Source organism: Aythya fuligula, chromosome 4, assembly GCF_009819795.1.
Source record: "Aythya fuligula isolate bAytFul2 chromosome 4, bAytFul2.pri, whole genome shotgun sequence".
Classification (NCBI taxonomy): domain Eukaryota; kingdom Metazoa; phylum Chordata; class Aves; order Anseriformes; family Anatidae; genus Aythya; species Aythya fuligula.
Window position 1 is genome coordinate 54,051,077 of NC_045562.1, and position 144,179 is coordinate 54,195,255.

The 144,179-nt window shown below is 35.6% G+C and overlaps 1 protein-coding gene across 1 annotated transcript; it reads left to right on the forward strand.

The window, feature by feature from the left end:
* Nucleotides 1–1,161: 1,161 nt before the first annotated feature.
* Nucleotides 1,162–118,093, forward strand: ARAP2 (ArfGAP with RhoGAP domain, ankyrin repeat and PH domain 2). Its single transcript, XM_032187508.1, has 32 exons — nucleotides 1,162–2,171; nucleotides 9,490–9,560; nucleotides 10,588–10,667; nucleotides 15,976–16,061; nucleotides 16,796–17,146; nucleotides 20,576–20,645; nucleotides 26,167–26,287; nucleotides 29,201–29,382; nucleotides 51,560–51,675; nucleotides 52,872–53,071; nucleotides 53,914–53,999; nucleotides 54,667–54,849; nucleotides 56,934–57,108; nucleotides 58,711–58,845; nucleotides 62,998–63,142; nucleotides 65,483–65,585; nucleotides 66,252–66,450; nucleotides 68,460–68,523; nucleotides 76,287–76,450; nucleotides 78,458–78,670; nucleotides 79,662–79,767; nucleotides 80,534–80,681; nucleotides 81,484–81,552; nucleotides 92,215–92,289; nucleotides 92,822–92,939; nucleotides 97,209–97,337; nucleotides 101,884–102,023; nucleotides 105,451–105,533; nucleotides 106,838–106,873; nucleotides 107,342–107,405; nucleotides 111,755–111,886; nucleotides 117,320–118,093. The coding sequence occupies exons 1-32, from the start codon at nucleotides 1,264–1,266 to the stop codon at nucleotides 117,668–117,670; spliced, it is 5,103 nt and encodes a 1,700-aa protein (XP_032043399.1). The 5' UTR covers nucleotides 1,162–1,263; the 3' UTR covers nucleotides 117,671–118,093.
* The last annotated feature ends 26,086 nt before the right edge of the window (nucleotides 118,094–144,179 follow it).

Genomic DNA, 144,179 nt, shown 5'->3' on the forward strand with positions numbered 1-144,179 from the left:
CAGGCTAGTACCTGCATGCCAGGGCAGCTGCTACAGTCAGCAGCTTTCCCTAAAGCCAAATGACTCTTTGTACAGGAAGAGGGAGGAGGAAAAAAAACCTGTTGTCTGCTGCTGGTGTTAAACCTTCTTTAAAGACATGATTTCAGGTTGTCTCAAACACCTTCTGAACAGCAGCTTCTCCATCTGCTTTGGATTTTGTAAACTATGGATTTGGATATGGCCATGAAGGAAGGAAAAGTCGAAATGGGTGAAATCAGGGGTGTGCAAGAGCTGAGTTGGAAAATACTGAAGAGAAACTGTCATGGTTACTTGAGGTACCAAAGGTCCCTAGCATGGAGGCCAGAACTCGCCTCTGGTTATGCCTCTGCAGTTTGTGACCACAGGAGGTGCTTCCTTGCTAAAGCCAAGAAGCTACCACTTAGCTGTTTCCTGCGTTCCTGTCTGACAGTTCTTTGAAGAACACGTGCCTGATCTGTGAGGCATGTTTTGATCACCTCCACAGCTTTCTGGCTGTGGTTCTTAAAAAAAGTAGCAGCTTAAATTATTTATTTTCTTTCTCCAGACATTCTCAGAAGTGGCTCTACCTTTGCAAACTGTTGTATTAGTTATGGCACTTACTTGGTGGGAATGCTCTAGCCAGTGATTTTTTTTTTTTTCTTTTCCCTGCGGAAAGTCTGTTTCTGTGCTAAAAAGCTTAAGGCTCAGAAGATAAAGGAGTGGAAGCTGCACTCTGTAGTTAATTGGTGCCAGCATGGGAATGGGAAAGCTTTGGGTTCCAGCTCTGGTCTTTGTTCACTTTTTCTACCATTTATATCCAAGCACTGTATAATAAGTTGTGTGGAGATAAGTGGTTCACATCTTGTAACTACTAGGATTATATGTTTTAAAACTATTACTTGTGCTAAGGCTTTGATTTTGCTCTTCTCTTTGTACAGGAGAAGATAAAAGGATGGAGAGGTTATGCTGTTTACCCTGCTTGAAATTTTCATATATGCACAATTTAAAAATTGTAGTGTACAAACAACAGGGAGCCTTTCAGAATTTTACTCAAGATTAAAGTAAATTCAGACCTCTGAACTGAGTTTTCTTTCTTTTTAAATACCCTTTTTCTTTTCCATAGGTTTGCAGCCTTAAAAAATAAAATCAGAAACTAAAGAAACTTGAAGTATCTCAAAGAAATTGCATTTTCCATTGGCTGACTGCCGACAAATATAGAGAGCTTCTTTGCCTATGAGTATGCCTGCATCTTGACTATATTTCTATATGACTGTGAGGGGCAGTGTTCGGAATGAAGCTGCCATCATGTCATCCACAGGCAACGGCACTGATATTGAAGAATTCTTGGTCAACATTAACTTAGGGCAGTATCTTCCTAACTTTAAAGAATATGGCTATAACATTGTGACAGATTGCACAGGCATAAACAACAGTGTGCTTCAGCAAATGGGAGTGCTGCCTACAGGGCACCGCAGAAGGATCCTTAAACAGTTAGACACTGCTCTTTCAAAAAGACAAGGACATTCACTTCTCCATGAAAATGTAAAACTTAAAGACTCGACAGGTTTAGAAAAGAAGCAATATTTGTGCGTGGATGAGGATTCTCCAGTAAGCAATTTAAATGCAGATGAGACTGACTTGATACCTGCAACATCATCAGTGCAACTTCCTAATGAAGCTTACTTTGGTGAAGAAAGGTTCAAACTTGGAGAGCAAAACTTATCGGAGGCAAGTGATGATAGCATTACAAATTTGGATTTTTCTGGTTTATACCAGAATTCAGACAGCATAGTAAAAGCTGTCAGTCTAAGTGGAAGTATTAAGATGAATGCTCAGCCGGATACATCATTGGAAGAAGCTGCTGCATACCAAACTGATGAGCACTTGGCTGGCCGTTTGGCATTTTGTGATCCTCCTTCTTCATTTGCTCATTCATGTGAGACAAAATACAGTGAAAACAAACAACTCATGCTTGCAGATGGGGATGATCTATCTGATTGTGAGCCAAGTTCTCCATTCTTTAAGTTTCAAGGAGAAATGATAAACAATGACTTATATGATTCCTGTACACAAAACAGCACGACAGTATTTCCAAGAGCAAGTCGGTCTTTTATGTTAAGACATCGGCCTGTGCCAGAAATTCCTGAATCAAGCAAAGTTGAGACTTCAACCAGGTAATTGTTGTTTCTTTTTAGTGAAGAATTGTTCTAGAAATCATGGGACTTTTTTTTTTTTTTTTTTTTTTTTTTGGTGGGGGGGGGGTTTGTGAAGGGGGCTGTAGGCTGTATGGGCAAAGGGTGTCTTTTTCTGTGGATTTTTTTTATATGTGCTGTAAATAGCTTGGCTCTGACATGAATAATCCTAAGAAGGATTAAGCAAGTCAAAAGTGCAAATGGGAGTATAAAGGGAAATTCTAGAATAGTGTTTCATTATAATCTCTGCATCTACTTACTTTGAGAGAAATGAATCTTCATTGCTTTAGGAATAGCCTGTGTTTAAAAACAACTATATCAAACATTTTTGAAACTCAATCTGTATACGCTTCAGATAGGGAAGAATGAAAATACATGTTACAAAAGCAAGATTTAAAAAGAAAAAGCTGTTGAATCTATTCCAAACCAAAATGTTACTGATATGCTGGGGTTAGCATCTCATTAATAGTATCTAATGAAATTCTGATCTGTGGCAGGAAAATAGTTATAAAACAGTAAATTCAAGAGGATAAAAATTCATCCTTAAGTATAAAAATTGTTGTAATTGTGTATTCAAGTTATATTTTAGTATCTTTTAAGATTGTACCTTTCAGAAAATACTGTTCTTAGAAAACAAAGGTTTATTATTTTATTCTAAGTCTTGGATTTAAAAGATCTAGGAAATTTTGCACAGCTGTGTGTATTAGGGTACTTTCATCTGAAAAGTGAGGCAATATTTACAAAAGCCTTCTTGCCTGTTGAATGTGCTGTATGGTGTAGCCGTCCTGTAAGGATGTATCTGTATGAAGGAGGATTTCTCAGACAGGATTGCATATGTGGATGTAGGAAGATGATTTGAAGTCTTAACCTTAAAGCGTAGAACTCTGCAGTAAAATTTATATTCTTTTAAATTAGAATGGGATGCTTCATGGAGGAGAAAATTATATTATGCTGTCAATCTAAAGCAACGATTTTCCTCAGGATGGCTCTTGGACTGATTTCTAAACTGGTTGTCATCTAACTGTTAATGCAGAGAATGAATGCAACCGGTTTGTCATGTTAGGTGTTGGCTTCTGCTGGTATTCATATAGCATATGAATATTATCACTATTCATATAGTGAAACTTGGACTTTAATGATGCTTGTAGCATTTTTTTTTTTTAATGAGGCATTCCAGGAGGAAGAAATAGGAGGAAAAAAAAGAAAACCAAGTGTTTTTTTTTATTGTTATTTTATTTTAACCAGCTACAACTTACATGGAATTTTGTAGGATGACAAAAAGATGCATCTTCAGTCAAAGGACATCTTATTTGGCAATTGGAAAGGCTTTTTCTAGACGATGGAGGTGGAAGGTTTTCATAATTCATGGAATCCTTATAAGGATTCTGTGCAGCACTGGTGAAATTGGCTTGGAGAGCATCCAGTAAAGGTTGTTACTTTATGATAAATTGCATAGTTTGCATTCATTTCAAAATATTCATGTGATGTGGGTGTAGATTTTGATTCCTTCAAAATGGCAGAGTTTGCAATTAGTCTACAAACTAGCAAGGAACACTTGCTGTCTGTAACAAACAGTTTTTGTGGCTTGTTTTGCAAAAAGGCAATGGAATGTAGGGGAAAAGATCTGATGTTACAATGTAACTCCAGACCTCCATTAATAACATTCAAATGATACCATACTTTAAAAATAAGAGGCAGTGAATGTACAGCTGGTCACAATATTATGGCCTGTATACACAAAAAGTATCTTCCCCCAGATTTAATAGTGCTATTTTTGATTTTGTTAATTGTAAAGTTTTACTTGTCATGCTTGGTAAGTGTCTTATGGAGAAGAAAAACCTCATGCAAAGACACATGCAAAGTTTTGTCACTGTAGCCATATCCAAATTATCAGGTTGTGCTTTTTTTTTTTTTTTTTTTAAACCACTAGCTGTGCCTGGAAGGGACGTGTCTGAGAATGTTTTGTATTTGTCTTTTTCATCTGCATATCTCAGCAGTTAGAAACATCATTAACGAGTTTATACACGCCCTAAGTGCAGAGTTTTCCCAAGCATTTATAAGTTTCTTTTAGATTAATGAAAGATGTTAATATTAAATGCTTTAATACAGTCGTCTGGTTGAACAGGTGGAGAGGCAACAATTCTTTGCAACAAAGAAAAGATTTGCATGATCTACTTGGAAAAAAAAAAAAACATATATATAATCAGAGTCTTCTAAAACACCAAGAAATTGTGCTTATTGAAACTTTGAAGTATAAACACTTTTCAGTGGGGAGTGGCTTTACATTAACTTCTGTGGGGTGATCATCCCCACTGCATATAACAAAGCTACTCCTGCTGAGCTGAAATGGGAATCTAATGCTAAAAGATAACAATGACTAGCTACTCTTATCTCTTCTGAGAAACAATCACCCAGTAGAGATAACATGCTGTGCTTATGGTGTTCCCACCATGCCAGTAAATCCTTCAGATCCTGGTGTCTTAGAGACTGATGTGTGACTGGGTCACTAACATCGTTTCCACATTCTGATTTGTGAACTCCAGATTTTCTTCTTCATCTTTATGCTCCAGTTATAACAATGTAGAAATCCTGAAGGACAAGCAGCAAGTCTGTCAGATGAAGATCAAGAGTAAACCAGAGCTTCTAAACAGAACTTAAACTTCATAGAAATGTTCATGATTAACCTTGCTGAGTTTTTTGGTTTTTTTTTTTTTTTTTTTTTTTTAGAGGCAAAGAATTAATACATAACTTTAAAGTGGTGGCTTGCAGTGTCTTTAGCCTCAGGAAAGATCATGTCTATGCAATCCTATAGGAAAGACAAACATTCTCAGCTGGTTTTTATTGATAGATGCTGGTTTCATCCTTATTATACTGTGTGAAGGCTTTCTGCATAGAGGCAGAAAATTCCAACTGAAATCTACTGGGAAACCCAGCATCTCCTTCTTGTCATGCATGGATGTTGGCCTTAAAGCTTTATGCAAGGAAATGCCTTTCTCATGATCTCTTAAGTGCCTTCTAACACTAAAAGCTTGTACAGTAGGTCTCCCTGTGGCCCTTTGTAGTGCTGTGATTCTGTCACTTTTTATTACTAATAACGTGCATGCACCTCTTCTAATTTTGTCTACTTTCCTGTGCCTTGCTTGTGCTCCTAGCTCTTACCTGTAACAAAACATGCAGTCGGCTGGTAGGACACCGTGACGTTTTAGAAGTTGGAAGTACCTTGCTTTTCTTTGTTTTTGCAAGTATACTTGGCACCGCTGCAGTACTGGGGTGCGGAATTAAAAACATAAAAAAACTTATACAATGTTCCTGACAAATCATTGTGCAGATTTTTCTAGCTCTTTCAGATAATCAGCACTGAAGCAATGTTGGGTTCTTGCCAGCTAGATTTTTCCTTCTTATCACAGCATTATGAGCTCAGTATTGATACAGAAGTAGTAAACATTGCTCTGAAGGCCTTCAAAAACTTCTGAAGGAGTTCAGAAACTAGGGGGTTGCAAATCATCTTCCAAGATTGAAATAATCTGGCTCAACAGGTCTTGATAAGACTGTCAGAACCTTTTGCAATGAACTTCTGAGACCCTGTATTTTATGCTTAAGTGACTAGTCTTAAATTTTTAGTATATTTTCCCGATAATGTCGTTGAACAGAATAAAGGATTAGACAGAGGAGGGTGCAAATTTTGTGGCCTCTCTTGGTACTTTTGGTTACTTCTTACCCATGCAAGTGAAGAACTGATGCCTCTAAGATGAAGTGAAAGTATTGCAATGGATGGAGCTAACCACATGCATGCCCTTAGCCTGAGATTAAAGATAAGCGTGGAGATGCGGAAACCTCTGAAGCTACCTTGGACCATGTTGTTTAGCAGTTGCTCTGTAGCTCTGGTTGCACCCTTTGGAACAGCAGTGCCTTTAAAGGGAAAGCTAAGCAGGTGTGTCAGGTGACAGAGCTGATTGTTGTGCCCAAGTAACATTTCAGACTGACCAACACCAAATACATCCAGGCTTTCCACATCCTCCGACTCTGTCGCTTGTGTTGTTCAGTGCTGATTGCTTATTGCAGGAGAGAAGAAATAGTCCAAAAATAAATCTGGAAAAACTGCTGCATTGCTGGAGGGGCAGGAGGAGGGAGGGAAAGAGGACTTCAGTGTATGTAGGTACATGTATACAGAGATGCTGTGTGCCTGTCCTGGTGCTGTCCATTTTGTGCAAACAGCTGCTGCTGTAGTGGAAAGTTAGCAGTGCTGGTATTCTTCACACTCCGTTGCGGGCATGTAAGTGGTTGAGATTGCTAATGAGGTTTCCAGGCTAGTGCTGCTGCCTCCCTCTACTCTGTATGTGGTCACACAGAGCACTTTTTCGGAGGGAGAAGCTGCTCTATCTCTTCCTTTGGCCAAGTATCTCCCTTAATTGACTTCTGCAAGCAGCCTATGAAGCCCAAGGCTCAAACAGCACGGTAGAGCACTTTGGACGTATTCATGTAAAGGGAGGGCTAGGTCTCGGGTAGAAAATGTGATGATTGAAAACAAAAGCTTCATTCACATAAAAAAAAAAAAAAAACAGCAGATGAATGCCAGTGAAGACTTTGAAGCACTGACTGCTTCCACTGAGCTCTCTCCCTCGCTTTATTTGCAGGCGTGTATAGAACAAATCGGCTCAGCTCTCACCTTTCCAGTCTCTCAGCCTTCAGCAAGACAAGTTGCTGCCTCATCACACCCTTTCATCCTGTTTATGTACAAGGAAAGGGTGGTGGGGAAGAGTATGCAGCCCGAACCACATCCTGTATCACTTAATTTATGAAAATAGTTAGTCTTAACCTCCACAGTTGTAACAAAGAGATAATATAATTAAAATTATGTTTATCTGTGTATAATTGGTACTTTGTGATTTGCAGGCTACTTGCACTAACTGTCCTATAGAGAGCAAAACAAAGATGATGATAATCTCAAGAAGTATTAAGTTTTGGAAATGGTTAAGGAAAGTCATGTTTATGTAGATAAGTTTTCTGTTGGTGGTGGCTTTGATTTTTGTTTGGTTTTCGTTTGTCTTTTTTTTTTTTTTTTTTTTGGTTTTGGTCTTTTTTGCCCCCAAATAAGTCTTCTTTATTTTTCTGTCATTTAATGTAGGAATTTATTTTGTACAACAATTGACAAGGATGACAAATATTGTCCTCTTGCACTCTATTTTTTGTTATATTTAATCTCTCAAGCAGATATTCAGAGTAAGCTATTTTAAGTATTTATTGAGGTAGTTTTTACTTGACATAAGGTAAAACTTCCCATTCCTAAAATGACCAAAAAAAAATTTATTTGGGGAGTGGGTGGGGGGAACACCCTGCAGTTCATATTTTTAACAGGTTTTCTTACTTTGTATGGAGCATATACGCGTAGACACTTAATACAAACAAACAAACAAACAAAAAAAAGCAGGTCTTTATAAGTTGCTTTATCATTTCACGTTTCCTGATGAGTTTACCAGTATTACTCGTGACTCATTGCTATTACCACTGCCCACTTTTAAATCCTTCCACTCTGAAACTAAGCCTTTCACTCACTGTTTTACATAGGGAAGAAAACCATCAGTTTAAAATCTCTTTTAGTCAAAGCTGATTATCTGTCCCTCTCAAATTCATATTAATGCTATTAGTACCCTTAAAAACAACATACAAATCCTGTCTCTGTTGAAAAATATTATTTCTATTTATGTATTTATTTGTAAGCATTCCGGGTTAGTACAAATGCATGAAGTTAATTTGCTAATGTAACTTCAAAAGATTGTAGCTACATCAATTTTAGTAAGACACATGAAGGAACACAGTGCTATGTAGTTTTTGTAATTAGAAGAGTGAGCAGTTACGATGTATGGAGCTAGGCCATGATCCACTTCAACTGGGCAAACTCATCCTATGTTTTCTGAGAATCGGATCTTACAAAATACCATCAAGAAACATAATTAATACAACCGGGATAAAATTTGTAAAGGTACTTGTTATTTCAAAGTGCAGCTTCCATATTGAATTTAATTCAGCAATTTCCTTGGGGCAAATAGAGGCATAGATTGAAAATGATACAAAATTGTAGTTCATAAACATATGCTTTCTTGTCATAGGGAAACATCAGCCTGTAATGTAGAGTTATTCAATTTGGATGTCGTGGGGTGGTATTTCTGGAGTTTTGAGCATAACAAACCTTAAAGACATAAAATTCACCAATAAGTCTAGTGGGGAAATGAAAATCAGATATATTGATATTTTTATTAAAACATTTATCTTTGGCTTTGAAAGATGGAGAATCTGAAAACTCTTAGAAAAAGCTTAAAGGATCTTTTTTATAGCACTTATGAATCAATGAGTATTCTGTAATGATGCACAAGGATCTGTATCGCTGATATTTCAAGTGGAGAAAGTGATATAAAGAAGAGAAATTACTAATTACTTGTGTTAACAGGTGAAATCAGTTTGATTGAAAGCAGACTGAAAACAGACTGCTGCAGCAGTGAAGATGGGTTAGAAATGTACTACTTCAGGTGTATTTTCTCCTATTCTGTTATTCAAAAGCTGCTGCATTAGCCTGAAATCTCAGTAATAATAATGAAAACATGATTTTTCCAGCAGAAATGTACCTCTGTACATGGAATCCCTGAAATACTTAGGAGCTAGCATAACACCAATAAAAAAAGTAATTTTTCTCCTGTGTGTGGGAATACATTCTTGCATATCTACAAAATGCACAGTCATAGGCGCAGGTGGTATCAAAGAAATGTCATTTATGTCTCAGATTGAAAGTTTATTAGGGGAAAAAGAAAATAATGATTGGGAATTAAAAATTTTCAGCACTTTTTTTTTTTTTTCAGTGGTCCAAGGCATCTGCTTTGTCTGGATGCCTAGGCTCTGTGCTTAGAGCTCAGTATTGAAGATTTGGCTTTGATACTATGCTGTTTTTTTTCAATGCATTTGTTGGTATTGAATGTGAAGTAGAAGAGATGGTAGAGGATGGGGGAAGAAGCGGGATCCCCATGCTTCCCAGAGGTCTAAATGTATGTTAAGGCATTCAAAACAAAACAAAAAAATCTGAATGTGTGTGTTATGATCAGTGAAGTATTCAGCATCATGAAGAGAGAAAGAAAGAATGTTGGATATTTTAAATTCAGTCAGAAGACTTTTCTAAGACTTAAAATTGACTATTTCTACATTTGCATGTAGTTGTAATACTTTGTTTACCTGCATAAGATGTCTTTGCTCCATGCTCCATTTTTGGGAAATTTCACTTAATATTTTCATTTTGTGCTCTGTTTTGTTCAAGCTCCCTTCAGAAAAGAAAGAATGTGGATCTTACAAATGTACCTTGTGCTGGGAGGCAAGCTTCACAAAAAAGTGAGTTAAGCATGCTGGTACTTAGATCTTGAATACTGAGACAAAGAAACCTCAAACAAAAAACTGAGGTCTAACCTCGTTTTTTGTTGAGCAAGTGTTGACTTGCCATTTTAAGAAATACTGGGTATCTGGCAAGTATGAAAAAAGTGTGATGTACATAATAGCAGAGCACGTAACCACTTCTACGTTTTACTTAGTTCTTGTTTACGAGCTAATAGCATGAAAATTACAAAATATTGTCTGTAAACGTAATTTAACATATTTTTTTTAAATACAATATGTTGAATTTTCAAGATGGTATGCATTTTTTTTTAAAGCAGAATCGATTTTTTCTTGAAGACTGTAAGAAGAGTATTTCTGACTAATGCATCTTCATTTGTTAGTGAGTAATCAGAGCCCCAGGAAATAACGGGAAATAAATTGGTAACTTCTTCCAGTAAACTATTTAATTCAGTCTTGCACAGTTTCAGTCAGTGACGTTTAAAAAAAAATAAATTATTTTAAACACTAGAAGTTTGAAGCTATACATATTAATTTCAAGCAAATAATTGGTGATGAAATGAAAATTGAGCAGAAATTAGGTGTTTTTTTGTTTCCTTTGCTTTTGTTTTTTAAAGTCAGAATAAAAGACAGTGGAACTATTGATCCCAAGAGTATATGACAAAAGTTTTTTGTTTTTTGTTTTTTTTAACTTGATAGGCAGATTAGGAAAGAAGATGATACTTATATGCAAGCTATATCCAAATAAGATGCTAGTGAAAAGATGCAGTATAAAACTGCAACTATATTGATATACTATACTAGATATAGCAAAACTATAGCTAGATATAAGTAGATCAGTGTAAAAGTATAAATTTCTAAGAAAGTGTGTTTCAGTTATAAATGAGGAATTGTTTCTTGTTCTTCAATATTTATTCATTTTGAGGAGGGCAGGAAAATCAGAAACAGAAAACTTGTATCCCTTGTTGATTATATCAGTACAATAATGGAGTATGACAATATGTGACTGGTTATTTTTTACTTTAAGAAACTTTCACAGAAGAAAAGCCACCCATCATATCTCCGTATGGAGAAACCTTTTTTTGGGACAACCTTCAAGATGCTAAGGTAAGTTGAGAAGTCTGGATATAAATGGTTTATATCTTCATGTTATGTATTGTGTACTGCCATTAATTCTTTTTTATTCTCTTTTGGTTCTCAGTATCTTTCTTGTCTTCTTAGGTATATGCACAAGTTTTATAGTTGTGATTTAATCCCAGCAGGTAGCTAAGCACCGTACTTACATACTCTCTGTAGGTGGCATAGGGAACAGAACTGTAAAGGTAAAAAGTGTGAGAACTCACTTTACCACTTAAAGCAAAAGTTTCATGTGTGAGCAAAGCAAAACAAGGAATGCATTCACTAGTTGCCATCAGCAGGCAGATGTTCAGCTATTTCTGGAAAAGTAGAGCTCATAATGCTTTTCGGGGAGATAAATGCCATCATTCTGAATGTCTACCTCTTCCTCCCTCTTTCCCCCAACTGTTATTGCTGAGCATGACACCGTATGATACGGAACATCGCTTTGGTCAGTCTGGGCCAGCTGTCCTGGCTGTTTCCCTTCTCAGTTCCTGGTGCACCCCCAGTCTCCTTACTGGCAGGGTAGCATGAGAAGCAGAAAAGACCTTGGCTCTGTGTGAGCACTGCACTGCAACAACTAGAAACATTCATGTGTTATCACTACTGTTTTCATCAGAAGTCCAAAACACAAAATGGTATGAGCCTCTACAAAGAAAATTAACTCTGTCCTAGCCAAAACCATGACAGTAGTGTAAATATGTAGGGACTAGTGACTTTTCTTAATCTTGAGATATGCTTTGTACTGTTCAATAGTAATAGGAGGCTCTGCTTTTTTTTTTTTTTTTAAAAAAAAAAAAAAAAAAAAAAGTAGGAGACATAATTGACTTTTCTGCCCCGACCTAGATGCTGCCATATCAAATGGAAAACAGTCAGTTATAGGCATTTGCAGACTACCTTGATGCCTTCCTTGTACCTTCTTAAGTACAGTGGTATATTGTAATACTTTGTGTCTAAAAGAGGTTAAGTGGGGTTATAACCATTAAAACTGACTAGTAAGGGGGAAAGTGGCTTTTCTCTCTTCTGATAATTCAATATCAAGACTGGGCATCTGGCTGGTGGACAACCAAAGAAAGCAGCTTATACATTAGCTTAGTTGATCTAATAGTCACTTTCAGCCATACACATTTTAAAATTTCTATATATGAAAGTTCTCAGGATTTCTGGTATTTTTCACAGTTTCCAGACTTGCTATATACACAGTAAGTCACTTTTGTTGCAGGATTCTCTGACATGAACGCTTTTGTTGAGGTTGGTAATTGAACTGTGAATGTCTTAGATGGTATGTGGACAGACTTCTGAATCATGTGGAGGTCCAAGAGGTGAAGTAGCTTAGTGAGGCATCCACCAAACGCTGTGAATGCCAGCTCTTGATTCTCACTCAGGAATTGTTGCTTCTTTGTTTGCTTATCCTTGTTCCAGCTGATCTCAAGCCACTGACTTAGGGAAAACAGTAGGTAATTCTTAGTTTCTTATCTGGTCTTCACTCTAAAGTTTCTCCTTTTCAACTACTCCAAATTATTCACTAAAATCAAAACTATTTGACTAGTAACTTTCAAAACAGGTGCCTATAATTTATTTTTTTTTCCCCAGTATGAATTTAAGAATTGTGCATTGAAAATAAATGGCTTAAATTGCATCTTCTAGTGGAAGTGTTTTTAGAAGAATAAAAATGAACTTTTATTTTTCACGTGTACTGTCTTCTCTTTGGAATCATGGCTTTTTGTTTTTCATTGTTGACTTTTTAAGGAGGTGGGCATAAATTCATGATGTTTCTCCTTCTGTTTCTTGTTACATACCTTTTGTGTATAGATTACTTCTGAGCTCCTTTTCTTTCCTAATGCATAGTCTTGTCTGTGCCAATTATTAAAATGTCTTTACAAATTCAAAGTTGAGCTGCTTTGCAATTAGTACAATGGCATAAGCAGGTTTTTCCAGAAAAAGTTTTCTGTCCTTGTTGTTACTTATTAAAGTTTTTCTATATATTTTATTGGAGTTGCTGCTTATAATACGGCATACCCAGGAAGTTTGTTTGCAATCTTATAAAGCCACCCAATAGAAAAAATACCATTCTGTTAAGCTAGATTAACTGCTTGAAACAGAGTTATTATTTCTGCTGGCTGTAGAATCTCAATTAAAGCAGGATATTAGAACATGCTTTCTCTGATCTGAAGATTTAGATTTTAATCATCATGTTCATGTAAGTAAACAAGTATTTTTTTTATTTGATAAATCACATGCTAGTTGGAAACTTCATAGTTTGCTTCCATTAGAACATAATTGCAGACAAAGGTCATAAAGCAGAACTGTAAAACAAAGGTCCCAAGATATTTAATTTTCAATTTTTTTTTTCCCTAGTATCAGGTATCCTAGGAACAAATAAGGAAGTTTTGATAACACTGTAAAGTGTTTGAGACTTTAGTAACTGTTGCTCCCTTTTAAAAATAACCTCATATGAGAATATAGTTAATCTGTATTCAAGAAAACAGCAAATTGTAATGCTGACTAAATGAAGCTTGTTCTAGGTGGTTAGAAGTTGGCCATTAACCTTCTTCCTGTTTCATTGGTGTAACAAAGTAAAAGCTTCTACAGGTTTTTATAAAGGGAGTGTCTAGAAACAGGTAATGAGTCACTACAGACTAGAGGTAAGTCAGCATGAGAGAATGGGGAATGAAGGGCATGAAGAAAGTATGCCTTAGACTTAAGTGAGGAAGAAAGACGGCTAGAAGCAGAAAGCCCTAAAGGGACAACCTGAAGAAGGAACATTTTTCTTTTCTATTGATTCAAAAAATAGCACAAATAAAAACCCTAACATTTCACAGCTGATATATTGCTGTGTCCAGCTGAAGAGTAAAGTATATTGGAATTCAGTTTTTCTGTGAAGAAATTCTGAGTTCAAGCCTCTAGAGTGAAATATTAGTTTTATTTCTTGCTGTAGATTCTCAGACTAGATTACTGAACTCAATATGCATGTTTTAATCTGTCAGCTCCTACGTGTTGTGGTATTGTGGAATGCTGGCCAGATTACAAATTGTGCAACTCTAAAATAAGAACTCTTAATATTTTAACCGGAGGGATTCTTATCTTTAAAGCCCTGTTATAAAACTGTATGGCCTTTAATAGAAGACTAAGGCAGTATCTTTCAAGTGAAGAGGCTTGTCCTGAATGGCATCGACTATTTAATGTGGCAGTAGTCCCAGTACAATTCTTAGTATTCAGGTTTCCTCACTTCACATTGTGACTGGCAAGACTGACTGTTAGAAAAAAATTAACAAAAATGCATCTGAATGTTTCCTGATCAGAAGTAGAGAGTTTTTTTTTTTAAGGGCTGCAAGTAGGCAGTTCCATCTGGCTATGATCTAGAAGCTGGACTTCTTCCTTCAGGGCGGGTGCTTCCTCTGCATAAGAACAGTATACATTTAAATACTACATATATACACCCATCTTTCAAGAAATACTTCCTTCTATGAAGCTGACTGCAGGAGAAAATGGTGCTGCTACTTACCTTTGTACAATACCTGACAGTTGCAGGAGGTGTGAAATAGGAGTTCTGTATTGTCTCGAGTCTGAGGTTCTTGACAAGTAATCCTGTAACCAACACATGTCTTCCCTTCTTTAATTTGGGTGAAGTTTGTGTCTTTGTGAGGGAACAGAGCTCTGTCTGCATAACCTGTCTTCATTTATAGATTTCTGTATTTTAAAGTTTGCCAGCAATAGAAATGCATCTCTTGATTGCTATTTGGAAGTTCTCAGGGTCCCCTGAACTTGGCTAAGTGCTGAAGATTGCAGAGCAGGCAAAGGCAGGTTGTAAAGTGGTATCATAATGGTTCATGAGAGTGAGCAGGAGGTGCAGCTGTGTACCCATACACAGTGGGTATGGTTCATCTGTCTGAGCAGCCTCGGGTTGCATCCTGATGAGCAACTGCAGATAATAGAGTAAAAATGTTTAGTATCTAACCTAAAGATGCTTCCTGGGTGATGACATCAGTGTCTTGGCTGCTGCATAAAAATGTGATACTGCCACCTTCTCACCTTTTGTGAGGAGCGTTTCAGGCATTTTGCAAGTAGCAGACAGGTTGCTTGTTAGTTTTCTGTTTTTGTTTGTTTGCAAACCTAGGAGTGTTTTTCATTATCATCATCTAATCCTTGGTGCTACAACATAGCTAATAGTGTGTGGTGTGTGTAGGTGTTGTTTTGTTTTGTTATGTTTTTTTTTTGGGGGGGGGGGCCGGTTTCTTTTTTTTTTAATAAGCTCTCTGATTGGCAGAGGAGGACAAAATGTTCCTTAAGGATTATCCTATCAGCAGCCTATATCTTCCCCATTTTTTTTTTTTTTTTTTTTGCAGAGTACAAATATGCAGCTTTCAGCTATGCCCTTTTTTAAGCTTGTCTTTTCATGTTTCCTAGGCACAGCCCTCAAATATAAATGAGATTTTTCTTCTGGGGGAAGAAAAATCAGCAACAGTTGTGAAAGCTTATCTGCTTTTTTTTTTTTTTTTTTTTTTTTTTTGCCTCTTTTCGGCTTTGTGACATACACTTCCAAGTTTAAATGAGTAAATTAAATTGTTTCCGTCATAAAGCATGTAGCTGTTCGTTTTTGTTTGTTTTTGTAAAGGAAGAAAGATGAAACTTGAGAAGCTTATTAATGCAGTATGATTGTCAGATCAAGTTTAGAAAGTATGGAGTGTAATGTTCTTGAGCAGTGTTAACCTTGACATTTTGTACACTCCAAACAGTTTGTGATAAAGGTTTCTAAACATTCATAAATGTGCCTTTTAGGAAGAAGAGCTTGGCAAGAAAATACTAGATATGTTTAGCAATCTTACTGCAGGAATTTTGAATTTACCTGTTTTATATTTGTACCATGAAGGCTGTACATTTAATTCAGAGAAATACTGACATGAAAGATAGGCTAACAGTAGCAAATCATAAATGGTATACTTAAGATGCATGTAAATTGTGGCTCTTGAGCTTAGAAAATTTCAGTGTAAAAATAATACTCAATTGTGCTTCAAGAAATAAAAGTCAGAGTAGTAATTTTTTTATGCACTGTTTTTTAATTTATTTGTCTTAGGTATTTTGGACTATGCACAAATATTTTTGAATATTAAAATGGAAATATTGAAAATAACATCTTTAAAATACTTCTTGAGACAATCTTTCAGATGCATATTACTAGAAAATTTGGAAAAGTGTATCTTTGCTAGTTGGTCTGTTTGTGTGTGATTTCTGTCTACAGTAATTTAAACAACTTACTATTTCATTTACATATGTTTTTTATGGTATGTTTATTTTCTAGGAACTTCATGGAAATGAACTCCTGGTTTGTGAAAAGAAATCAGATCTAGAAATGAACGAAGAACATTATTCTCACAAGAACTCATGGTATTAAATAAGTTATAGATAAATCTAAAATTTAAAGAGGAAATAATTATTTAGTGATATAATAAGTAGAGCTCTACCTATGAAAGGTAGTCACCAGCTGTGACTTTGTTTATTTATCTGTCCATCTATTTACACATCATTTCATAGGAGGTTACTTTCCTAAAACTATCTAATCTGAGCTTCAGAATGTTTTGTGGATTTGGGAGATGTCTTGCCCCTCTCTTCACACAGGAAGACACATTTTATTTTTGAATGTCTCTTGTCTCTTATGTCTCTTAGACAACCATTTCTGAGTGCTTTCATACTGTCTACTCATAAAAAATAAAATCAACTCAAAATCAAGCAAAACACATAAAAACATTTAATTCTTTCCATATTACAATTACTTTATTCTTTACAAGGGGGAGAGACTGAAGAGCAAGATGATACTGCAAATCCTCCAGAACTTTAAAATGAATAAAGCTAGTTTTCTGAAGAAGCAGAATTCAATTTGAAGTTTCGTAATGTTCAGGTTTTTAAAGCGACCACCAGGTGTTACCTCATTACCAGCCCTATTTAGAATGTAGGATTCAGTTAAGGTCATAGGTTGAAGATATATATTGTGTTTAGCTCAGCCTGTGGTTATCTGAAAAATGAAACATATTATAGCACATTTGCAATATGTCTTAAGAATGTTTGTTCTGATTGATACTTTGTTGTGTACACTCAGATTAAAGTGTACTTTTTCTTTCTAGTTCCCATAATCAGGATGAGAAGACAAAGGAATGTGCAAAAAACAAACCCGTGTCTCAGGAAAACAAATCATTAGCACCAGAAGATTTTGAAAGTGAATCTGTATACTCTGTTGTGGATCAATGTTCTTTACCTTTAAAGAAAAAGAAAAATAAAGCCAAAAGCCACTCATCTTGTAGTAGGAACCGAAGTGAAGATTCAAATCACTTGATCAGTGAACAAATGGATTTTCGGCAATTTGACGGAGCTCAAACTTCGATTGCAAATGAATCAATAACACCGTATGCTTGTTTTTATGGGCCATCAGTAAAGAAGCTTAAAGCAGGATGGCTGGATAAATTATCCCCACAAGGGTATGGTATTTGTGGTGATTACTGTGTAATTGTAAAGATGTATGTTTGCATGAGAGACTCTGGTCACTGTGGTGGGAAGAAGGGAACTGCTTTTATTGCAAGAGCACAGGGCTTTTCTTCTGTGTTCTCAATTTTAATGATATGTTGTTACCTATCCTAAAGTTTATTTAGGAAGTATGCTCAGGAAAGATATTCTCACTAAAAATGTTGATTGCCACTCATGAACTGTAGTGGAAAAATCGAGTATTAATTTCTAGCAACATTTCCAATCTGTGAATCTTTGCTGCTCTTCTGTGGACCACAAAGTGAGCAAAACCAAGGTCTGATTCTGAAATTTTGCTTTACTGGTTTAGCTGTGAACATATAAAATAGTGGTTTTCTTGACTGGAAATCACTATTGGTTTCAGAGTTGTGTAGTCTCATAGGAATATAAATCAAGCTCTGAGTGTAGACATGTATCTACGGTGAATAGTCTCCTGCTTTAGTTTATCAACGTGCCTAAATTTTGATGGAGGAATCTGAGCACAAGTCTTACTTTGAAATTTTAAATAAAAAAGAGAGTAGAATGAAAACAGATTCTTTATCATGTTTGTAGCTTTAAAAAGCTCTTGTTTAATTGCTATTATTATTTAAAGTTTCTTCTACTTTAAGTTAACGTATTTTAAATTCCCACTTTTCTTAGACTATGTTACAGTTAAGAGCTCTCTATTATCAGATCTTCCCTTTGTAGATATAGTATACTCTGACATACTTCTAACCTCCTTAACTAATTGAATAGACAATTCTTCAGTAATTTCTGCTTTTGTAATTGTTCTAATGATTTTCTTCATTGCCTCTCTGCATTTTAGAGGTTGGCACAATTTAACTTTTCCAGTCCATTTCTGATTTCACTAGCATCTAGAAATTAAAGCTTTTGTCCTTCAGTTCTTTAATGTTTTTACTGTTGTTCTCCTTGAGACTTAGTAGTTCTATATTCTTTGTTCTTAGGACTTCGTGTTTAGCTGCTTTGAAAGGTGATATTAAAATGTTTGGCCTTTCCTTTCATTAGTTGCAGCTATAATAATCGTAATTACGCTATTATAGGAATTATATTTTTTTCAATTTACTGACAAAAGTTATTGAATTAAATTGCTTGAGAATACATTCTAGTTTGAGCCCACTGGAAGGAGCTCTGTGACATAGCAATTTCTGTGTTTTTTTTTTTTATTTGTTTTTTGAGAGTTCTGACTCACAAAGATTTATTTATTTATTCATTTATTTGCTTTATTGTGATGTATTGTTAAGGCTGAATAGCAAGGAGGAATAGATCTGGTTTGAAATTCTGCAATTGCAAAAATCTGCACAAACCTAGTTGTATGTTTTGGTTTTGTGCTTTTTATTGAGTTTCAAAAGTTTCAGCTTTCATGGATTATTACTAAGAGTAATAATAGCAACTATTACTTTTAGTAAATAATCAAAGATTAATTGTATATAGACTCAAAATAGTCTTTTCTCCAGTATAATATGTTTATGCTACCTTTTTTGGAACTAAAAGAAGTGTATTCTCTTCTCAGAAGAGTTGCAGTTAGCTTTAATTTTTAATTTGACTTTTTTTAATACCTCAGTTTTGGCAGTTAGCTAATGGAGTAATAAATACAGTTCTAGATTCCAGATGACTAATACTGTGCTGTTTGAAACTGAATGTGAAGGGTTTAGGTGAAGTACTGAGTGAGAATGTATTACTTTAATATTTGGTGGAACTAATTCATTATCTTTTTTAATTTAGTGATTGTGTAGAAAAGTTGCAGCATGAGTAGCCTCAAACCAGTGATATTCCTTGGCTAAATTTCAAGGTCTTGTTTTTAAACAGTTTAATGAATGCTATTTTTTTCTTTCTTACAATACCATTTCTCAGATTCCCGAAGACTTAAAGAAACAGACCAAAGAAAAACAAACAAACAAAACCAAAAACAAAAAAAAAAAAAAAAAAAAAAAAATTTGTTTTGCCATTAAAGCCTTGCCTTGTTGAACTTAGTGATATGGTTTAGTGCAGGACTTGTTAGTGTTAGTCCAGAGGTTGGACTAGGTAATCTTGGAGGTCTCTTCCAACCTAAATGATTCTGTGATTTCAGTCCCTGCCAGCTGAATGTGCGTTTTTTGTTTTGTTTTGTTTTTTGTTTTTTATAAAGCTGTTATTTACACCTGGCATTTTGTGTCTCCTCAGGGGAACGAAGATGCACTGTTTCCTTAATTTGCTGTAAACTGCATTTAAAGTACAGCTTTCCTTTTTAGTGAACTCACTATAAGTTGTAAAGCCATTGAGTTTGTTTACATTGTACATGGCACTTAGGTTCACTTTTCTTTTCTGTAACATCTCAAAGTTTATTGATATTTTAATGGAAAACAAATTCTACATTGGCTTTTCCAGGTCAGAAAAGATGAAGATTTATTGTAGTCATATAATACAAGTTAATTAAGCCAGAGTTGCTATTTGATTGAAGTTTTGATAAACTATCGCAGTCTCCTAATCCTAAAACAGAGCTCTCTTTTAATAGTAAAGGAAATAACATTGGGAAAAGAGATGTTAGAGAGGTGTCTTGTTCTTGCTTAATTAACTTGTTTAATACATCTTAGAATTTAAATTTTTATAGATGATAACTAACAGCCTGCCAACATTTTTAATGAGCATGATGGACTGCTTCAGGTTCATATTTTATATATATATTTATTTTTATTTTTTTAAGGAGGTTCTTAAAGAGCATAAATTAACAGGAAACTGAGGTAATCAAATGAGCTTCTCATTAATGATCTGATGACAGAGGTTGATAATGAATTTTAACATTGTAGTTGTTGAATGATTTGGTGTGACTGATTCTTATTCATTGGTCAGGGAAGAGAGTGCTCAGCTGGGGTTGACTCGATATGGTTTACATACTGTAATATGTAAACAGGGATGAACTTCTCATGGACCTATCAGTGAGATGGTCACTTCAGATTTTCAGCTTTCCTTTTTGCAAATGATCTTAAAGAGCTCTGAATACTTAAAGGTATGCTCTGTTTTCAGAGTATTCCTTTGCTTTCTGTAAAAATAGCCTGTTCTCATCCTTTATACCTGTTAGATTCAAGCAAAAGTACATTATTGAAAGCTCTTTTTTCCTTTGTCACTTTGGATACGATAAAGAGGATGGGGAGGGGAAAGAGAGGGGATATTTGATTAAAAAAAAAATACAAACATGAAGTCACCAAATTATAAAAACTCCAGTGATATTGTTTATTATATTTGAAATCAATATTCTCCTTTTAAAAAGGTGTAAATTTTAATTTCTAGAATGTTTAGGCCCAAATACAGGAGGCTAAATGTGATTTTTACTTCTCATTAGTTTGTGCTTGAGATATTCTTAAAAGCCAGTGTTGTTTGTAATTTTAAATGTATTACTTCTTGGTTCACAGCAAACGTATGTTTCAGAAGCGCTGGGTTAAATTTGATGGAGACAGCATTTCTTACTACAATAACGAAAAGGTAAGTGACATGTTTGGGTCAAAAATGCATGTGTGTAATATACATGATAAAGAAATAATTATGAATGAGTCTTAAATATATTTTCAACTGCAAAATCAGGATAAGATATTATTAGTTATTTTAATGTGTCCTTGAGATCTTCATGTGTTCTTCATCCTCTTGTCTAGAAGGCCTAGTGTTCCTGCTATTTCCAGGTAGATATCATCAGAACTTTCTAGTTTAGTGAAGGAGAGACACTGCTGCATTCTGCAAAAGGGAACAGGATCATGAAAAACACATTTAAGAGATCAAATGCTACTTTGGTAGCTGCAAACTGTCTTGTCATGGAAATCCAGCATGTTAGTTAATTTTTTTGTTGTTTGTGTGTTTTGTTTTTTTTTTGTTTGTTTGTTTGTTTTTGAGAGAAAATTTGGCCTGGAAGACCTTCTAAAAACAAATGCTCCATGCCACTTTCCTAGTCACTAATTTTAACTGTCTCTCCTTTGCGTATTCTAGGAATAATCACATAACATGGGACTAGTTTACGTCTGAATGGGTCTCTTTAAAATAAGCATAATTCTGTGATGTGAGTGGCTGGCTTTGTTTGTTTCTGTACCTAAGGGACTGATCCTTACTGAAAGATTTGCAGGCTCATGAGTTGTTTTGTTTCAAGTAGTTTGCTTCTGATACATGATGTAAAAATGGATTTGAAAGTAATCATTTTTTAAAAAAATATATGAAACTTGGAAAAGACTTACCTGAGTGCATGATGTTGTTTTTCACACTAGAAGCCATTGCTTTTTTGAGACCTATCTTTAAACCTTGCCTTCTTTTTTCTAAAAATTTCCTTTTTTCTTCTTTTTCCTATTATCTATTTAATACACTTCAGATGACTAAAATTATTTTTCTGTTGCTATGTGATTAATTCACTTCTTTTGGAAAAACTGCAGAACTTCATAAAATCAAAAATGATAGATGAATGCATAATATGCATATTTTGAAATGAGGTTATGTGCATGTGTATTGCTTGAAACACTGGAAAGAATTTCCTGTTGAAGAAGATGCATATTAAATTAAGACCAAAATACAACTTAGGGTAAAAGTTCCCAAGCATTATGCTAGGCAGTGATAATCACTAAGTATTCCGCAGATGCTTTATATAATGTGCATGCTTTTTGACATATTTCAGCAGATTATGAAAGGGGAGAACTAAAGTAGAAAATGGCTGTGTACGTCCTGAGGGTCCAGAGAAATTGTGAACAAGCTCAAAAAATTATTTATATCATGCTTCATTATGCCTACTGATGAGGAACATGAGACAACCTGTTTTTGCTTGCTTATTGTTCTTCATTTACAGTAGAATACATGATTATGTAGATGAAGAGAACAATAGAATAACATTTGGGTTGGAAGGACCAAAAATGTTACTCCCTTTGTGATATTCATACCATACCACTTTGCGATATGCATACCATATTCTGCTTTAGACAAGCAGAAATACAGAGTTAGCTGTTAAGAAAGACTTTTTAAATAAATAAAAATCCTATGACATTGGGACTTGCTTAACATTGTCTGTAGCATATTTAGGCAAAGAATGATAATTTCAAAGAATTTTAAGTCATGCTTAAGCACTGGGGGTTTATTTACTTATTTTGCAAGGTCACTAGAGACTGCTTTGGGGTCACTAAGTCTAGAGTAGGACTTACAGGTTTCTGTCATAGGAGATTCCAGAAATCATCCCATATGTTGAAGGGAATATTTAATGTGGCACAGTTGCTTAAAAAGCTTCCAACTCTGCATCCTCTATTTAAAAGATATTTGTGACAGTTTGGGCCATCAAGAGCTTGCAGGAGTCTTGGTTTGAAGGCTCCTTGTCTCCCTTTTCCTGAACAGAGTATAAAACCATGCTCCTGGAGTTGAAAGTGTCGCTGGTTGGTCTGTGTTCAATTTCAAATTTGTGTGTCTGATTTGTTAACTCCTTTCTATACTGTAAGACCTTTTTATATCCAAGAACTGTGAAGATGAAGGCACATTCTGATGATAGCTGAGGATTTGATGAAACATTTGGAGTACTTTGCAGATAGGAGGAAAACAGTTGTCTGTCCATAGTTCTGAGTGCATGATGGGATTGGTTTTGGGTAAGTAATGGAGTCACTGGAGAGCATGAGCTTTTTGGCAGAGTGGTCTTTGTTGGATCCCTCCTCCCCCACTGAGAGCGTTCATATTGCCTGCTAGATGGTTACCAGCATGTTCTGCAAATATTTGCAGACCTGGCAATACCTCCATGCAGCTCAGGAGCTGGTTCTGATAAAGGTAGGAAAGGTAGTTCACTGTGGGCAACAGGGCCCTCCTCCTAACTCTGTGTCTAGTTACGTTTAAATGAGGAAGTTATCATTTGACCTCAGTCTTAATGGCAAGATCCATCTGTTCTAATCTGTGTTTGTCCAAGGATATTCCAATACACAGACAATATGTTATAAAGGAATTGTTACACTTTTGCTTTCACAAATATCAATTAAAAAAATAGTTCTTAAAAGGAAACCAATCCATACTCAGTTATTTTTCTGATTATTACAAGCAGAAAAGGGTAGAGTGAATAGAATAACAGTTTGTTTTACCCAGAAACACTACCAGTACTAAACAGCTTTATTTGCTATTCAAATTAGAAACTTGAGAGGAGTGAAATTCTCAACAAGGGGAAGTGTGCAAGTGTTCTAATCAAGAGTGAAATGAGTGGAGGATGGGGGGGGGGGAAGACAGAGAGGGCAGTGTTCCTGAAAACATCTGCTTATTCTATATAAACGTGCCTTGGAATGATTTAAACTTGATTTTTTTTTTCAATTTTTTTTTTTTCTAATCTGGATCTAACTATGTGTTACCTTCTACTAAATGCAGACTACTTCCCTTTATATCTATATATGAGAAAAATGTGTAGTGTGTTGTTTTTGTTTTTCACATGTTATATGACCCAGGAACTGTTTTTCTTTGAATTGATGCTGCTGCTCATTTCTCCTGTATTCATGGTTCTGAGCAAGTTGATGTGGTCACAGCAATATCCTGTGTAGTTTTGTCATAACAGAGTGTGGTCAACTGAAGTGAGAGCAAGCTGGAGAGTGGAAGGTGTAATTTCAGAATTCTTTTCAAATATACAGTATGTGCAGGACTTCTTTCAAAGTTTTTCCTGGTTTTGGCAGGAGAACTCTGATGCTCTAACATGTACTTTATGGTAAAGCAAAACTGCTGGTGATATTCAAAACTTGTGTTTAAAAACATCTTAGGATCCTATTTGTGATTTAGTAAAGTCTTGCCTTTTCATATGGAGAAATTTATTTTGTTGCATTATGCTGCATGTAAGCATAACAAAGAATGAAATTTGCTGCCAAACAGGGCAATCACTGTTGTTTGTGAACTAGGTCATGTTTTATCTGTTGTGGAAGGAAAGCCAAAACAGTGCAGGACTGTTTTCCAGGATCTTTCAGTCTGGTTCAGAAACACACCTGGTAAGGTAGGGCTCCATTGGGCTGTATTTGAAAATAAACATTTTCATCAAAGCAGATGTTCTCAACAAAACTTTCTCTTTTTCCTGACTAGAAAATTGTTTAATCAGAGACTTTTTAGCAGCCCTATAAGTAGATTAGACCACCTGGTAACAGAAGAAATATCTGCAAGGTTCTTGGGTGTGTTTTTGTTATTGTTTCTCTGTTTTCTTAAATCGCCTAATTTCTTGTCTGCACTGTTTCAAAGAGTAGGCATTTCTCGCATGTGGAACAGACGCTGCTGTAGAAATAAGATTGAGAAATTACAGTGGTTTAAACGGTATTTGAAAATACATATGCCTTGGGGAGAACAAAGCTTTAAAAAGGATGATTAAATAACAAAACCAAAACTGTACTCAGCTTAAAAGGAGACTGAAAATTTTCAAAGCAGGTAGAATAAAGCAGCTGTGACTTAAAGCAGTCTGAATTATTCTCTTACAGTACCAAATACAACCAGTAGATGCCTGCAAACACCGTAATATAATTATATCTGAACACTTTTAGAAGTAGAATCTGTAATGTTTGTTTTTCCATTGAGAGTTAATGCAATATCCAACCTTCTTTAACAAATAGCTGCGTTCAAGTCTGTCTTCAAACAAGTATAGCCATAATGAAAATACATGCGCAACACAGATAATTCTGAGTGATGGAGTAGCTCTTGGGTAACATGTTCACTGTTTTCATATCTTTTACTAAACTGCAGTTGTTCAAACAGTATTCATTGATGAATATTAGTGTGTAGAAGCAAAACAACAGAAGTGTGAATTTGATGAAAATCTGTGTTATACTAAACTCAGTAAACAGAAAATGTATATTGTGTGTCTCCTCCATACTTAGCATTCACAGTGTTTCCTCTATTATAATAATTTATGCTTCAAGAGGAAAGTTATTACAATACAAATTTTTTATGGGGAGCTGCCTCTTGGAATTTTACTGCATGTGGATTGTAAATCTTAGCAATATATCTGAATTATTGTGGTCAAAAAAATCACAATTGATCAAAGCATATTGGGGACAGGAGGAACAGTGTCAACTCTGTAATCCAGGAATTGTGCAGATGTATTTCCAAAGCATTGCATGTCTGCTTGCGCTTTCTTGCCCTTACCCATTGCCCTGTAACATTTAGGCTGATTAGGTTAAAAGACGACCAGAGGACTTGGAGAAAGTTCTGGTAGCAATTCACTTTTCCTATGTTGCTGTTTTAAGTTTAGTTGTCCTGATTCCAAGTTGCAAATTAGGAAACTTTGGAAAAATTTGCTCTGATGTCAAATTATATTTTTAAGGTATCGCTTTCCTCCTCTCTCATTTAGGAAAAAAGTATCCACCTGATCCAAGCTAGAGGTTCCTCACGAGTAATGTTAGTAATGACAAGGCAATGGACTTTTGCATGTTGTTGTCCCTCCTTCAGTGCAAAGATAAAATCAGTGCTTAATAAATAATAAAATAAAATAATAAATAAAAATAATAAAATAATAAAATCTTATTTGCTAAACACTGAATGAATAGGGGAAGGAACATATAAATTCTCTGGAATTTTCTACCTAGAGAAAGCACTTTTTTTTTTTTTTTTTTCCCCCTCCTTGCCCGATTTTGTTTTACAGTTTAGAGTGTGTATGTATAAGGATCTGTGAGATACTCAATGCAATTTACTTTGGCATAAAACTGTAAATTTAAGACAAAAAAAAAATTGTATTTTGCTATAGCAGAGTCATGAGATGACTTGTTAAGTTATATCTCTCACATGCATTATATCTCACCATGGAATTTTACTTAATTTTAGAAGGCTGTAAGTGTGCATAGACACGTAACAATGAAGTGGGCTATGTGTGGGTTGTGAAGTGGTTTACTAATTGATGCAATTTTGTTAATAATAAATGGTGAACTTCTAGGAGCACAGCACAGTTTAGGATATGAACATCCAAAACATCATGGTGCGTAATACTACCTGGGAGACATTTAATGTTCCGTGAAAGTTATTAACTATTTCTATTGTGTTTTTATTATAGGAAGTGTTCTCAAAGGGAATAATACTGCTCTCTGCTATAGCAACAGTAAGAGTTCATGGAGAGAATAAATTTGAAGTTGTTACATCCCATAGGACTTTCGTCTTTCGAGTAGATAAAGAAGGTATGTAGAAAACATGTAATTCTAATGATTGCTAGAAAGCTATGTTGTCACTGCTGATAAATTCTGTTTGTGAAATATAACTCATTGTGAGAAATAGTTTTGGAATCCAGCTGTTCTGGGCTCATGAAGTGAAACTAGAGATAACTATATGCTTTGCAATAAGAGCTGAAATACACTTTAAAAATATCAAAATGAGAATACTGTTTTCCAGCTCTTCATTCTCCCTCATTCTTTCCAAAGATGGATTTTTCTGGGGATTCCTCAGGTCTCACTAGCAGCTTTTATAGTCTTTGTGCTCTCAGCCATCTGTTCCAAGTCACTACTTGATATAAAATTGATGAAGAGCAACAATGAAGTTGATGGCTTGGATGTGATGATGTGATCAGAGAAAATCTGGATTTTTCTGTGTGTCTTTATTTATTGCCTTATACAGTATTTTCAGCCACATACTGATAGAGAATACAAATGTGAAAGGGAAGTTAGAATACCTTCTACTCTAATGCTTTATCAACCTACTGCTGTAATATGTAGAATCAATATCAGTGCATGTATGACTTATTTATGGAAACAATTAAATAAAATGGAATACGTAGAAAAAAGGATATGCAATATGTATTTACAGCAGTACATGCCAGACCCATTATAGCTAAGGGTCTCTAAGCATTTCCATTATCAAATCCCATTTTTATGGGTTATAGCTTGGTTGTAAACATTCGCTGCAGGCTGTAACAGGAGTGCAACATCAGTGAACAAATCCTTCTTATCAGGTTTGGCTCAAATTATTTCAGGCATTTTTATGCTCTTAGCTGAGTTAAAAAAGTAGGTCTACTTTTATTATTTTTGCCTTTCTCTTCCAGATTTTTTTTTATTATTTTTACTAATTGGAGCACAACCACCTTAGTGCAGTATTTTTTGTGTGGCCATAGTTTGCTTTATGGATGTTGCATTTGAATACTGTAAAGACATTAACAATTTACACTGATATATAAAATATATTCAGAGCAACTGCTTGAAAATGGAATTGTAATTGAATGTATACAACTGTACAACTGTCTTTGGACCTAGTGGCCTGTCTGTAAAGCTGTTCACTTAAGGTTAGAAATGAGTGTTGTACAAATAGTTCAGTCCTTACTGTGTTTAGAGCTGGATGATATGTTCATAATAAATTATGTGAATAACCCTGCTTGCTTTTGGGTATGTGCACAGACTGTTACTTGATGCTATTCCTTCTGTGGATTTGTGGTTGGAAATTGTTCTGGGACTATTCCAAGAGTACTCAACTTCTTTAAAAATACTTTGAAATGGAGACCTTTATACATATTTCATCCCGTGGACCTTGTATATTAACTATCCTTTATTTCTGATGGAGTATAAAAACATGGAATACTGTCATTGACTTTGGTGATTTGCGTCCCTTGGTACGAGTGCCAGTCCACAATCTGTGACATTATAGTGCTAATTTTATTGGCTTTAAGTGTGCTGATTAGTTATTTGTTTGGTATATTGAAAACACAGTATTTTTGTTTTGATCTCAATATATAGAGGGAAAACTCCGTATGTAGTGCTTTAGGAAGTTTAGGAGCATTTGGGGGCAAAAAAAAAATTAAATATGTAGCAGTACTGAATTAGAGCATCATCTGCTCAGATGTGTTATTTTAATTGGAGTCAAATGCTATTAAAAAAAAAAAAAAACAATGAACTTTTAGCATAACGTGATATTATACTATACTTAAATACTTTTAAGTATTTAAAGGTGACCTTTTAAGTATTTTAAGGTGACCTTTTAAAACTACTTTTAAAGACTTTACAACACTTAAAAAACAAACAAACAAAAAAAAACCCCTTGTACTTCTAAGAGGAGCACTTAGATTACCTACCCTGTGCTGGTGTGTCCAACTGCTGTTTTCCTCTTCAGACTGTTTTCTGGTGCCTTTCACGTGTGACACTTATGAAGTGAGCATGTTATTGTTTCAATGGTCCTCTTTGCAGTGTTGGGCACTGATTGTTTCTACTTGAAAGATGCTGTGAACAGTATATACAGAACTTCTCCCCAGCCCCCCACATATTTCATGACCTGAATCTTTCAGAGCAGAGTTGAAATATTCATGATATTTCAATCCCATAGGGCAAGTCTAATTCATTCAATGTATTCAGCGTTAAAGTATATTGATCGTAGTCTGGTGAAACATCTGAACATAGTGTATGAGACTGAGTGGAGCTTTATTACTTCACCTGCTTGTGTTCATGTATTTGTAAGATGCTAAATTAATAATGCATACAGAAGATATTCTAACATGCATTTTCTTGACTACTCAGCTCCCGTGATAATATCAAGCTTAACCACTACACCTTAATGGAATAGACTGTGAATTGCCAAATGTTGTTGCATAAAAGCATGGCCAAACAGAATAGCATTGGGGGTGGCTTCCGTGTTCAGCGAGAGATTTTTCTAGGCTCGCTGGTTTTTGCTTACATAATTTCTGTAGTTCTTTCCTGTTGATTGGGCTTCCAGAAGGTGAGCATGCCACCTGTATGTCACCTCAGTCACCATATGCCACCTCAGTCTTTAAGCTGTCCGAAATTAAGCATCTCAGAACTAGTAGACATGACTTCAAAAATCTTGATCATCGCTTTGCATAAGTTCAAATTTGTGTTGGTTTGTTGGGAGTTGAGTGGATATCTTTGCTAACATCTCCACTGATATGGGCTCCTGGGTTGTGTTTTTTTTTTTTGTCTCTTTATTTTTTTTTCCCTTCCCTCTCCACCTCTTCAAGGTGTATGTTCTCTCTGATGTGCTGTAGCTGTACCAGCAATCAGCAAAGCATAGTAGGAAGAACAGAAAAACAAATGTGGTAGAGAATGGAGCTGCTGCTTAACCTATAACCTATCTTTGTTTTTTTTTTTCTTCTTTAGAAGAAAGGAATGACTGGGTTAATACAATACTCAATGCCTTGAAGTCTCAGTCTGATAATCACTCTCAGTCTCGAACATCTGTTGCCCCTGAGAAAAGTGGATATCTTGAACTGAAAGGATACAAAGCCAAAATCTTTGTTCTACTTCAGGGGAATACTGTGTGGATCTGCAAAAATGAGCAGGTAAATTTTTCATATGCTTTTTGTGAATGAATGCTTATAAAAATGATTTAACTAGTGTTAGAAATTGATGGCTTTTTGTGAATAGGTGCATTTCAATATAAATGCATACCTCTTTTTATGTAGTGCTTTATTGCTGCAATTCTCTGAAGGTTTCAAAAAGCAGGAGAAGGATCATTATGTCTGTTGTACAATGGAAACAACCGAATATGTAGTGAGGTGAAGTGAAAAGCCCTGAGTGTCACAACAGGTTAGGGGCAGGGCTGGGATTAATTCACTCTTAAAAGTATGTGTCATAAGTACTCTACTAATTCAGGAGGCTTGTTCTGTGCACTGGTTTTGCTGTCCTCCTATAATACAGTGCTCTAGAAACTGTTACATGGAAGTACACTGTGGTATATAAGTGATACTTCAGCTAACTGTTCAAAACTGATGTTCTGTGCGTTTTTAAGAACCTAAATTGACCCGTTTCTCTTGTGCACTGTAATATTTTAAACGAACCCAATGTTTTAAATAAAACAAAAACACATAGGATGTAGCTGTGTCATTCCAGCTCCCAAATCTAGGTGTTGTGTTGTTGTTTTGGTTTGGACACGAGTATATTCTGATGTAATGCAGTTAACGGTGGAACTCTCTAGGATGCTGTAGATATAGGGGATAATTGGATTCAATGAGTGGCTGTGCAAACTAGTAGAACAAAAATCTTTTGCAGGAGGTTGAGTGAAAGGTATTTCCATGTAAGGAAATCAAGGACCCTCAGATTGCTGGAACTTGAGGGGGGCAGGGAGTGTTTGGGGGAAGTGTTGTTACGTGCCTTGTTCTTGTGTTCTCTCAAATTTGTGTACAGGCAAACTCTTGTTTGAAATGTGAATGGGTTCTCAGTAACTTGTCATGTTGTTGCTGATCTCACTTCCTTACCTGTTTCTCTTTTCTATGTGAAATTATGTAGATACATCTGTAAGAGAGAGCACATAATGTTCAGCGTTAGATCTTGCTATTTTTCCCTAGGAAATTTCCAGTGGCAGGAAATTTGAGACTGAGAAATATTTTTATTTATTTTTTTATTTCTACTTATTTTTCTCCTGAGGAAATTGTATGTATCATGTGCATTCTTTGTGGTCAGTCAACAACCAACTGATTGAAAAATATGGTGCAATTTATGGTTTTTTATTTTCCTGTAGCTATAAGGAAACTCTAAAAGAATAATTTAGACAAATAATATTTTATCAAATGTGCATGGGCTACATCTCATTGAATTTAAGCCTGCAAGTTGTGTTTGGCTGGAGAGGAACTATGGAGAACTCTAGGAGAGGAACTCTATGGAGAGGAAATGGTCTTCATAGCTGAGCACAGCTATACCTAAATCCTATCTTGATTATTGTAATGGGTAGGTGATCTACCGGTTAGTTTATTTCTGTAAAGTCCAGAGCCAGAGGTCTTTAAGGAGGAAAAAACACAAAACAACTTTCCAGGTAATTTGTCACTGAGAATCCATGCATTTTCATCCATGAGATTCCTCTGCAGATTTTTGTTGTAATGAGCCACTTCGATCTTCAGAATCAACACTGCTTTCAGTTTATGTCCCTGAATGATTTTGAGTGCTCCCTTATGGATATTCTGATCTTGACTGCTGGACAAACTTTAGTGGAGGAATATAGACTTAGTGGAGGAGTTTCTCTTCAGTCATGGTAGGTCATTTGCAACTAGCAGTGCCCGCTGATTTCTTTTTTCTTCCTTCTTTCTTTCTCTGCCTGCTTATAAGGAGAGTATCTTTCATGTCTTAAATAGTCCCTTGATCTTTCTCTGTTGGCATAGGGCATTCCCAGATCTGCTCACTTTGCTTGATCTATTTTTTTGTGTGCATTGATAGAAAACTGTTCTAGAGCCATTCACTATCAAAGGGTTCTTGTTTGCTCTGTTATTGCCTTTCAGGATTCACATTATGACTAGTTAAAACAATCTAATACTGTTCTCCTTATCAATTTTTTCTCATATGTTTTTAATTATTATTTTTGTGTGTGCATGTGTTCAATCAATTGCTTGTGAGGCTGTATGGTGAGTTATATCAGCTGTGCCCGTTCAACATCATTGACTTAGATTTGCTTTAGCTGATCACGAAAGCACACCCTTACACAGCCTTTCTGCAAGATGTTTATTCTCTTCTGCTATATGGATGCTCTGCAGAGATCACTGACTGCAGTGCAGCAGAAGGCAAAGTAAAATCAAGCCCTGAAACAGGATGAAGCTTATACATGCTGTCAGCCTGTCAGTTCCTTCTGCTTGAATGAAAATTATGAAAAATGGTGCAAAACCAGCTTATCTCCAAAGCTTGTTTACTTAAAACCAAAAATATCAACTGGTCCTAAGAGGTTTCTTGTTAGATCCTCCGTTTGAACAAATGTCTCTTTCTTTATGGGTCTTGTGCCTATTTGGAAATCAAGAGAAATAGCTTCTTCCTTTAAGTTTTCATAGAATGTGATTCTTCTCTCAATGCCTCTTGTGTTTTGTTTTCAAGTTGAAAACTGAATTATTTTCACTGTTTCATTGAAGAAAAGCCCAGTAACGCAGAGCTAATCCAGCAGAGGGCAATGGTGTTCTAAAAATCATTTGTGGTCTCAAGTTTGTGCTTCAGCCGGTAATTACCAGGCAAATACGTCCAGGGAAGTCCTCGAATCCTGCTCATATTGGAATTCACATCCATACTAGAACTACACCCAAAGAGACTTAGAGGGGTTTATTATAACTCTAGTGCTAAAAGACACCTATTTAGACTTCTTACAATGTTGAAATGAAATCGGATCAGGCTGATTTATTGATTTCTATTAAACTTGATGGAGGAGAGTCCACTGGTACTTTAAAAGATTTTTTCTTCATTGTTAAAAGCGAAGAAGATCCTAAGCCAAATGCCAAATCCTAGCATAACCAACATGAACTTTGTGAAGTTCAGATTGAGATCAGAACATCATGTCTCAGGCCCATTTCTAGTTAAAAAGTGATTGGTTTAGCCTGTGCTTCTGGCAGTGATATAGTGCTGGGAAGAAACCATCAATTTCTTTGACTCTCTATGTACTGTGAATTTCTTAAACTTCCTCTCTGGAGCAGAAGTGAAAAATAGATCGTACAGAATCAATTTGTTCAACCTGCAACTTGCTGAAATTCCCATTTCTATTTCAAAATCATTCGTGCTTAAATAAAAACATGTCATCTGATCTTTCATGACAGCTCAAACATTGGCTTGAAATGTCAGGCTGCTGTGATGGTTCCAGTGATAACCTCCCCTTAGTGACCATCAGAAGGGCTGTGATGTGCTTTCCTGGTCTGCCAGAAAATACACTCTTCGTTGGGGTGTATTCAAGTTTCACTGGTAAAGCAAAAGTAAGGGAAGGGCGTACATGTCACAGTGTTTGCACGAGAATTTGGCTTTGATAAAGAGAACTTGGGATCCTCTTTGTTACTGCCTTCAGTGGTTCCAAAATAGATGCATTTTCTGGGTATTTGAGGAAACTTTGCCAAATATAAAGATGAGGAAATAGTATGTATGGCTGCGTGCCATGATTATTTACAACTTTTTCCCTGCATGCACTCCAAGTTAGAGCTTGAATAGTGATGAGTATTTTGTTATATATGTGAAATACTATCCATTTCTCATCAAAAACCTCTTGTTGCATTTTGGCTCAGTGCTCTTATTGATTTCAGAAGGTTTTTGGTTTTGTTGAAAATTGAAATGATTTGCTCTGTGACAGATGGGAATGTTTATGCATGCTGAATGAACCACTAAGATAGTACCTAATAATTTTCATTTCCTCTCTAATGCTAATGGTGCATTTAAAGTAAAACTGGACAACATCAAACAATGTACTACAGGAAATGATATTAATCAGGCAGAAGATGGCAAAGGGTACTATTATGGGGGGAGCTGAAAAGGAAGACAGGTAGAACAAGAAGTCAGTGTTGATGATCAGGCTTGACCATCTGAAGGAGGGGGAGTAAAGTAAAAGTGGAAGGGATGCGTGCATGTGTTTGTTGTATTTAGATTCTTCATTGTGTTACTGAGATAATTTGTGAATACTGAATGAGTCCAAGGTGATGGCAGCAGCAGTATGAAAGGAATTGAATGTAAGTTGAGTAGAAAGCAAAATAATTGCTTAAAGACTCTGAGAGCTAATGAAGAGCCCTGAGCAGTAGCTTAAGTGCCAGCTGAGATTAGTGGATGCTACTTAAAACTTGAAAGCTGTTGTGAAGTTAGTGTGTAACAGAAGCTACTGACGGTTTTGGAAAGGAAGCTAGAGAAAGAGGTAGGGGATTAAAAAGAAGAAACTAGAGGAGGAAGGGGAAGACCTTTTAAATAGTTGATGGGCTGTGTGAGGGGAGAAGAAGAGGAGAAGTGCTTGATGTGCACTGGGATGGGGCGGTGAGTGGAATGTTGAATTACTGTGAGTGGTGGAAAAAAAAATGAGAGAAAAAGAATAATCCATCCCGCCCCACCTGGAGAACAAACACCTGTAGTTTTGGAGGTTGTTTTTTTTGTGTGGTGGTAAGCTGTTATTGGTAATGATAACTGGGAAGCTCTCTAAAGAAAGTTGCCTGCTTGATTGCTGATAGATTCTATGTTTAAAAGTGTTTACAAACATATGAATGAACCTGGTATGGAATGCCTTAAATACATGGAGGTGATGGAAAAATATATAACCATTTGCCCTCCTTTGTCCTTCTTTAATTTGTTCAGGCTTCCCTCTTTACAGATTTGTACAATTTTGAAGTAGCAAGATGTTAAAATGTACATATAAAAATTCAAGGATATATATTGGAGGGGAGGAGATTAATGTGAACAAGTGTTTTGTGTCCATTTCTTATATTTGATCTTAAATGATCCAACCTTTTTTTTAGATACAGTTGTTTGCATCACGCTCTAGCAGGGATGATAGATTAAAGTTGTATTCCTAATTTTCCAGCAGTTTCTTGGCTTGCAGTTCACTCCAGTTTTCCGCACTTGAAAACATGTCAAAGATCAATTGCTGTGCATAACATCAGAAATAACGAAACAGGAAATAACTTGAATTCTGTAAGAAAGCTTCTTAGAAAGCTTTTTTTTTTTTTTTTTTGCTTGTGTGTAGTATTGCAGTATGAAGTGAAAGAATGATTACAGGAATTACATGTATGTAGGTTTTGTTGTTTTTCTGACTATTCCTACTTCAGATTTCAACTAATTGTATCCTGCTTCAAAAACAAAGCAAATCCCTAAAAAATGAGTTTAAAATAATACGCTTTTAATGCGATTGAATCAGAGAAAAACAATCTGACAGTGACCAGCCCATCTATACAGGGAAGATCTACATTTTACATTCATACAATAATTTTCTGGGGTGTTGTCATAGGTTGTTAAAGATATTAAAGAACATGAAGGGCAGAATATTACTCAATGAACATTTAAGAGTTAATGTTGAGCTCTTCTGTATGCAGCTTAATTAAAACTTGCCTATGTGAGTATTTTTTGCCGTGTTTGTTTTTATGCTATTAAGATATCGCTGAGCTGTAAATACACCTAAAGCAATCATGAAGTGTGGTAGAAAGCCTAATGCTTCCACAGTGATGAAAAGCTTCATAATTAATTTGATTTCAGGTGGAGGGTAGGGAAGGAGGAAGGGAAATGACAAACTTATCTTCTCAGTAATGCTCAGTTGAGCTTTCTGGAAGACTAATACACCTAGCTACCTTGATCATGTAAATACTAGCACTGAAGAAAATTATGATTTAAATATTATGAAGAAGAAGGATTTCACAGTGTGGCGTAGCACATATGTGAACAATTGAAGAAGGTTTTAGGTCTTCTTGTAATAAGAAAACTATTAATGCAGACTTGCAAAACCTATTTTCCTCTGAGTACTGGAATTAACTGAGAACATTATCCATCACTATAGAAGTTACTTGCATTTAAAAGCTACTAGCTCAGCTTCAAATTTCATGGTAAAATAATCTACTGGATCAAAAGCCCTTGATATTAGAAGCAGAATGCTATTATGTGTGCTTTCGTTTATAATGGTAGACCAGGTTAATGTTTTTTAATAATTAATTTAAATCATACAAACCATTTGTTTGGTGAACCTGAAAGATTGCATAACCAGTGTGTGCACATACAAATATATATATATTTATATATATATACATGGAGTGATTTCTTTTTTCATGTGTGTAACAATGTTAGAGATCAGTGAAATTGAAGAAGAAAAAAGGAAAAGTATCTTTAGAAGTGTGTCTCGTTTTCAATAGCTCAAGATCCTGTGGAATTAAATACAGATAGAATGTTATTTTACACCTGTTTGATTCCTGTTTAATTGTAAACAGTCAGATAATAGGAGACCTGCTGAAGAACTTCTTGATAGCTTTGGTTTACTTTTACTTCTTCAAATGAAGGGCAATGCAAAATACAATTTTCTTATCAATCTGTGGTTTTATGTTCATCTTTTGCTGGAGTTCTGTCTTCCTAATCTTATACACAGCTCAATCTTCTAAGATATCTTCTAACATATCTTCTGATTTGTTCTGTTTAATCGCAGAGGTTGAGTTTTCTGGACTGAAATAATTGAGATTTCTGACCAGCAGTCTCTGTAATGAAGTTTCAAGGATTGTCATTTTATGGTTAAGAACTTTCTTGCTCGTCTCTTTAAAAGTTCATACTTGTTCAGCAAGGACAAAGGAAAGGGAAAAACAGAATTTGACAAAGAATAGTATAAGTAGATGAAAAAATGTTGGTCATTCCTGATTTTGGGGTGGTCCTGTATGGAGCCGGGAGTTGGACTTGGTGATCCTCATGGGTTCCTTCCAATTTGTGGTTACTTCAATGCAATTGCCGTATCTGGGAAAGGAGTAACTTTAGACATATCAGTGGTTAACGTGGATTACTGTTTTTCCCCAGCCTGTATCCTTTATTTCAGGTATTAAACTATTTAGTATAGCTGAAATATTAATAATTATGTAAAGTTACAAAGCTGTCATAAAAATGAAGTGCAGGCAATTTCTGAGGCAGCGTAGACAACACATCCTCACTGAAGCATTCATTCAACAAATGTAAAGATAGGCACGGGCATATGTTATGGTAGCGTATGTGAGTCCATTACCTAATTAAGTAATATGCTTTTACAATTTTACAATTTCTAAACTACGTCTTGCATCTTTTGTTATAGACTTGGCATTTTTGAAGACTGTTGCAACTTAATTAACTAAGTTCAGTTTATGAATCTTCTCTGAGATTAACTTTTGTTGTTTTGCTATATAATCAAGGGCTAAGTTGTATAAATATCCTCCTATGAACGTTAAACTACTTGTTTGCCCAATCTGCAGGGGGAAGCAATATTCTTAAAGGTTTGCCTAATCTGTGTTGAGTATGATCAGATGAACACTGACAGTCACCTGATGATGATTAAAGTGTTCTCCTCGGTAGCAATATGAAAGCAAATGGATTAGAATGCACCAGCAGGAGACCAGAGAGTATGCCTCTAATTCAGTAATGTGCCTTGTAACTGGCACTGTCATGTCCAGAACCCCAAGCTCTTAAAAGCAGGTGATCGATCGTAATGTGTTTAGCTTGCCGGAGCTGGACAGGCATACAAAGCTCAGTGTTCATGGAGAAAGCTGTTCTGACATCTGTGGATTTCTGTTTCTTCATGGTAACTTTTAAGATTGGGTGGTCCTACTCTAACCTCTGTTGGAATTAATTCAGAGTAAGGATCACTGGAGCCTGAGATGCCCAGAATTTTTAGTTCCTCCCCTCTTTTTCCCTTTCTACTCCTTCACTCCCCATGTTTTTTTTTGTTTGTTTTTTGTTTTGTTTTGTTTTTTTTGTTTTTTTTTTTTTGTTTTTGTTACAACCAACCAGTGGACAGTTGTTCCAAACCTGCTGTCTTATGCACAACATGTACCGAAAATGTGAACAGTGTTATTCCTGGCAGTGGAGAGAGTGAGCAGGCTGAAATTACTGCTGGACTAAAAAAAAAAAAAAAAAAATACCCTGAAAGGAAACAAATCACACTGTAATTTAGTTGTTTTTATAGAACAGGCTATCTACATTTTCATCAGATATGAACAGCGAATGGTTTAAAATAAGCGTTATAAAGATGATCCTTAAAATACTGAGGAAATTTAATCTCTTTATAGCTGAAGTGACATTTCCATCTTCTGGATGAAATAAGTTGTTGCTTGTTACTTCTGATTTCTGTGTGTTTTTTTTTTTTTTTTTTTTTTTTTGGAGCAGCATGACATTGTTTCAGATAATAAAGTTATTTTCTTTACTTCACTATCATATATCTACAAACTATTCTAAATAAATGCACCATCCTTACAGTAAGAGGAAGGAGATTTATGGTTTGCAGCATAGTAAGAATATGGGGAATACCCCAGTGTGCTTTTTCAGCAGTAATTTCTGTCCCCGGTTAATAAATCGCTAGGCCAACAAATTTGAACTTAATCAACTCAAACTGAATTATTGCCTCATGAAACACTTCAATGCCATTGTTATTAAATTAAGTTCTTCCTCTCAAATATTTTGCATGCAAAATAGTATCTTGTTAGAGATGGCGTGTTTTAAAAATTCAATCATTAGAATCAATAGATTATAGACATTTCTGGAAAATTAAAGTCAAAAGTGTTTTCAGTCTCAGCATGTGGGTCAGGCTATCCCCAGAGATTCACCAGAATTATTGATTGATATCTACTGCTATGAAAGACACTTTTGAAAAACATTTCATGCATTAAATTTTGACCTTTGTTATCTTCACTTGTGGCTGGAGGTTGCTGAAATAATTGGGAGTGAGGCGAACTGGGCAGTGATCGAGAAGGAAAAAGACTGAATAATGGGGAAGATATTCATTAGTGAATCAGAAAATAAGAGGTAGAAGTCTCACTTATTTTATTTAAGTTATGCCCACTGATTATAAGTATGTTTTGACTATTTCAAATGACTTTGATTTGCCTTTTGGGGACTGTAATCTACCTTTATTTTGTACCTCTGCATGAAGATAAACAGTTTATTGACTTTGTCAATCCCTTTTGGGATTACACTATTATCTAATATTAAACAGTATATTACAGCTTTCATTCATTTCTTTCTGTTTAAGGTGAGTTAGGCTGTCTTAAATATATATTACTGCCAGTGGGTTCAACTCCATTTTGATTATGGTAGAATTGATGTCTGCCTCTTGCATTTTCAACTTTTTTCAAATTGTGAAGGTTTCCAAACTCTTGCATCTAGGCAGAGAGGAGTCTATGTTTACTGTACTACGTTTGTTCCCATTTATACGTCTGTAGTCGGTAGACTGTGGCATGCAGCATTGTGTTACAGATATCTGAGTGAGGTTTGAAAAAGGGCTTGAAGCAGCGTGGCTGCATTACTGTAATTAATGTGGCTTTGTGTAGTGCTTCCTGTTCCTCACTCAGCCAGGCTGGCACTTGTTGGAGAGGCTCTGCAGGATGCTATGTGATGATGAGAGGTGTGATGTTTTTTCCAGCCGAGGGCTGTAATTCTTTGCCATGGGGTCATAAAGAAGTTCAAAGGCAGATAAAATGACAGCAGTCAGCAACAGCAGCTCAGTTCCTGCAATCCAGGAATAATTGCAGCCCATTATTACAATTGACTCTCACTTCTCTCCCTGAAGGAACTGAGCAGCTGCCAGCTTACTGGGCTGCAAGGAAACTGATGAGCCAGGATATGGGGGTCATAACAAAAGTTGAAAGGCAAAAAAAAAGTTGATCAAGGCAAAATTCATTAGACCTCTGAGTAGCCATAAGAGAAGAGAAGGAAACAGTGCTGGCTGGTCATCACTGATTCCCTGAGTGGGAGATGGATTCTGATTTCCAGGTTGGTTTGTTTCACCTTGCACATCTTTTCTTAACAAGGAGAAGTGAGGGGGGGTGTTCTAGGATCTTTTGGCTTACTTCGTTTCCTACAGATAAACACAGCAGAGATACCTACATTTTTCTGGCTTATCTAGAAAGGGTTTATTTCACACTAAATAGATACATCAGCTGTCTCTTTATGTTTTCTGTATGCTCTGTAATAATTCCTGTGTATTAGGAATTTACAGGTTTCTCACTTCTTTTTTTACAGCTAAAAACATATGATACATGACTTTCTTAGTCTTTTCTCATTGTTTACTGGCAATGTGCAGCACATAAAACTTAGAAGTCTGATTTGAGGATGATTGTACGTATTTGCACTTGCTTAGAGTTAATGTATACAGTCAGCAGTTAGAAGTGAAATATGACTTCGTTGGTGTTCTCACCAGGAAATGCTAATGTGGGAGTAAAAGGGTTACATCTACACAAAGCTCAGAGGCTCTGCTTCTTCATCCTTCTTTTACTCGTGTGGGATGGCACATCAGAAATATGTTTCTTGATACATACTGGTGGAGCTGTACTGGAGTTGTACCACAGAGAAAAAAAAATGGAACTGTAGCTTCAAAACCAGATGTTATTTCATTGTAGTTCTGCATGATTCTGTGATGCTGTGGTTCAGGTCTTCTAATTCTGCAGGTCTTTCATCTGTAGACCTAAACTTCATTCTCCTACACTGCAAGCAGGTGTATTTTGAAATTAATCTTAAGAGGTCTGTGCAGATTGTGTTCAATCTGCTTGTCCTTGTAAATGGAAAAGTTCAAGATCCATTTTCAGTGTATTCAGGACAGCTTAAAGAAAGCTGTCACTTGTCTCAGCATAGATACCTGGGGTGAATCTCCAAATTTCTGAATGTCAATTGGAGCTTTGCCATTAGTAGTGGGCTTGTTAGTGTTCGATTTCTGTGCAGTATTTTGTTTCATTCCTGAATTCTTGCTCGTCCTGTTTTCTTAAATGGTGTGGTCATACTGGGAAAAATATACCTCCCTCTGACATCAGTGTGTTTGCAGATTGCAGTTGCCCATCCTTGCTAATACAAAAGGACATTTCTTTTGGAAGATTTTGTTCTCAAAAATCATAAGGTGTTACAAGCCTCCCGACCTGTATGTACAACTGGTGCAAAATACTGCTGCTGTGTTTCTGAATATCCTGAAATGGAGCAATTTTATCATTCTAATTCTATTTCACTGCTTATAAGCTTATCTTTTTACAGTGTTATCTTGATCAAGCCTTTACAGTTTTGATACAACTTCTGTGTGAAGAGTCATACCTGCGTACCATTAGTTATGAGCCAGAACAGCTTTTTCCTAGCTGTGCTTTGCTGTGTACAAAGTGGGTTCAGTTTGCTGGTGTCTAGGTCAGGATGTTGCTGTTAGATATGCCTGTGAATCACTGCAGAGGATTTCAGTTTTTTGTCTGTTTTCATGAACAAATTGACACTGTAGGTGCTGCTCTCTGCTAATCTCTGATTTGTAAAGCATCTTCTGTTATCTGAACATAGTAATTTTTGTATGTATCAAAATATCTTCAGTGTTCTATTAAACATCTTTCAGAATCATGCCATAATAAAAAAGTAAATTTGTAAACTTGCAAAATGTGAAAGAAGTTTCTATTTGCTATGTTTCTCAGAGTATGCTAATGGTTTTAGAATATCAGTTCAAGCAGCGATCAACCCCCGTTCCCCCACCCTGAGAATGTGCACTGAGACAAACTTAACATTGCTCTTGGCAAGTTTGAATTTTTCAGTCTTAAAATTCAGATGAGCAAGTTTTATTTATTCCTTGTGTGAGATGGATGGCAGTGAGCTACCTAGGAAGTGAAAGGAGTGTAGGAAATGAGCAGCATCATTACGCTACAAGAGAGCCACATAGCTGTAGGTTATTCTGGATCCTGCAAGACCTTCCTGTATGGTTCATCTTGTGTCAAGGAGAACCCACAGAAGATAAATGTAGAAATTGTAAACAGAGATAGTTTGTTATGTAATTTTTAGGGTTCTTTCTACCACCTAACTCTGTGTAGTACAGAATATAAGGGTTATTGGGAAGGACTATATTGTCTCTTTTCTGTAACTTTTAATTTGCCATAGTATGTGCTGTAGTGTAAATTTGCCCTATGCTTGAGTGTACAGTTTTTTTCTGATGGATATTAGCTTTTGCTTCTCATTAACAGAAAATAATTTCATTGCAAGGTTAGATTTACATGACTTTATATAACATGCTTCTAGCTCATAGTTTTTGAATTTTATAAGACTGAGATTCTTAAAGACTTAGGCTGTCATGTAAATCAAGATGCAGACATTTTGGTTCAGTGAGACTATGAATTCCAGACCTGGTCCTGAAGTGTGAAGGCAATGCAGATGTTTTAGTGCTTGATCATGGTGTTATTTTCAACTATATTTTAAAAATAAAACAAAACCAAAAACACTTTAATTCTTTGGGATTACTGTTTGAGTTGTGAGTCCCTTTGGTTAAATTGCATAGCTGTGATGGTTGTTCTTAACTTTAATAACCATTGGAAAGTCCAAAAAAAAAATCCCTAGAAACATAGCTATGTTTTTTTTTTTATGTGAGCTCATAAAATCTATCATAAAATCTATTATATAAATCAAAACCCAGGCTTTTGGTTGTAGATAGCAGTGGGAAGCTTCTGCTCTAAACTGGCTTCTAGAAAATGTCTGTACCTCGGTGGTGTCCAAAGCATGTTCTTCAATTTATATATGCCTATGTGTCCACATTCAAAATATATTTCTTCTGATAAATAGGTATTCATTTATATTTTTCACAAGAACAAAACTTAGCTATTTTGGTTCAGTTATCTCAAAAGTACTTGAACTTCAAACTTCATGCAAATCTGAACTTTGATGGTTTTTAATGTATCCTTTCTGCTAGGGTGAATATGTTTTAAACAGATGAGAATTTACACCATCTGGCCAAAAGCTTTTGTGTGGGCTTATGCTTTCCTTAGCTTATTTTTTGTCTTAAACTGAAGATCATAATGTCACTTGTTAAAGTACAACTTTTCACTTCATGGCTGCGTGAGCAGCAGGTGTCTAAAATCTCCCTAGCTGGAAAAGGTATTGTTAGCTCAATCCAGAGCTCTCCATGCTTTATTAAAATGCTCCTAATAAGGCTTTTTTTGGTGTGTTGTCTTGCAATCTGCATCATCTCAAAGGGCCATTCAGTTTCATAGGATCAGAAATCTAAGCTGCCAGTTTTATTAACATCAGAAGGGAAATGCAGTAGTGATCCAGTTATGATAAAAATGAGGTAAGTTTGGAATTGAGAGTATTTCAAAAACAACAGACTTAGTTTTTATTTTGTGAAAATGCCCTTCATAGTTGAAGTTTGGATGGCACTTTAGAAAGCATTGAAACTTTTTTGTTTTTGTTGCTGTTTGCTTTTGTTTAATTGTCCTTCATAAATATTTTGAATTTAAAAAATTATTTAGAGATGAGATTCCTTAGAAAAAAATATTTATGATTTTCTCTAAATGTTTTCTAAACTATAATTCTGCAGTTAAATTTTATTTAAAAAAAAACAGGAGTCAGCAAGTTTTTTTTTTTTTTTGAACAAACCAAACTTTTTTTTTATGTACAGTATATATAGTGTTATCACCTTTCTGTTTGCGATCAGTAAGTAAAAGCCTTGTGCTTGGTCAGTGATTTTTTTTTATATGTTTTTACTGTTCAACATCACACATGTTTATCTCCATGAGTAAATTTGGAGGAAAGGAACCCAATTGCTTGGATACTTTCTTGGTTCATTAGGGGATTTTTTGCCGGGGTGGAGGTATCCTACTATTTTTCCTCTATTGTCCAGTCACTACTGTAAAAAAAAAAAAAAAAAAAAAAAAAAAAAAAATCTATGAAGAGGGTCATCAATTTTACACCCTTCCAAATTTTAAAATATCACAAAAGTGTTCAGAGTCTGTCCTTCCTCTAGGAGTTCAAGCAGTTTGTTAGCTGTTTGTCTGGGCTATGAATACATAACGAGATCTTAGGTGTGTGTGTGTGTGTGTGTAAAGCTTCACAACACAATTATAAGATGTGAATTCAGAAAACCATAGTGTACACGGTATTTTTAAAATATACAGATCTTTGTGGTCTCCAGAGAGCAGTCTTTATAAATCTTCCCAGAAGGTTTTCAGTTGTGAATCACTCTTAAAGAAGACTCCAGATGGCTGCTTAAAATTTTATTGGTAATAGAGATGTTTAAAAATGTCCTTCCCTTAGCAAGAGGTGTTCTGGGTGCTCAGTACAGAAGTGTTTAAAACAGTGTGTGAGTTTGAGATGGTTTTGAGATGAGTTCTGCCTTCCAGTAATAGCTCTCAATTGCTTTGTGTCAAAATATACAACCCTACTTAGAATTCAGTTGCATACATTGATGCAACAGCTCATAGAAGTGATTTCAGAAGTGATGAAAAGGTTACTGGTCCATCACTAAATTGCATACGTAGCAGTTATTTGTAATGGCAGAGCATGGTTGCAGGATGTTGTTTTTGTTTTTTTTTCCTTCAGCATGTTTTTGCACAAGTGAGAAACTTCTGCATGTTTGAAATTATAACTGTTGCTTTTTTATTCATTGTGATCATCTTGTCTTGTTTTTGAAAACTAAGAAATTGGGGCTTATACCTTACTATGTATTTACTTGTAGCCATTGTCTTTGAACATTTCTTTGATTGTATCATCTTGTCTTAATTCACTGTGACCACATGACCACAAAGCCTTTCCTTCTGGGACTGAGGAGAAGAGGAAGGGAGAGAGCAAACTTAGTCTGCATCCTCTGCTCTGGCTTGCATTCTTGAAATCTTGTTAAGACTTGAGATCTCTGACAGCTGCTATTATGTTGAATGCAATTGAAGTCAAGCATATATCTAGAGTTAAGTGTTATTTGGGGTTAGGTAAGGAGATAGATGTTCCCGTGATTATGTAAACCTAATTTTTGAGGAGATCTGAGCTAAAAACCTGTGAAAATTCAAAGATCTGTGTTATAATAACATGACCATGATTACATGTTGTTGCACCCTACCTAGAGATGAGAAAATTGGGCTTATTTCTAAAGCTTTAATTTCATCCAGTTGTATCCATGTAATTTATTATGCAATAGATTTTATAACATGCTATTTTCTTACATGGGAATGCCACCTTATTCAGTGAATTGTTTACCTAATAGCTGCTTGATAATTTTAATTTCTTTTAATGGAATAACCCATGCCTTTTTATTGCACACTGTTGAAAAGTGTCTTACAGAATGAATCTTTTGCCAGTAAATGTGAAATGATCAGTAATTGCTGTGCTTGGCTATTTGAAGAGAAATGATTAATTTATTTTTCATCAGTTCCTTGTAAGTAATAGAACATGATTGTCTAGTCTATGTGACCACACAGTTCTGAGAAACAAATGATTCAAGTATCCATATATTTTACATTCTCTATCTTTTATGAGGGTCGGGAGGGAAGAGTTTCATGTCAGACTATACCTGTTCAAAATATTGTATTCACAGGTTTCAGCTGAAGCTCCAATTGCTCGGCAGTTCTGCAAATCAAACCCTAGAGCATGAAGTCAGGAACTAGGAAATGAAAAATGTACAGTGAAATGACTGTATGCTAAGGCTTTTGATTTGCACTGAGTAGAAATTGGCAAAGGCAAAGATAAGAGCTAACTCTCCAGGATAGTATTCAGTCACATTAATTAAGTGATCCTCCTTTTTTTTGTATTTTTATAGTCTCTACAGGAAGGGGGCTTTTATCTTCATGTGTCCTAGATCATCCCATACAGCATGCAAGGCATGGGCCTGATAGTGTATAAGCATAGTGAAAATGGTATTTATACTTGAAAACTCACACACTTAGTTGCCAAAGTGAGGATTATGAATCACTTCTGTAGTAAGTGGATAAAGAGAGTGTAACTTTTTTATTCACGTTACGTGTAAGGATGTAACTACCTCAGTGTGTTAGTCAGGAATGAATTTGAAAGAGATCTCACAATTGTCCCCACTTCTCATGTAATGGCTTTCATCATAGAGCCACCTCAAAGTACGTATACTAGATTTCTTTCTAATATAATGAAAATGGGAGATCGTGCTCCAGTAGCACATTCAGTACACTCCACTGCAAACAAGCCTACCGTGCTTGGCACTGACGAGCTAACCTGAAGTGCCCCTTCTCACTCTCACCTTTTGTTTTTTTCTTGTTTCTTAGTCTCTACAATTATGGTTGTCAGGTTATCTCAACAAAATATTTTGCAATAATAGACTGAATCATTTTCAGGTGTTCTGTTATGGGACATAGGAGTTTTTCTTAGCTAAGTAAAGAACATAAAATTAATATCATAATAGATGAGCACAAAGCTATGGAATTAACATGCACAGACTGCGTCATTTCTAGCATCTTCTTGTTCATCAGGGCTTGAGTTGGCAAACTTCATGTTAATTTTCTTGTTTCTGTAATTATATACTGTATACTTCACTGAAGTTTCATTATGAGGCCTCATTAAGAAGACCATAAGAGTAAATCTGTATTTACTCATGGCAGTTTTGATTCCAACCTGTGACATTTAACTATCACCTAAAATCTATATTAAAAGATTTTAAGCTGTGATAAGGGACATCAGACTTTTCGAATCTTTAGAGGCTTATGACAGCTAACTGAGAAGGCTAAGCCTAAGTGTAGTTGAAAAGGAGAGGAAATCAATATAAACTGTGGAGAAGCATTAATATCATCAAAGCAATTTCTGCACTACTAGTCACTGTTTCTCAGATTCTGATACTTATTTATATCTTAATTTTTTGTTAACATGGAAAGAAGCTTTTCCCACCTGATAGAGAAATCAGTCTTCCTTTCTAACTAGAAAGGCTGAACTCTGTACCTACAGTGAAGGGGAGTGTGGGTGGGAAGTTGATTGCTTTATCTGAAACGATTCTGGTTATTGGCTTTTAATCTCTCTGGAATAATTTGGCTGTTTGAAGGGAATCAAATGCCATGGGGCTAGAATGAAAGAAAAGTTTAAATCATGTTAAATTGCTAAGGGACTTCTTAGGTCTTTCAGAAATGTCTTAGTGTAATAGTCACAAACTTTGTGGTAGCTTCCCCAAAGTAAACCTAAAGAGCTATTGCAAATAGCAAGGGTGGATTCAAGGAAGAATGTAAGGTCGTATTTTGGAACTCCTATCAGAAACACAGTGCTTAAAGGTCAAGAGTCTTCTGTGTGTGGACAGTAGGACAAAAGTAGGGTCACATATACAGATAGACCTTTTAAAAATCAGAAGTAGGATAGTAAGAAAGGTGGATTTTTTTGTTTGTTTGTTTTAAAAAAAGTATACATGAATAAATGTGCATATGCATGTATACGCAAAGTATATTTTTCGTGCAGCATTATCGTGTATCTTCTACCATTACTGTCTCATACATACATATGTGTATGACACTCTCCCCTCTTGCAAGGCCAAGATCTAACAGCCAAAGACAACAAAAAAGCCCAGGGGTCATGATTTCAGTGGAAGAGAACTGGTGGACACTTAGAATACTGTTGATGTAGCAGTTTGCAAAAGTGGGTTACTCCCAATATACACCAGTACTGTTTCACTGTTTACACTTTGTGTACCAATGAGTTCTGTACCTTCTAAATATGCTACATATATATACCTGTATACACATATGTATGTGAGTACGTATATATACATATGTGTATAAAATTATATGTTCTCCTGACATCATGGCAGCAATTTTCCTTCTTCCATGCTGTTTCTTTTATTCTCTTAATCCTCCAGCAAAAACATGACAAAAATATGTTCTGATATTTCTAATGAGAAAATAACGTAGTTAAATTGTAAAACAAAACTTGGGAGTTATTTCTGTCTGTTGGGGAAAGGTAAACTTGTGCTGATGTGTTTTTTGTTGTTGTTTTGTTTTGTTGTTTTTGTTTGTTTGTTTTTAATCAACATACACATTGTGGAAATCGTACCTTTATAGAAATGAATGTAGCTGCTAAAGAAGTAAATGCAGATCTAGATCTCCTGTGTTCAGATGAATTTAGACTTGATCATATTAGCAAACAAGCATGCAATCCCAAGTTTCCTCCTCCAAAAGTGAGTGGAAGGAGGAAAAAGAGAAAAGAATAAATATTATTCTTTACAGGAAGAAGAGTGGTTCTGTAGAGAGGGCCTCTTCTTTGACTGAGGGCCACAAGAGTCAGAGCCTGATTACAGATTTAAGGATTTCATAAAGATGCCTAAGTTTTCATAGATTCTGTGCCTTTCAGACAAGGATGATAATGGCAACAGGACTTGTATGTTATAATCATTCGTCCTTCAGGAAGGAACAACAGAAAGCCAATACTTAACCCATAGTTAACTACTTTCCCCATTTGTATTTTCAGCCTACTGTGCTCTTTAGTGAATACTTTTGATGTATTATTATATCTGTAAAGAAGTTGTGTTTTTTCTTGTAAAAAGCTCAAACTGTCACCTGTTTTTTTCAATCTCTATTCAAGTGCATCGAGGTAGTATAAATACAGGCATTTAAGATGTATGTATATTTTTTAAAAAAGAAGCTTTCTCTGTGTATTTTTGAATCTTCTTAAGCTTTTCTTCGTTTGTCAGAAAGTAACACAGAGCTTAATCTATCTGGAACAATGGGCTCTCAGTCTATAGGAGTAAAATAATTCATATTCCAAAAAGATACTGCTTGGTCTTGCTGCCAGCACACTTTGTATAGTGCTTGAATGGCCCTATTGTCCTCCTGTGCACTCAAAATGAATGAATTTATCTTTCAAAGTGGAGCGTTTCTGTCTTCCCTATACCAATTCCCACTTCTGTTTCTGAAGTAGGAGAACAAGACTGAGCTCTTGAAAGCACAGAAATCTGAACCATGAAAATGAGATTCCAGTATACCTGTCAATCACCAAGCCTGGTTTGTGCCAAGTGTACAGTTACCATAAAGAGTTTGTTTGGACCATTACAGAAATAGCTTCACTTTAATGTACCGATTAAATTGGTTAATTTACCTCCACCTTCTGTTCTGAAAATATTTCTCACTTCTAATTTCTTAAAACTTTTGGGTATTCCTCATGCAGAAAGTGAGTACTGTAAGCTCATGCACACTTGCTGCATTTAAAACATGAGAAAGTTACTCTCTTTTCAGTGGGATTGTTGCTTGCCTCAGTATGTGTGTGGATTTGGGGAGGGTTGGTGTTCCAGATTTGGGACTTGCTGTATTTTATTTCAAAGAGCTTGTGTAGCTCTGCACTGTTGGGTTCAAGTACAGTGAAGTTTGGTGGCTGGATAGTGGCTGTAATAATAGTATACGTAAGCGAGTGCAATCTGAGGTCTGCAGGGTGCTTCCTTTCAGCTCCGAGGACACCGGTTGGGCCAGCTGAGCAAAGGAGTGGGCAGCTGAGTGGGCTGGCCTACTGGACATGGTCCCCTGCACCCTGCTGGGAGGGCTGGGAGGAGTGAGCAACAACAGTGGCTGGCACAGCAAGCAGAAGGGAGTGCTCCTGCCCCCCACTTCTGGCTCTCTGCTTTGGGAAAGGGCATCCTGACCCTTGCCATTTTGTGTAGGACCTTGAAAAGCGCTTAGAAAAGGAGAGTGAAGGAAATAGGGATAGAGAATTTCAAGGTGGAACGGCATGAAATAGGTAGATAAATAAAGTCTAGCTCTTTAACAGTGTAATGAAATTCATAGTTATCAGATATAAATATTAAACAAATACTTTTTTTGTACAACTTGTATTTGGGAAATTTAAAAATATAATGCTGTGGAGGCTTTAAAGCATGCATTTGTTTAAATTCCTCGAGGACGTGGCTGTCAATGGCTATTAAGTGTGATGGCTTGACTGCAACTACTTGTTCATAGGCTTTCTGAGCTGGAAGTCCCTAGATTGCTGGAAGCTTATTTGGGAAGATGAGGATGTACCTTCTCTTATTTATATTCTTCTTATGACAGTTGCCAGTAGGAAGTGCTTAAAGGGAAGCTGCTATAGGTGGACTTTTGATCTGGCCCAATGTGGTAGTTCTTATTTCAGTCATCTTCTCTTCGTTATTGTTTTTTTGCCTTCAGTGAAGGCAGTGAATAGTTATTCAGGACCTAAGAGTATATTAAACTCCTATTAATCATGTTTTCTGGCAGCCATTCAGCATTTACTTAATAAATTTGTTGCACTGTTCTTAAGGTACAATATAGTCTGGTTACCTGCCCTTTATAAATCTGGACTTTTTAAGGCCAATTATAGACAAATAATTGAAACCTGCATCCAGTTTACATCTCAGAAGCACAAACTGTTTAATTCTAGGAAGTTAAAGGTTGGTTGTTTTTTTTGTTTGGTTGGTTTTTTTTCATTCTATGTTTCTCATTTTGCTCATTTGATTTAAGATGCTGCTAATGGAAGTTTTTTTGTTTTTTTGTTTTTTTTTTAAAAAATAGTAGTATTTTTCTATTCTCAATTTTTAACCTTATTTTATATGCTTCTCTCTTTCTCACTGGTAATGTCCGACTTTAAGAATGTTTCATTACTGTCAGGTTCATGCTCAAAAAGAAATTATTCTGTGCACTCTTTTTCCATATAACTGAACTTTGAGGGTGAATTAGGGACTGTAGGCTTCACACAGCTCTCTGCTCTCTTCCAAAGCAGATGTGGCAATAACAAAACTGTTGATTCAAAGGAAAATTTGGGGAGGAAGGGCTGAAGATGAGGGAGGAGAATAAAAATGTGTAAGTTACAGGATCTGAGAGCAGAGAAAAAGTGAGAAATATTTCAAAATTGATTATACGGGGAATGGCTAATCCAGAGTACTTGTTGAAAAGTTATGACTTTAAATATACTGAAGTGTGTAGGCTTGTTTGTATCTTCTATTAGATATAGCCTTACCCATCATGGCTAAAGATATTTTTATTTGCTTGTTCCTGAAATAGTTGGATGAATTGAAAAGAGTTTTGTGAAGTGTCCTCTCTATGTGAGCTTTAATGCTGTTATAAACTTTGAAAATCTCACGATTGTCAATGATGCAGGCTTAAATATGTATTTACTAGAAAAACAGCCTCCTCATCACAGGCAGGTATCTCTGCCGAAGTCTTTCCTTCCAGTGCTCTTATGTTTTTATCAGCCCACGCCAAGCTACTTGTAATGTGAGGAGTGGAATAGTGAGCATCCTGCAGATGGTAAGATATGTGGATTTGGCTCTTTTGCTTGGGTGATGTAGTTTCTGTTTTTGTTCCTGATGCCGCTAATGTTTTCAAGAATTGTAGTAATAGTCCAAGAAACCACAGAAGGGTTGACGTTGGAAGGGACTTCCAGAAGTCCCCTCCCTCTCTACTCTAAGGGACACGTTGAGCCCTTTGCGTTTTTCTAGGGCCATGTTCAGGCAGCCTTTGAAGATCTCCAGGGAGGGAGATCCCTTGACCTCTGTGGGCTACCTGTGTCAGCATTCCATCATCCACACAAGAAGTGCTTCCTGATGTTCAAACACAACCTCCTGTGGGTTGTGTTTGTGCCCATTGCTTCTTGTCCTGTCAAACATGAATTAAATTTGTGTAGGTGACTACTGTTAGATAAATATGTAAATTAGAGTCTGAAGGAAGCATCAGTGGTGGTCAGAAGACATCAGAAACGTGTCTCTCTCCGTGGTTCCAAAATGTGTCCATTTGAGACAGGTTTCCAAGGGGTCAGTGAAAATTTCCCAACTGTGTTAATGTACGATTGATTTATATTAAGTATGGTGTTTCATGGGAGGAAAAAGGCTTTTTCTTGGTTTAAGACAAAAAAATACTTATCTCTAATAGCTGAACCACAAATAACTCCCTATTTTAGTTGTTTTATAGGACTTTTTCTAAGACATGTTTGAGAAGATTAGTTCATGTAATACATCAGAAGCACAAACAACCAAATGTTTTAAGAAGGAATTTTATATGTTTTCTTTAACTAGTTTATCTAAAAGCAGTCAAAACTGCTGTCAGTGAGAAGGATTTAGATGGATAAACATTATTTAGTCACTACAGTATGATAGAAGCTAGATACTTCTGTTTTGGTTCTGCGTTTTAGTGCAATCTGTTATTTAACATTTTTCCTTTATTAATAGTTTCTTCTCTCACCAGCAATCAAGTAAGATCATTCTAGCAATTAGAAGGGTAGTGTTTGGACATATTTTAGTATAGGTTTATTTATCCCTTAATGAATTAGAAAGAGCTTGCATGTTGTAGCCAAAATATGTATTACAGATCTTGGATTTTGCTGATTGAATTGTGCTGTACATGCTTGATTATTGAATTATAACTCTCTGAACTTTTATTGTCTTTTCCTTAGGATTTCAAGACAGGATTTGGTATCACTTTAATCCCTATGAATGTGGCAAATGTAAAACAAGTGGATCGGACTGCAAAACAATCTTTTGAAATAATTACTCCTTATAAAAGCTTCAGGTGAGAACTTTAATATTTACAGTACAGAGTATACAAATAACTGAAGAAATACTTGCTTCCTACAGCAGTGATTTAACCTAGTTTGGGTGAAAAGGTAACGCTTCTTAAGAATGCCCAGTATTTTTTAAACAACAAAAGGATTTTTTTCCTTTGTTTAGCTGTGTGCTTCATCTATTATCTCTCTAACTAGGCATCCTGTTCCCACAAATTCATATTTTATGTAACCGTCTTTGTTCATTCTCTGCAAGGGCAGAAGAAAACCAAACTTTGAAAACTTTGCTTCATCTTAATGGTAAACTGCTGAAGTGATATCATGCAGCATTCATTTAATATTAAGCATTTTATTCTAAAAGAAAATTGATTATGTGCCATCCCTTGTAAAAATCCTCAATTGAAATCAGTAGAAAGTTTGGCTGATGCTGTGACTTGTAATGATTTAAGAAAATAAAATAAAGCTATATGCTAGTAAAAATCTTTTCTTGAACATGGAAGTGTTTCTATAATGAAATCTCAGTAATGCAGGAGAAGTCACTTTGTTCTCCTTGACTTACTAAATGACTGAAAAGCAAACTATTTGCTTGTATACTCTGTGGCCTAGAGTAGCCAGTAAATAAATTTGTCTCTGTCAGTGATTTGAGTCTATGGCTAGTTGGTAGATGTATGTATTGGTAGTCTATGGCTAGTTGTTTTTGACTTTCTCAAAGCCATCACCATGTTGGTGCTTGTTTATTATTTATATTAAAAAACAAAACAAAACAAAAACAATTTAAATAAAAAGCAATTTTTGTCTGTTACAGGTAGCAAGTCTACTTGTACTCCTTAGTAAATCATCACATTTCCTTAAATAATTCTATGATGTTTATTAAAAAAATAAATAAAAAATCAGGCTTTACCTTTGGTATGTGTTAACATAAAAATAAAGAAATGCATTGAAAGTAACTCAGGAACATAACTAAAATGTTACAAAAGCTTTATAGCTCTCACTGGCAGTGGTTTTGTTGAAAACTGATTTCAGACTGACGGAGTTTTCACTGACAAAAAAATATTTTCCATCTTAGAATTTGTGTCTGTGTGTGGTGGAAGATTTCTTTGACAGTGATTTTGGGTATAAATGTAAGAAATAAGAGAGACTACAGATTCTGTTTAATTGGGCTTTAAAATAAAGATCAATAATGCAGAAAAGTCAATTGTTTCAGCTTTACAGCCGAGTCGGAAAGAGAGAAACAAGACTGGATTGAAGCGCTGCAGCAATCGATAGCAGAAACTCTCTCTGATTATGAAGTAGCTGAGAAGATTTGGTTCAATGAATCCAACAGGAGCTGTGCTGACTGTAAAGCTCCCAATCCTGACTGGGCATCCATCAATCTCTGTGTTGTCATTTGTAAGAAGTGCGCAGGTAGAGTAATTAATGAGAGGCTGTGTGGGTTCTACAAAATGTCATATTTGCATATCTGCGTATGTCCTTGAACTGGCTTTTTTTATTTTTAAAGTGCTATCCTTGTGAAAGTTTTGACAAACAATGAATGAATGTAACTTCTTTAATACCGAGTATTCTAAAGCACTTCCTTGCATAAATGACAAGCCTGTATGGTGATTGGTTTCCCTCAGATGAATAATCCTTCACTATTAATGGAAATCAAGACATACTAACGCTCCTTGGGAAATGGCTGGCTTTTGTGAGGCTTCATTCTAAAGGATAACAATTGGCAATGTATAAATTAGAGGTATTAAATACCCCAGGCCGTATTTTACTGACAATACATGATAGCGTTTTCAGATATTAAAAGAAAAACAATTCTGTCATGTTTTATATTTAAATACATGCAAAAATGCAGGATGCAGGGAGCTAGTTTATAACTCTCTTGGTTTTGCTTTCAGAACAAACCCTTATGAAAAAGCCTTCTGAAAGCATTCTACATCGGAGCCTTTGCTTATTATTTACTATTAAATAGTACAATTTTCACTACAACGCTATAACCTAAAAAGGACTAGATTTCTGTGCCAAGTACAATCCACCTCCCTTCCTTCTTTCTCACTTTTTTGCTTGTTTTTTTTTTGGTTGTTTTCTTTTTGTGCTTTTATATTTAAATGTCAAGCCTAGTACATATTAGTCTTTTTTAAAAAAATAATTAGAATAAATTTGTCTTCATTAAGTATTTTTGTTAGCTCAGCAGAAGAGAAACTCAGTTTAAGTGCTTTGGTGAAGCTAGTTAAGTAAAAATACTCTTGGATTTCTAGGACAGCACAGATCTTTAGGACCAAGAGACTCAAAAGTCCGGAGTCTAAAAATGGATGCCAGCATTTGGAGCAATGAACTTATTGAGGTATGTTGAGATATTGCAACTCTGTTCCATCTTGAAAGGTGCTTCATGAATAAGAGTTCTTTCCTTATGAGAAGTCTTAACATATAGCTACTAAAAAAATATGCTGCTGTTAGAGTAAACCTTAAGGTTTCTGGGAGGTAACTTCACTTTTGTGTCATTCAAAATATGCATTGGTTTTGAGAGCCATGTGTACCAAGCATTTCTCCAAGCACCTGTGTTTTGGGGAAAAAAATGGAAATGCTTCTGGACAGCAGTCATGATGGGCAGTATTCATTGAAGGGAAAGGAAGGGAAACAAACTCCTCACTACCAGGTTAGGTGCTTGGGGTGTTTAAAAGTGGTGCTGAAGGGGAAGGTTGAGTCGTCACTGTTTTCTTTAAAAGAAATGCTAGTATTCTCTAACATCCTACTGCTATTTTTTTGTGTTTATTTGAAATCTTGTAGCTGGTTAGCTTCGTAAAGCTTAGTAGCTATTGCTGAAAATCATGACCACAGGCTTTAACTGTGGTCATCTATAAATGAATAATATTGACTGAGTAAGGTTTCCTGCAGGCAATTATCTCTTTGTAAAACTTTTTTTTCTCCACATTTAGCAACTGAAAAAGATTTAGGGGTTAGCTTGATATCCTTCGTGATATTTTGTTTGTTTTCTCTTGCACTTCATCCAGCTCTTTATCATCATTGGAAATAAGAGGGCAAACAGTTTTTGGGCAGGAAATCTTCCTCCAGATGAAGAACTGGAAATGGATGCCCCAGCAGAAAAAAGGATTGCGTTCATTACACAAAAATACAAAGAGGGAAAATTCAGAAAAACACCTTTTCCCTACAAAACCAAGGAACAATTGAATAAGGTAATACTATAGAATGGGTAAGCCCTTGCCATAACTTTTGTATTGAATTGTATTTGTGTGCATTTTGGTCATCTCGTTAAACTGGTGAGAAACAAACTGAAAATCCTGAGTGGTGGGTTTCGCAGCTCTGAATGAAGCCTTTGCAGGAGTCAATCCATGATTTCTTAGTTCTAGATTTTCTAATTTGTTTGTGGAAGGTTATGGCACCTATATGGTGCCTATAATAAATACTCCAGAGCTATCAATAAATACAGATCTTTGTTTTCAAATGCACACTCCATAGACAAAAATTCTCATTTGTCTTTTTTATATTCCTTCTCGGTATGTTTTCGATATATGTCTAACATCGAACATTCCAGAGTGATTGTTCCATGATAGGTGATTACATTATCAGCAGTGGAAAGTAGCTAATGCACACTTTCATAATAGCTTGTAGTTAACTGGAAATGAAACAAGCTAGAATAAACGAAATGATGAAAACTGAGTTCTAATGTTTCCTTTTGCACAAATAACAGAAACAAATTGTCTACAGTTATAAAGTAGAAAATGCTAATTATAATTGCTAATTATAATTATCAAATTCTGCATAGCTTTGATATCTGTTTGACTGACTTATGCTGTCTGCTGATTTCAGAGTCGTGACTTTTTAGGGTTTTTGAATATAGAGGGGTTTAAGTGCATATACTTTATAAAACTAGTCTATTCAATTGCATATTAGTGAAATTATCTCAAAGGATATGCAAAGACTGTGGTGGGGTGGTAACATTTAAGTTATTGTGCTTTGAAGTAGTTCAGTGGTTATTTTCCAAAAAAAAAATTGAAGTGTTCTTCACATGTTAGAGGTTGCATGTGAGTTATACACATGAGAAGTAAAAACAAAGGCGTTTAAAAATACTGTCTCTTTTAAAATAGTTCTAACCATCTTTATACTTCAAATTTGGGTTTTCTACATTCCAATATGACTTTCTGATTCTGTTGGGATCGGGACACATTTTTAGGCTTTATGGCTCTTTGCAAAATAAAAGAAAAAAAAGATATTTAAGTGTTTTAATTTTATTGTTAACAATTAATTTTATACTATAACTGCTGACTACAGGAAATGCAATAGTCCTTTGTGGTTTACAAGCTTGATTTTTCTGAACTCTTCTGGTACAGAGGTGTCTGTCAATTAATGATTTAACTACTGGGAAATAACATCAGATGTAATGATCAAATTCTCTATAGAGACATGATATTACCATGTAATAAGTGGTCATTGCCAAGTAATTATAAAACTTCTACTGAACTATCTGCCTTACCAGTTTTTGCCTACTGGATGCACGTGTGTTTATTAGAGCAGCTGAATTTTAGAGAAGTACTTCTCTTGTGTTGAGCAACCTCTGTATTTATTATTTCAGAAAAGCTGATCCATTAACTAAATAATGTAAAATTATCAAACAGATTGCTGAAATTACATAGGTACTTCTAATTTTAAGGTTTTGGAACCACATTTTGGAATAAAAGTATTTACATTTGTCTTCATGCATAGGAAGATGAAAGGGACCTGAATTTCTAGAATGCGTTGAGATCTTTAAATTTCAAGGAAGGTTATTAAGTATAAAGGTACCCGAAACAATAGTTGCCTCACTGGCTGTGAACATGACTTTGAAAAACTATCTATGAATTCCAGGCTGTTTCCTAATAAGAGTTAAAGGATTAAATCTTGTTTCTTTGGTTGAACTTCTGAGGTCTAGAATAATTATTTTTTTTCTTCAGTAGTGTGCTGTGTGAAGAGAAATGAAGGAGGGATTTTTCATGTAGATACCCAATTGCAGGACAGCTTATTGCTTTAATTAATGTTAACATGCAGATACAAAATGTGTGGCAGCAAAATCTTGCAGGGTTTGGGTTGGTGACTTTTTTTTCCTTGTTGCTCCTTCTTCATAGTTTCAGACCATAATTCATGATTCCTGCAGCTTCCCAGTGGTTATGGCCTTTGAAAATGTAGGGGAACTATATAAGAGGTGAAAGGATTTGCATTTACAAGGACTTGCTACCAATAACTTTCTAATTTAAACAGACTTCTTATATTCCCTCTTCATAAGGCTCTGTGTGCTGCTGTAGTTAAACAAGATGTTCTAGAAACTCTGATGCTGCTGTTCAGTGGGGCTGATGTGATGTGCGCTACTGGCGATCCTGTTTACAGTACTCCATACTTACTAGCCAAGAAAGCTGGACAAAGACTGCAAATGGAATTCCTATACCATAATAAGTTTTCAGGTAGGATATACCTGCTTTATTTTGATCTTCTAATTTCATATTGAGTGAAATGGAAGGCATCAGCTGTATTTTGTCAGGCACTATGTGTAGTTGTGCAAGTTACTTGCATTTTACTTGGACTTGAAGTTTATTTCTTCAAAAAATAATTAAAAAGCCTATGATGACTCATACCGTCATAACGTTGTTTTGTAACACAGAAGAAAAGCATCATCTGCTTTGCCTCTACTGTCAGGCTTTTACCAGAAAAATAGGTACATACAGTTAATCATATATCTAAAGTATTTCTCAGGGGCTTTGCTTTTTGATTACAAATTATTTAAATTGATATCTACCTTGACTGTATAAAATAGTACCTATCTAGTACTATAGGTACCTATAGGTACCTATATCTGTTGTCACAAGTTCTCCTCCTAAAATAAAGCTCTCCAACCAATCCCAGCATACTACCCTTTTTCAGATCACCACTGTGCATCATAGACTTTGGCCCTGAAAGTCAACAGGCCTGGTTTCAATTTATCAGTGTTTCCAGGCGCTTGAAAACAGGCGGCTATTCCTTAAAAAAAAAAAAAATAAATAACAATAATATATATATATGCATACACACACAAATAATTATAATAAGAAAAATATATACGTATATAAAATATACGCAATTAGAAAATTATAGAGTATGGATGTACCTGAACTTTTCCTTCTTAAAAAGGAAAAAAGGGCTCTCTGGCATCTGAAGCAGTCTGGTAATGATGAAACTTCACACACAGATTTACACTGGAAGAAATTAGTAATGCTAATCCAGCCAGCATTGTGGACATGCTCATGCAACTCAGCAAAGTAACACTTGATAGACTGAACACAATTTATTTTTTTTTTTTTTTAGTCGGAAACTCTGGAATGATATAGTTTCCCAGAGCAAATGCAGTGCCTTAAGTTTTGCCTAAGCACTTCTTTGTCACAAGTGACAGGCATCAGATCCTGGGATGTTGAGCTCAATCACTGTGCAGACAAGCAGCTGTGGTGGTTTTATGGTTTGTGTTGTTTGGTTTATTTTGCTAGTTATGCTGTGAAATAGTCCTAAGGCTGTAGAAGGAAGTTTGCTTGTCTTGGCTCTGTCTTTTCCACTTGCAGCTTTCCAGCCAACGCAGCACTGCTGTGTGTTGGAGCTGGTGTTTGTTCCTTCTTTTCAGAGAAAATAGGGGGTCATGGCAGGTTCACAGTGATCCTCTGAAATCCTTCTGCTGCCAGAGTTTGTGGTAAACTTATAGATAAGACCTAAAGATAAACACTTCCCTTCTGTTTAAGTATATTGCAATAAGGGATGAAAATAAAAACATAGCACACTAGAAAACCACATTTAGGTTACATTGGCAAGCAGTGGTAGAAAATGGCAATGTAGTAACCAATGTAAAACAGCAGGTTTTGGTGAACATGTAACAATAATTATAAAAATAGATCAATAATATGTATCTGTGCTATAGGAAAGGTTTTAGAGAGCAGCTATGTATCTGTAAATACTGCAGATGCAGTAAGAAGTATGCGGAGAAGCAGTTATACCCTAGAGTAGAGGAAGTTTTGTATGTTACTTACTACTTTGTCTTTTAATAGATTTCCCAAGCTATGATATCTGTCTTGAAAGTGGCTTCTCTGAAGATTCTTCACATTCCACCTTTCTTTGTGAATTTTTATACAAAGTTTCTTCTAATACTACCAAGCTTCTTACAGAGAAGAAATTAAAAGAAGGTATTTCAGTTTTACTTCATACATTTGAATAATACATGAATATGTATGGTATGGATGAATTTGGTTCTTTTTAACTTCTTACATTACTTTTTAAAAGATAAATTGTCTCATTTGATTCTGTAGACCTCTTTCAGATGAAGAAAATCCCGATTGTCTTGATCTCTTTATTCAGTGGTTGACAGAAGAAGGAAATTAAACTACTTATTATTCAGTTAACAAAAATGATAAATAAAAACATATACAAATATTTCTCATTCTAATTATAATTAGGCAGATGCTGCTAGCTGCCAAACATAGCTTCCATTTGAAATCATTATCTTTCTGAAACCATTTTAACACTGACTTCTCACAGTCCAAATTGATAATGCCTGAGATATTGCTCAAGCTTGCAAATGTATTTAAAATGGACACGTCTAATAATTTTACAACAAATTAAGCATTGCATGGTAAAAATGTTTGTATTATCACAGTAGAAATCATCAGCAGTCATTCTACTAGGATTTTTGAGAGGTTGTCAGATAAATTTATTTTTTTCTCTGTTCCTGTATTTTCTTCTATCTAAACAAACAAGGTAGATTTTTAAAATATGAGCTGGTTTGTAGTTAAATTGATAGCTAAGAATATCTTGATACAGCATCCTGTGTCATTGACAAATGTTTATTTTGTATGATGATGTTTATATTCTGGTGGTATGTTTTTAAGATCCTTAATGGAGATCGAAGCATGCACATAACTCCCATTTATTGCACTTCTAAGGTATCTGTGTTATTGTGGATCCTAATAGTCAAAAACATTGAGTGATCATCAGAACTAATTCTGAATTGTAAGCATTTCCCAGCAATGATGCAGCTGTTAACAAAGACCTGGGCAGAGCCCTGGACTGCGGCTGGACAGGACTTCTTTGTCGATTGTTCTGAAACTGTTCTGAGCTTACTCGGGAAAGACAGGAATAACCACAAACCTCTTGTTATAAGTGCAGGCCTTGTATTCTGTGCTGTGGATATATATATAATGTATTTATACATATACATATGCATGCACACACACACACATATATAATCATTTTTAAATGTATTTATAAAAACTCAAGACCCTGCTGAGGGAAGTAGAGAGCAGATACAAGGTAATACTGCTGTTGTCTCATCTAACGTCTTCTAATTCTATTTTATTAGAAATGCAGTTTAAATTTGTAAGTAGATATAGATTGAAGAGTTAACTTTAAATGCTCACAGAATGCCTTCTGCCGTGCTTTTTTGGAAGATGTGGTGGGCGTACAGCTTTACAGGTGTATAGGAAGATGTGTTTACATCATTTACATCATTACACCATTTGCAGTTTTAGTAGACAGATCAGGGAGGAAAATGTAATAATGATATCCTTTTAGTATAGTTAAAAAAAAAAATAATAATAATAATAAATGCAATTTTGAATTAGAATCTGTTCTTACCTGAGGACTGTGTCTAGTGTGCCATGTGTAAGAAGTAAAAAACAAAAGGTTTTTTATTACAATTTAAAATACATAAACTTTTTTCTTCCTATATTTTTTCCTATATCAAGAACTGTTTTCTACCTTATAATCTCACTAACATGAAATAATATGGGGATACACACATTGCAGATAGTTGGGAATTGATTGTATCATGTATGTGTATACAAAATATATTATTTAATAATGTAATACCATTTTTATGTATGAAATAAACAGTAAGAAAGAAAAACTATCTTCATCAAATAATTTAATGGTTCCCACACATGTATATGTGTGGGAGATACAGTTTCAGTTCCCTTCTTGGCCTGTAAAGATTCAAGTAAGAAGGTCACATTACCTGAAACAAAGTGATCTACCTCTTCAGTGCTAGAGGAAAGAAAGGAGCCCTTTGGGTGAAGTAGTTGGGACTTGCTGCTGAGTTCTCATTGAACCAGAGAGGGAGCACTGGTATCTAACAGGGGATTGGAGCACTTGTCAAAATTTTGGGTCCTGCCCCCAATTATATTGGATTTTTCTTATACTGATTTTTATTTTTTATGGACATTTATGAAAAGAGCTTTGAGCCAGAATCCAGTTCATCTCTCTAACTACTAAGCTACTGTTTAAATTCTTCCTTGGTGTTAAAAATTTCTTCTGAGGCACTTGTCAGCCTTGCCAAGGGCTGAATATTTAAGTGCTCTGTTTGCAGTCAGAGAAAACTGGTATTCCTTTGTGGGCTGAGCTCCAATTGCAAAAGGAAACCAAAGAAATCACTCAGTGCTGTGAATTGAATCCAGGTTTTATAAAAGCCAGGTACAGCATCTGGAAACACAGTATAGTTTTTTACTATGTGGGTTTCAGTGCAGGAGAGAGTAAACCAACTTTTTGTATCCTTGTTGGAGTGCCATCCGTAGTTTCAGCAGGGGTGCATAACTTCTGGGGAAAGTTACTGTTAGTTAACAGCTGTTGATGATCAGCAGGAAGAGAGCTCAAACATTGTTGCTATTCCAAAGCAATATATCAAAAAAAAATAATAATAATAATAATAAAGGTTAGTGATTTGGCCCGAGTTCAATTTTTCTCTTTCTGTTTTTAATGTAAAAGTTTGTACAGAGCCCTGTTTAAAAACCATAGTGTTCCAAAATTATCCTTGAGAGTTGAACAGTTCTTTCAATATTGAGGCAATGAGCTATTTTGTAGAATGGGCACACTTTAGCGAAGGGAATGATGGAAGGCTAGGGGGTCAAAAAATCCTGAACAATCAAACCCAGTTTTGTGCTCAGCTCCTGTAAACCTATACATCTTCAAATACTCAAACTTATGTACACTTCAGTATTTAAAGTGTGTATTTACAATATAGGTAGAAAGAATGATATTCAATAAATACTAAGAAAATAGTGCCCAAAACATGTATGACTCAGTGAATAACAGATGAACTAATTGGATGAAATATCAGACAACATATCAAGTAAGTATTGGTTAATTAGAACTGTAGCTTATTTTTTTTATTTATTCATGATTTTTTTCTTTTCTATTTTACCAAATTAGCACAAATAGGTTACTGGAATATGTGTACCTCTTCAGAGGTCTTATTACTGTGGAAATTAACGGTATTTTTGCTTAGGTCCTGCTTCTTTAGTGTTGAGAATAGATGCACCTCAAGTTATATTCTAAGAACTAGATGTTACCTTGAATGAATTAATATACAGAGTAGAAAACAGACATTAATATTCTATTTCATATGCTGTATTCATAGTTCAGGTTCACAAGAGGTAGTAAACACTTAGACTCAAATATGCTGAATAAGGCTTTTAAGTTGTCCTGCAGATTTCTTTTTAAGATACACCTTGTGTAATTTTTTTAAGAAAAGTATAAGTGGCAATTTCTGGATCCTCTAATATACCTAGTTCAAAGTTATGTGAAGATAAAATTCTTAAGTAGGTAATTTAACCATTGCTCAGCATCTGTGTTGTTACGTGTTGAACATTCGTATGAGCATTAGCATTCCGTGAACTGCCGTCTTGCTTAAATGAATTTACTCTTGCCAGTTACACGTGAGAATAGCAACAGCAGAGATTTCCAACTCATTCTTATGTGAATGTGCCATCCTGCTTTAGTTGTAGCTACTACCTGTCTATTGTGTTTCCTCTTATTTAGCCTAGTATCTAGGCATACGTTCTGTACAATGTCACTACTGTGCAACTCTTGGACCTGCAGTAGGAGAGAATTGAGCTCAGCTGCTGAAGTACCTTGAAAGGATTGTCTGTTCTTCAATTTGATATCTTACTCTATCTTGGTAGTGTATTTTCTGAAGTATTTTAACAACGTTAAGTAACATAACTTCTGATAGTGGTTTCTTTTGTTATCCTTGTAGTGTGCAATGGATGTAAGTTTTAACGTGTATGACACTTGAAATTTTATAGTATAGTATTTCAAAATATATAACTTAAATGTAACTTAAAATATATAACTTAAACTACCATATGCTAGAATTCCTATAGGCTAAATAGTATCAACACAGAATTTGAAATCCTGGCCCACTGAAGTTCGTGGGACTGAGATATCATCATAGATGTACTCCTGTTGTAATACAGCTATATATATTTTGAGGCAAATTCTACAGAAAGAGGCAATTTTTTTTTTATTAAACCAACTGACTTTTTTTATTATTTCTTTATTCACAGATTGCAACAAAAGATGGTGCACTTTGGAAAGTGGCTTTCTGAGCTACTATGAAAATGATAAAACGACAACTCCTAATGGTATGCTTGACATCAGCGAAGTTATCTGTCTTGTAGTGCACAAGTCAGACTTCTTTTTAAATAGAGGGTAGGTTCCAAAATTAATAATTCAGTAAATAAACATAGGTATTTCAAAGATGCTGTTTTCCGTGCTTTTCACTTTGTTCTTGAATTTTGAACGTGCAATTTAGAGAGAAAAAATAAAAGGAAGCTTGAAGTTATATTGACTTCAAGAAATAAGTGCTAAGTAGTATTTGTTTATTTTTTATAGTGATGTAATGAAAATGTTAGGGTAATTTAAAAGGGCAACATAAATTAGATATGTCTCTTTCTTATTAAAACTGTAATGCATATTCTCAGTGCTTAAAAGGTTACACGATGATAAATTGAACAATTAGTGCTCATTTTTCTTTCTGGGATTGACCTATGCCTCAAGCCAAAACTTTTGCTTTGTTTCTTTCTGATAATGCTGCAGTTCTCCACAATTCTTTCAGTTTTAGTCACAGATCTATCAGCCTCGTAAACCCATTTGTTGTTCTGTAGTCGAGGGCAGCAATTTAACTGTTGAACGTGAAGTTCCTTTGAAGATAACTTTTTTGATGGTCTTGTTTTTCTTTTACAACTCTTGCACATTCCATTCGTACATTTAAAAACATCACACAGATTCAGAGTTGTGATCAATGATCATGATTGATCAAGGCAACATGTTTGTTGAAGCTAATGCTTTAATTTGTACTTAGGATCTGTCGTAAATGCCATAATACTTCTTAAATTTGTGTGTGTGTGTAAAATAACAAGATCACTCTATTGTATGATACAGCAGTGTTTGGAACTATACAGCAGAAGTGTCTGCAACAAAAGCAATCTATACAGAAAGTTTCTAGAAATGATAATGGGAAGGAAGGACCTTAGCTACTACAGAGATAGTGTGTGCATAGGGGAAAGATCCTGAAAAATGATTATGCCTCAACGTGCTACGAATTGCAATGGAAGTAGTCATCAGTACTCTGTTGTAGCATAGCTTTGTGGTATCTGGGGGGGAGTGGGGTGGAGGGGGGACATGCTACTTTATTTTTCCATAATGTGATCTAATGTATTTCTTGCTATATGTGCAAATGGTTCCACTTCAGGGTAATGCCTAAATAATAAAAAAAAAAAAAAACTTGTTGGCAAAATACTTCATTTTTAGGGAATGACTAATCTCCTAATGTGCTTTATCTGAGACAGGGAAGCTTCTCTTGAAACTACTCAAAGTTATTTTGTTACCTGAGATATTTTGTATATGTTCTGTCCTTAAAATGACTATTTTACTAGTCAGAGTCAAGTACTTACATATCATTTACAAAGCATCATTGCAAATGGAAGAATTGATCTATGGTCAGTTCTCCAGACTCAGACAAACCTCAATCTCCAGTATTGAAAGGGAAAAGCGTGATCCATTTGTTTGGTTTTTAGGGGGAAAGGTCACAAAGGAAATCATGCTAAAAAATTTAACACCATAACCGTAACTTACATGTTAAAAACTGAGTCCAACGACTTTCCAAATTCCACCACAGTTTCAAATGGTTTTCTTTCTCTTCTTTTAACTATACTTACTATTTGGCAGTTAAAAATAGAAAAGCAAGATCCAACCATTTTAAATAGTGATTGTTTTTTTTTCTTTGCTTGTTTTTAATTTTTATTGAGAGTTACAGCAGCTTCAAACAGTAGTCATAAACATGACAGAACCAAACTCTTCTTGGTGGTGGCAGGTGGTACAATGACTGGCAGCAGCTACATCCCAGGAGGTTCAGGCAGGGTGATAGGAAAAGCCTCTTCATTAGAAGGGTGGTGGTCAAGAGAAACAGGAAAGTCTCCATCCCTGAATTTTTTCAAGACTTCGCTAGATGAAACCATTGCTGGTCTGATTTATGGTTAGTGATAGTCCTGCTTGTAGCAGGAGATTAGACCAAATGGCATCTAGTAGACCCTTTCAACCAACATTTTGTATGATTCTGCGATAACTTATTTGCAACTTCATGTTCAGTTTATTGATCTACTAATATTAAATGCGCACAAATAATTTTGAATACATCATGACAATATACTTGCTGAGATCACATGGAATTTAAAAAGCAAAAAAAAATTCCCTGTTTTTTAAAAAAAATTCCCTGTTTTTTAATGACTATATTTAAGCATTTTTGTTAATTTTAGAGCTACTGAAAAAGATTGTTATTCAGTAGCCTCTAAATATTTTTTTGACCTGAGAAGCACTCTAGATCATGATATTCTGTTATTAGCTGGGTTGTACATGTAAGATCAGAGGAGAAATTGATTCCATTCCATATGTATGAACTAATGTAATAGGAACTAGGGAGAAATTGAACTTGTGTGTGTCTACTGTTATGAAGACTAAATACAGCTGCCTTTTTCCTTCTGCTTGCTTCAGGGACGTCTTTACCTTTGAAATCTATTTAATGTCAGAACGTGTTTTTCTGTTTGGAGCTGAAACTGCATATTCGCAAAGAAAATGGACTTGGGCGATAGCTAAGGTAATACTGATAATTATCTTTTCCAGGCCAGGAAGGCCAGGAGCCTTTGCACAAAGAATAAAGTTTCATTGTTAGCTTAAAGTCCTCTGAGAAGCCATTCTTGATGAACACTGGTCTGTCTTGTGTGTGGTGGTTTCTAGTGCAGCAGGAAGAAGTAACTTCTGTGATTTAATGTTTGAAACAAGATAATACAGTAAAATGGAAAAGGAATTGAAACATTTTAATGCTGACTTTAAGAATATCTTAAAGGTGCACTGGTGTGGTATGAACCATATGAATTTATTTCAGTTAAGTTGTTTGTGCTTGCCATTCTATTCTTTTGTTTGCTGAAACGCAACTCATAAAGCAGTATTTCATAAATGTATTTGATACAGTACCAAATGTTAACAGTCACATTACTACTTAAATGTAGTTTAAAAAGCAAAAATATTTGGATTGTGGAGTGTGAATGGAAAAAATGTGCTATATCTGTTTTTATAGTTTAAAGTTAATGTATGTATAGTTTTATGAATGATAAACCCAACAGTCTTATTTCTTTAATGCAGCTTTCATCTTTCAAGCTTATAGGTTTGCAGTGTCTTTTTTTTTTTTTTTTTTTTTTTTGGGGGGGGGGGGGGGGGAAGAGGGTTTTTTTCTACATCTGACTCACCCTGTTTTGTTTGGTAGCATTTTGTTCCCCCTGTGGCTGAATGCTTACTAGAGAGAGACTGTGACCTGATTGGCCAACTGTACTACAAGGATTGCCATAGCCTGGATCAGTGGAGAAAAGGCTGGTTTGCTATAGAGAAGTCAAGCCTTTACTTTTGTCTTGAAATGGAGAATGCTCAAGAAGATTCCATATATCTAAGGAGGCTGCAAGAACTAAGTAAGAATTTTGGTTAAAATTTAGAATTCAGGAATTGTTCTACTGTTAAAGACATTTCTGTTACATTTTAAAATCATGAACATTAAGGGAGCTCACCAAACAATCCTTTGCATGAGTCAGATGCAACTCTCATCTAAATATGGTGTTGGTGAAGTTTGGTCTTGGATTTTTATTTTTTATTTTTTCCCCTACTTAGTGGCATATGCTGGAGATGTTCATGGGTTCATAATGAATGAAGACAGTTTTTGTTCCAGTTGCAGCAGTATCTTTCTTACAGCAGTACAGAGTGGAATAATAATGTATGACCTTTTGGGATTGTCTCATATTTTTGACACTGCAGACTTGCTAACTGCAGAACATCTTCTTGAGATGATTGACAGGCCTAGTTTTAAAATACTCAAATACACTGGAAAAATATAATTCTCTTGGTGCACTATTTCAGACTAATAGACTTTTCCTTTTTTTTTTAGAGACTAAAAATATTCTTTGTTCAATATCATGACATAGAAAAGATTATATTTATACAAATGGTCTCCTATGACTATTTTTATATCAATATCTGTAATTGTTTTGAATCCTCTTTGTGTATGTATCTGCCTTAGTTCCTTTTAAGGAAAAAACAAGGGAACATTGTTTCCTGTGTTCTGTGAGAAAGGAAAATAAACTAGTGTTTTATATTAAACTAACATAGACAAGGAAGCTAATTTAGGTTTTTCTTGATGATGCTCTTTGCAAATACTGTCAAATTGTGGACTTTTGAAGGAACTTGCCTAAATACCATTGGACTTCTACTGTTTATTTACTGCCACCTTATTTTTGCTAACTACATTCGATTAACTACATGGTGATCTTTAATCAGGAATACTCTTTTAGCTGTCTTTTTCAACTAGCGAATGTTCTTTAAAATCTCGATTCAGAATTAAAAGGCAGTAAGAGAATTATTTCAGTTATTACTTTTGGTCTTACCCTTAAAATCATATGAGCAACCAAATCTGCTTGTATCTCAAATATAGAAACAGCACAAATACTTAGCTTTGGGTAGAAGATCCTTTTTGCTTGTGTTTTTACTATTAGGCAATAGTAGTATAATAGTTATTATTCTTGGAAAAATTATATACTGATACTCTTTTCTCTGATTTTCTCTGATTTCTGTTTTCCCCAAAATAAATCTTCTCTGCTGTTAAGAAGGCTGTTTTGTGTAACTGAAACATGCAAAATAATAAATTGTCAGTGGAAATAGTCATTTATCTTCTCGATATGTGACTTATTAAATGTAAATAAGGACAGGAGTGTGATAAAATCATGTGACATACACCAGAATGTTTGTTGAACTTCACTGATGTTTAGGACTTTACTGTCTCAGGACTAGTTGAGATAAAATGTGGATGATCTGTAAAATCTAAACATTGAAAGGATTTTTGAGCCTTTTCAAAGTTTTGACTTAATTTACCTTCTTTAGTATAGTGCATTGTGATATAGTTTCACAAGAACTGTTATGGAAAACTACCCAGATATATTGTCTCTATTATGTATAACTTAGGTGTTTTACAGAGCACAGAAGTGGTTTTTATTTATTTATTTTAGTAGAAATAGCATAAAATGATGTGAAAAAGGGTGGCAGTGATCTCCACAGTGTACTTGAATTTTCTCTAAGATACATTACTGTAAATACTTGCAGCTAGTAGTATGCAAATCAAAGGATTCAAAAATCCCTTTTACTTTTGAATCGTGTCCTATAAAACTCATCTTTAACGAGTTTTAATTTTAGTACAAGTATGTATTCACATTAAAAAGTACTTCTTTAACCCTTATCATTTTCTGCATTGCTTTTTCCTGTAAATTTGATGGTATTATGGTCTTTTGTGGAATATTGCTCCTATTATCAAGCAGCATTCTATATTTGAAATATTTAAGAATTTGATGCTCCTTTTGTCACTGAAGATCATTTTGAAAATGTGTCTGTGTATACATTTGTATATCATCTGAATGTGTGTGTGCTTTGTTTTCAGCAATCAGTAGTGTGATGCAAAATGGAGAAAAAATAGATGTTCTTCTCCTTGTTGAAAAAGGAAGGTAAGCTTCCCATCTGAATAAAGCTTTGATCTACTTTTATATTGATGTCTTAAAATTCTTGCGGATCAGTCGTGGAGCTTTTTCTCTTGCAGTTGCTAGAGAGAGTAAATTTAAAGACTTTTTAAATTAGGGAAAGGCTTTGTGTATTAATTAAGTTTTATGCCCATGTCAGGAAGTGCTAACAAATACTGCTTAATTAAATGCAGTTTTCCTACTGAGAAAATTATTCCCATTCAGATTAGTTTGCCAATAATGGTGTCTTCAAAAGGACCTAACTTTTTTTACCATGTAAAAAGGGGTACTCTGGAGCATTTGTAAAGAAGAGGGTAACTCTTTGGAGAATTTATCACTACTTTTTTTTTTTTTTTTTTTTTTTGTGCTCTCATGCTTAAATCTGTGCAGGTCAGAATCAAGAAATATGTGTGAGTCCCCTGGTTAGTCTTATTGTAATGCGTGATCTCACCTAGCAGCATGTTAGCCAGAAAAAACATACTTGAGAGGTAAATATGATCTGTCTGCCTCCAAGTAGGTCTTAGTATTCTGCTGAGATAACTCTATCAAATATTGTGATATAGGATGCTGAAACTTGAAGTGAAGTGCAGTATTTCACTTCATATATGAAGTATCATACGAACCCATCATATACGGATACTAATTTAAAGCTGGAAGTTATTGAAAATAATTCTTATTTTGTACTAGATGTTCTTATTTCAAAGATGTATTGCAAGCATTTGTGTACACAGTCTTTTGAACAGTTGATAATAGGTTATTAAAGGAAGATTGCTTGCCTCTCTGTTGAGGAAACATGAAAATCAGATGCCTTTGACATCTATTTAGAATGAGAGAAACTTGTTGGAGAAACTCATTGTAAATTGTGTGTTCTGAATTTTAATTCCTTCTAAGATACTGTTTAAGTTTCAGAATTCAGTAAATAAATCAGAAACAAACACTTTTTCCTAGTTGATGCATCTTTTCTCTCTAAGAAGTGCTTTGAAAGATTCAGCATTGAGCTACACAAGCCAACTAGGGAACCTGAGGTGTCCTACTCTCAAGGTTCAGTCCAACAGATGAATACAAACCATGTACCTGATTTCACAGATATTAGTGCTGAGCAAAACTTCAAGCTCCAGGAGCGGTTTTATTATTTCTTTCATTGTAATATTTCTGTCAAGAGAGGATAGGTTTTCCCTGAACTCTTCTAATGGAAATTGAAGATATTTGAAAATAATTTCAACAAGGGCACTGACTGATTTATGGTGACTATGAATATGTTGAGTTTTTCTTCACTGAAATCTTCCCTAAAAATATAAATGGGTAACGTTCATGTTATCTTAACCATTAAAAGCCATATGGTATATGAGCTTTGATATACTAATTCTTATTTAGGATATTGTTCCAAAAGTATCCACGTGTTCATCACAGTTGCATGATATTGCATCCTCTAGTGATGAGAAATTTAATGGATGTGGGTGGGATGTGACTAAGTATCAAATCACCTTTATCTTCAGATTCATTTTTTAATATAAAAAGAAAATCAGCAATCCTTGTACCACTTCAAACCCTAGGTAAATTAGTTAATATCTCTGAGAAGTCAATGTCATCTAAATAAATCATAGTTCCTAGGTTTTTCTGGTTTTGTCTGTTATTTTATATCAGTGATCTTCTAATGCCAAGTTTGGCATAGATTGTTTCTTTTAAGTGATAAATCTATATACTGAGCTATTGACAATTCTCACATTGATTTGTTAGTCTCTTAAACCTAGGATAAATGACAATCTCAAAAATCGTTATGTCAAGAATGAATATAAAAACAAAATAAGTTTTTTTTCCAGAATTAAGAAGAGTTAGAAAATGGAGGGAAAAAAATACACAACTTCTCTTGCTTACAGAAGTAAAAGTTGATGTCTTAGCATATATTGCTGCATTTTATTAGAAGCAATTATGAAAGTCCTTTGAGAATTTTCATACTGAAGCTCATACTGTTCTTCTGTTGCTTTTGTTACTGATTTCACTGTTTAACTTCCCATTTATTACAAATCCTCATGCATTTTTTTTCCAAGGATCAGTCATTGGGTTGATTAATTAGAGATCATGCATTGTGTATCGTTCACCTTTTTATTTGACCATTTTCTGTTGGTTACTGTAGGCAAAAGGATAACTTGTAACAGACTTCTCATTTAGGAGTGATTGCATACCAAAATAATTGGTTACAGAACCAGTTTCCAAGTCTTACTGCTGAAATAACTGTAGTATCATAAATCAAATAAATAAAACTTAAAATAAAATAAAATACTTAGCAGTACAGTTATGCTTTTGTTAAAATCATGGGGTACATATGTTGATTTGATCCATAACTACTTGTAGGCAGATTTTACTATTGATTTGGGACTGCAAGGTGTAGATGATGTCAGTTGCTCTTCCCCTATCCACCAGTGCTGTAACTCCACCACAGCAGAAGGCCACCAGATTTGTCAGGTTCACTGTCTGCCGTTAGTTAAGTCATGTTGGCTGTCACCAATCACCTCCTTATTTTCCATGTGCCATAGTATAGTTTCCAGGAGGCTCTGCTCCACGATCTTTCTAGGCGTTAGGTGAGACTGACTTGATCTTACACTGAAAATAACTGTATACAGTCATTTTAAAATATATATTTAGTATATGTAACTTACTGCTAATTCTCCAGTGCCATACCTCAAGGAAGAACAGTTGTGCAGACAGATGCTTTATATTTTTTCCTGTGATTTCTTAAGCTCACTTAGGTGTGAATGTTTTCAGATCATAATATGATCCATGCAATGGTGATTTTTTTTTATTCCTATTACAATTCTCTTGTAGTTAGCTTTCTTACTGTACATAATGAATCTTCCCTTCAAACTGGCATAATTTATGTTGATGGTTCCATAATTAGATTTTCTTGTTAACCCTTTGACTATAGCAATAAGAATAAAATGCAATTATGAGCACAAAATTCTAGAACCCAGAAATAATCTAAACATAAGACTCAGATGAGTTACATGACTTGTGCTTTTAGTAATATGTCCTGGATATAAGGCCCTTAATATCCTTTAAAGAAATATTTGCTGGCAATTGCTATATATCTCTAATTATTATTGAAACTGCCATGGTTTAGTTGCAACTTGATTATTCTTATATAATTTGATTGCAGTGCATACCATTTTAGTACATGTAGATTTGCTTGAAATATGCAAATGATTCAGATGTACTTCAAAGTTGCCTGAGGGCCCTGGGCTGTGCTATCTGTTTCTCAGCCTTTCTCCCTGCAATTGTACCTGGAATCACATAATATCACTGCTTTCCCAATGCAGAGCTCTGCAACAAAGAATACTGACATAGCAAACACCAGTGGACTTTGCAGGATATGCCAATTAAGATGGGCCTGAAGATCAGCCAGCAACCTTTGCACTGTTGTGGATGAAGTGTGCTCATGTATTTTTTTTTCTGTCTTGTTACCAGTGCAGGAAAAAGTGATGGAAGTCCATGATAAAGTTGAAAAGATAACAGTAGCTGCTTTTATGTTGAGAGTAGCTGGTCTTTGACTCCTGCAACCATTTGTGCCAATTTAGTTCCCTCAATTCACTGAGATTTGTGAAATCTGTATTGCTGGGATTTCTTGTTTGTTTACTTGCGTAATTGAATTATCAATTTCTCAAGTATGGATTGGTGTGTGCTTCACACTTAAGAGGGCAAACAAACACTGCCATTGTTCATATGTAACTATCATTGCTAATGTTTTTATGAAGTGTATTCTTTTTTTTCTTTTAACTGGAGGAAGTAGTACATGCATAAAGCGTTTGGTTGATATTTCAGGAATGCATTCTAGGTTAGAATTTCTGAACAAAGTAGTTGTTAGTCTGCATGGGTTGTAGTAGATCTTTGTAAGTAATCTTTTTAAGATCTTTGCAGTAAAAAAATATTTTAAACATGATTACTTCTGTAAGCTTGGAAGTATTCTTACATTAACCTGATCAATCATGGTACATGGGGCATCAGTGCACTGTGTATATATGCTTAGTCTGGAACCTTATATAAAATATAACTGTATATAAATAACGGTATATTAATAATTGCAGTTTGCTCAGTGAGAAATCTATGTATTCATTTTTACTACTTCCACAGATTTTTTTTTTTTGTGGACAGAGATGATGGCATTGGCATGAACAGCAGAAGCAAACTCTACAAAGCTGTCTTACTTTATGAAGTTTTGTAGAAGACTTCCACTGTGCTTTGAGGGGATTTTCATTTTTCTGCTAGTAACTACTTGCCCTTTCCTTTTTATGCCACCTTCCAGTTTCATGGGGATCAATAAATGCCCTCTAAGTGTTGTTAAGTTTGGCTGAAAGTGTTAAAATTCAAAGGAATACTTAAAGTACTTGTTTGTACATTGTTACATGTTCTTGTGATTTAAATGTATCCCAGGTATATTTTCTTTCTGCCAAAAACGCTGCAGTTTGATGTGAGGTTTCTAAGCAGTTTGACAATACTTTGAATACTTTGAATTCTGAACTGGGTCTGGCATCAATTTTATTTCCCATTCTCCCTTCTTCTCTTTCATGGTGTTGTAAATACTGAATTGCTCCCTGACTTACCTGACTCTCATGATTGACTGCTCTGGAAATTTTTTTTGACTTGGCAGCAATAGTTAACTCTTGGACAATAAGTAGTTGCCTTCTTTGAACAACCCACATTCTACAATACCAGCAAGATCTTTCATCTTTATTTTCTTTTTTTTCTTTTTTTTTTTTTTTTTAAAGAGCAACTACTCTTTCATAAATATGGTGGTGCTATAGGACCACTATTTAAAAGGATGTCCCCTTTTCTTTGATAATTACTAAGAAACTTCATCCTCTATGAGTTTAACTTGACACCTTTTCAAATTTTAGAAAATGATGGCATCATCTCTGGGTAATTCTTATAGTAGTGATAGTAGTGTGTGTTGTGTTTTTTGCTTTTTTTTTTTTTTTTTTTTTTTCCAGATTTATTGAGTAGATGGGAAGATCTGTAGAATTCAAGATGTTCTTTTTGACGTAGTTTAGGTAATTTGTATATCATTACAGTTAATTGACAAGCACGTGATTGAGACTTTAATATTGTTGTGAAGAAAAAAAAGCTAGATACGCTAAGAATAGCTTTGAAGTTTACCACACTACTCATTCATGGATATATGGCTTGAATTTCCTCTTTTATTTAGAAATGATAATATTTTCACTACTTCCTGTACATATCATAACTCTTTAGATTAAAATATAAAATAAAATTACTCAGGCTTCCATTTCTTCTTTTGCATAATGCTGTAATGTGAATACAGCTGTCTGTAGGGGAAAAAGACAGTAGTACACATAATGTGTGCATGCCTTGTGTTGAGAAACAACATAAGTCTTTTCTAATTCAGTCTTAATCTTTGATCTGTGAGTAATTGAACTGAAGGAATACATTAATTGACAGACTGTTTCCACTCAAAGTGTTACATTTCTTCTTTTTTTACAACTCTTCTTGGAGGAGTTGTGGACTCAAATGAGGGCGTAAAGGCCTTACAGAGGGATCTGGACAGGTTGGAGAGCTGGGCGATCACCAACCGCATGAAGTTCAATAAGAGCAAGTGCCGGGTCCTGCACCTGGGATGGGGAAACCCTGGCTGCATGTACAGACTGGGCGATGAGACGCTGGAGAGCAGCCTAGAAGAGAGGGATCTGGGGGTCGTGGTAGACAGCAAGTTGAATGTGAGCCAGCAGTGTGCCCTGGCAGCCAGGAGGGCCAATCGTGTCCTGGGGTGCATCAAGGATGGCATCGCTAGTAGGTCAAGGGAGGTGATTGTCCCGCTCTACTCTGCGCTGGTGCGGCCTCACCTCGAGTACTGTGTGCAGTTCTGGGCCCCACAGTATGAAAAGGACATGAAACTGTTGGAAAGTGTCCAGAGGAGGGCTATGAAGATGGTGAAAGGCCTTGAGGGGAAGACGTACGAGGAACGGCTGGGGTCACTGGGCCTGTTCAGCCTGGAGAAGAGGAGGCTGAGGGGAGACCTCATCACAGTCTACAACTTCCTCGTAAGGGGGTGTCGAGAGGCAGGAGACCTTTTCTCCATTAACACCAGTGACAGGACCCGCGGGAACGGGGTTAAGCTGAGGCAGGGGAAATTTAGGCTGGACGTCAGGAGGGGGTTCTTCACAGAGAGGGTGGTCGCACACTGGAACAGGCTCCCCAGGGAAGTGGTCACTGCACCGAGCCTGTCTGAATTTAAGAAGAGATTGGACTGTGAACTTAGGCACATGGTCTGAACTTTTGGGTAGACCTGTGCGGTGTCAAGAGTTGGACTTGATGATCCTTAAGGGTCCCTTCCAACTCAGGATATTCTATGATTCTATGATTCTGTGATTTTGTATGGCTATGGCAATACTGCAGCATGTCAGGATGATGTTTTCTGGAAGCCATTGCTTGAGAATCACTCTCGGATCCATTCCAACAGGTCTTTAGAAAATGTTTGGAAGTTAGGCGTACTCATTTTGTTGTACAAGTTTGTGAGCTTTACACGGACTACGGATTTCTTTTAATGGAAAACAGAGGCTGAAAGTTTTTATTAGCTAGGCATATGTAATTAATATGACTTTCCAAGTCATAAAGTAGAAACTTTTTAAAAAGGACTTCAGGAAGTTGAAGTGTTTCAGTGTGCCTTACTGTGCTGCTGAATGGTGTATCCTGAGACACTTCAGATCTTGGGTCTGTTTTTGTTGCACTGACTGCATCCTTGTTTTCTGTCAAGATAAGAATGCTAAAATGGAAATGGTTGAAAAAGCAAAATAAAGACACAAATCAAAAATGGGGAAAAAAAAAAAAAAAAGCAATTCTTTCACTACTATATAAAGTTCTTTTTCCCCAGATAATTAAAAAGAATATTTGTTTACATTTTGAGGAAAGTAGTTTCACTGAAATTTGGGAGAACATTCTAACTTTTCCTAATTAGAAAAAAAAAATGTCCATGAGGAAAATGTTTCCCACGCATTTCTTTACTGGTCCACTGGTAAGATTGCTTAGATTGTAAGATTGTAAGATTTTAACACTTAAAACAGTTGATTATATGCATACATACGGGTGAGCATGCACTCTTAAACTGTTCAGTTTTGTAGCTGTTTCCTAGAAGCTATTCTGACAAGGTTAAACAGGAGGTTATTGTAGCAGGTTTAAATAATCAGAGCAGGACCATACTTTGAGATAGCAAGTAATTAAGGCGTAGTGTTAATTTATTCTACCTCAACTTAGTTTTTCCATATGTGTTCCTGAGTTCCTTAAATCTCTGATTTCCCAAGGATTTCGATACAGGTGAAGGAAGGAAATTCAGTATGTCTCAGCTACTCTATAGAAAAGGGGGGTGGGAAACAGAAAAGAAAGTATGTCTTGTCTAGTTTTGAAAGTTGTCTGTAAATCTTTTATTTCATTCTTAACTGTGACTTGGACATATGAATGCAGGTTGCAGGAGGAAGACTGAAGAGTAATTAAAATGTTGTTCAGGTCTTTTCAAAGGTTTGTGACACGTCTCTATATGGATCCTCGATGATTTATTGTGACACTGCTAGTACAAATGTAGTTGGAGAAAAAGGTGCTGTAACAATAGGCAACCGTCACAATTCTGTGTGGTGGAAGGTGCCTTGTTATCTTATTCCGATATTTCTCTAGACAACTTCTGTGCTGTTGTAGAATATCATCACATTTTTCTTTCTTTCCTGCATTCAAAATATTTTTAAACTTTTCAGAACACTGTACATCCATGGCCATACGAAGCTGGATTTCATGGTCTGGTATACTGCAATTGAAAAAGCAGCGGGTACAGATGGTAATGCGTTACAAGATCAGCAGCTCAGCAAAAATGATGTTCCTATTATAGTGAACAGCTGTATAGCATTTGTTACACAGTATGGTAAGTATAGTAGTTTTTATTCAACCTAATATCATTTGTATAATACCTATACCACAGCACCTTCAGATCTTTTTGAATAAGTTTACGTATTACCCAAAGTAAAACCAGATCTCCGGTTAGCCCCACCGTTCCTTGATGTGATGGTGAAGTACAGTGCCATGCATCTGAGAATAAGCAGTCTGTGGAAGTACAGCTTGAGAAATCTCACTCACAGACACGTTTGTATTTTTAAAATTGATGCCGTTATCTGATGTATCTCAGCTTTTGGCTCCCATGCCTCAGCGCAGAGCACCTTAGCCTTAAAAATAAGCTTCGTGAAGCAGGAACAGAAATGGCCTGATCGTAAAATGCGAAAAACTGATAGTAACTGTGAAATCATGTTCAGTATTAAGGCTGCTTTTTTTTTTTTTTTTTTTAGAATAGGAGCCTAAGGAGTTGTTTTTTGCTTAAGTAAATATTGCTAGCATAATTTTCCATAGCATTAGATCATATGTAGATAGTGTGTGTGTTGTTTTTACTGCTGCAGTTTAATAAGTTATCTTGTGAAATACTAAATACATACCAACCTTGTAAAACCTATCTTCAGGATAAATGTGTCTGTAACCTCTGTCAGTATGAGAAGGCCTAATTTGTTTCATTGATTGAAATCTAACTAAATAACTTTGAAACGTGGCAACACAGCATTATGGTAAATAGTTGTTTGTGTTGCAGCTGTTGTCAAAAAACATGAAAAAGTATTTGCTACATTATTTTTTAACTAATAGCAGTAGGAATAATTCTAACTATAGTTTATGCTGTTTCATGCACAGAAATGTTGTTAAAGCAGGGTAATGGTGCCCCCCAATCAGAAACATTGCTAGTGTATGTTCTAGATTAAAATTTTATTTCCTGATTTTTATTTTTTTTTGAAACACGGGAAGTCTACATCTATAGATTTTTTTTTTTTTTTTTTTTTCCCCCAGGATCAGGGTTACTGAGTGTTATAGGTTTCATTTGAAAGTTGAAGGAGTTGTATGTATGCATTATTTGTAGATGTACATATTTTCATCATAATCAAAGCTTTGTCTTCAGTTGTGGCCTGCAGGTGACTGACAATATCAGGTGCCACAGCTGTTCATGACAGTAGGAACACAAGGGTAATATCAAACAATAGTGCTTGTGGACATCACAGGAAGGGTGAATTGCAAGAATGTAAGACATGATTTCATAGGTTTTGACAGAATGCTGCTATATATTTGACAAATGCATAAGGAAAAAAGAATTTCGCTATAAAATGATACTCTTTTTTCAAGTGTGGAGAAGACAGGAGAAACTTCTCCAAAGAGAAACAAAGCCAAAGAATGGGAACGTACATCTGTATCAAATTTCCACATGCTATATTCAATAACTTGACTGTGTTTTAGGCTATATTTTTATTTAATTACTTATTTTTTTAAAGTTGGCTTTGGTGTTTTCAGTCATTAAATACAAGAATACTGGTTGCCTGGTATTTTCCTTAACCTGAGGAAAATCGGAAAACAGGAACAGTATCTTGAGCCTTTTAATAGAGACGTGCATCAGGTTGGATGAATACAATACTGAGTCCAAAGCAAAGCTAAATTGTAGGGGAATAAAATAGTGGAAGTACTAGTAATGAAAGGATTCATGTTGCTTGTGTAGATGACATCAGAACTTCTCTCATTAATCGTGCCTTTTCAAACCATTGATTTAGGAAGTCACTAGGAGATCTAGGGATTTGAACAGCCTGTAAAACATTCCTGAAACTGATCCCAGGCTTGCTTAATTTTATGATGTGTGTATTTACAAAGATGTCTGGTTGGTTATGAGCAGACTTGGCAGTGTTTTCTCTAACAAAATATGTATGTGAAAAGGGTCAGAAAGATACTAGTAGGAGATGTGATCTGTTTGTCTGCCAGACATGCTTTTCATGTAATAAGGTTTGAATTTTTAGAAGAGCACCGAACTTTATAGATACTTATTTTTCTGTCTTGTATTTCTGTAACTTAGGTTTAGGGAGCAAGCAGATCTACCTCAAGAATGGCAATTCTTCTAATGTGGCTGAACTTCTGGAAAGTTTCAAAAAAGATGCAAGGAGTGTTAAACTAAGAGCTGGGAAACATCAGCTTGAAGATGTGACTGATGTATTGAAAAGTTTTCTTTCTCAAATAGATGATGCTCTTCTCACTAAAGAACTTTATCCATTCTGGATTTCTGCATTAGGTAATATTTGCAATAACACTCAATACAAGAAAGGTTGGTTGTAAATACTCATTACAAAATCTGGGGGTTTTACTAATTACTTGTCTGTATTGTTTGACAATCTGCGGAACAGTTGTAGCAGATAAAAAATGTTTACAGTTTGGCTGAAGTAGACTCCTGTTACCCAATAAATCAAAACATGGCTCATTTGGTTGTTTTTGGAGAGTGCTAACAATCAACTGCAAGAGATGAGGAGTTTGTCCGTTTTTCTTTTTCAGAAATCTGAGAGAAATAAGGGACTCAGAAGAAAATGTTTAAAATAAATTAAAAAGCATTACATAAACTTTGCAATTGCCCCAGTTGTGATTATTCTCTATAGCCTCTGTGCTCAATGCAACACAGAGAGCAGACTTAACTTAAAGGTAGAGAGCTGTGGCTGTGTCTCAAATGCGAATTCCCAATACTGGAGTTTCTATCATTGTCTACTACTGTTTCACTTATGTAGCTTTGTACAACTTTATTACTGCTTCCTCTCCTCTGCTGTCCTCTTACTAGTCTTACATATTTAGATCTGTAAACTACTTTGGAACTTGAGACATTTCTTCAATAAAAATAAAAAAGATGAAAAGGTGTTTTTGTTTCTTACCTCTGGGCACTGTTAAAGTAGTATCTACAAGTAAAGTAGCATCTACGTACGTAGATGTACACACAAATTGCAAAGTTAAATATCCTTTGAGAGGAAAGAGCAATTACTTTCATAGAATTTAGTCTTAAGCATGAGTTCCTGCAGTTTAAATATAGAACTGTGTCTTATTGCTGATACTATTTCCTTGATCTAGTGTATAATAATAGACTCTGTTAATAGTAGGTTGTCAGTATAGTCTTCATGAAGAAAAGGTTGGTTGATAAACTAGTTTTAAATGACTAGATGGTGCAGAAACAGTTAATGAGAACTGTTGTTGGTTTTTGGTATACATTGTTATTAATGCTCAGTGATTATTTTTTTTGGCAGATATGCAGAATGAAAAGGAACGTGTAAGGAAGTATGGAGCTTTCATTCGGACGCTTCCACCAGTCAATAAGGCAACTTTGGCTGCATTAATTGAACATCTTTACAGGTAAATTCAAATGATAGAATGTAGCAGAGAATTTTTTTTGTAATGTTTCTCAGTATAACTCTATCAAGAATGAAATTAGGATTATTTCATCAACTAGTAAGTGTCAAGCTTAACTTGTTGTGCTGATTAATTATAAATTAAAGGCTATTAAATATAATGTGTTTTTTTTTTCAGTTGTATTTTTAGTAGTAGATAACTATACCGGGATGGAAATTCCTTACAGTGGTAGAGGGCTGCCTGTATTTGTGTCTGAGCAAGTTAATTTTTGATGAATCTTCTTTAGGTGAATTCATTTAATCCCATCTGCTAGCCTAGGATTGTTGCAAATGGTTCTTGAGATTAAAAGGTTTTTTTTTTTGCAGGGGAAATGTCCTTCTCCTCAATCTACATTACAAATGGTAATTTTGAGATTAAAAGTCCTTCAAATATTTCAGCACTGCTTCATTTTGCAACTGAGGTATTTGTGGAGAATACCCAAAATACAGAGTTGTTTAAACAACAAAGGTCTTTCCTACTCCTAGATCAAATAAGCAGTAGCAAGTATATAAAAATAGTGTGACTTGGATGATTTTATACAGTTAAATGCAGAGTTTTGCATTATTAAGTAGGAATGGTCATTATTTTACTATAGTGGCTATTTAACAAGCTATATTATTTTTCTGATAAAATAAATATTTTTGAAATGCACTCCATGTTCTATAGAAAAGCCTTAAACAACCAGGGGAACAATGGAACCTTCTAAATATACTTATTTTTCCTTCAACAGGGTGCAGAAATGTTCTGAAATCAATCATATGAACCCTCACAATCTAGCCATGGTGTTTTCTTCATGCTTATTTCAAACCAAAGGGCAGACTAGTGAAGAAGTCAATGTAATTGAAGATCTAATTAAAAATTATGTGCAACTTTTTGATGTAGGTATCTTTATTGAAAGTAGCCTGACTGCTCCACTATTAGACATGCTAAAATATAGAAATCTTAAAGTTAGAGATGGTCTGGTATTCATTATACTGTCTGAGGAGATGCAGGGATGTTGAACTCTAATTCAGTGGACATGGTTAATTGCCTGCTTTAAATTTCATTTTCTAGATAGCTTAGTCTGTGTAGGAATTACTATTTTTATAGGATTGCTGTGAGATATTTTCCAGAATGGTGCACGCTTTTCTTGCTGACACTGCTGACAATCTTAAGAAAATTTCGAGATGATAACTATTAAAAGTAATACTTCAATTCAGTTTTTATAGCCATGGTCAGAACTGAAGCATGGAAGAACTGAGTCTCTGAACTGTGATTACAGTAAGGATTTTAGAGAAAACAGTGTTGGGTTCCTTGAGCCTTGAAGGAACCGAAAGCATACTGAATCCAACTGGATTGAAAAGATACTACTAGAAGCAATTTGTCATAGCCATTTTGGTTTAGAGTGTACTGTATCACTGTAACATTCTGTGTGGCAGTTTTTAATACAATCCTCTCCTAATGTGTATTGGTAAAATTTATCATAATGATCCCATCGCTGACTGACTATTTTTGACTACTTGGCACAGCTGGCACAGCTCACTATATGAGCATAATTATTTGTATTCTTAGTAATTGTTATTCCTCTTGTATTTGTATTTATTAGTTTATTACATTGAAATACTGTTTGCTAGTTAATAGTATCATTTTTTATACTAGCTTATAGCTATTAACTGAACAAAAATGATCAAATTTAAACAGATAAATGAAGACCAGGTCAAACAAATGGATATAGAGAACAGCTTTATTACCAGGTGGAAAGATACTCAGGTAAGTGGCAAAAATAAACTGGTATGCAAATACTTTTAACAAAGAGTATTTAGTTGTTTATAGATTTTTTTTTTTATATACCTGGATATCTAAATATATATTCCTGGGCTTGCACAGTGACTAGTGTTGTTAACTAAAGAACTAAGGAACATATGAGGAGGCATAAAATGCTAAAGCAAAACAACTTTGTGTAAAGCATACTGTGGAATTATCCTAGTGTTTAGGACAGAACATAACTTAGAAGTGGTCGTGTGCTTTTGCTATGTTACATAAATTGTAGTAGAAGGAAATGATCAACATTTACAAGTGTGAAAATGATGACCCATCATGTGGAATTTTAATTGTGCATATTAAAAAAATTCAAGTGTATATTAATACTTCTATTATTTCATGACCTTTGGGTACATGCTGTCTGTCTTTGTTAATGAATGACAATCCCTATGAGTTTAAAGTATCTGAATCTTTTTGCCACGTGCTGTTTTGTGGCCACATATGGAGCCTCAAAGTATAAATATTATTGTGGGATGCTTCGAACACATACAAACATGGTTACTTCAATCAAACTGAACTTCAGGAAACAGTATACAAAACCAGGAGATCTTAAGCTGCTTAATATTCTAGAGTTCAGTATTACCTGTAACAACTTTTGAATAAAATGAGAATTGGTAAGAAACAACGAAGTGATAGTATATATCACTGTCTGAATTGCTTTTGTGTGCAATCCTAATTAAAGCAAAAACTGTTAAGCTTAGACCAAGATAGGTCATTGCCAGAGGTAAAGGGGAGTGTAGGGTGCTCACAGACTTATTCAGGAATCTGAAGTAGTCGAGGAGAGTCTTGCAGTAGTTCTGGAGCATATGGGTGTGGTGGTTTTACTCAGGTGGGCAGCCGAGCTCCACCACAACCGCTCTCTCACTCCCCCTCTCCTCAAAGAGGAAGGGGGAGAAAATACAACACAGAGAACTCGAGGTTTGAGATAAGAAAGGTTTAATTAAAGGGAAAGGGAATGGGAGGAATAAAAACAGAGACAAAAGAAGCAATCAGTCCGCGCGGAAGCACAGAGAGAGGAAAAATTATTCTCTACTTCCCATCAGCGAGCGGTGTTCGGCCACGTCCTGGGAAGCAGGGCCTCAAACGCGTAGTGGTTGTTCAGGAGGAACAGCCCCCTCCCCCACGAGAGCCCCCCCTTTTATTGCTGAGTGTGACATCAGGTGTTATGGAATATCCCTTTGGTTTAGGTCAGCTGCCCCAGCAATGTCCCCTCCCCATCACTTGCCCACCCCCAGCCTGCTGGCTCTTGGGGGCTTGGAAGGAGTCCTGATGCTGTGCCAGCACTATACAGCAATAGACACAACACTGGAGTGATATCAATGCTGTTCCAGCTACGAGTGCAGAGTACAGCACTGTGTGGGCTGCTGCAGGGAAAAGGTGACTCCAGCTCAGACAGACCCAACACAATGGGGCTTTAAAAATTAATAGAAAGGTAACAGAAAAGAAGTAGGGCTGCCTGAACCCTACCAACAAGTTTTGTTATAGTTTTAATTATGTCTTTGAAGAAAGGAGTCTTGCAGATCCACATTGAATGTTCTGTGCATTGCTGTCTTGAGTCTTATTTTTTTCATATTTCCTTCTTGTCTGGGATAGAGTGGCACGAAGGTTTCTAACTGTGGCACTGCTGTGAATGTGTGTGTGTAAAAAGTAGAATGCCTATTTCTTCCTTTTGGTGCCTGACAGGTAGTGGCCTAGTCACTGGGAAATATTAAGTTCATTACTAGCGTCTCTCTTGCAGAATGGAAACATCTGCCTTGATAATGTAACAAAACAAAAAACAACACAGATATTCTCTAAGAGCATTCTGCAAGGTAGGGGGTTAAAGTATGGAATTTATTAATTCCTGGCTACATGAAAAGGACCTTTTACTGATATTTGAGAATAAAATCTTGAATGGTGGAGATGCACAGACTTTTAAGTACATTACATTATTTTGTATGCTCTTTAGAACAACAACAAAGAAATAATGTTACAGCTTCGTTACACTATTTACATTTTCCTGGCAGCTTTTGGGAAGCTTTCATGGTTAAATGTTCATGATGCCTTTGGAGAAATTAGGAAGATCTGAGAGAAATTATATGGATACAAAAAGGGACAGTAAAGACACATTAATTAGATATGGAGAAAAAATAAGAAAGTAAACTGAAAGGCTGCTGAGTAACTTAATAACTTAGGAGCAACTGCTGGTTAGGTGCGTTTGGCTAAAACTGGGGCTACAAGGAGTATAAGAGAAGAACCATTTAAAATGGTTTTGTTTGGTATTTTCTCCACCCCAGGTAACACTGTAAAATCACCTTTATGAGGTGTATTGCATTTGGAAGGCTGCCTATTGAAGAAAAAGGGATGTTTGCATTTCTTTTTTTTAATAAATCTCTAGGTTTTCTAAAATTGCCACCGATTTTAATAAAAAGCTACCAGCAAAACTAGTCTTTATAGTTTAAAACTACAGTATCAAATTGTAAACTTCATGAATAATTGGGCTTGTTTGGATTGGTTTCACTAGGACTATCCAAGTTGATGGGAGGTGAAGCTATAGAAAGATTGAATTGGAATTTTAACTCTCCTTATTTTGATCACAACAAATTCTCTACTGTTAATAATCATTGTTCTGAATTAATGGTTGCACCTACTCTATTAACAGACTCAGTCTTGATTCTCATAATACACATGGTTAAGCTTTAAATTCTTTACCAAAAATAATATCACTTTAACCTTAAAGACGAAACAAATCCTATTCAAACAAAATCTATCTCATCAAAGAATTGTCTAGGCTGAGACCACGTAGTCTAACCCCTTTGTTCATGCAGAACTGCTGAGAACAGCTTGCCTTGGACCATATCTAGTTAGTTTTTGAATATCTCAAAGGATAGAGACTCCACAGCCTCTCTGGGCAACTTGTTCCACTGCTTGACCACCTTCACAGTTAGGACAAAAAACATATATGTAAAATTGAATTTCATGTGTGTTTTTCAGGGTGGTGGGGAACACACCACATTTGTGCCCATTGCCTCTTGTCCTGTCACTGTACACCTTTGAAAAGAGTGTGGTTTGTTTTTCTTCATTCCTTCCCATAAGATGTTTGAACACATAGTTAATATCTAGCAGTAGTTTACTTTACTGGTTCTGAGCAGCCCAACACTGAACACAGCACTTCAGTACTGGCAAGGCCACACCTGAGTAGAGAAGGATCACCTCCCATGACTTGCTTGTAGTGCTTCGCTTAATGCAGCCCTGGAGGCTGTTTTCCTTTTCTGCAAGGGTGCAGTGTTGGATCATTAATGTTGAATGCTAGAACATCAAGGACCTCCTCAGCAAAACTGCTTGCCAGCTTGTTGCCTTCTAACCAGTGTGTGCTGGTACTCCTCCCCAGTTGCAGGACTTGCATTTCCCCTTGTTGAACTTCATGAGATTCATCTGTATCAGCTATGTATCAGCTAGTGCTCCCAGTTCAGTACCATCTGCTGACTCTCTGGGGATGTGCCCTGTCCCATTATCAAGATCATTAGTGAAGATTATTGGACTCCTGACTTCTTAGACACTTTTTAGTCTGTCTACTTGTTTACTCTGTATTTTGTATGCTTCTCTGTAATGACGTTATGGCAGACACCATTGAAGTTTTTACTAAAGCTGAGGTAAATACTGCTATCCTTTCATTTGCTTGTATCTTCACTGTATAGGGCAATTGGTTTGGTCTGAGGTGAGGCTGACCAGCCTGTAGCTTTCTGAATCTTTCTTCTTGTCCTTTTTGATGATGATATTGACATTTGCTCTTCCCTGGTCTTCAGGATCCTCTCCCAGTTTCCATGACTCTTCAAAAATAATTGAGTCACCTTACAGTGACATCATCTAAATCCTTCAGCATTCATGGGTGCTGTTTGTCAGGCCCCATGAACTTACATATATCCATTACTATTTAAGTGTTACTTAATCTGGGCCTCCTTCACCGAGAGTAAGTCTTCCTTGCTCCAGACTTTCCCTCTGGACTTAAAAGGATGGGATTCCTGAAGGTTGGAAAGATGGAGGCAAAGAAGGTGTTGAATACTCTGGCCTTTTCCATGTAATTTGTCACATATTCCCTTGTTCCATTCAGCAGGAAGCCCATGTTTTCCCAAGTCTCCCTTTTGCCATTTATGTACTTGTAGAATCCCTTCCTTCACATCCATAGCCAGATTTAACTCCAGGTTGGTCCAGCTTTCCTTTCTAACCTTATTCCTGCACAACTGAGTAGCTGTTCTACATACCTCTTGGGTTGTCTGCCCCTACTCCTAACTCTTGTATTCCTTTGTGTGTCTGAGTTCAGCTTATCCAGCCAGACTTCATAAATACAAAAAGGATAATTTGCAGTGCTTTCTAGTACTTAGGATGGCCTTTCACTGCTGCCTCTGAAATTTTATGTTATTATATAGTATGCAACTGTCAATTTTTTTTCTCATTTGTTCTTAACACATTGCTAGAATTGTCAGCTTTTAGTTTCAGAGAGAATATTTGTACAAATAGAACTTTCAAAGCTGAAGAAAATGTCACTTCCTACTTTAGTTTAAAGGGAGAGAAAGAACTAAAAAGAAATGGACTAGGAGTTGCATTTAGATGTACGACTTTGAAAATCTATTTCTTTTCATCCCATGAGGAAAAAACAGTTCCTCAAAGGATGCAGTAAATAAGTGCTAAATACTTAAAGTACCAGAGAGTTTCAACTGGACTGGAGAGTTTGTGGGCTTGGTGTACTGCATATAACATATCAGGAATAGTGTAGCCAGCAGGACCAGGGAGGTAATTGTTCCACTGTACTCTGCTCTGGTGAGGCCACATATTGAGTACTGTATTCAGCTTTGGGCCTCTCAGTACAAGAAGGACATTTGAGGCCCTGAATGTGTCCAGAGAAGGGCTACGAAGCTGGTGAAGGGCCTGGAACACAAGTCCTGTGAGGAGCGGCTGAGGGAACTGGGGTTGTTTAGTCTGGAGAGGAGGAGGCTCAGGGGAGACCTTATTGCTCTCTACAACTACCTGAAAGGGAGGCGTGGGGAGCTGGGGGTTGGCCTCCTCTCTCAGATAACTAGTGATAGGACTAGAGGGAATGGCCTCAAGTTGTGCCAGGGGAGGTTTAGGTTGGAAATGAGGAGACATTTCTTCTCAGAAAGAGTAGTCAGGCATTGGAACAGGTTGCCCAAGGAAATGGTGGCATCACCATCCTTGGGCTGTGTAAGGTTGGACTTGGTGCTTAGGGACATGGTTTAGTGGGTGATGTTAGTAGTAGGGTGGTGGTTGGACCAGATGATCTTGAAGGTCTTTTCCAACCATAATGATTCTATGATCGCTGACATTAAATTTTACCTAATCACATTACCCACCTGTGTTCTCTGTAAATGTTTGCTCTATTCAATACTGCATTTCCAGATAATTTTTAGAGAAAGTTCTGTTACACTACAGCTATGATATCTGTCTCAGCATTGTGCTTTTTTTTTTTTTTTTTTTTATGAGGTCTTGCATTTGTGTACCATGAGGAACTGTGAAAGTCTGAACATCTTTGGTGCATGAGAGCTAACCTTGCCTGAGGTGCACTTCTCCACAACTTTACAATCACCTTGAATAACTTAGAACCTATTTGTTATGGCACTGGCTTGGAAAAATGAATTCTCATTACTGCCTGTGGGCTCATTCTCAGTATATCCTGGATGAGTTTTTGATAAGACAAACAAAGCTCTTCAGCTTTACCAAGGTGTCACCAAGGAACCTTGGGTACCACGTTTAAATAGAAAAAGTGAATTCCTTGGGCACGCATGTACATAAATGATTGTTTTAAGGTTTGCTACTGTGAAATTAAAGACCAAAAAATCTGGTTAGTTCCTTTTTGCATTGCTCAAGACCTTATATGAACAAAAGATTTATATTAAAGTGGCAAGCAGCATGGATTTCCATGTGAACCGCTACACAAAGGAAGAATACATCAGAAGTACCTGTATATTGGAAAATCTCAAAGTGAAAAAGAAGCAGAAAAATAGGCTTTTAATGAAAAAACATTACAGTAAATTACCCCCTCTTCTTCTTTTCTATAAATATTTTACCGTTAAGTCTTAATAGACATTTTATGCTATATTATTTGTATTGTCTAGGCAAAATGGATGTTTGCTATAAATTGTGTGCATTGATTTATAGCTTTATGCTTTAAAATGGATTCAATTGGGAGAAAATGGAAAGTAGTATAGAAGATAATTGACTTCTCTGTTTCTCAGACAGGACAGTGATCCTAACCAAAAGCTGTCATTGATGTTTCTCTCCCTACAAAGATAATAAGTAATGGAAAATTCCTAGAACAAAATTGGTCACTAAGGCAGTTTAAAATTGGGCATCTGAAGTAATTCCTACTTGAAAAACATCAGTTTTCACTATTTGTTACATGTTTCCTCAATCTGTTATGAGGAAAATAAGTAATTGAGCTGCTGGATTGTATTAATTAATCTTTGTCAATATTGTATCAGAAAACATGAAATGGTGAGTTTGAGTTAGAAAATTATTTTGGATCTTATCAAGCCACTGGTATCTTTACTCTGCGTGGCATTTCCTGGAAAAAGAGTGATGACAAGTCAAGCTAGCAAGTATGAACTCAGGAGACCTTAGTTATTTAGGAACACTTGCCTCAGAGAGATGATGGCCTTATTCTTTTTAACTTTCTAAACAAGCAGTAGACATTAGAACAAAACTTGTACTTTTTCATAATTGATAAACTGAAGTTTGAACTGCCTTTAAGGTTAGGAAATGCATTCTCTCTTTTCAGTCAGCCTGTTGCCCCTATTTGGACTCCATTCCTCAGCTGTTTTACTCAAGAGCCTGATTGCCATTTGTGGCAATTTGATTGCAACTATGAACATTTTCCCCCTCTGAATTAAGCTGTGGAACATTTTGTGCCAGTTACCGATTTTTCTGTAGCAGGCAATTTTAATGCTACTAGCGTTTCAATTTAAAAGTACATTTTTCTGAAATTCCATCTGCACATAACATATGAAATACATGTGTGCTTAATGTCTGGGACCACTTCAATACAGAAGGGAGTGAGTCTGATCAAAGCTGGGGCAATTGCTTTTATTCCAAAGTATTTATTGCTTAAAGCCCCCTGATTAATGAAGCTGCTTCTAGGTGGTTACAAGGATGTTTTGAGATTTTATATGCAATTTTTCCCAAGAGGAATCCAACATTTCCCTGACTGTGCCTGTTGTCATTAGCAGGATTGGTTGGCAAAACATATTAGATGGTGGATAGTCAGCTGAATATGAGCCAGCAGTGTGCTCAGGTGGCCAAGAAGGCCAACGGCATCCTGGCTTGTATCAGAAACAGTGTGACCAGCAGGGCTAGGGAGGTGATCGTCCCCCTGTACCCAGCTCTGGTGAGGCCGCACCTCGAGTACTGTGTTCAGTTTTGGGCCCCTCGCTACAAGAAGGATATTGAGGTGCTTGAGCAGGTGCAGAGAAGGGCGACGAAGCTGGTGAGGGGCCTGGAGAACAAGTCCTACGAGGAGCGGCTGAGGGAGCTGGGCTTTTTCAGCCTGGAGAAGAGGAGGCTCAGGGGCGACCTTATCGCTCTCTATAGGTACCTCAAAGGAGGCTGTAGCGAGGTGGGGGTTGGTCTGTTCTCCCACATGCCTGGTGACAGGACGAGGGGGAATGGGCTAAAGTTGCGCCAGGGGAGTTTTAGGTTAGATGTTAGGAAGAACTTCTTTACTGAAAGGGTTGTTAGGCATTGGAACAGGCTGCCCAGGGAAGCGGTGGAGTCACCATCCCTGGAAGTCTTCAAAAGACGTTTAGATGTAGAGCTTAGGCATGTGGTTTAGTGGGGACTGCTAGCGTTAGGTCAGAGGTTGGACTCGATGATCTTGAGGTCTCTTCCAACCTAGAAATTCTGTGATTCTGTGAGATGGACCTGGGCTAATACTAAGTTCTTTTGAAAAAGTATAACCTTCCTCTTTTTATACTGTTTTACAGTATTAGCTTCTATCATGAATACCAAGTGCATATTACTCAGAATTTCAGAAGGTTGCATTATATTCATGCACACATTTTAAATTTTACCGGGCTTGGCCATATACTCTTGTTTAAAACTGCTGCTGTTTAAAAGGAAGAGTATTTCCTTCATCAGGCAGAGATGCCTTCGTCAATGCTATGACCCCAGCCAAGTGCCGTTAACTATACTTCTCAGTACAGATTTGAGATAGGGTTAAGCATCTTCAGAGTAGAATGGCTAGGTGGGACAGTGTATCTTTGAAATATCTTCCAATATTTCAGTGAAATGAAGGAGTATGCTGAAACCTATTCTTCTCGGCTGCTTTCTTCCTCTGGGTCATTGCCTGTAATCATATAGCCTCTGAGCAGTTTGCAAGGCCATGCATATGCAAGACTTGCATTTGCAGACCATATAGCCTGGACACTGGACTTGTGCTAGCTCTTTGGGAACTTTTTTGGATGGCCTTCCAGCTACTGGTGAAATTGACGACATAGTGCAGAGTGATTTAACAGCACGGGTGGCTGGCAACTTAAACATCAAGCAACTATAATTAAGAATTTTGTGTAAGAATCCTTTCCATTTAATATCTGATTGTCTGACATTATTGCATCAAAATGTACATGTGTTTGCAGGGGAAATCAGTGTTGCAAATACTTAATAGATTTGAATATATAAGTTGCTGTAGAAAAATTATCTCCAGGCTGGTCTTGCAGAATGCTCAGAGAAGAGCAACTAAAACAAATTTCTGTTGAAGGCCTGGAAGTTCTTATGTCTGAAATGTCATTGCAGTTCCTTTCCAGGTGGCACTTCATTAGCCACTCTTCATTTTCTGTCCACTATATACTTAGGCCAGCTGTTTCTGTTTGCTGCTGTAATTTACAGCACATTTTCTCTCCATACGGTTGTTTACATGAGCCCAGTGGAAATCAAATGTCAGCTTCATTTTTTTTTTCCTAACCTTTCTCTGTAATACCATCTGAAAAGCAAATTTTACAACTAAATGAGCTTTTTTTGAGTCTATGCCACTATAATTAAGAAGCTTTCTTCAAAGTAGCTTTGTAATGTTTTTCCTCACAAATGTTTCCATTAGTTTTCTATTCTCAGAGGCTAAACTAACTTTAACATTCTGGAAAATGGTGACTTTAATGTTTTATAAAATTGAGTGCTGCCATTTATTTTTCCATGGAAATGTAGTTTCAGCTTCTGTAAACTAGTCAAAATGTATCTTAAAGCTTGCCTGTTCTTATAATTTTTTCCATATCTTACTCTGCATATAATGTAGTTTTTACTTTTCTTGGCCTCTTCCTTTGAATTTTATTAATATGTAAATAAGTAAAATCACTACAAATACTGTTCTCAGAGTCGACACAAATTGGTATTCTTAATGTAAATTTCATTATTAATTTTTTATATTGGCATATTAATAAAAGGATACACCTGCTGAAAACCAGTTTTCTACCTTATTTTTTCTTCCCATGTACTGATCTTCATCACAGTTTTAGTTTTAGAAAGTATTTTTATTACTGGGCTGAACTGCAATCTTTTGAAGACACGTATGATTACATTGCAAGGGAACTTGAGCAGGCAAGGAGCTAGACACTTTTAACTGTATAAAAGTAAGTAATTTCTCATCTAAGAAGGTAATTTTATTGCCATAGATGAGCAAACCTAGCAACGAGAGAAAAATACTATATTCTTTCACGTGAATTAACTTTTTTTTCCTTGATCATAAAATGCTGAATTTACTGTCTTCTGAGTTTCTGTGTAAGGCTCATAATATTAGATGTTCTTAATTATGTATATTAAACTATTATGTAATATATTTTGCTTACATTTGCATGTCATCTAATTTTTCCGTGGTAGCTTTTACATAAAAGTTTGGGTATCTGGTCTAAAAAAATCAAAAAGCTATCTTTAATAGAGGTTGATACCAAGAACATGTATTTTGATTCCTTTTTTAAACATGTGATGACAAGTTTTCATTGTGATTAATAATCATAAATATAGTCTTCGTAGTAATGAGTCCCAGTTATCTGGGTGTATACAAATGACTTTGGGACTGTAATATTCTGGTATTAGTAATTTTTCCTCTCATTTTTAACGGACTCATTTTATTTTTTGCTGCTGTCCTTTTGTATTTCATGGTCTTAAATTCTATTAATCTGTTTTGGCTCTGAAATGAGCTTGGCTTATTTAAAGCAGAATTATGTTTCTGATGGTTTAAGCTACTAATACAGCCTAGTGTGTTACCACTAGTGTGCTAGATACTAGTACACTCATGTCAATTTTAAAGTTCTGTATATGTCATCTGTAGTTTTCCCACTTGAACATATATTGGTTAAGTCTGTTTCTTGAATATATGAGTACTTTGGATTTAGTCAGGGTTTGAACTTTTCCTTTGAATCTGAGAATATGATTTTTCTTTCCTTTTGCTAATGAATGTAGTGCAGACTTTCCAGTTGGCATGTACTTGGGGAGTGTTTTTTAGATAAGGGGGAAAGAACATGTTCGGTAGGTTCTAGCACATCTGCTAAATAATCTTTTTACTTTCCCAGTTTAAAAGATTATTTTAAATATTTGTTAAGACTTTCTTGTATTTTTGTTGTTGCTTTCCTTCAGGTTTCCCAGGCTGGAGATTTGCTGATTGAAGTTTATGTGGAAAGAAAGGAGCCAGACTGTAGTATTATAATCAGGGTGAGAATACAGAAGTGATTTTAAACAAACACTTTCTCATAAAGTATGTAAAATATATTTTCTTACTTACTTTTGTAACTACGTATGAAAGTATGATTTTGTATCTATCACTATTATTTTAAAACTATTTTATTATCCGTGTACCTAAATTTTATGAAGACTTTTTAATGTGCATTTTTAAAGAGAAGGTTATCATCCAATTTCAAAGCAGAGACATCCTTCTTTAGTTTTATTGCAGTATGCAGTGGTATAAATTTTCATTGTCCTATGGCTGCAACGCAAGTTGCAAATTAACAAGTACCCAGTGAATGCTGTTTCTTAAAATAGGAATATGCATTACTGGGATTAAATAAAAGCAAAAGAAAAAAAAAAAAGTAATCTGTATTATTTTTAGTGATTTCCAGCTCTGTGAATCCCAGCATTATTTATTTTATTTTTTATTTAGCAAACTCAAGAAGGAAGACTTTAGAGGAAAAAAAATCAGAAAACAGTAAGTGTAATACATTATAAACTGACACGATTTGTATTACAGGTATCACCTTTGACAGAAGCAGAAGAATTAACTAATGATGTTTTAGGAATCAAAAACATTACTCCCAACAAAGATGACATCTGGGCTGCTTTTGAAGTACTTGAAAATGGAGAGCTAGGTTAGTGATTCTTGTTCATCAAATTTTTATCGTTTTCAAGATTTAACATATCAAAAGGTTATTTAAAGAGTTACTTAAAATTTTTATAGAAATTAAAAAAAAAAAAAAATAGCTTTCATGCTGTTTTATATCTGGGTACTGTGACATCTGCATGATTTCTTTCTAAACTTTGTCAGAATTAATTCAATGAGTTGTTTTTAAATGCTTATAATTTGGTGATCAAAAAAAATTTTCTTTATTACTTTGGCTTACAGTTCATTAGCCATCAGCTACAGAAAAATACGTCTTGCCAATGAATGACAAGTAAGAAACATATTTTCAATAGGTTAGTAGTTGACTGAATAAGGAATAATGTTTTCCAGAAAATTGAATGAGAAAAATCTATGCAATACTTGGGAAAAAGGACCTTTTTTATTTTTAATTTAGTCAGTTATTTAAGTGTGTAAACAAACAAAAAAAGCATAAGGTTGTGTAATCCTGTGTTTATTGCCATTGGCATTGCGTAGATAACACACCCTTGAAACATTTGTTTTACAGTTCTGCTTCCAACAGAGGCAAAAGTCACAAGGTCACAATGTTCACAAACCGTAAAAACTTTCAACGTTGGGATTGGTTTATGCATGTTGGAGCCTGAACTTCATTATTAGAGAGATTCAAAATAATAATAACAAATCCCGCAATTTTTAAACAATTTATTTTGATGAATTATCAGTGTCCCCTGATTTTTGAAAAATACCTGAGGGACAGAAATATACTTTTAGTAAAAAGCAGCCTCTATTAGCGTTTCATGCTAAATTGCTTTTAAACTGAATGGTCCTGGCACCTCTTTTCATTTTACAGTCTTGTGGTGATGCTACATAGACTTGTGACATAGGGTTCATTTCCTGATTCACAGATGTGGGTGTCAACTGACAAACAATGCTAGCATCTGTTATCTTTGGAGGAGTCCTGATGACTCTAGAATTCTTATGTCTTTTGATTGAGTAACGGAGGCTTGAAGAAGGATTTTTTATTTTATTGATCTTGATATATAACACCGGAAAATGAAAGCTAAACTAGATATTGTCAAGAGAATGTAAAAGGAAGTACAAAAGACAGGCCTTATGGCAGATTCTTGGGGTATTTGCATATAACAATCAGTGTTCTAGTGTGAACTGGAAAGGTTTTTTAAGTTAGTTACTGTGAGAATGGCAAAATTAAGTTAACAGAGAGACACTGCTGGCTCTATATTGGTTTATCAGTATTGTTAAGGAATTCAAATGTATCCTATTCAAACAAGAGATTTACAGAGCACAGTAGAAAATGACATAGCAAAAATAAAACAAAACTTGGAGCAAGCCAAGTCCTAATTCAACACCTACCTCCAAGTAGTCGAGACTATGTTGGTGAAATGTCTCCTTCATGGATCCTTTTGTGGAGGAATCATCAGAACAGGCAAACTAAATGAATAAAGCTGAAAAATAATGCATATAGTAACAGGCATTTACCAGGGAAGACTCCACCGGTATTATGGCTGAATCTGGCAGATTTTCAGAAGCCTGAAACAGAAAGAAAATAACAGAAAATTGGTTCTATGTAATATTTAATTTAAATATGTCACAAAATAACCAAAAATGAGTCTTTGCTGTTGTTAAGTTGTTCTTACTAGCATCAGCTAACAGGTATCATTGAATGGTACATTATTGAAATCATTTACAGGTAAGTTGTGATTTTAACATGTCACGACAGAAACAAAGTTTGTTTATTTGTTTCAAATGTTCATTAGACCATAGTGCATGTATGACATAAATTAATTTTCTCATAGTGTTCCCGCTGTAGTCTGGTACCTGTCCATTACATGGTGATACTGGTTCATTGCACTCAATCCTGAAGTTTTATGAGAGTTACTTTTTTTTTTTTTTTTTCTTTTTTTTTTTTTTTTAAGACTTACTGCCCTAAGGATGAACCCTGAGAAGTCAGGAAAATTAGATGTTTATATTTTGTAAAAAGTAATTTTCTCCTGATATTTATTGCTGCTTAAGACTAAAATGACTGGTTTTGGATATTTACCAGCATATGATGACCTAAGTAAGAGGGTAATTGGATGCATGTATTGACTTCTTGCTGTTTGAAATACTGAAATTGCAGTATTAAATATCAACTAGATTATTTGCATATAGAAATTTTGAAATAATTGATAATTTTATCTAACCTAATGCAGAATGTACAGTACCATATGCTTTTACAAAATAGGGTGTATATTTTTTTAGTAATTTGTGCTTGATGGATAGCTTGTAAATGAGGTGTGTTGCCAGTAAAATAGCTAATGCATTTCAGCATGATGATTTATGTACCATGTAATCCATGATGACAGATGGTCTTAAATGTAACTATAAATATGACAGTAGGTGTTTACTCTGGGAGTGCTAGTGTTCTAGGAAGATGTGGTGATTTGCCAGTGTTTCTTGCCTTTGATTTGTCAAGTTACTCTCCTTAAAATTGATTTTTCTTTCTTGCACAAAGGCAACAAGTTGTTTTTAACTTTGTCGCATCAAAGAGTTGACTGTTTCCCAGAAGTTGAAAAGAAATATAAAAAGTTGGACCATTTAAATCAAAAGGGCCAGAAGAAATTGAGTTATAAAGTGGTGATTGGTATTTTTGTTAGGCTGCTTTGTTGTTATGTCTGAACAACAAAATCTTTACTTAAGTGATATAACAAGTCTATAGGTAAGGTAATTGTTTTGCATTGCAAACCAACCGCTGTTTTTCTCAGCCACTTAGCAGTGTGTTGTTTTGGCTGCTGCTTTCTGGAGCCCTGGTGTTCAGGAAAATGTGTTCTGCTAGAGCATGGTGCTGGACAGTCTCAAAGCAGCTGTTGACATTTCAGACTCATCTACCGAAGCAGAAGTGAAAAATGAGATTATGGCATCATCCTATCCCATCAGTGCCCAAGAGATACAGGGCTAGACTGCCTGACCCTACGTGACAGTGTCACACAAGCGTGACTTTCCAGGAGTTGTACTCAGCTTTTCTCAAGTGTTGACCCACATAAATTTGTAAGCAAATGGGAGCTTGGAATGTGTGGAAAAATCACTTTTTGGAGTGAAAATGCATCCACTGCTCTAGTTGCATCTTGCAAAGCCGTTGTTGAGGTTTTGTGCTTTCCATAGGTGCTTACTGCTGAGAGTCCTTGGGTGTGTTCATGGAGGAGCAATTATTTAGAGACCGGTACCTTATAGAGGGAAACTGCTGTGGACTCTTTCTCCATCCACATCAGGATTGCCTAGTGTGATACCAGAGACTGCGCTGCAGTGTATGTCGCTTTCATATTTCTGCTGGATCTGGTAATGTGCATTTAGGGCCTGTTAGCAGTGTCTTCCCAAGTTTCACTTGTATATGAACTGTAGTTTGTAGAATAGAGTACTGATTGGGCTTTTGTGTCATGCTTCTGTATCACTCCAGTGTTTCAATCCTATGGAAGGGTATCAGGGTTTCTCTTTTTTAGGGTGGATGTGTTGTCAAATATATGTTTCAGCAACCAGTGTGTTAAAGTGCCCTCACACAGTCTAGTCACACTTTCATCAATTTGTATTTTAATCTTGTTCTCTTCACCTGGGGTTGGGATTTAAAAGTGCAAGTCTGGAAATTCCCCAGCCACATCAATAGGGAGAAGAACCAGTAAAACTAAATGCTTTCACTTTCATTTCAAAGGAATGTAACAAAACGAAGGGTCTGCCTTAGCCTGCTTTGGTCTTTAACAGCCAACACAACCTATGCCAGTACTTCTTTTTTTTTCCGTTATGCTCCAAATTAGTTTTCTGTTGTTGTTTTGTGTGTGTTTTTTTTGGTTTGTTTCTTGTTTACGTGCGTTTTTTGGATGTGTATGTGTGCGTGTTTTTTCACAGAACGTTAGTAGCTGTGGTGATTGACTGCTGTCTGATTGTATTTACATATTCCCTGTGATAATTTCTAACCTTTATATTAGTTCGAAAAGAGTGTTTTAGTATCTCTACTGAAGGAAATACTAATAACTAAATACAAAAGAATTGTTGAACATTTGACTTTTGTTTCTTCAGTTTGATACTCATTACCTAAGCAGATCTTGCCACCAAGGGTGTTGCTACAGAAAGTCAATGAAATGCTTAATTGCCTTATTTTGAAAGCATGTTCTCCTGTAGCTTAAAGTGAATGAAACAAACAGTGCACATGTAACTTCTAGGGGTCTACAGTCTTGATTTTCTTATTTCAGCTCCTTTTTTTTTTTTTTTTTTTTCCCTGGGCATTTTTCAGAACGTCCACTGCATTATACAGAGAATGTTCTAGAACAGGTTCTCCACTGGAGTTCACTACCAGAGCCTGGCACTGCATATCTGATAATAAAGAGATTTCTAACAACAGACATGATGAAACTCTACAGTGGTATGTATCTTTTGTATATATCCTCTTGTGTTTGTTGTTTGTTTTTTTTGTAAATTAGGTATTTCATGTAGAAACACAATTCTTTTATAGATGTCTTTATATAGATTCTTATGTGTTCCAAAACACCCAAATTACCAGTATTTTATAGAAGTTTCTGTTTTACTAAGGGTTATGCTGACTTTCTTGTAGAACAAAAACTACATCATTTCTGTGTTTTAGAAACTATAAGCTCTGCCATGTGAGCTTACGTGAACAGAAACCCTGCATTCTGCTCACAGTTTGTGAACTGTGGAGCTTGAGACTACTGTTTGAGACTGCTTGAGATTACAGTACAATTCTGCAGTCCTTCCATATATATACTCTGTCTCTATGTGGGTGGACTATATATGTGTATGTATGTGTGTGTATATATATACACACAGTGTGCATACTATGTATTAAGTATGTATATTTTTATATAATTTTATAAAGTATGTTATAATTTCTGTTATGTGTTCCTATGCCTCCAAGCTAATTTGAGTGACTTAAACAACTGAATGACTTATGTACAGCATGTGGCTTTTAAAAAGGATGAGAAGTTTAGATCTGACACTTGAAAGGACATACATGTCAAATTTAAAGTGGAAAAATAAGATTTACAAGCTCCCCCAGTCATTTTTTTTTCCCTGCATAATACCTGGAGTTAGATCTCCCATGTAGAAATGTGTAGTATTCACTCTGAGGGAAGCAGGAGTTTAGAAGTTAAACATGTCCAGATATGACTACCCTGTCATTTTAAAGCAGTTGAAATCCTGTGTGTTGTCACTGTGAAACATGCAATGCTGACTTGTGTTGCCTGGTTTAATGCCCAGCTGATTTAATCTAATGATTTATTCAATTATATAATTGCTTTCTCTCTTGTAGATTTCTTACCCATAAACAGAAATATTAATTTCTTCATCAGCATGTCCATTCTGTCTCTATTTCAAGAAGTAAAAGTTATGCTGTTTTGCTTATGCTTCTGAAAGTAATAGCTTTCTTTCATCATTCTCTTTTCCTGTAAAAGCATATTCCACAGATATGAACAAACCTTAACGAGGGTGCTGTTCATGGCTTTTATGTTTGAGTTTCACTATCTCTAAATGTGTTGCAGCAGATACTGAATAGAGAGAAATGGCCTAGTTCATTAAATACTTGATATATGAACTCCCATCACCTCACTATGTGTTCATGTATAATCAGAAAAAGGGAATGGGTCCTAAGGACTGTGCACGAACAACTGCTCTGAGAAAAACGTAAGGACAAGGCTAATGTCTGAAGTTCAATTTACAAAATGCAGTTCTACCTAAAAGGGAGAGCTGCCATTTGCCCTCCTCCTTCTCTTCTGCTTTCTACACCCATTTGTTCCCCCAGCACATTTAAGTAATTGAGTTGTAATCAATTCTTTTCAGTTTGACATTGGTCTAGGCACACTGGTTTTTGATGACTGAATGTTTAAATTTGTCTCATTTTTTGGTATTAAAATAATTAAAACCTTATTAAATAATTTATGTGGGTTTTCTTAGTGGTTTGTAGGGAAAAGTCCCTGCCGTATTGTTAATTTCTGGTATTGATCTCTGCAAACCTGATGTAGCAGAGTAACCTCATGTATAACAAAAATCTTTTCTTGAATGTGAAATTCCCATTTTACGGAGCTTTCATATGGTGAATAGATTTCTAAAGCTTTACTTTTTCTAACTGCTTCTTGTTATAGTAAAATAAAGATGTTTAAAATAACAAACAGTTCTGCAGTCATTTCATCTCAGAGGTTCTGAGACTAGCTTCTAAATTTGCTCTGAAACATTAACAATAATGAGGAGCTAATACACATTCATTAGCTTCAGCAAAACAGTGTATGTGTTGTGTTGGCAAAGATGCAGAGAAGTCTGCAGCGTTCGTCCACATTTTGTAGTTGCAGAAATTTACATGTTTATTGTTTCTTATCTTGTACCTGTATATGTACGTTTAAAAAAAATAAGTGCCTATTTTAAGTCAAAAAGAGTTTTAGATCAACATTGTATTTGCATCACTAGATGGTATCAGAGTGAGGAAAGATACAGGATCAGGCCATCAGAGTTGGCCTTCAGTTTCCAGGGGTAGACAGCAGCTGGAGCTTTCCTTCTCAAAGTACAGATGCTGGCATAGGGAGAGGGAGGAAGACCTTACCCTTGTTAGTCTTTTACTCTCTTTATGTGGGTAATTCGTCCTCACTAACTGAGCAGTAGGACTGAGTTCAGATGTCCAATCAATGCTATGTGAAGTGTGGTTTTTAACAGTGGATTCAGCCCATACAAATGGGTGGGTGGCTGTCCTCCTTTTCAGTGAAAACCAGTAGGGCTGTAATCATATTTATGTTTATAATTGAATTCCAGTAATTTCCTTTGTTTCTCTGATTTATATTAGAATCTTACAGACTAAATTATGATACTCCAGACCTTTTTTCCTCTGTTAATGTTACCTCAGAGCTTTGTGTCATCAGCACTTTTTTTCCTTCCATAGGCCTTAATAATATATGAAATAATGTTAGTTCAATAGTGAACCTAGAGGAACAACTCTTAGCCTCATTTCATCCTGGCAACTTATCTTTGTCTTCCCTGTCAGTAAAACTTCCCACATTTCCTTTACATAGTAATTTCCTTTACATGGTACTTTCTCCTTTTTTATAACTCTTTCTCATTTTTTCCATTTTAAACAAATTTCTCATGTTGTACAATAGCAAATGTACTGAGGCCTAGATGTATATTTTTCTCTTGTCTAGAAATCCGTTTTCCTTATCAAGGGAAAAAAACAAACACTTCATTTTGTTTCAGTATTTTTAGAAAATTTGTGGTGATTTTTCCACTTTCCTCCAAACCTTTAGCTATTCTCTCTTGACAATTTATTCTATAGCTTTTGATGCTTGTTGAAGGAGCATTGTCTTTCAAGTGCTGTTCAGAAGGGCAGGCTGTGCATTGTATTTTGGTATAAGAGATGCTTAGTATAGTGTAGTTATATTTCAAGACCCTTTTTCTTTTCCTTACATAAAAGTTTACCATATTCAAGTTCTATTCTATATCAAAATGTGAGGGAATAGATCCACTATAAAGTTTGTGTATAGGTACTTGAATTTTTCCTGGGAAAGAATTGTTTAATTTGAGTGGGAAGCATTGATTTCTGAGAACCAGGAGCTATTATTCAGAGAGATGCTTTGAAACACAAACTTCTGTACTGTATGTGGATCAATCCTGAATGGATTGAGTGCATCTGGTTCCTACTAGCTGCAAAGTTCTGGAAAGCCTTGCATGTTTTGCAAAGTTTATATCTGAAAAATGGTTAGGGCACACCCCAATTATTTTAGATTTATTGTATGAAATACTGGCTTTTAAAGAATACAGAAAATTAAGGTAGAGAACTGTGTTTTTTTTTCTCCTTCAGGCTTTTCAAAGATCTAAGTATTGAGTGTTCCTAGATTTGCTAATGCTGCAAATTTTAGAAATTTTTTTTTGAGAGCTGTACGTAGAAACATAAAATACTCCAATTTGGTACGGATTTGAAAGTGTGCTGTATGTTTTTTAAAAAAAAAATAAATGCTCATGATGTTGTGGATTCATTTTCTACTCTGAACATGAAACAAATAGAGTGGCAGTGAGGGAATATGCTCTTTTTTTTTTTTTTTTTTTTTTAACTGTATGTTTGCACAGACAACTGAAGAAATGTAACTTTTGATTTAAATTTTTGATATGTATTGATTCTTGTTCTAGATTCTATCCTAAACTAATGAAAATACTGGGAAATTTTCTTTTGAGATTTTCTTTTAATGGCAAGCGTGCTGATTAGAATGTAGTTTGGCTTTTTGATTAAATCAAAGTTTAACATCTTTTTAATTTACAGTATATTTAAAATATGTTTCATAGGTCCAGTTTGTACAAAGATATAAAGCAAGAGGGAATTGGATTCATGATTTTTAATTCTTATTTTTTTCAAATAATTAGGGTTAGTAAGAGGAATAATGTAATTCAGAGTCTTTAAACAGCAGTTTTTCAGCCAGTGTGAAAAATGGGATTGAGACAGAACTTTTCAGGCTAGCCTCACTACCCTATACAAAAAATAACAGAATCTTACTCTGAGTTTCATAGTATAACCGGGTTTTGATACATGTGCTTTAAAGTGTATTTACATAATCAGATGTTTGAGTCTGATTATTACTTACCTGCTTTTTTGTGCATGTGCAAGCGTGTATCTAATGCAGTAATTAGTACATATTTCACTATTGGAATGTTGGTGTTCTTCCAAAATAATCACATGTAGAATAACTGTCTACAGGTTCTTTAACAGAAGGGTAAAGAAAGTAAAGATTGAAGGATTTATTTCCGTAATTAAAATATTCATTGTGTCAACATTTAAGAATGCCATCCCTTACTACATAATGAGAGAAAAAAAAAATTGTAGTTTTAGTCTTTTGATAAACAGTAATACTAGGAGCACTTAAACATAGCAGCATCCAGTGTTGTTGTATCTCCTAACAAAAAGCATTTTATTTTCTTGGTAGAGAAAAACGTGAAAGGTAGTGTGAAAGCTGGCTATCTAAAGTACAAAGAAGAACCATCAAAACTACTGTCTGGAAACAAATTTCAAGAGCGTTATTTTGTCTTACGGGAAGGAAACTTGCTTCTTTACAAGGATATGAAGGTACCATGAACTCTTCATCAGTTTAACCATAAAGACTCCTTTAAACTTTCTTTTTCATATAGAAATGAGAAGACAAACAGATAAACACTTATGATAATAAAAAAAAAAATATCTAGAACCTGCGGTTTTTATGTTCCTATTTCACAGAGGTTTTAATAAAAGGAGATTGTGTCAGTTGTTGCAATATTACAAGCTTTAAAAAACGTTCAGGAATGTCTACAGCTTGTGCTGTGACTTAGGTTTGTGAAAGCATTCTGTAGTAGCAGTAGTAGATGCAATATGGAGCTTAAGTGAGCTGCATGCTGGGTTTTCGTGGTATCTCACATAAAGCCTTCAGAAATTACAAGCAACAGGGTTCTTTTAACCTACAAATGTTCTTGATTCATCTCTTCATGACTGAAGAGATTATAGAAAGCAACGTCCCCATACACTAGCAAAATCTCCTGCATCCCAGCAACCTTGTCTTTCCTCCTCATTACAAAAAAGTGAAATGTGAACTCCTTACACACTTTATTCTCAGTCCTGCAAATAACAGCATAGATGCAATACTACAGAATCTCACAGAAGCAAGTTTAAGCACACATAATAGAATGGTGGATTTAATATTTCATGGGAGTTTTCTCTGAAGAGTGCTTTTGGCTGTATGGAATTGGTGTTAAAGTATAAAACTAAATAATATAAAACGTGTACTATGCTACTTTTGAAAATTTCTGGTTAAAAATGTACGTATTCTACATTTTAATTTAAATTATTTTAATTTATTTTTGCTGATTGCTGGTTTTGCCCATCCAGCAAATGTGTGGCTTGATGACCTCCATAAAGTACTCTGAGGAATTTTTTTGTAAGACAGAAGCTTACGGATTCATTGCTAAAGTAAACTAATGCAAAAGAAATATTGTTAACTAAAATTATATCCACAGTCTTGCAAGATAAAATGACCACAGAATGTCAAAAATTGTCTCATAATTTACTGGTAGAACTGGAATTGACACGTGAGAATATATTAATATGTCCATAAAATCTTTAATTAGTATCTTGGAAAGAGTTTAAATGATTATTGTGCTACTTTACAATCTGCTTTTTGAGCCATTCTGCTTCATAAAGCATTAAATTCGTAAACTGAGTTGGAGTTTCTGATGGTATTACTTCTAAACAGTTTTGCATTTGTTTTTGTTCTTAAAAAAAAAAAGTAACAAAAAATAGCTTATTTCAGTTTGTTTTACTTTCTTTTGAGAGATGTTGATCCACTACTAATACTTTCAGTTTAATTTCAAGTTATATTTAGAAATGAATACTAAAAAATGGTTGAGACTGCAGATGGAAAAATTGCATTTAATAAGACTGCATGTGCTAATTAATTTATGAATTCTCATTAACAGCAAATTAGGTTTATATATGCAGGTGGAGATACATTCTGTTAAGTGTTTCTTTCTTATGTTCAGGAGCAATTATCAAAAAAGTAGAAAGTTTCCATGATATTATATGTTCAATTACAATATTGCACTAATTGGCAGAAGCAGCATACCACTTTAATGTACTGCTGTTGAGAGAGATGCTTACACACAGAAAAATAGCTTCCTTTAGGTGTATTTTTTTGTGAGAAGTGTGCTGTTGTTTAATTAAATCATACATTTTGTATGGGTGTCTATTCATCTTGGCAGCATTTTTGCTTTGAGTGGGAAGTTAGATGAGAAGACCAGACATAAAATAGTGTATTTGTTTTTTTCTTAAATGCTTATGATTCTGGATAGTCTCCCGTTTTCCTCCACAGTAAAATATGATATTAAAATCTATAAAGATAGAAAAATTGGGAAGCCAGGACAGTAAAGACTTTCTGTACAGTAACTTTCAGTAACTTTTTGTACAGGGATTACAAAATTTGTTAAATACTTTCTTTAAAGAAACCTGAACTACTTGACCTAGTAGTACTAAAGAGGAGTTACTGTGTTCTGTAGTAGATTTGTGCACTTTTTTTTTCCAGTAAGACATGCTCAAGGCACTTTAATTTCTCATACCTAAAGTGTATGAGAAATGTGTCTGTTGTAGGTTGGCTGAAGGTAGTTTTTCCAAGAATCATAGGGTAACTTGGGTAAGAAGGAACCTCTGTAGGCCAACTTCCTGTTCACAGCAGGGCCAGCAATGAGCCCTGAAAAAAAAGGTTTTTTTATATCCAATCTGAAGCTTTCTTGTTTTAAATCATGCTAATTGCATTTCATCTTACCATTGTGTACCACTGTGAAGAGCCTCGCTGACTTCTTTTTCAGCTTTTTTTGCTAATGTTTCAGTGTAGAAGTTCTTCACGTTGCCCTTGATGTCCCTAGCACATCTTAACTCCAAGTTTGGCTTTCCAAACACTATATCTGCATTTCCTGAGTGGTGTTTCTTCATAGCCTATCCCTTCTTCCACCTCCTGTATACTGTCTTTTTCTGCATTGGTGCTTCACCACAAGACCAGTTCCACCTGAGTTGCTCACCTGATAAATTTAATAGTTTTCCTGAGCATTGAGATGAATCATTCTGAATCATTCTTGATCTTGGAGAATGCTGCCCTTAAAGACCTTCCAGATTTCCTGAGGTTCTTTACCTCTCAAAGCTGCCTCCTCCCACTTTCTAGTTCCATGAGCAAGCCACAAGTTGTTATTTTACCCTTAAGGTCTGTCCTCTGCTAACTATTCATCTTTATTCCCTTCAGAATCTTAAACACTACTCTTTTCATGGTTGTTATGGTTAGTGATACCATCTGTGAATAGATGATTCAGCTGTGCATCACCCATTGTTTGCCTATCCATTACTGGTGTCAGAAAGCTATTCCTGACACCCTGTAGAAATCTGCTCGATTGCTTGCATCCCACTGCATTTTCTTTCCATAAGATAGCCATGGATAGCAAAACTCTGCCCTTTTTAACACCACTGCCGCCAACCACCTACCTGCCCCTGGTTAGAATTGGTATTTGTTATCCAGCGACTTCCTTCAGTTATTTAAAGACTTTGCTTATTTCATCCTGATAGAGTGGTCTGAAGCATATACTCGCCATGATATTGTGCATTCCTTAGAAGAGCTCCTTTAACATAGAGAGCAACCCTCCCCTTTTTATTCCATGACTGGATCATACTCCTGAAGAGCTTGTGTCCATCCATTGTAGCACTTCAGTCTTGTAACTTTCACCAGCACATCTCTATTACTCCAACCGTATTATAGTTTTGATTTCATGTTGACCTCGAGTTGTTGCTAATCAATCTCTTTCCAGTAATAGTGATTGGCACCCTTTGTTAATGGGAAAGAAAGAGAGGAAAAAAAAAAAACAAAACATAATGATCTGTTAGAAAAGAGTGGTGCAGTCCACAAGAGATGCCTAAATGTGAAGAGTTGCATGATGTTTTCTCTTTTGTTTGTTCCTGATACAATAATTAGAATCTTTATTTGCAGGCTAGCAAACCTGAAAAAGTGTTGCCTGTCAATTCCTTGAAGCTTTATCTTGGAGTGAAAAAGAAAATGAAGCCACCAACCAAGTAAGAATAGAAAAGAAAATAAGTTAAATACTGTCTAGAGAGGTACTATAGTGTATTTGTGAAAGGGGAACATAAAACACTGTGGAACAGGAAAAAGTCAAGAAGCCTATTGAAGTATGCTGTATTAAATTACCCTCCATAATATTATTTGTTCTGTTGCTATCTCTGTTCTTGTCTTCTATGTTAACTCTTCTGTGCTAGGAAATTACTTTATTGATTGGCTTTTCTTAATCTTAAGTGTATTATCTCTTGTGGATATATTAGCTGCTAGCTCACTTAGTTTTGTAGTATGTGTCCTGCATTTCATTGTACACACATTCTTTGCACCAAGAAAAAAAGAGAAAACCAACTAGTTGTGGCCTTTAGTGACGGTCACTGTTGTTTAGAAAGAATTTCATTTTTTCAAGATCCTTGTCATTTTGATACTTCTCCTTCCAAATGAAGACTACAGCGCCCTTTATAAACACCATTGATGATGTCTCTGGAAAAGAGGAGTGAAAAATGACACCTATTTTTCTCAGATGGTTCTAGTACTTACTCAGTCAAAGCCTTGAGACATTGAGACAATGTACATGAGGCCCTATCTGAGGGGACTAAGTGATCTGTTGAACTTCACAGCAGGCATTTCAAAATGCCCCCAAAATGACTGCCCCAAATTTCAGAGTCTGAGTGTTGTCTTCTTCTTGAACTCTAGCAGGCTTGGTGCTGTGACCACTGCCCTGGGGAGCCTGTCCCAGTGCCCAACCACACTGTGGGTGCAGAACCTTTCCCTAATCCCCAGCCTGACCCTCCCCTGTCCCAGCTCCATGCCATTCCCTTGGGTCCTGTCGCTGTCCCCAGAGAGCAGAGCTTAGCACCTGCCCCTCTGCTCCCCTCGTGAGGAAGCCACTATGAGGCCTCCCCTCAGTCTCCTCTGCTTGGGACTGAACAAACCAGGGGACTTGAGCCACTCATCATACATCTTCCGCTCTAGAAACAGAAGTAACTTCCCTTCACCATCTTTGTAGCCCTCCTTTGGACAGTCTCTAATAGTTTTTTTTTTTTTTTTTTTTTTTTTTTTTATCCTTATTATACTGGGGTGCCCAAAACTGCACACAGTAGATGACGTGAGGCTGCAGCAGCACAGAGTATAGCAGGACAATCACTTCACCATCAAACCCACAATTTCATTCTAGATTTACAGTACATTCTGAAACTTTGTAAAAACAAAATTTAATAAAAATGCTATATAATTGATTCCTGTGCTTTGAGGAAAATGTCCCTGTCTTGAGTTTCTGGAACTAATTTTTGAATTTTTTTTTCAGCTGGGGAATTGCAGTGTTTTCTGAAAAGCACCAGTGGTATGTAGACATGAGATACATCTGACTGGTTTAACTTCAGTGTTTAGTGTTCCTTGAAATGTTCGATTTCAAAATAATATTCACTAGTTTTAAAGCATTATTTTGCTTAAGCATTGACAATATTTTACATTTTTCTTATTATGTAAGAAATCACAGTTGATATGTTTTGGTAGTCTTTTGGGGGTTAGGTATCTGTCTCCTTTCTGTGAGCTTAAATCAGCAAACAGTTTTAAAATATATCATTCTAAATTTATGAAATCTTGCTTTAAACTAAGCAGATGCATTCTCTTCTAATAGTGTAAAGTGATAATTTGAGTTATTAATTATTCCCTATCTTTTTACGGGAGTGTTAATAATAAACATTGACAGAATTAATAAATAAAAGAAAGTACTGTTTAAACTTTTTTAGAAATATTCTTTAATATGTGTAGAAGCAACATGATTTTGTGTTTGTGTGTTGTATTCTAGGCATATATGTTGTGATGGACAGGATACGCAGATGGAGTGGATGATCAGCATTTTTACTGCACAGGTACTAATCTGATCAAATACAAGAAATGCAATTTTTACTGTTATGAAAATACTGTTTAACAGTCATATGAATTTGTTATACCTGTGTTACAGATAAAGTGGAAATACCATTAAGGTGTTTGGAGTACTCAGTGTAATAAAACTGCAAAAAAAGATGGTCTTAGTCTACGAAGATTGTGTATAATCACATTTTCATATGAAAGCTGAGCCCTTTGGAAATAAGTGAAGAGAATGTTACATTATATTCTGGCATCTTTTTTTTTTTTTTTTTCCTGCTGTTTACTGTGGGAGCTGGTTAAAGAAAGACAAGTCATTTCCTTTGTAGCAGTAATCCACTTTGAGGTGAAATTCTGTCTGGTGACCCAAAAGGTATATCTGTATCCCACAATGCCTGAGTGCTCTTTTTCTGCTTGCTACTTTGAATGTTGCATGCAAGGTAGTCATCGACATAGGTTCCCTGTTTCAATGCACAGTGGTGAGAACAATCCTTGTTGGAGAGCTGTGCCAACACAGCCATGTTTCTCTGGTATCCAAGTTAGCTTAGTTAACACCAGCAATTCATTGTGTCAGATAGGCACTATCTTAAATTAAGTAATCTTCTGCTTGTTACTAGATTGCAAATAGGAAGGGTGTAAGCCTGAGTGCCATGAAGGAAAGATAGGTCAGTTGCACGATTCAGCCTGACAGGAGGCTGGAGCAGACTTTAAGGGTTTAAAAGGATTTTGCATTTGTGTCTGATATATTCTTGTCTTACCGGTGGCATTCAAGGAACTTTGAGGAATATCGCTGAATAAACATTGCTAGATTTATGGCTATCTGTGAGCTTTACATATTACATAAAGTGGGCTAGACACAAGGCTGTTGCAATGCATACTTAGTGTAGAATTTTTTAAACAGAATCTGTATCTTTGACCTTCATAGATAGTAGTGCCAGAAGTATAATGCATGCCTTGTAGGTAAGACTTCCAAATTTTTGTCTTATTCAGCTCCCTTAACTGAAGTAACTATTGTAGTTTCTATGGAAACAGCCACCAGTTCTGGCATGTATCTCATGGGCATAACATGAACAATGTCATGACAAATAGGCTTAAAGTTTATTGATATAGGCTACATAGGAATAACTCATACAAGCTTTGTAACTCTGAAAGCCTTCTGATGTGAAATAACAAGAAAGGCAATTGATTAGGATTCTGATCAGGTAGTGTGGTATGTAGAATATTCCTCTGACAATATAGATCAAAAGCTGAGAAATGGTGATCAATGTTCAGCAGATTTCTAAAAACAACAACAAAAAATCATTTCATATGCCTTTAAAAAGAAAAAAACTCAATATTGTTGTTTTTTTCAAAAACTTCATTCCCTTGAGGCCAATGAATTAACACTACTAATAAACTACATTGGGATTTTTTTTATTCAGCATTCTGGACATCAGTAAAAGGTATCAGACCTTTAAGTTACTTCAGAAATTACATGCTAGTGAAGCCAGTTTGCTGTATTTTTCTTATTACAATGTAGTGCTTAAAACTTAAAGTGAAGATCTGTCCTTGAGAATGTAACAGCTCATGTTGCTAACGCTTACTGTAAGATCTCCAAATGTTTTGTATCACATGGCACCACACAATTATTATCATGTTATCCCCTTTCTAAACTAGAAAACTGTAGATGTCAACTGAGGCTATTATTTCTAGTTAAAATTTTTAAAGTGAGGCCATCTTTACGAAAGATAGCTTTCTTTTACCTTATCCATTATAACAGTATTTTAAACCTTTTATGTCAGAGGCTGCAGGCAGTACATTTTATTTATATCAGTAGAATAACTGAACTGAAATTACAAATTGAGAAATACTGTAAGGAATGTTTTGAAGTGGTAACACATTTACATTAAAACATCCAGTGCAATTAGGAGAGAGAAAAATGTTACCATGCTTAGAAATGCTTGACCAGAGCAGGATTTTATTGGTAATTAATAGCAGTTCTATTGTTTTTTCTCCTCTTCCTGATGTTTATTCCTATAGTAAAACAGTGCAGAGAATCTAAATGCTGAAGTTGTAAGTACCACTACAATTTTTGATATATAAAGTCAAGTTAGCCCAGAGGTTATTCACCTTATACTTTAAGCTGGTAAATACTAAAAGGGTTTGAAGGACCACCATAGTTCCTTTCAGTGTTATACAGTCAGTCTGAAAAATATGGCTGAAACTTGATTCTTCAAGTGAATTTGTACTAAACTATTATAGAATTAATAACGTATATAACATACAATTGGAAATAATTAATTGACATAAAGATGGACACAATAGTATACTTCCAATTCCATTGCCTTTGATCAACTATAGATAGGTCAGTGTATTACCATATGGTTCAGTTGAGCAGATAGGTCAAAACTTATGAATAAATACATTTATTATGTGACCTAATAGTATTTCTGATGTATTTTCCCAGAGTTCTATTTTTAGAAATGTTACAGACACAAAAGAGAAATCGGGTTATGTAACAGACAAGGATAGTTTCCAGCATCTTGCTGAAAATTAAGGGAGGCGCTTTCCTTGACATATTTGCTTAAAGCTTCTCAGTCACTTTCTGAATCACATTTGTTTTTTATGTCTTGGTCCACAATAAATTGATTTTTGTTGGCAAGATCTGCGCTTTGAAATAAAACATTCTTAATGTTCCATTGGAAGAAAGATTAAATGTTCTTTATGTTCACCAGGTATAGCTCTTACAACAGACGTTTATATCACCCCAGTCAGTACCACTTGTGAGAATTTTTTTTATTCCATAAAAATGTTCATCTATGAGAATTTTTTTCTAAATAAGGAGCTGATAGGCCTCTATTTTAAGTTGCTGTTTTCAGTCAATAATCACTCGTTCTGCTGGCTTATTAATAATAACACATTGTTTTTACTGACAGGCTACCTGCAAGTATGATCACAGCTCCACAAATGGACTTTGTATATAGTCTTGAAGCGATAGCATCTTAAGTCAAGGATGTGGGAGATTGAATAACATAAAAACAATAACTGACACTGAAGATTTTGACACCTATGAAAAGATACCTATTAAAAATTTGAACGGTGTGACTGAAGTTTTTAGGTTGAAAGCAACCTGTGAAGATCATATAGTCCAATCCATTTGCTCAAAGCTAGAGAGCAGGGTGCTTAGGTCTTTGTCCAGTCAGATTTAAATAATTCCCTGGATGCACTTCACAACCTCTTTGGGTTATTTATTCCAGTGTTTGTCCCATCTCACAGAAAAAATAAATAAATAAATTTGTGTGCTAGGAAAAGAAATGTTAGTTCTAATGCTTTGGATTAGACTTTTGCTAATATTTACCCAAAACATTCTCAGCTTTCATTAAGTTTCTTTAGTTGTATTTATGGCTTGCCATTTCCTTTGGGGTTTTGCTGATTTACCTTTTTGTGCACTCATCTCCAAACTTTAGTAACTATTCTTCTGTAGGCTTCATACATCCTCTCTGATTTGTAGAATCTCATTTTGAAGGTTTTATTCAAAAACCACTCCTACTCTACCTTGCTCAGAACTTGTCTGTCAGGTTATCATTAACTTCACTGGGGCAGTTGGTGAGCTTTGAGGGCATATGCTCAAATTTCTACATGTGAAATTCTTATATATATATATAGGTTTCGTGCTGGTGAAAGTTCATTCTGGATATTTTGTAGAAAGATTTTAACATTTTATTTGAAACCTTCGGTTAAGGATTTTTCTTCCTTTCTCTTCTCAGCCATGTTTTTTACTTAAAATGAAGATGCATACTTTGGGATTACCTCCAAAATTGACCTGTTTTAGTAGAGCCAAAGCAAAGTCTATTACTGACAGCAATCTGTTTGTGTAGAGTATGTTTTTGGGACATTGAGAATGTCAAGCCATTTCATTTTGGATAGCACACGCAGTTATAGTAGAATAAGCAATGTTTTTCTCCTAAATTATTGATATAAATGTTTAAACACCCTTGCAAATTGAGATGGTTTCATTTCAGAATTTTTACAGTCTCTTCTGAAAGCATGTTTTTATGGAATTTAAAAATTATGAAACAGATGTACGTGTTTGTCTACTTTCTATTCCTAGTAGATAATTGTATTGATATATAATGTGGAGAAAAGATGAAAATACATGCAAATTGTATAGAGACAATTTGGTTCTGTTCATTCAGCATTGTGCAACATTTACAAGCTATTAATTTAATCTTAGGCACCATACATCTTGCCCCCTTCTCACATGAGACAAATCATGTGGTGCAGAAGATGGCTCTTCCAAGACAGTTTTATATGTTGTGTTTTTATGAAACTGCACTCCAAAAGCAAGGATTTTTTTTTTTTTTTTGTTCTTCAGCATGCAGATATATGGCCACCTGCTGGAAAAGCAAGAAAACAGTCCATAACTAAAAGTCCAAAGATTGGAGGCTTACCACTAATTCCCATTCAACAGGAGAAGAACACCTGTAAAATCAGAGGGAGTATAGAAGTAAGTGGGATTTAAAGTTGATGTGGAATTTCTAATGACGATGCTATATTTCTAAATAGTCCAATAATAATGAACTCTCTAGAGCTGGATAAAAGTAAAATATAGGTGCTCTTATTGTCAATGTCCTTTTCATTCTCTAGTCATTAAAGGAACAGTTAGGACAACATAATGCTAAAAAAAATAAAATGTTTGTGACCTAATCTTGTGTCAGCTCTTTGGTTGGTCAATAAATCAATAGTGGATTTCTATTTGTTTATTTGTTGAGCAAGGATTTCTCATTAGAAGTAAATAGGACTTTTACCCGGTAATATACTGCATGTTATTACAGTTTTATGATAATAATGCCCTTGAAAACTGTCCTTCCTATATATTTTATCATATTTTCTCTTCTCTCTGAAGTAACTATTCAGTATTAGTTATCTGCTCTGTGAATGTAATGGGAAAGCTCAGACGGAACTAACTGTGATATATTTAAGCTGTAATATGTTTAGTCTCAAAGAACAAGGTCGGGGTTTAGATGCAACTCTTTGTGGAGACTGGCTACACTACGCTATATGCACTGATAATATGTCTCAACCTCATCATATTAGTTTAAGATGAATTTCTGCCATCTGCATAGAGGTACAGGTGCCTATGGGGAGAATTGACTTGCCTTACTTTCATCTCAGAAGAAGCAGTCATAGTGGAGGCACAGGACTGGTTAAACTAATGGTAAAGATTCTGAATGCAGAAGGATTATTGAAAGAACACCTTGGACCTTTTACTGTATGCAGTATGAGTTCTTGCATGTTTTGATAAGATTTTGACAGGAGATAAATTATGTGGAACATTATCACTATTTAGAGACTGAGATTGGTAAAGTTGACTCAGTTCCATAACAAACCACAAGCAAAGATAGGAGCAATACTACGTTTGTAGAATCTTTATCTACAAGCAATTCCATCTTTGTGTCTTCTTTTGTTATGCTTTCTTCATGCATTTCTTTTTTTCCTTTCCCAAGAATTATAACACAATGTAATTGCAGTTATCATTTTCCTCTTTAAATTTGTCGTTTCATTTTAGCATTTTCTCAGAAAACACTTTTGCAACTCTTTGATAAATTTCTTTTAATGTTTGCATTTTTAAACTTTTTTAATGAAAGGAAATTACAGGTCATGTCATTCAATAAACTTCAAAACCCTTAGGTATGTTTCTTAGCTCTCCTGTATTCTTGATTTTAGATGCAGAATCTGTGATAGGCTGTTTGTGATACCTACAAATCCAGACCTTCTAGGATAGAGGTTTTAATGGATTTCAAGCTTCAGTATTTTAAATCCTTAACACCTTACGGTACCAGCAAGATTTTTTTTTTTTTTTTTTTTTGTTGTGCTTCATTAGCAAGGACTACAATGTTTTCTACAGTGCAGCTCAGAGGAAGCCTGCATTTAATCGTGAAAATAAAAAATCTCTGTTTTCATTAATTATTATCATTTTGGTATTTATGACTAGAACTTGGCAATGTTTATACAAAGGGTGATGGCGTACCTTAAGAAGGTTAACACCAAATTATATAATAGAAAAAGAAAAATAACACTTTTTACATGGAATGTCAAAATTGGAATGAACTGTTAAAGACGGTTAGAAAGTGAGTATAAGACATGGTTAATTAAGGTGAAATACCGTCAGCAGTGTAGTTAGTAAAGCAATATGTATGTCATTTTGTAGACCACAACTTCAGTCTTCCACAGATTCGTAATGCTTGTCCAACATGCAAAAATACTATCATTTAGAGCATTAAATATGAATAACAGTAGCAAGCATTTTCAGGAGGATGCTGGTTTATGAAAAATCAAGGTCTGTTCACATGATAGTGTGTAAACTTGCAGTGGAAACGTGATTTAATTTGTCTTGATGTAGGCAGGGAAAGTGACCCAAAGTTTTCCAGACAGTGAAAGAAGTGATGTCTTTGTGATGTAAAGATGGATGGGATCTTTGGGACCCCCAAATATACCCAGACATCAACAAGTTTAAAATCAATGTTCTGTGCTAAAATGGCTGTATAGCATCTTTCTATTTATTTTTTTTTCCACTGATATTTATTGGAAGTAGTTTTATTGTGTGATAACATAAAAATATAATACAGAACATTTGAAAATGCTTGTATAACTAAGAATTCTCCTAATAACAATTAGGATCAGAAGACTTCTGTATCTTTTCCTATACTTGTTGCATACCTGAGAAGTAGTCCATTTAAAATATGTATATTCCTCAAGGATCTTTTAACTGAAATAGCAATACATGGCAGTATATCTGCAGTAAAGCTGTTTAGCTTTGTTTCAAAATACAGGAAGACTGAAGATACAAAGAAAAACTTTTGTTCTGACTTAGAATAAGTTATACCTATGTAGAGTTTTGAAAGAAACAGGACTTCATAGGGCTAATCTATATGAATAGATTTATTCCATGTCTTTTGCTGATATGTGCAGTAAAAAGAATTGTTAGATGTACAATTTGTTCACTAAGTTGATTAAGGATCAGAAATTTAGAGGCAAAACGGTTTCTTCTACCTTGAAATAGTTGTTTTTTACATTAGGAGCTACTGGGAAAAGAGAATGGGATCCAATAGTGTAATAATTTATAGCATGTCACTACCAGTAGGCAGTGGATCCAACTATAAAGAAATAATAAGAAATTTCATGCGACAGTTTTGTTTGTAAATCATTTTGATAAGGGAAAGTGTTACTGTTAGTGCTCTAATTTGAGCAACAGAATTTGACTCCATCAGTTTAATATTTTAATAACATGCATATCTGGGCATTAGAATTCCTGCATATACTGAATATATTTTAAAAACACCAAATGCTGAATCTATATTAATGGGCTACCTGCCAATATACACGACTATTTCAGAAAACTAAGTATCCTTTAAATTTGAGAGCTGTATTTGATCTGTTCCTGCTTCCATTTTATAAATCTTTCTTTGGGAAACAGGGTAAAAAAAAAAAAAAAAAAAAAAAAAAGGGCTCCTGCTATACCCAGATTAGAAAGAGAATTATTTCAGAAGTATAGTCAGTGCTTTTCTTCTTAGAATAAGCAAAATCGAAACATGATGTACAAAAGTCTGTAAATAGAAAATTGTTGCTCCTGATTGAACTTCAAGACAAATTTATATCTTAATTTGCTAAGTAACAGTAGAGAGCTTGGATCATGTTACTGTTTTCTGAAAGGTACTGCATGACAGTTTACATTTCTCACATTTTACATTTCACATACTATGTATATATTATCACAGATATTAATATTAATATTTTATTAATTGAACTTGAATCACCGACAGATGCTAATCTCACTGCTTTCTTGTTTATGCAAGTTACAAAATATATTTTAAATGGAAAATGATGACTTTTTTCAAACATTTAGCAGGACAGAACTCTCTGCATTCATGAGATATTGGGATGGTTTCTCATGTGTCTTGAAAATTTTTTTCACTGAATGTAGATGAACATATTAAACCATAGGATACTGCTTGCTGGCCTAGATAGTAGCAGGTGATTCTCAATTGATAACAATTGTTGCTGATGTCAGTAAAATTTAAAGTTTCCAGGCAAGCTAAAGGTCTGCTCTATAGCATGCAGTGATGCGTTGTTGTTCTGGGACTTTTTTTTTTTTTTTTTTTTTTTGCATGTCCAGGCCACTGATGCCTTGTTGTTAATGTTCAGTTTTCATTCTCAGTGACTGCAAATAAAAATACCATTCTCCTTAATGCTAAAAACGATATGGTAATATGGAGGGAAAAAAAAAACACACACCTTTATCCAGTCTTTTTAAAAAGCTGTGATTTTATATCATCCAAATATTTACTTTATTATTGAATAGATGCGAACTCAGGTGAGCTACCAAGACTGCACAAATAGAGCTGTTGTATAGCTTAGATTTCTTTAATGGAAACATTTAATATTTACTGTATTCCTTCTTACACAACACCTAAATTGCTGTATAAACACACATTTGGTGTCATTATGAAGAAACAAATGTGGCCTTAAAGCAAATAAGACAAATAAGAATGGTAGGGAAACCTATTTATTACATCTGCTCAGATGGTGTGGCAGCAGGCAGATCATTGCATTTGGAATAGCCTTATAGTTGTAGGGGAAACCGAGGTCTTGGAATTCTTTGTCTTTCATGTGTGACATCTTTGACTACTAGAAGACAAACAGAGCTAAGGGAAACTTACTAAGGGAAATTTGTGTTTGTTTGTTGTTGTTTTTTTTTTTTTTTTTTCTGTCTTTCTTGTGTGGCTCTTCTGTTTGTCTGGATTTTTGTAGAGTTATTCATGCATAGCATATGAGCAAATTGTCTCTCATGGAATCTTGAGACCTCATAATGGTCTTGAGACCATATTAAAGCAACCATGAAAAATAATATTGAAATACTAGAGGGGAGATGATTTAGGTACATCTGCATGAGTTAGGATCAGGAGGGCACTTCAGGAGCAAATCTTCTAGTTGTTCCATCTACTGTGTTTTGTTTTGTATTATGAACTGGTTCTGGACCATGTGAACTTGGATTGCTTTCAGATGAAACTGAAGTGGAAGATGATATGAGATTGTATCAAACAAAAGTATCAGACAGGCCTTCTGCTAAATTTTGTCTCAATTGTGTTTAAAAATAAATAAATAAATGAAATAGTATGGATGTCAGGTTTCTTAGCACCCTTTCACTGTACGAATGTACTCCTAATGAGCCCCACTATCTGCAATTTTTTTCTGTAGCATTTGATTTCCCTCTCATTTCTGACAACTTAAGAACTTGAAAATAGCCTGCTGCAATAGAACAGCTGTATTGCCATCAGTTTGTTCTTTGAGTTACAAGTATGTTACTTAAAATTGCTAGTCAAAATTTGAAAAAGCAGACAGCCTTTGTAATTTGCCAAGTAATGCTGAGCAGATGCTGAAAATATTTGTGCAATGTATGTCTATGTAATGTAAATGTTTATGTAAAACTGAATTTTGCACATTTATGTAGCTCAGACATCAAGTTATCATAATTGCAACAGTTTCCAGTCATATTTATCTAGTTTCTAAGTATTCTGAGAGGTTGTTAAGAGTATATGGATCTGCTGTAAAACATTAACATTTAATCTATGGTAGGGTAAAAAATCAAGTTGTGAATATATGAAAACGAATGTCTTCAATTCACTGTGTTTAATTGGATGATTTATGTAATTTTCAGAAGTATCACTAATTGAGAGAATATACTTACTCAAAATGCTTACTAAATGATAACAGCACAAGTTGTGGGAATTTAGAACTATTTATTGTACTGTCTCAGCTCTTGAGTAAAATTGATTCTTTAAAGTGTTATGTGAAGCCAAGAAGCAAAAACTGCAATCTAAATATTATTGAATATTGTGTTAATGTGAATAATCCTATTTCTCTTTGCTTGTTTGCTCAGAATATACAGCTGGGATTGGGGAAACCGAAACTCAGTGATCATAATGAAGATGACTTACTGGAAGAAAGAAAAAACTTGAAAGAAAAGGCATCTATTGTGGCACAATGTTTGGAACGCAAGGAAGAGAAAGTGCGTAATCATGCTAAAGCACATCGGAGCTTTATCTCTGAGGATATAGGTGTGGGAAAGACTGACCTATGCCAAAGACCACATAAGCCACTGAAAAAAAATAAGAACAAAACAAACAAAACTGCATTGGAATTAGATAAAAAATTGCCATCAAATGTGATTCAGGAACTAAATACAGTGTTGCAGAAGAACAGAGCACTTCATGATGAAACCTCCAGCTGATGTCCTAAGTTTGAAGTTTAGAATGTATATATTTTCTGGGCAAAAGTAGGGTTTTTGATGTATGTAGTTTGTACAGTGCAGAGAATTTAATTTGTTTATATGTAGCTCTTGATTTTGTATATACATATGCTATGGTATAATTTAAGATTGAACTCAGAGAAATGATCGTGCAAAAGTCCTGAAATTTGGAAGTTTTGCTGTGCAGTGCAATGGCACTTGTGTTTTATCAATTGTTTTTTTTGTTGAAGGTTCTGTTAGATGCAAGAATTCTAATCACTATCAAAAACTTTTGCTCTGTTTGTATTCCATACCATCTTGTAAGTACTGGAGAGAAATTTTTGGAATGAAGACAAGACATACACTGAAATTCATCCTGTTGGTCTGCAATATTTTAGTTGTCTAACACTATAAAAAACGAGTTAACATCTGCTTTGAAGAGTGATTTTTCACACGTAATTTTTTTTTTAAATTCAAGAATACAATGAGTGTCTGGTACCAGAGGCTTGTCCTCTGACAGAGCAGCATGTGAAAGAATCAAAGAGAAGGGATATAATAGGTAAGATAATCCATTAGTCCTTGTATCTCAAAACTACATCTATAGGGTATACATACAACTGTGATACCTAAGTAACCAGAGAATGTTTTGGATTGGAAGGAACCTTAAAGATCATCTAATTCCAAGCTCCCTGTCATGGGTAGGAACACATCCCACCAGACCAGGTTGCTCAAAGCTCCATCCAACCTGGCCTTGAACACTTCCACGAATGGGGCATCCACAGCTTCTCTGGGCAATGTGTTCCAGTGCCTCACCACCCTCAGAGTAAAGAATTCCTTCCTACTACCTAATCTAAATCAACCCTGTTTTAGTTTAAAGCCATTACTCGTTGTGCTATCACTACACTCCCTGATAGATTCCATCTCCTGCTGTCTTGTAGGCCCCCTTTAGGTACTAGAAAACTGCTATAAGGTCTCCCTGGATCCTTCTTTAGGCTGAACCACCCCAGCTCCCTCAGCCTGTCTTCGTACAAGAGGTGCTCCAGCCCTTTGATCATCTTTGTGGCTCTCCTCTGGACTTGTTCTAATACTTCCACATCCTCATTGTGCTGGGGGTCCCAGAGCTGAACACAGTACTCCAGGTGGAGTCTCACAAGAGCAGAGTAGACGGGTAGACCTTGACCTGCTGGCCACGCCTCTTTTGGTGCAGCCCAGGATACTGGGGCTGGCTTTCTGGGCTGCAGACGCATATTGCCAGCTCATGCTGAGCTTTTCATCAACCAACACTGCCCAGGTCCTTTTCCTCTGGGCTGTCCTCAATCCGTTCTCTGCACAGCCTTGTACTTGTGTTTGTGGATGCCCTAACTCAGGTGCAGGACCTTGCCCTTGGCCTTGTTGAACTTCACATGAAGTTCACAGAGGCCTGCCTGTCAAGGTCCCTCTGGATAGCATCCCTCCCTCCAGAGCACTGACTGCACCACACATCTTGGTATCATTGTCAAAGTTGCTGAGGGTGCACTCCATCCAATTATCCATATCACTGACAAAGATGTTAAACTGTGTTGGTCCCAGTACTGACCCCTGAGGAAAACACTACTTTTTGCTGATCTCCACCTGGACATTGAGCCATTGACCACAACTCTTCGAGTGCAGCCATCTAGCCAATTTCTTACTGAGAGGTCCATCTGTCAAATCCATGTCTCTCCAACTTAGAGACAATGATATCATGTGGGACAGTGTCAAATGCTTTGCACAAGTCCAGGTAGATTATGTCAGTTGCTGTTCCCCTATCCACCAATGCTGTAACCGTATCATAGAAGGCCACCCAATTTGTCAGGCATGATCTGCCCTTAGTATCACCTCCTTATTTTCCATGTGCCTTAGTATCATTTCCAGGAGGATCTGCTTCATGAGCTTGCCAGGCGCAGAGGTGGGACTGACTGGCCTGGAGTTCCCGGAATCTTCTATTTTTCCCCTTTTTAAAAGTGGGGTTATGTTTTCTGCCTTCCAGCCAGTGGGAACTTCACTAGACTGCTATGATTTCTCAAATATGATGGGTAGTAGCTTAGCAATTATATCCGCTAGTTCCCTGAGGACTTTTGGATGTGTCTCATGGACTCGTGCAACTTTAGGTTCCTTAAGATGGTCTTGAACTTGGTCTTCTCCTACAGCAGGCAGGTCATTCTTCTAGTCCTTGCCTTTGCCTTCTGGGGCTTGGTCTTTGTGGCTAGAACACTTGAAGACATGCCAGTGAAGACTGAGGCAAAAAATTGAGTAGCTCAGCCTTCTCCCTGTCCTAGGTACCCTGCTGTCCCTTCTCCTTCTGGAGAGGGCCTACAATTTCCCTGGTTTTCCTTTTATTATTGATGCACCTATGTTGCTGTCCTTGATGTCCCTAGCCAAATTTAATTCTAATATGGCTTTAATGAGAAAGAATACTGAAGATAACAAGAAGTTGCCTTTGGAATAATGTCTAATTTAAAAATATGAATTGGAAAAATATCTCTTTTTGGTCTACAGGCTGATAGAATTTTATAAACAAACCCTGGTTAGCTCTGGGTGACAAAGGCAGGCTTTGCTATCACTGCTTGGATGTAGCTTGCTTGGTGCTGACAAAGCTGGCATCTGATCAATATTTAATAGTCCCATGAGAAATGAGTTTCCTCAAGAGAAACTGGTCCCCACGCAAGCATATCCATCAGAAGGGCACTCACTCAGTTAAGTGCCAGTTACTAAATCGGTAAGATCAACCTCTCCCTTTACTATGAGGACAAAGGTGAACAGTATGCTGTTAGCAGGGACTAGGAAACACTTGTGCTCTAGCTGATGTGCTACCCTGCAAGTACTTGCTTAGATTTTTATGCCCAGAGTTCCTTAAATTAAAAAATCAAAATCTGTTTTCAAAACAAAACCTACGTGAGCACTGAAATGGTTTTGTTTTCTTCACTTGTTGTGTGGATCTCACCTTCGCTTCTCTCATAGGATTGTCTCCTTCCTCTCTTATGGTGGTATATCCAAGTTTTTGCTTAGTCCCATAGCAGCTGGTTGGGCCAGAGGCACTGCTGTGCCTGGTTCCAGATGTGTCAGATGCTGTCTAGTTAGCAGGACCAGAGAACTACTGAGCTCCCACTGCACCTTGTCCTTATGGAAGGCATTGATCGCAGCATCTGCTTTACTTTGCTACTGCTACTACTTTTCATGATCTAATTAGCCACTCTGCCATGGAATTTCACCAGCCTTTTAAGAACTTACTGACACCTCTAATTGTCCTCAAGTTTGATTGGGGTTTACCAAACCTCTTAGGGTAGAACAGAGATTCTTAACCTTCTTGTTTCATTGTAAATTATTTAGAATTGGTTTTTAATTCCTAAAATTTCATAGGGATAAAATATATTTTATCAACAATGACACTTTATTTTTATTCAAAGTTATTTTGGAGGATGCTTTATGTTCCTACTGTTTTTTTGTTTGTTTGTTTGGTTGGTTGGTTTGGTTTGGTTTGGTTGGTTTGTGTGTTTTCTGTATGGAATCAACATATTCTCCCATATTCCCTTTTCTGTTTTTGGTAGTCACAGGTGCTGTAACGTTTCTCACATCAGTTACTTCCATTCTTGATTGCATTGAACAGCTTAATTGGAAAAATAATTTGTTTGAGGATATTAGACAAATTACTCAAATAATGTATCTGGCAAATCTGCTAGTAAGTACAGCAGAAGTAAGATCAAAACTAGATGTTTTATAGTGGCTAGTATTTATTCTTCTGGCATGTAGCACTGAGAAAGCAAGTTTAGTGTTTCAGACTTTTTGCACTTACTGCATTTGACCAGTTGTTAAATCTGAAATGAGTTTGTACATTTTAATTTTCCCAGTGCACTATTGACTGTTTTGCTACTTCTTATTTGTAATCAAGTCTCTTCTAATCATTGAGGCCCTGGCTCAAGAAAGCATATAAGCCAAAACTTAACCTGTATTGACTGAAGCCTGTGCTTAATGTTAATAAGCACATTCTTGAATGCTGATTTGAATCAGAGCCTAATGCCGTCAGGAGGTTACTTTACTTTGTGTCTGAGACTGGACCTGAACTTACTGTTTACAGTTGTACTTTTATTTGCAAATATTTTTCAGTATTGAGTTATGGTTGCTGTGTTGTTTATCTTTTTATTGGGTCCTTAAAAATGACATTCACCTCACTGCTGAAAGCCTCATGCATCATTTAAGTCCTACGCTAATGGAATAAATGGAGCAATGGAAGAGTTTTGTGCATTGGAGTGAAAATGTCTGTGAAGAGAATGTTTTGTATATTTTTATTGAATCTAAGAACTAAAGAAACATTTGTTTCTACTTCAAAAGCAGACCTCAGAAAAAGTGTCTGCATGGCTGCTGTTAAAGGGCCCTGAAAATCAAGAAGAGAAGGTGTTTACTAAAATATGTTGAAATGTTTACTTTTCAATTACAGCTATGCTGTCTTCAAGGCTGTTGAATCCTCAGTGGAAATACAGTTTTTAATAGTTCCTACACATATTTGGTTTGTATGTGTAAATCTGCATACACTCTCAGTATGTATGTATTTGTGTGCATACAGTCAGGTGTGTATCCACAGAAGTGAGCCAAACACTGACAGTGTTAACCCAAGGAATATTGCTTTGGGAAAGTATAAATTAAATTTGCAATGGAGTATTTCAAATAGGAATCAAAGTTTTGCACCGGTTACCTGACATATCATTCTTGCACTACGCATTTCAGACTGATTCAAGACCTGCAGAATAAATGTGTTTTGTGGCAATACCTTGTTGGCTGCTGATCTTTTATTGGTTTTGTGCCATTTTGAGGAATAGTAAAGGAAGTATAATTTTCAGAGAATACATGCTAATTATTTGAATAAATGCTATTTCTGTAAAATAGGTGATGGATATTTTTTTTTTTTCAGAAAAAAATAAATATTTTTTGTTAAATAAAAAAAGACTTCTGTATGTGTTTCCATAACAAAGGTATTGAATAACCTGGCAAGTGTCTACTTTCCAATCTGCAAAATGAGGCTAAATGAAGCACAGATTTTGTTTATTCTATAACAGTGGGAAGGCTAGGATAAAAAATCTCAGTAAATCTCAGGTTCATCATTACTTCATTATACGTCTGCAGCCATTGCAAATGTAAAGCTAATAGGTAAGCTTGTCTTACATTGTTTGTTTCAACATAATGCCTGTTTGTGTTTTTTTACTGTTTTGTTTTTCACATTTATACAAAAAAAATAAATAATTATATACCTTCACCTTTAGTTGAGCTGAGTATCAGCTACTATTTTGGAATTTTCCTTTGAACCGGACCTTCTTCCCAGGTACTATTTTGGGCTACCAGTTCAAAAGAGACATTTCAATTGGTTCTGTGTCTCAGCAGAGATTACTTGCGTGTGGAGTTAATTTGACTAGCTGAGAAGTACAGAGAAATTTGTGTATATCCCAGAAGACTCCTTTAGTTAAGGGGAAGGGTTTGGCAGTATCTTTAATTTTTTGTTTCTACACTGTGAAGAGCTCTGGGCTGCTATGCCTGAAGTGCCTTACAGAGGGATTCCATGGGCTCTGTCTTCCCTACAGCAACCCCCCTGGGGTACCTTCCACTGTTGCATATGAGTATGTTGCGTATGCTGATTTGTACTGCCCTGCAGATACAGATTTATCAGAGAATTAAAGTTACAGATGTTCTACCTCACTCCTGGGGTTCTTCTCTCCCCAATAAAGTGCTGGCACAGTTCATGTTCCTCAGTGCTGCCAGGTTACCACCAGCCAAATTCTAGATTAAGGAGATGGGGTTGGAAAAAAACCTTCTACTCTGTTGGGGATGGTGGTGGTGTTCATGGAGACAGGAGGTGGGGATGCATGCCTCACTGACATACTTAAGAGCCTGCCCTGTCACATCACCCTTCTGATTGTTAAATCCTATTTTCCAATGCAAGTTGTTTCAGTGTGAGAGAATTGGTTATCAGACTGCTTCTGGCATCTGAATTAGAAGAACTTCAGTTGTGCCTGAGTCCCAATGGAAACTGAATAAAAAATGAACAAACAACAACAAAACACTCAAGTACTGATTGTGAGCACAGCGTGCTCTTAAAATTACATTGGATTTAGGCTACTTAAGGCAAATCTGTGGTTTCAATGAATTGCACTGGAAAACTTGAACTCTGTGTGTCTGAGATAGAAACAGATTACCTTGATGGGTGGATGGAATGTATTCCAAGTTGAATTGCTTTGAAAAAAACAAATAAACAAAACAAAACACATACTTGTAAAACTAAGCGTATTGCAGCAAGATTGGATAGGAAGATTCAGGATGCTTTAATACAATCTGTTCCTACTTCTGACCCATTAGAAATATTCTCTGTGCTGTCAAAAAGAAAAGAAAAGAAAAAAGAAAAGAAAAGAAAAAAGAAAGAAAGAAAGAAAGAAAGAAAGAAAGAAAGAAAGAAAGAAAGAAAGAAAGAAAGAAAGAAAGAAAGAAAGAAAGAAAGAAACCTAACACTGATTTTTGAAGCTAGATTGTTCTCTAGAGAAAAAAAAAAAAAAAAAGTTGACATGAAGTGGGATGGGGGGGGGGGCAGGTTGGAGGGTGGGAGGCAAACAGGAAGCCATGCAAAGTTTTGTTTGAGATTTGTGCTAGATTTGGATGTTATACCTCTTCAGATGGAATTCCACTGCAAATGGGATTCATTTATAGCTCAGTTAAGAAGAAAAACAGTCCTGCTATTTTAGTTCTTACAGTTGCTAAGTATACAGTTCCTGACTCTCCTGAAATTTCTTTGAGAACATTAATGTTAAGTTTTGCTGCTCATGTTTTACTGGAAAACCATGGCAATCTATGACAGTGAAGAAGAAGAAGGATGTGGATGTTAATGTCAACTGCAGCAGGCAATTCTATCTCCTTATGTATATGTACACTTGCACTGCAGTTCTGGTCTTTTGGAAGGCTTTAGTACTTGCGTTACTGACCTTACTTGAGCTCTTCATTCTTATTGTTCTAGACCCTATTCTGTCTTGTAGGCTGTGGGACATCCTGATCTTCAGGTTGGCTTCGATACACGCTCCCATCCTGCTCATTGGCTTGATTGCTCACTGAACTGGGTAAGAGAGATACAGGTTTAGAGGTTGACATAAAGGTGTTACATACAGACATATAGTTCTGTAGCCCATTTCTATAAATTCCCCTGAAGTTTGCATAGTTACATTTATAGTCCACAGCAAATTAGAAGGCAAACTAAACCAAATGTTCTGTTTGTCTTTTTAAATTATTTTAGTTCAGTGACTTAATGATCCTATAATACGTGTTGTGCCTGGTAATAAAGAATGCAATTTCTTGCAAATTATACCTTTGGTTACATAAACAGGAAAGCTTTTTCTTTCAAAACTTAATTTGCATTGGCTTGTCCAGTACTGTGGACTACTTAAGAACTAATAGCTCAGGAAAAATTGAGGTTTGCTGTGTGTATGAGTTTTATAACTTCTCGTTTTCTCTCCTATCTACATTTCCAATATGTTCCAATAAAAAGTTAATGTGTTTGTATTTGTCTAGTTTTGTTTTATAAGTCTACTCAAATTACAGCATGATTGAAATATAATTTCTTTGAACAGACTTTAGCCATTAGCATTTAGCTTTACTGTCTTAGCTGTTTACACTTGTGATTAGAGTCCTGCACTTAACTTAGTTTTCAGTTTTTACTGTTGGTTGGTTGGTTGGTTGTTGTTGTTGTTTTGTGTGTGTGCATGTGTAGCTGTTTACTTGTTCAGATTATACATCGAATTGCTCAAGCTCATTGAATGATAAATACAATAAATAGCATATAACAATCCCAAGGTCTTCCCAGACTACTGCAGGTAGAACATGCTTTCACATGAGGTTCCACATAGGGTTTCCTTCCAGAGGAAACCAGGTTTCACGGGATATTACACAACTTTCTTGACCAAGACCAAGTCTTGGTTAAATTGCTGAGTGAAACAACAGTACATTTTATCCGTATACAAGAGGCTGTTGGTTTAGTCCTTTTCTGCCACTTTTTGATCTAGAACAGGACAGCTTAGATAGATGAGTTTTGAAAATATTGGTGTAGAATCTAAGAATTTTATCACTAGTGTACAAAAAATAAATATGAAATACCTGTAAAATAGAAAAAAAAATATATGACCTTTAAAAAGCTTCTTTTTACTCAAACAGCAAAACAGAAGTTTATTGCTTTTATTTCCTCACAGATTTAAAAGAAAAAAATTTACTAACTGGACCTTTCAATGAGTTTTCAATATTAGTAACTAAGTTTTGTTAGAAAGTTTATCTTCCAAGGCTGAAATATTGATTGAGAGAAGTTAACTAATTGTAAAATATTTTTAAGGACTTTTTACAAAGGTTTGCTTTCCTATAAGCTGTTTACATCCTAGCAGTATTAACTTGTTAAGTTCTCTCTAACTTGTAGTCCTAGGATAAATACATGATGAATATTTTTTAATATCAGTCTCCAAAAAATTCCAAAGTTTCCCATATATGAATGAATGAATTTAAAAAAAAATGCAGATTTAGGATACTTACTTAGGATACTATCAGAATTTGTCAAAACAACCTGACAATATTAGGCAAAATATTTCTATTGAAATTCAGTAGCCATAGATATGAAGAATACTTGAAGAATATAACCTTGATTTGTTATGGCCAATGATAAGGATGTTGTTATGGGGTATTTGACAGTACTGTAGTTAGCTGTTAGTTTATCTCTATCTGAGTCTTTTGTGGCCATTTCCTTTTTCTCCTAACTCCTTCTGACATTAGGTATTGTTTTAACATTCCAAACGTACAGTAAGAGATTTATTTTTAAAATCTTATTTAAAAAATAAAGCCAGTCTCCTATTTAACATCATTATTTACAAAAGGTTCCCGTACTAAGTGATTTTGGTGAGGGATTTGATAAAATAGGAATGGGATGACACTAATTAATTCTGCAGTAGTTGAGTGCTTTAAAATAATTTTCTCCATCAGGTGGGTTAAGGTGATCAAGTGAATATTTCAACTGGATTCAAATTAAGGCCAGAAGTCATTGGTAAGAAATTGCACCAGTGCCATCAGACCTCTGTCTTGCTGAGGATTTCCCAGATAAATGTTCTCTCTATGGTTTCATCATTTATTTATTTATTTATCTATTATTTAATTTCAATTATTAAAGAACTATTTAGAGCTACAAAGTGTAGCTCAAAAAACAAACAAACAAACAAACAAAAAAAACAGAAGTCAGCAGTTTATCTGATTCCTTTCCAGCCTGTGGACGCTGTAGTCCAGGCTTAGGCCTTGATGGTGGGTGTATATCTGGTCATGCATTATTTTCTGACTCTTAATAATTACTTCACTGCTGTAGCTTTCAGAAAAAAAATATAGAACTAAACTGAACTACAGAGTTCTACAATTAGTCTGGCATGACTAGAATACACAATTAAGACAAGAGAGGTAAAGAGAGTTTCTTCCGCTCTAAAAAGAACAAATTGTTATTTTCACTTTTGGGCATATCCTCTGGCCTGTACCTGAGACTCTGCACTCCCAAGGGGTATCAAAAAGCTTATCGTATTTGTAAATGGTTTGCGTTAGAGTGACTGTTTATTGTCATACTGGACTCTTTTAGTCAAGATTGATGAAATCTAAAGTTAAGTAGTAGTTATTCAAGACTCACCTAATTTCTTTAATATATTCTTCAATGAGCAGCCACACTTTAAATGGAAAACATTTATAGTCTGCTTTTACTCCTTTTACTCAACTTCACTACACTATCGGGGTGTGAATGGTGAATGCTCTTTTTGAATGCTTACCTTAAATAGAGTCTTCCTCTCCACAGGCATCAGAGGTTTCATGTGATTTGGCTTCCTTAGTTTCTCAAACCAAAAAAAAAAAAAAAAAGCATGTGGTCAGTAGTATCACATCTCACATTTGTCAATGATCAGTAACTTTGTCTGATAATGCACCTGCATCACTTTTTTTTTTTTTTTTTTTTTTAGGAAATCTTTTTTCATCAAAAAATATTTTACAAAATATTTGTTATATATATATAAAGTGCCTATCCGCCTATCACCATGTAGATAAACACTCTTTGGAACCACTCTGATAGCAGGGGTTCCTTCTGGCTTTTTAAGTAGGCATTTTAATAGACGAGTACAGCAGTTAATCTTTTCCTGATTACCTTATAAGCAAAAGCAATGGATAGACATGAAACATCATTGTTGTATCTGACTTACTTGAAACTTCCCAGAACCTGTTTCCTCACTGTCTTTGAAAGTATATATATTTTTTATTTATTTCATAACAACAGTGGTCAAATTGTGTTCTGTTGCACTCATCCTCTCTTTTTCCTAGTTGCCACCTGTTATGAGAACCTTCTTTAACCTTACTTTTTGTCAGCTGTTCAGAACTCAAAAATACACAGTGAAAATGAAAGGCAGGCCAGACACCTTGTCGCCTCCAAAAGTACAGTATGTTGCCCACTGTTATAAATCCTGTCAGCTTCTTGGATATTGCTGCCTACCTTTCTATTCCCTGATGTATCATTAGTGAGAAGAACACGTAAAAATGCATCCCAACTTCATGGCCATATAGGACACTATAATAAAATGACATTTTGTTTTGTTTTGTTTTTCTTTTTACTTATCTTTTCACAATTAATGAACTGTGAAAAGAAATTGCTCAGTAAATGAATGCAACTGTATTTATGATTGGATCTTCACTGAAAAGCTAGTTTATATACTACCTGGATTGCAGAAATCAATTCCCCCTAAACATTTATTTTTTTTAAAGCTGTAGAGATAAAATGTCTGCTATGCCAACAGGAGGAAAAAAAATGACTGCAAGCAAAACTAGGTGAGCTTTACTCTGAGAAAAAAAAAAATCTTGTTAATGTTCTTATTTAAATCTTTAATTTTCAGACAATAATTTTAGTTTTATTTAGAGGCTAAAGTCCACACCCCTATGTGATTTTAGCAACAGCTTCTGAAATACCTTATACACCAGAAACTGTTTTCTTTCCAGGAATCAGAACTGTTTGCCACAGATTTCTTGGAACAGACTGGGGTATCTAGATTTGTAGTTAAAAATTAATTGTTAATTCAAGTTTTTTTGCAATCAATTAACTCAAGATAATTGACAATTGACTAAACTACAAGAAAGCTTTAATGTGCAGACAGTGTAAAATGACTAATGTATTCAGTGTGCCATCCATTTTATGGTATAGAAAATTGCATCACGTTGTCTCTATTTATATTGCTTTTTGATGCCAAATGTTTTCTCTTGTGTTCCCTGATGCTTGCATGCACTTTATTTTTAGTTGCAGTCCAGGTTTCAGTAGAAAAGAAAAATTTCTCATCAATTTGTTGGGTGTTGCCCCAGACATTTAAAGGTGTGCCTCTTAAAGGAGTTTTCAGAGTAAGAGCAAATGATCAGCAATAAAAGTCTCTAAAAAAAAGTCACACCTCCATCTTTGTGAAAAGAGTAAAGTCATTTTACTCTGATCTACAACTTGGTTCAGGCCCCCAAAGGTTAATGTCCAGGACAATAGGCATGTTATAATTGAACTGTTGAGAAACAAATTAAGATGTTAATGAACTGTCTTCCCTTTGGAAGTAAACTCTGGGTTTCTTATTACCAGCAATGCCAGCACTCTTGATCTTATTGTCTAACTGACACTTAACGGCTCTCTCTTGGTGCCTCTAATTTTACATAATTAATGTGCATGTAAAATGAACCTTGTAAATATTTTGTGCTCATATACCACATGCTGAATAGTGTAAGCAACCCATTATAGGCTGCTTTACTACTTGTAGTTCTTGATCTCAGAACTTTGTATTAATGTGCAATAATGCAAGGGACAAATGTACTGGGCAGCTCACCTCCTTGAAGCAACCCAGAAACAAAGAAAAAATTTTAAAGAGCAAAAAGATCAGCTAGAGGTTTTGTTTGTTTGTGTTTCCCATTACCAAAGCAGTTTGGTGAATAATAAATTGCAGAATTTTCAACTGCTATATCTGACTGTTTTACAAATATACCCTTGAAACTGCTTATTTTTAACAGCTAAATGCATTCAACATGGCATTCATGGCTACATATCAATACAAAACTTGTCTGCACTTACAATGTCTAATGCAGTTACAAGTTATAGAATATAAGATCAAAAATAAGTAGATTTCTAGATTTTTGAAATTATACTGGGACTCTTGAAAGAACAACTTCTTTTTTAAATAGCGGCTGAGTTTCCAGAAAAAATGAAATAAATACCATATCACTAACCCGATATTTATTGGAAATAAGTGAATTGAGTATTTCCTTTTTTCATCTTTTCTAGACAACATTACCCTGTGGTGCAGGTTGCTGGCTTCAAACTATCATATCCGATAACTGTGATTATTATTTTCTTTTTCTTCCCAGCTATTTCTTTGTTTTTATTTCTGCTCCCCTTGTAAGCCTGAGTGAGTTTATAGAACTTTCAGTGAGACAGGTAGCTCAGCCCTCACTCACAGAAAATAGGTACTGTAAGAGTGTCTTTTTTTCAGTTACATTTTTAATAAGCTCATTTCCAGATGCTGCTTGTAATATGCAGTCTGTTTCATGGAAATCATCTTCAGTCTTCATTTTTTTCTTGCTGAAACTGGAAAGGACTTGCTCATCAGAATTCTGTAGCAGTTCTCTTTTCAATCTCTTCATTTATTACCTGGCACTGGAAATTACATAAAGGTTGAATCTAGGTTCATGCAGCAATCTGGCAGCTAGGATGCCTTATTTTGATACACTTTTCCACACCAATTCAAATAAAAGAGATTTTTAAAATAGAGGAAGAAGTCAAATAAATATAGATTCAAATTAATTCAAAGAAAACTTGTGGAATCCTGACTATGACAAAACTGTGAGTTAAATAAATGGCAGTCTGCTGTAATATATATTACAAAATTGAGGAAAAGGGATGTCTACCAGACTTTTCTGTGCTTGTACATGTACTTAGTTGCATTTCACTTTGCAGCCCCTCACATACTTCTCCAAGGGTAATGCCTTTTTTGGTGCTGTAATTAAATGGTTTTAAAGCCACTGCTCTGGCCTTGTTGTTAGGCTGATGGAAGCTTTTCTGTCCAAGCAACATGGATTGTGTTCCCATGGAATGTCAACCTGACCTTCAGTACTAGCTTCATTTTTCCCCTTTTCCAGGCTCTTTTCCTGTAGGACTACAGGAAGGAGAGGTTACCCTAGTCCCACTGATCCATTTGATCCATTTCTACTGTCACAGCGAATTAAAACTCTTTGTTCTATTCACCTTGTCTGGTGATCTTGGGACTTTTTTTTTTTTTAATTGTCTGGAAACAGAAGTGCTGAGGTACTAGCAGGTCAACTCCTTTTCTTCTCCCTGCCATCAGGTTGGTTCCAAAGAGCATTTATCAGTACGCTGCTAGGTGCTACATAAATACAAATATATAAGTGATTACACAGCTGAGTTACCAAGGCATTGGCTGGAACATTATGGGGGACAAACATTAGCCATGTGTGTTGGCAAGGCCCTCTGGAGGCACCTGCTCCAGCCCTTGCTCTAGCAGGGACACCTAGAGCAGGGTGCCCAGCACCACACCCAGGTGGCTTCTGAAGGTCTCCAAGGAGACTTCGCAACTTCTCTGGGCAGCCTGTGCCAGGGCTCCTCACCCTCATAGCATAGAAGTGCTTCTGATGGTCAGAGGGAGCCTCCTGTGCTCCTGTTTGTGCCACTGCCTCTTGTCCTGGCACTGGGCAATACTGGAAATAGCCTGGCACAGCCTTCTTTACACCCTCATTTGCCTGCATTTAGCTACATTGATAAGATACCCTCTTAGCCTTCTCTTCTCCAGGCTGAGCAGTCCTAATTCTCCCAGCCTTTCCTCATAAGACAGATGCTGTAGTCCCTTAATCATCATTGTGGTCCTTTGTTAGACCCTTCCCAGCATGTCCATTTCTCTCCTGTACATGTTTTTAGAACATGAAATCGGAACAGAATTTTATTGTTGGCCTGTGGGGGACAGTAAGATAGAAGATGTGTTAATCATCCCTAACAGATGATTTTGTTACTAAGGTCTGGAGAAGAACTGAATATATTAAGATAAATCCTTCTAGATAAATCCTCTCTTCCTGTCAAATTTCCATACCTCCCAAAAGCAAAGTCTGTTTGTGAAACAATGTAAAAGAAACTTTGTTCTACAGAAATTTGGCTTCAGTCCTCTGTGTGAAAGTTATATCCTGCCTTTAAATGTTATAGAAGAATAATTAATTAATCAGTAGTTGAATACAGAATTATTTCAATATTTTCTGAATTATAATTTAATATTTAATTTAATAGTTAAAGTTTAGTGAAACATACTTAAGTAACTTGCTGAAAATGTACATTTTCAAGGTGTTTTTTTTTTTTTTTTTTTAAATAGGTAAATCAACACAAATAAGACATTAAATCTAGATTTAAGTTGAAAATTATTCATGTTTACAAGAATGAAATCATGTCTTCATTATAGATGTACAAGTGCGAAATAATTTGATGTCCATCAAACCCCACCCCTCAAAAAACTTTCATTATATACATACAAATGCTAAATAGTTCACTAGCCCCTGGCCCCACAAAAAAACTTTGTATTTCAAATTACAGAAAATTACAGTAGCATCCTATTAAAATCAGTTCAAGAAAAAAAAAAAAAGAGAAATTAAATTCCCAGATAAACCTTTTTTACTTCACCCCAGCAATGTTATTTGAAGACTGGTGATAATATATTTTGAGCTGGAAAGTTGTGGGGTTTAGTTTTGCTGTTGTTGTTGTCATGTGTTTTTTTTGTTTTGTTTTGTTTTTGTTTTTTGTTTTTTTGTTTTTGTTTTTTAACTCTGTTATAGTTGCCTAGGGCATATTCATCTCTTCTGGTGTCTTGCAGTGGCTGGCCTAATGTGAATGAGGCTGAACATATAATAATCTAGATAGGAAATGACACTTCAGCAGGGAAAAAATAATGCCTTAGCCTTTGGAAGGCATTTTAGTGAAGGACTGAGGCTGATGTATATTGTTGTACGCTGCTTATCTGATGAATATTTTCCTTCTTTTCTTTCTTCAGCTTCCTAATCTTAAACGAAGGTTTATATAAACTTATGAAAGGTGGATTATTATTATTTTTTTTTTCACTGTATGTGGTGCTGGTTAAGATTCAACTGATTTCATTTTGAACGGTTATTTTAAAATTATTTTTCTCAACCTTAGGCTGCAGAGTCCAGAATAATTGAGACATTTGGAAATTCAGGCTTTCGATTCCTTTTACATGGGATGTCTTGGTTTTAACTCTAGCCAACAAAGATTTTCTAAACTCATGATGTTGGCAATCAACTCCTGTAGAGGGGAACAGAATTATTACCTACATTTTTCTGTTGCATATAAACAAGAACAGCTGCAGATGAATGGAGGTCACTTGCTGTTAATATGAGCCATGGCTCATAGAGTTTATCCATTCTCTCAGGTAATCTGGACACTAAACAGAGCTAATATTTTCTTTTTCTCTTTTTGTTTAATAATGCACCAGTACTATAAATAAATATTTCTCAACCATTGAATTTCTTTGTCACAGAAAGGGTTAATGAAAACAGTGATTCTATCAGGTTTTGAGCTAGAGGTTTTCAGCTGTTATGAAACTGTGTAGCATTATCCTTTTCCCTTTCCCATTGACCAAACCAATAAATAAAGTAATAAGTAAATAAGGTAATACTCTATAATATTAAACTTGATAACACAGCTGTTTAAAATATTTTAGAAATGTACTTTGACTTATTCTTTTATATTAATGCCACATTGTTTCACGTGTAATCTCATCATCCCACTTACATTAGTGAATATTCCTCATGGGCAGAGAAGGTCTGTAAGCCTCCAGAAATGGTAGTGCAAAATATATTGTCAGATCATTATAGTGCAGAAATGCTTGCAGATTTCCAGTTACAAGTAGTACAATGTGCATTCAGGCTATGGTCATATTTAATAAATCACAGGCATAAAATTTGTATTTTGCTAAGTTGTATATGCAAAGAGGTTTTCATCTAAATTTACTATATAAATCATGAACAAAGGTGTGATAATGATGTCCTACCATGATTAGATGAACAGGCAAGGGTAAGTCATCAATCCTGAACCCCTGTAGAAAATAACATCCTGGATAATTTCACAGCTAGAGAGAAAAATTGAACTATGTATAGTCTTTCAGCACACTTCCTTTTTAATATTTCTTTCAATATAAATTATAAAATGAGAGTTTTTCAGCAACTGGACAGCATTGCCTTATTAATGATGTGTGGGAAAGAGAGGAAAAACAGTTATTGACAAGTAAAGGTATGTATTCCACCATATGGATTTTAACGTTTTAATTATATTGTTCTATTTCTTTTTATGGCAACTTTTAGTGATGATAATTTTTCAACTAATTAAAGACCAGCTGGTACTTAGCAAGCTAGGCACCCAATTAGGAATCCAGAACCTGGTAAACAACCTTTACTGCCAGCCAGATAGTTGAATCACCTCCTGTCACTGGCATGGAAGGTTTTTTTTTATTTTTTTTATTTTTTTTCTGTAGTAGTTGTTTTATAAAGGCATGTTTTAGTCATACTGACTGGCTCTGCCGAATGCTGTTCTTTGAGGCCAGAACAAGGATCGGACATCACATTCACTTTTTCTTTTTTTCAAGCCTGCTACACCTTGCAGCTTTCTTCAGTTATTATTTATTGAGTTAGTTAGTTTACTAACAATTAAAAGACTTTTTTTGGGGGAAAAGTTTTAGGGAACAGTAAAACAGATATATACCTTCAATCCAGAAAGCAGTTTGTCTGCAGCAACCTACCACTACTGAAATGATGTTATTTCAGATTGAGGTCTAGTTTTCCCATGATACTTAAACTGTACAGTCCATGTAAATACAGACCATATTTATTCTGCATAGGACTGTGGAGTAAATAAATAATCAAAAATGAAAAAAATGTTATCTTGACTCTAAAAAGCAAACACCACAGAATTTTTAAGTTCAGCAGCAATGAAAAAGAAATCTCTGTAGCTTTTCCAGATTATTTTCATTCAGTGATCAGTCTAAAATAGATGATTAATTGTGAATTTACTGGAAGAGAAAATGGGGAGAGAGAAGAAAGTCTGCAGACAACAGAATCAGTTAGGTTAGCCAAAGCTAGAAAAAGCTGAAGGTAAATTCAAGTGCAAGTCACAGTTTTTGATAACTGCAGGGTTTCATACTGAAATGAATAGTTTAAATGGTTATTTATTGCAGCAAGCCACCTTCTAAACCACTCAGGAAACAGATTTGATGTAAAGCTTCTACTTAACATACAGCCATCCTAAAAAAGACAAAAATGTCAGTATGTATCAAAGTAAAAATTAAAAATAAAATAAAATAAAGAGTAGCTACAAAATTGACAGTTTTGTGGTTTTTTGTTTGTTTGTTTGTTTGTTTGTTTTGTTTTTCCAGATCTAGTGCTTGTTTAAGTAATACTGGGGGAAAAAAAGCACTGTTGCCAGAGCTAAGAGGTGTACAGATTTTACATGCATGAAACAGAAGTCTTGAGCTATCTAGGTTGAAAAGGAGGTGAAAGGAAGTGTTTGTAAAGGAACAACATGAGAATTTCAATAGACTTGATACATGAAGATTTATATTTCATAGTTTTAGTGATGAGAAATTAGTCATGTGTTCACAGCAGGCTGACAGCTCCAGATGTTAAAGTTTCCTATACAAATGATAGCCACTTGCTGTGACAGCCTCTGCTCTTTGCCTTTGTTCTTGCTTTGTAGATCTGTCAGCACAGGAGAAGAAAGGTAGGCTTCCTTCCTATAGGGGGAAAAGTAGATCTTTCAGTGGAGATGCAACACAGGAAGTTTTTAAATGATTTAAAAAATAAGGCTGTATCCAGTTCTTGATGACATGAGAACTCTTTGCCAAAAGCAATAACTCAGACTAAAAGTTTAGGGGGAGTAGATGATTCTATGAGCTATGAAAATATCCATTTGTTTTCAAAAGGCAGAGAACATTCAGTTTGGAGAAGAATATTGCTCCTTCTGTGTGCTTCTATTGGAAATTGTAGATTCTGGTGAGAGGATTAGGAGATGTCAGAAAGTTGCAGGGACAAAGATGAAGATCACAGTCACAAATGTGAGATCAGGCAAGTTTCCCAGGCTCAGATTTTCAGCTAAACACCCATGTTACCTACATTCCTTTCTTCCTCCTAAATTTTCTCAAGGAGATTCAAGATCTACTGTAATTTTAACTCCTTGCTCCTGCTACATGTGAATGTTTAATTTTGCACAGCCCTACTGGCCTCCTCTGCTAGTCTTGATCAACGTGATAGCATTGCAAGTAGAAGAACTCCTTTTGTGTTTATCAGAAACCACCTGAACCAGGCAGCCTGTTTTGCTGTGTATAAGATTCAGGTTATCAGAACCCTGCAACAGCCAGTTTCCAATTCCTTATGCTGCCTGGACTGGGAGGTATTGTAGCCTTTGCCTCTGCTGAAAGCCTAAGTTTTTACCATGCTCCTGAGTTTTCTTGGAACCTTGCTTAATAACAATAGAATTGAAATAAATAAATAGTAATAATAATAATAAAATCTGTGGTAGGAAACTGTTATTAGAAATATAGTTTTCCCTCTGTGCTTTAAGTTGTTCCCATTAATCTGGGACAGCAGAGAGAGTGGAATTAACAATGGAGTATACCCCAAGCATTACACTAAATTTGTGAAGTTGCATTGAAAATGAATTGCTAGTTAGAAAGAACATTTCTGATGGTTAGGATCAGATTAAAACTGAAATCAAGGTGTATTCATCAGAGCTGGCTCTGGGGCGTCTCAAAGATCTTTTGGCAGCATTCTTTTCTGAACTGTTTCCGTGAATGACATCCTTTTAACCCAACTGAAAATATTTGAGCTTTTGTGAAACATTTGTAGCATTAATGCTACGGATTATGGTGAATGTTAAGCAGCTGTTTTGAAAACTTAGATATCTTGGCTGTTTCCCAATATTTATTTTTTTTCAAAGAATTGATGAGTTTAGATTACTTTATAGATGGACTGCCAATAACATTTAATTTTGTTCCTTTTCTTTTCCTTCTGTTAATCAAGCCCAATAAAAATGTTTAATTCTGTGTCCATTGCTTTCACTTTGAATAGCTGGTAAAAAGAACATACAATTTTTGGGTATTTCAATGTATTACTACCTGATTACAAGTAAAATTGATATGTCTTATCTTTTTCCTATCTAAAGTGACCATATAAGATTGAGAACATGCAAGAGGTTTGGGGTTGGACCCGATGATCTCTTGAGGTCCCTTCCAACCCCCACAATTCTGTGATTCTGTGATTTGTTTGACTCTGAAACCAGTGTTTAATTTTGTTATTTTATCTATGGGCATTCTATCTTATTTAGGCATGAAATTTATTTTTATTATTAGTTACATTGTGGCACTACCCAGAAATGTCAGTCTACAATATATGGAAATAAACAAAGGTGTGCGAAGAAACCATCGGTTATGTATATTGACAGTTGAATTCAGCATTATAGAGAAGATATAGTTGTTCTCTTACAGAAAATTAGTTGAGTCAAATGCAGTCACTTTACTAGTACTGATAGTTAGCTCCTGTTGATTTTTAAATGCTTTTTACAGTAGGACAGTAGAACTGGGAGGAGCTTCCTGATTCTGAGTCTCTGTCTCTCCTCTGAGGCAGAGGAAAACCTTTTCCATATCTTAAATGAGTAAGAAATTTCAGTAATGTTCTAGAGATCTTAAAATCTCCAGTAACACCATGTTTGTTGACCTGCCTTTAGCTATAGGTAATCTCCAGTGCTTCATAAATATGTTTCCTCCTACTGCAGGAGAGCAAGAAGTGAAGGGGAATCCTGGAATGCAGGACATTATCTTCTGGCACAGCTCAGAACTGAGGTTCATCCTGATGCTGCAAACACAAATGAGACAGCACAGTGTTCTTTGGGTAATTACAGCCATCCCTTGTTGTGAAGGGATTTACCACTTTGTGCAGATCAATGTGGAAACAGAGGTTTGTGGTCAAACCATATGTAGAGCTTGCACAGCTTTGTTTTTTCTTTCCTAGACCTGATAGAAATCATTACACAAATTATAGAAACTGTACTTCATACATGGAATAGTAAAAACAAAACAAAACTAAGCAAAGCAACTAAGTAGCAACTGGGATCGCCATAAATATTTAATTTAATTTAATTTAGTTCTCCTCTGGCTATAAGAAGACAGAGGTCCTAGCTGCCGAGGCTGGGAATGAAGAAGCTACAATTTCATATAAAGTCCCAAATATGAATTACTTTTCAATATCACTAGTATTGACTTTGTTGCTTGAGACAGATCTTAATGAATGCACTAGTGCCTTTATTCACTATTGTTCCAGAAAAGAGCAGAGATGGACAGCCTGAAAGAGTTAAGGAGGTCAGCCTGTGTAAGACTGGTAACCTGCTTAACCTGCTATTAGTGCTCTTTTAGTGCTTTTTTATTTTTTTTATTTTTATTTTTATTTTTTTTTTGAGGTAATGGGATATGAAATTAGCTTTAGACACTCAGCAAGTTTGTTTGAAAATATCAAATATCCCAGACCTACTATACCTACTACACTTATTCTTGACTTACTGAACACTTCACTAGGTTCTTAGGAACCCTTCTTGAAAGACCTCTTAACCTGTGCTGCAATTTAGGTGTAACAACTGAGCAGATGAGCCTAAAGATTTCTCCCGTTCTATCTACTAAAACTGATGAGTGCTTGAAAGATGTACAAAATTCTTCCTTTGCTCAAGTGCACGTATTACTTCCAAGACTACAATATCTTCATGTGTTTTAGGCATCTTAGTTTGGGTGATGTAATTTTCATTATTACTGTATTTCAAAGGGAACAAAGCTAAGCCAGTACTTTATGATGCATCTCCCACAATCAGAATAGCCTGAAAATGAATTGAAGTACAAGAATAGAATCAAAATAAATTAAATTTATAGCTGGGAATATAAAATGAATGGCAAACATTACCAGTAATTTTATAGGATGATCTTTGATTATCTTTATTGTTATTATAGTGACACATTTTTTGTTGTTTTATTTAAATTATTTTTCTACAGGAAAAAAGTATTTTTGATTTTCTTGTGATAACAGTGACTTAGTCTATTCATCTTTGATTTTCTAATATTTTTTTTTTCAGTTCCAAACAAAGATTTATATTTTATTTTTGAGAAAAAAAAAAGAGAGAAAAAAAAAGAGAATGACAACACCAAAAACCCTCTAAAGAATGTTTAATTGTTAGAAAAATAAGATAAAGGAAGCATGGTCTACCAAGAAAATTACTATCATGTTACAAAATATATCTATTAAAAAATGGGGGGGGGGGGGGGAAGAGAGAGATTATCTAACTTAAAACTTGGTGGAAGGTCAATATTTGCATTTTAATATGAATATTTTAGTAAGTATTCTGCCATTATGAGACCTTAAACTCATTGCATTTTGGTATAAAGATAGAATGAAGGTATAAAAGGAACTATGGATTTGTGGAATTTGAAAAAGTATCATGCATTTCTAATTCTTCTTCCATCTACCAGTGGTACTAAGACTTAGTATCTGATATAAAGCAAACAAAACACCCAAGCAAATTACTAAAATGAAGAAGTAGTCTTCTGCTTTGATGTGTAAGAGTCTGAAGAAATTATCCCTTTTTAGTTGTTGCTGTTTTAACACATGTAAGTGACAAGCATTTAGTACATCTGTTCAGCTGACAATAGAGCTTTGTCACTGGGATGACAAATGAAAAAGGATTGGATTAACTTAGTTATAAAGAGATTTACATTTTACTTCATCTGACTCTTCTGCACAAGATGGATGAATTACAAATAATAATTTCTTCTGAAGCCACCATTATAGAACGAAGTTGAAAAATTCCACTCACTGAAATATGCATCATACATCTGGCAGGTAAACCCAAAGAAAGTTCCTTCTTTTATTAACTGAACTCACAGGAGAAAACAGAGTTTGTGTGATGTATGACCTTATTATGTTGCTGGAGCACAGGAATGCTACTATGCTGTTGAATACAATGCCTTCACCATTTTTTTCTCTGGTACGCCTTGGCATGTTTAGTGGTAGAAGGGTTGATGTCATCAATGTAAGACTCTTCAAGGTTTCATATTTTTAGAACGATAGAGAAAGATAAAGTCTGAGCTTCTCACAAAAGCCTTGGCAAAGTGTTTCTCTTGTTTTCTCAACCATCACTTTTCATGTAATATGCATTGAGTAATTTATAGTCTGGATTTTATTTAATACCATAGTTAAGCAAAATTAAGTGTTGCACAAGTTTAATGTTAACCTGAATGTCTGATGGATCATTTTCTAAACATTCAGATAACACTAAAAGATCAACATAACTGTAAAAGTGCATTAAAAACATAGGATCTAGAGAGAAAGAAGGAAGAAAGTATTTCAGAAACATAAAGTCTTTACTGAAACAAAATGACAGCAAAAGCTTTTGAAAATAAAATTGACAATTGTCAAATGAACCAATAACTGTGAAATATGGTATTTTGCTTTCCTAAGATGGTCAGCTGTAACAGAGTGATTAAGCATGAATGTGAGATTTTCATCTGCTGGCTTTATTCTCTGAGTCAAATTCTATCTGCAGAAACCTACATGTTTATCAGAATTTTAGAAAGCATGCCAGTCTAAAAATAGTACACTATATTAAAAATATATATGTTCAGAGAATCAAGAAATGACATCTGTGTGTGTGTGTTTTTGTTTTGTTTTGTTTTAAAGTCAGTTAGCTTCAGCAATATAAATATGACTGACTCCTGTTCCAAGTTCTCTGACATATTTGCACCTTTATAGTGTTTTTTGTTGTTGTTGTTGTTTTCTAGTAGCAGCATTTTTATCATTTATTGTAATGCAGTCGGTCTTTCAACAACATCCATAATTGCAGAGCTGGGTCCCAAATGATTGAGATTGGTAAAAATATGCAAGCATCACAGCCTTGGTTGTGTTCACGTTGTGGTGCTGACAGCCACAAAAGCATAGAATACAGTAAGTACCTCTAGAGGGCTCCCAAGTTATTTAAAGAGGTACAACCCTATTACTTTTCACAAAAGGTTATTTTTCTCTTACAGTGGGTTTCTTGTGTTTATTTATTTATTTATTTCCCTTCCTCCATTTTTTTTTTTCTTTGAGTAGTTCCATATTTATATTTCATTAGATATTTTCTAGTCTGTTTATGTACCTTTCATTAACATTTCCTCCTCTCTTTCTTCCCTTCCTGACTCCTTTTGAACATACTTAAAATCTTCATTGTCTGCTTAGGATTGTCTTAAAAGCAAAATCTGTGATCTGTTTGCTTCTGCACAAAGAATAAAGGGGGTGTGCTGCTCCAGGACAGCCTTTTAGGCTATGAATGCAAGGTCACTCCCAGAGCCCTAGTCATCAGCATCAAGCAAGACAGTATTTTACACATACTATCCTCCTTTGTATGTCTTCTTCTTTGCTATCTGTTTTAATTTCTTTATACTGTCCAGCCAGTTAAAATATAAACATTATTAGATTTATTTTTTATGTTTCCAAAATCATAGCTTTTGAGTTCCCTATGTTGCTCTTACCCAACATGGAGTTCCTTTTATGTCAGTGTGCAGTGGGAATTAATACTTTTTATTCAAACTTTAAGGAATGTATACCTATTCTGTTGTACATGGGTGTTTGAGGTGGGAGGTAAGGCTAAGTACTGGTATTTTATTTTTTTGTTTGTTTTCGATCTAGGTGTAACTTTATGCTACTTTGCACGTGTGTAGTAACCACAGTCAGAACAACATCCTGAGAAAACTAGTATGGCTGTTGTCTGTGTTCCTTCTAAGAAATAGCTAAAGAAGAAGTATATTTTAATGCATGTAACTGTACCTGTCAGTTTTCAAAGGTGAAAGGCAACTGAAGTCTGAATGTGGTCCTTTGGGATGAAACCCTGGCTCCTCTCAAGCTGTCTGAAGTTTGTGCATTGACCTAACCAGGGACCTGATTTTGACTTCTACTTTATGTGTGTCCAGAAAAGTAAGGGGAAGAGAGTAAAGGTAGGCTCATTCTAATCTATGCCAGCACGTATACAGTGTTTTCTGCAGCTGGAATAAACAGCAAATAGAACGTGTGAAAGGTGGCTTGAAAACTGTGCAGAGGAAAAGGATCTGGGGGTGCTGATTGATGTTTGCCTGAACACGAGCTGGCAGTGTGCCCAGGTGGTCAAGAAAGCCAAAAACATCCTGTCTTGTATCAGGAATAGTGTAGCCAACAGGACCAGGGAGGTGACTGTTCCTTCTTCAAGAAGGACATCGAGGCCCTGGAATGTGTTCAGAGAAGGGCTACGAAGCTGGTGAAGGGCCTGGAACACAAGGACTGTAAGCAGTGGCTGAGGGAACTGGGGTTGTTTAGTCTGGAGAGGAGGAGGCTCAGGGGAGACCTTATTGCTCTCTAGAACTACTTGAAAGGAAGGTGTGGGGAGCTGGGGGTCAGCTTCTTCTTGCAGGTAATTAGTGGTAGGACAAAAGGGAGTGGCCTCAAGCTGTGCCAGGGGAAGTTCAAGTTGGAAATTGGGAGACATTTCTTCTCAGAAAGAGTAGTCAGGCGTTGGAACAGGTTGCCCAGGGAGGTAGTGGAGTCACCATCCCTGGGGGTGTTTAAGGAAAGGTTGGACGTGGTTTAGTGGGTGACATTGGCAGTAGGGTGATGATTGGACCAGATGATATTGAAGGTCTTTTCCAACCTTTATGATTCTATGATTCTATGACTAATCAGTAGGATAAGTTAATGAATGTGGCATGTGTAATGGCACTATAGGATGGTATAGTTTACATCAACATATGGTATGAACAAACGCCACAGGCAGATGTATTTCAGTTGCTCCTTCAACTATATCATGCATTAGGGAAATACCTGACAAAAGAAATGTTGGAGGGCTTTACTGAAACCTCTTGAGTATCCATGTGAAATGCATGGCAAAAGTTACCCAACAGTATTGAATGTTGACAATGAGAAAACTGAATCAAAGTTAAAGTTCATTAAGGAAGACTGTCTGCAATGAAGTAATTACTTCATCAAAACACTGAAGTAATTAATATATTTTTTAATTACTTCATACATATATATGAACATGCATATATAGACATATATATGAACATGTGTATATGCACACATGTATATGCATAAATATATATATACAGGGCGACGAAGCTGGTGAGGGGCCTGGAGAACAAGTCCTACGAGGAGCGGCTGAGGGAGCTGGGCTTGTTCAGCCTGGAGAAGAGGAGGCTCAGGGGTGACCTTATCGCTCTTTTTAGGTACCTCAAGGGAGGCTGTAGCGAGGTGGGGGTTGGCCTGTTCTCCCACGTGCCTGGTGACAGGACGAGGGGGAATGGGTTTAAGTTGAGCCAGGGGAGTTTTAGGTTAGATGTTAGGAAGAACTTCTTCACTGAAAGGGTTGTGAGGCACTGGAACAGGCTGCCCAGGGAAGTGGTGGAGTCACCATCCCTGGAAGTCTTCAAAAGACGTTTAGATGTAGAGCTTAGGGATATGGTTTAGTGGAGGGCTGTTAGCGTTAGGTTGGAGGTTGGACTCGATGACCTTGAGGTCTCTTCCAACCTAGGAAATTCTGTGATTCTGTGATTCTGTGATATGTACACCTCCCCCCTTTAAAAAAATAAATTGAAAAAAATCAGAAAACCTTTACCATGCCAAAGCCATCTCTGTACAGCAAAGCACATTCTTAAGTTTCACTGGCATGGTAAAACCCTTCATGAAAGAACTGAAGTTGGTTATTTGAATATTAGTCATTCTTAACTTCATATGTGTTTAAGCAGGATTGCCTTAATCTGAACTAAATATGATCATGTTTTTGTTTTTTGTGTTGTTTTGCTTTTTTAGCATTTTTTTTGAAAAGAAGACAACTGTTCTGAGCACACATACTTGCTTTAACAGATGAATATATCGATTAAATCAACAAAGAAGGTAAGGGGAAAGAAATTTATTATTACCATTTCAAATGAGTGATGTGGATAGTACATAGACTGTACATTTCAGTACGTTTTTCTGCCTTTTATAGGCCATTATATTGTCAAAATGTGACACTGACTCATATTGAGAATATGATCCAATGCAAGTTTCCCAACATTTTCTATAGGATGTTTTAGTGAGTCATTTTCCACTTTGGTGTGAAAGATTTAAAGATGCAGGCATGCTTAATTTCAATGTCTCAAAATACCAAAATGTCTACTGACAAGTAATAAAGAAATAGCTGGTATTTCTGTTTATAACAGAACAAGAAGTATTGGGCTTAAATGAAAGCACCTATGATTCAGTTTAGAAGTCAGGAAATTTAACACTGAGACTCATGGGGCACTGCAACATGGTGTCCAAGGAGTTTATGGAGTCTGTGCCACTGGAGGTCTCTGAGAAAACGATCTGTCCA

Bases quoted from the DNA above. Each gene is read 5' to 3' on its own strand.
- ARAP2 (XM_032187508.1), top strand. From the start codon at position 1,264: ATGACTGTGAGGGGCAGTGTTCGGAATGAAGCTGCCATCATGTCATCC. The intron at 26,288-29,200 runs GTATGTAGAAAA...TTTCTTCTTTAG, and splicing joins CTTTCGAGTAGATAAAGAAG to AAGAAAGGAATGACTGGGTT. The intron at 65,586-66,251 runs GTAATACTGATA...TTTGTTTGGTAG, and splicing joins GGACTTGGGCGATAGCTAAG to CATTTTGTTCCCCCTGTGGC.